Source organism: Hyla sarda, chromosome 1, assembly GCF_029499605.1.
Source record: "Hyla sarda isolate aHylSar1 chromosome 1, aHylSar1.hap1, whole genome shotgun sequence".
Lineage (NCBI taxonomy): Eukaryota > Metazoa > Chordata > Amphibia > Anura > Hylidae > Hyla > Hyla sarda.
Window position 1 is genome coordinate 121,211,507 of NC_079189.1, and position 144,179 is coordinate 121,355,685.

Sequence of the window (144,179 nt, forward strand, 5' to 3'; positions counted from 1 at the left end):
TCTCCTGTCTGATAGGACTCCTCTGTGCTCTCTCCTGTCTGATAGTACTCCTCTGTGCTCTCTCCTGTCTGATAGCACTGCTATGTGCTCTCTCCTGTCTGATAGTACTCATATGTGCTCTCTCCTGTCAGGTAGCACTCCTCTGTGCTCTCTCCTGTCTGATAGGACTCCTCTGTGCTCTCTCCTGTCTGATAGTATTCCTCTGTACTCTCTCCTGTCTGATAGGACTCCTCTGTGCTCTGTCCTGTCTGATAGTACTCCTCTGTGATCTCCCCTGTCTGACAGTAGTCCTCTGTGCTCTATCCTGTCTGATGGTACTCCCCTGTGCTCTGTCCTGTCCGATATTACTCCTCTGTGCTCTCTCCTGTCTGATTGTACTCCTCTGAGCTCTCTCCTGTCTGATATTACTCCTCTGTACCCCTTTAACCTTTCTAATATACTTAGAAGCACAGACATGGACAAAGTCCAGTTAGTGAGGGAGGGCTAGCACTCCTCTGTGATCTCTCTTGTCTGATAGTACTCCTCTGTGCTCTCTCCTGTCTGATAGTACTTCTGTGTTCTCTCTCCTGTCTGATAGTAGTGCTCTGTGCTCACTTCTGTCTGATAGTACTCCTCTGTGCTGTATCCTGTCTGGTAGTACTCCTCTGTGCTCTCTCCTATATGATAGAACTCATCTGTGCTCTCCCATCTGATAGTACTCCTCTGTGCTCCTTCTGTCTGAAAGTATTCCTCTGTGCTCTCTCTTGTCTGATAGGTCTCCTCTGTGCTCTTTCCTGTCTGATAGGACTCCTCTGTTCTCTCTCCTGTCTGATAGGACTCATCTGTGCTCTCTCCTGTCTGATAGTATTCCTCTGTGCTCTCTTCTGTCTGTTAGTACTCCTCTGTGCTCTCTCCTGTCCGGTAGTACTCCTCTGTGCTCTCTTCAGTCTGATAGTATTCCTCTGTGCTCTCCCAACTGATAGTACTCCTCTGTGCTCCCTCCTGTCTGATAGTACTCCTCTGTGGTCTCTCCTGTCTGATAGTACTCCTTTGATCTCTCTCCTGTCTGATAGTACTCCTCTGTGCTCCCTTCTGTCTGATAGTACTCCTTTGTGCTCTCTCCTGTTTGGTAATACTCCTCTGTGCTCTCTCCTGTCTGATAGTACTCCTCTGTGGTCTCACATCTGATAGTACTCCTCTGTGCACTCTCCTGTCTGATAATACTCCTCTGGGCTCTCTCCTGTCTGATAGTACTCCTCTATGCTCTCTCCTGTCTGATAGGACTCCTCTGTGCTCTCTCCTGTCTGATAGGACTCCTCTGTGCTCTCTCCTGTCTGATAGGACTCCTCAGTGCTTTCTCCTGTCTGATAGGACTCATCTGTGCTCTCTCCTGTCTGATAGTATTCCTCTGTGCTCTCTTCTGTCTGTTAGTACTCCTCTGTGCTCTCTCCTGTCTGGTAGTACTCCTCTGTGCTCCCTTCTGTCTGATAGTACTCCTTTGTGCTCTCTCCTGTTTGGAAGTACTCCTCTGTGCTCTCTCCTGTCTGATAGTACTCCTCTGTGGTCTCACATCTGATAGTACTCCTCTGTGCTCTCTCTTGTCTGATAGTCCTCCTCTGTGCTCTCTCCTGTCTGATAGTACTTCTCTGTGCTCTCTCCTGTCTGATAGTACTCCTCTGTGCTCTCTCCTGTCTGATAGTACTCCTCTGTGCTCTCTCCTGTCTGATAGTACTCCTCTATGCTCTCTCCTGTCTGATAGGACTCCTCTGTGCTCTCTCCTGTCTGATAGGACTCCTCTGTGCTCTCTCCTGTCTGATAGGACTCCTCTGTGCTCTATCCAGTCTGATAGCACTCCTCTGTGCTCTCTCCTCTATGATAGTACTCCTCTGTGCTAGAGGAGTGCTAGCCCACCCTCACTTATTGGACTTTGTCCATGCCTATGCTTCAGCTTGAACATAGCGATGATTTTATAAGCCATGATTTCTATAAAAGGAAATACATTTTTTTTATGAAGTATATTAGAAAGGTTAATGTTTTAGTAAGATGTACAACATATAAAAAGTTTTAGAATATGATGGTGCTCATTTAAGTGTGCTACTGTATTTGTCCACTTTTTAGCATATGAATCCCCATACACACTGCACTGTAGGAGATACCTGTATGTTGCCTTCAAGTGGATTTTTATTTTTTATATCAATACAATAATACAGTGTCTCCCTGTGGTCAAACTCTTATGTAAAATGGTGGCTGCTTATTCAGAAACACTAAAGAGTAATGTGTGTGCCACACCACCATAATGTTGCCGTCTTCATTCCTTATTTATTTGTTATAAATAAGTGGAAATTGTGTATTACATCTATTTATGTACATTAAACCTTTAGAATGCAGAATTTGTTGTATTCATTACTCACTTGTGTTTTTGATTAACTTTACATGTTGGAGCCACTTCCTTGATACTAATGACCCCTGCTGGTAAAATGTATTCATGAATTACTTTTCTAGTTCAAAAATGAACAGATGAACTGAGAAATGTGTACATGTGTATGTGCCTGTATAGTAGATAAATGTGATTAAATGTGATTACAGCTAGAAATGAAAACCATTAGGTTGGCTTGTTAGCACAACTTCACCCCCAATCCCTCTGAAACAGAAACCTTAAAGGGATACTCTTGCAGATGTTTATTTATTTATTTATTTATTTATTTTAATCAACTACAACTGCAACTACAAGATTTGTAAATTACTTATATTTAAAAATCTTTATCCTTCCAGTACTTATCAGCTGCTGTATACTCCTGACACCTCAGGAACTGTCTTGAGCAGGAACAAATCCTCATAGCAAACCTCTCCTGCTCTGGACAGCTCTGACACAACGGTGTCAGCAGAGCACTGTGGTCAGACTGGAAAGAACTGTACAACTTCCTCTGCAGAATACAGCAGCTAAGTACTGGAAGTATTAAGATTTTTTTTAACAGAAGTAATTTACAAATCTGTTGAACTTCTGCCACCAGTTTATTAGAAAAGAATTTTTTTTCCGCTGGAGAACCCCATTAATAAAGATATAAAACAGTCCATGTGGCAAGATTGTAGAAATTCTACTTGAATCTGCCTTAAAGGGGTACTCCAGTGGAAAACTTTTTTTATTTTTATTTTTTATCAACTGGTGCCAGAAAGTTAAACAGATTTGTAATTTACTTCTATTAAAAAATCTTAATCCTTCCAGTACTTATTAGCTGCTGAATACTACAGAGGAAATTATTTTCTTTATGGAACAGAGCTCTCTGTTGACATCTCTGTCCATTTTAGGAACTGTCCAGAGTAGGAGAAAATCCCCATAGCAAACATATGCTGCTCTGGACAGTTCCTAAAATGGACAGAGATGTCATCAGAGAGCACTGTGTTCCAAAAAGAAAAGAATTTCCTCTGTAGTATTTGGCAGCTAATAAGTACTGGAAGGATTAAGATTTTTTTAATAGAAGTAATTTACAAATCTGTTTAACTTTCTGGCACCAGTTAATAAAAAAAAAAATATATAGTTTTCCACCGGAGAACCCCTCTAAATGACCTACCTGTGTGCCATAGTTTTTGCATGAGAAGTAGAGGAAATTCAGTGCGGAAATTCAACCACGTGAATGGGCCCTAAATCCCCACTGCAGGTCAGTTTCAGGTCAGTTCCTGCTGTTTTGAGATTTCAAAAATCTAATTTATTTTACTGATACTGTAATATGCTGCAGAGTTGCTGTGTGAATTTCCATGTGAAAAATCTGAAGCAAATCAGTCTAGTGTGTATAAAAAAATATATATTCAAAGCTTTATTAAATAATTATCAAAAAACTATTACAGAGATGAACAAACTCTAACCCTTAAAAACATATGCCCCAAAACAATGGCACAGGGTAACTACCATGCGGTCACACATCAGATGATGGTAAGTATAGCCACGTTCTAATTCCAGGGAAATACAATAACTCTCCCAGTGAGCAATAATTTATTCCTTAACCATTACAATTTGACCATATTAATACCTAGGTTAGACATGGTGGTGTGCCGTATGGGGACCCTCGTGCTTCCTCGACGCCGTTTCGTAGCAAAGATAATTTATCAGGAGGTCTCCTTTATTCTGCTCTGGTCCCCCTAAGCGATCACAGTGAATTCCCACCTCGGCCAACAATCCGCTGGGCTACAGTATGGCACATTGGGCTCGAAGGGCTTCCTGGGCCCAACATGTCATTCTGCAGCTCAGGAAGAAGATCGCATCTGTAGACACGAGCACGACCATGGGGGCAAAGCGGGAGCACTGGAGGTGAATACAGGTTTATCTTTTTATATCCCACACAATGGGCATAGTTTGGAACCCCTCCCCCTCCTGCTGGATAGTCCACTAATGAATAAAATACCTACCTTAAAGATACAACTAGTTTAAAGAAACAGTTTAGGTTGTTCTTTTCTGTCTAAGGGCTCTCTGATGACACGTGTCTCGGGAACCGCCCAGTTAAGAAGCAAATCCCCATAGTAAACCTCTTCTAAACTGGGTGGTTCCCGAGAAACGTGTCATCAGAGAGCACTTAGACAGAAAAGAACAACCTTAACTTCAGAAGCTCATAACTACTGAAAGGATTAAGATTTTTTAATAGAAGTAATTTACAAATCTGTTTATCTTTCTGGAGCCAGTTGGAGACAGTTTTTTTCCTGGATAACCCCTTTAACTGCAGCACCATGATGGAATATTTGTAGCCTTGTGTACTGGAAGGAGAGAGGAAATATTTATTTTAACCACTTCTAGACCTCGCCAGTCCCCCACACTTTCCTTCTCTGCGTCTAAAATTAAAGTCAAAGTTGCTGGTTGCTCAGGGGAGCTCACTGTGAGCTAAAATGACTTCCTGCTGCTGATCCAATGATGTAGCTTGGCTTAGCCAGGCTATATCAGTGGATTTCCAATATCACTGTGTAATGTTATGCCATAGACATAGCATTATACAGTGAATGTAATTTAATGATTGCATATAAAAAAATATAAAAAAGTCTTGAAAATTATATAAAACCCCCTCCCCTAATAAAAAAAAATCAAAACACCCTTATTTTCACATTTGACAAAAAATGTAATTTTATTTTTTACATATTTGGTATCGCTGTGTGCATAAATGTCCAAACTATTAAATAATGTTTATGATCCCACATGGTAAAGGGTGTAAATGTAAAAAAAATACCAAACACCAAAAATACTGATTTTAAATCACATCATATTTTAGAAAAAGTAATAAAAAGTGATCAAAAAGTCCTATCAAAACAGAAATGGTATCTTCTGTATGCAGCAAACGGGCCAAAGGAGCAGAGAAATCTGGAAGGAGCGAGCTGGGACAACTCCTAAAAGCTCCAGCTCCAAGAAGAAGTATCTACTAGTTGTCACGATTCGGCTGGCAGGAGGTGGATCCTCTGTGCCAGAGAGGGATTGGCGTGGACCGTGCTAGTGGACCGGTTCTAAGTTACTACTGGTTTTCACCAGAGCCCGCCGCAAAGCGGGATGGTCTTGCAGCGGCGGTAGTAACCAGGTCGTATCCACTAGCAACGGCTCAACCTCTCTGACTGCTGAAGATAGGCGCGGTACAAGGGAGTAGACAAGAGCAAGGTCGGACGTAGCAGAAGGTCGGGGCAGGCAGCAAGGATCGTAGTCAGGGGCAACGGCAGGAGGTCTGGAACACAGGCTAGGAACACACAAGGGAACGCTTTCACTGGCACGATGGCAACAAGATCCGGCGACGGAGTGCAGGGGAAGTGAGGTATACATAGGGAGTGCACAGGTGAACACACTAATTAGACCAACTGCGCCAATCAGCGGCGCAGTGGCCCTTTAAATCGCAGAGACCCGGCGCGCGCGCGCCCTAGGGAGCGGGGCCGCGCGCGCCGGGACAGGACCGACGGAGAGCGAGTCAGGTACGGGAGCCGGGGTGCGCATCGCGAGCGGGCGCCACCCGCATCGCGAATCGCATCCCGGCTGGAGGCGGTATCGCAGCGCACCCGGTCAGTGGATCCGACCGGGGCGCTGCAGTAGCGAGGATGTGGCGAGCGCTCCGGGGAGGAGCGGGGACCCGGAGCGCTCGGCGTAACAGTACCCCCCCCTTGGGTCTCCTCCTCTTCTTGGGGCCTGAGAACCTGAGGACCAGACTTTTGTCAAGGATGTTGTCCTCAGGTTCCCAGGATCTCTCTTCAGGACCACAGCCCTCCCAATCGACTAAAAAAAATGTTTTCCCTCTGACCGTCTTGGAGGCCAGTATCTCCTTAACTGAGAAGATGTCAGAAGAACCGGAAACAGGAGTGGGGGAAACAATTTTGGGAGAGAAACGGTTGATGATGAGTGGTTTAAGGAGAGAGACATGAAAGGCATTGGGAATACGAAGAGAAGGAGGAAGAAGAAGTTTGTAAGAGACAGGATTAATTTGGCACAAGACTTTGAAAGGACCAAGATAGCGTGGTCCCAGTTTGCAACTGGGGACACGAAAGCGGACATATTTAGCGGAGAGCCATACCTTGTCTCCGGGAGAAAAAATGGGGGGAGCTCTTCTTTTCTTATCGGCAAACTTTTTCATGCGAGATGAAGCCTGTAAAAGAGAATTTTGGGTCTCCTTCCATATGGTGGAAAGATCACGAGTCACTTCATCCACAGCGGGCAAACCAGAGGGCAAGGGAGTAGGGAGGGGGGGAAGAGGGTGACGGCCGTACACCACGAAAAATGGGGATTTAGAGGAAGATTCAGAGACTCTGAAGTTGTACGAGAATTCGGCCCATGGTAGAAGATCTGCCCAGTCATCCTGGCGGGAGGAAACAAAATGCCGTAAATAGTCACCCAGGACCTGGTTAATTCTTTCTACTTGCCCATTGGATTGAGGATGATAAGCAGAAGAGAAGTTTAATTTAATCTTGAGTTGTTTACAGAGAGCCCTCCAGAATTTTGACACGAATTGAACGCCTCTGTCCGAGGTGATCTGCGTGGGCAAACCGTGAAGACGAAAAATGTGTACAAAAAATTGTTTCGCCAACTGAGGCGCTGAAGGAAGACCAGGAAGAGGAATAAAATGTGCCATCTTGGAAAATCGATCAACGACCACCCAAACAACAGTGTTGCCACGGGATGGGGGTAAGTCTGTAATAAAATCCATACCAATCAGAGACCAAGGCTGATCGGGGACAGGCAGAGGATGAAGGAGACCAGCAGGCCTCTGGCGAGGAGTCTTATCCCGGGCACAGACAGTACAGGCCCGCACAAAATCAACAACATCCGTCTCCAGAGTCGGCCACCAATAGAAGCGAGAGATGAGTTGCAAGGACTTTTTGATGCCTGCATGGCCAGCGAGGTGGGAGGAGTGACCCCATTTGAGAATCCCGAGACGTTGGCGTGGAGAAACGAAGGTCTTCCCTGGAGGAGTTTGCCTGATGGAGGCTGGAGAAGTGGAGATCAGACAGTCAGGAGGAATGATGTGTTGCGGAGAGACCTCTACTTCCGAGGCATCCGAGGAACGAGAGAGAGCATCGGCCCTAATGTTCTTGTCGGCAGGGCGAAAATGAATTTCAAAGTTAAAACGGGCAAAGAACAAAGACCACCTGGCCTGGCGAGGATTCAGCCGTTGGGCAGACTGGAGATAGGAGAGATTCTTGTGATCGGTGTAAATGATAACTGGAAATTTTGATCCCTCCAGCAGATGCCTCCATTCCTCAAGTGCCAATTTAATGGCCAGTAGTTCTCGATCCCCGATGGAGTAGTTCCTCTCCGCCGGAGAGAAGGTCCTAGAAAAAAAAACCACAAGTAACAGCATGCCCGGAAGAGTCTTTTTGTAGAAGAACCGCTCCAGCTCCCACTGAGGAGGCATCAACCTCCAATAGGAAGGGTTTAGATGGGTCAGGTCTGGAGAGCACGGGAGCAGAAGAAAAGGCAGACTTGAGCCGTTTAAATGCGTCTTCCGCTTGGGGAGACCAGGACTTAGGATTGGCATTCTTCTTGGTTAAAGCCACGATAGGAGCCACAATAGTGGAAAAATGTGGAATAAATTGTCTGTAATAATTGGCAAACCCCAAAAAACGTTGGATAGCACGGAGTCCGGAGGGGCGTGGCCAATCTAAGACGGCAGAGAGTTTATCTGGGTCCATTTGTAGTCCCTGGCCAGAGACCAAGTATCCTAGGAAAGGAAGAGATTGACATTCAAACAGACATTTCTCCATTTTGGCATAAAGTTGATTGTCTCGAAGTCTCTGAAGAACCATGCGGACATGCTGGCGATGTTCTTCTAAGTTGGCAGAAAAAATCAGAATATCGTCCAGATACACAACAACACAGGAATATAAGAGATCACGAAAAATTTCATTAACAAAGTCTTGGAAGACGGCAGGGGCGTTGCACAGGCCAAAGGGCATGACCAGATACTCAAAGTGTCCATCTCTGGTGTTAAATGCAGTTTTCCATTCGTCCCCCTCCCTGATGCGGATAAGATTATAAGCACCTCTTAAGTCTAGTTTGGTAAAGATGTGGGCACCTTGAAGGCGATCAAAGAGTTCTGAGATAAGAGGTAGGGGGTAGCGGTTCTTTACCGTGATTTTATTAAGTCCGCGGTAATCAATGCAAGGACGTAGGGAGCCATCTTTTTTGGACACAAAGAAAAATCCAGCTCCGGCAGGAGAGGAGGATTTGCGGATAAACCCCTTTTTTAGATTTTCCTGGATGTATTCAGACATAGCAAGAGTCTCTGGGGCGGACAGAGGATAAATTCTGCCCCGGGGTGGAGTAGTACCCGGGAGGAGGTCAATAGGACAGTCATAAGGCCTGTGAGGAGGTAAAGTCTCAGCTTGTTTTTTGCAAAATACGTCAGCATAGACCATATAAGCCTTAGGGAGACCGGTTACAGGAGGAACCACAGGGTCACGGCAGGGAGTACTGGGAACCGGTTTAAGACAGTCCTTGAAACATGAAGTACCCCAGCTCTTGATCTCTCCTGTGGACCAATCAAGGGTTGGGGAATGGCGTTGAAGCCACGGTAGTCCAAGGAGAATTTCGGAAGTGCAATTGGAGAGGACCAAAAACTCAATTTTTTCGTGATGAGGTCCGATGCACATTAGGAGGGGTTCCGTGCGGTAACGCACGGCACAGTCCAATCTTTCATTGTTAACACAATTGATGTAGAGGGGTCTGGCGAGACTGGTCACAGGGATGTTGAACCTGTTGATGAGAGAGGCCAAAATAAAATTTCCTGCAGATCCGGAATCCAAGAAGGCCTTAGTAGAGAAGGAGAAGGTAGAGGCAGATATCCGCACAGGCGCAGTAAGGCGTGGAGAAGCAGAGTTGACATCAAGAACTGTGTCACCTTTGTGCGGAGTCAGCGTACGTCTTTCCAGGCGGGGAGGACGGATAGGACAATCCTTCAGGAAGTGTTCGGTACCGGCACAGTACAGGCAAAGATTCTCCATGCGGCGTCGTGTCCTCTCTTGAGGTGTCAAGCGAGACCGGTCAACTTGCATAGCCTCCACGGCGGGAGGCACAGGAACGGATTGCAGAGGACCAGAGGAGAGAGGAGCCGGGGAGAAAAAACGCCTCGTGCGAACAAAGTCCATATCCTGGCGGAGCTCCTGACGCCTTTCGGAAAAACGCATGTCAATGCGAGTGGCAAGATGAATGAGTTCATGTAGGTTAGCAGGAATTTCTCGTGCGGCCAGAACATCTTTAATGTTGCTGGATAGGCCTTTTTTAAAGGTCGCGCAGAGGGCCTCATTATTCCAGGATAATTCGGAAGCAAGAGTACGGAATTGGATGGCGTACTCGCCAACGGAAGAATTACCCTGGACCAGGTTCAGCAGGGCAGTCTCAGCAGAAGAGGCTCGGGCAGGTTCCTCAAAGACACTTCGAATTTCCGAGAAGAAGAAGTGTACAGAGGCAGTGACGGGGTCATTGCGGTCCCAGAGCGGTGTGGCCCATGACAGAGCTTTCCCAGACAGAAGGCTGACTACGAAAGCCACCTTAGACCTTTCAGTAGGAAACTGGTCCGACATCATCTCCAAGTGCAGGGAACATTGTGAAAGAAAGCCACGGCAAAACTTAGAGTCCCCATCAAATTTATCCGGCAAGGAAAGTCGTAGGCCGGAAGCGGCCACTCGCTGCGGAGGAGGTGCAGGAGCTGGCGGAGGAGATGATTGCTGAAGCTGTGGTAGTAGCTGCTGTAGCATCACGGTCAGTTGAGACAGCTGGTGGCCTTGTTGCGCTATCTGTTGCGACTGCTGGGCGAACACCGTGGTGAGGTCGGCGACAACTGGCAGTGGAACTTCAGCGGGATCCATGGCCGGATCTACTGTCACGATTCGGCTGGCAGGAGGTGGATCCTCTGTGCCAGAGAGGGATTGGCGTGGACCTTGCTAGTGGACCGGTTCTAAGTTACTACTGGTTTTCACCAGAGCCCGCCGCAAAGCGGAATGGTCTTGCAGCGGCGGTAGTAACCAGGTCGTATCCACTAGCAACGGCTCAACCTCTCTGACTGCTGAAGATAGGCGCGGTACAAGGGAGTAGACAAGAGCAAGGTCGGACGTAGCAGAAGGTCGGGGCAGGCAGCAAGAATCGTAGTCAGGGGCAACGGCAGGAGGTCTGGAACACAGGCTAGGAACACACAAGGGAACGCTTTCACTGGCACGATGGCAACAAGATCCGGCGACGGAGTGCAGGGGAAGTGAGGTATACATAGGGAGTGCACAGGTGAACACACTAATTAGACCAACTGCGCCAATCAGCGGCGCAGTGGCCCTTTAAATCGCAGAGACCCGGCGCGCGCGCGCCCTAGGGAGCGGGGCCGCGCGCGCCGGGACAGGACCGACGGAGAGCGAGTCAGGTACGGGAGCCGGGGTGCGCATCGCGAGCGGGCGCCACCCGCATCGCGAATCGCATCCCGGCTGGAGGCGGTATCGCAGCGCACCCGGTCAGTGGATCCGACCGGGGCGCTGCAGTAGCGAGGATGTGGCGAGCGCTCCGGGGAGGAGCGGGGACCCGGAGCGCTCGGCGTAACACTAGTCAGAGGAGGAAAATGGCTCTACAAGGTCCCCTCTGCATAAACTAATCTCTTTGAGGACCTCTGGTAAGAGTTAGTGCAATGTGGGGCAACAGGTCACAGACATTTCTTAAGCATATGTCCTGTGCATAGGGTATTGGGCCACAAAACCATAAGTAAAGTATTTTAGAATCTGCACCACAGTAAGCCAACCTCTGTAGGCCCTTCACAATGGAAACTAATTGGACTGTTCCTGTATTCTGTCTGCAACTGCATTACCACTAGCAACACCACCTACCTATTTTTTGTAAAGAAAAAAAGTTCTCACATTCTATGTACCAGTATTTAGTCAGCCACTAATTGTGCAAGTTCTCTCACTTAAAAAGATGAGAGAGACCTGTAATTTTCATCATAGGTATACGTCAACTATGAGAGACATAATGAGAAAAAAAAATCCATAAAATCACATTGTCTGATTTTTAAAGTATTTATTTGCAAATTATGGTGGAAAATAAGTATTTGGTCAATCATAAAAGTTCATCTCAATACTTTGTTATATACCCTTTGTTGGCAATGGCAGAAGTCAAACATTTTATGTAAGTCTTCACAAGGTTTTCACACATTGTTGCTGGTATTTTGGCCCATTCCTCCATGCAGATCTCCTCTAGAGCAATGATGTTTTGGGGCTGACCCTGGGCAACACGGACTTTCAACTCCCTCCAAAGGTTTTCTATGGAGTTGAGATCTGGAGACTGGCTGTCCACTCCAGGACCTTGAAATGCTCCTTACAAAGCCACTGCTTTGCTGCCCGAGCAGTGTGTTTGGGATCATTGTCATGCTGAAATACCCAGCCACATTTCATCTTCAATGCCCTTGCTGATGGAAGGAGGTTTTCACTCAAACACTCATGATACATGGCCCCATTCATTCTTCCCTTTACATGGATCAGTCGTCCTGGTCCCTTAGCAGAGAAACAGCCCCAAAGTATGATGTTTCCACCCCCATGCTTCACAGTAGGTATGGTGTTCTTTGGATGCAACTCAGCATTCTTTCTCTTCCAAACAGGACGAGTTGCGTTTTTACCAAAAAGTTCTACTTTGGTTTAATCTGACCATATATAAATAGAGAAAACTGATGGGCACCACCTCAATAAAGATTGGGTGCAATAGGCTGCAACTGAATGTAAACCCAGAAGAAGAAAGAAAGCTAGCAACCATATGTAAATTGCACACCACAAATATTCAATATGTTCCAAAAAATATATAAATCTTTATCACAAAACAAACAGATGAGTACACACAGTTAAAAACAATTAAAAACACATAATCCAAGAGCGGAGGAATATAATCCTACTACGCCCACCCTGCAGTGGGTGCAAATAACCCTAAGATGTGAGCCAGTCCCGGACCAATAAAACACAAACCAATCTATGCAGCAATATATAGTGATTGTACCAATAAATAGCACCTGACAAGTATTAATATAATATAAAGATCACCTAGCAGCCTATCCAATGTCAGTGTAATAAAAAATATATATGTAAATCTCAGTGCATATAATAAGTTTGTCTGAACAATATAAGGTGCAATACTACAACCTGGAAAAAGTGCTGTATATCCGTCAGGTCTGGCTGTCAGGCTCAGTGCTCTAGTGCTGCTAACGGGACTCCTAACATCCAAAGCAGGGAGAAGCTGATCCCACGCGTTCCGCCTCCAGCTACCACGGGGTGAGATCTTGCCTTGAGCCCCAGATTGAGGGAGATTGTCAGTGGTCTTGTATGTCTTCCATTTTCTAATAATTGCTCCCACAGTTGATTTTTTTCACACCAAGCTGCTTGTCTATTGCAGATTCAGTCTTCCCAGCCTGGTGCAGGTCTACAATTTTGTTTCTGGTGTCCTTTGACAGCTCTTTGGTCATGGTCATAGTGGAGTTTGGAGTGAGACTGTTTGAGGTTGTGGACAGGTGTCTTTTATACTGATAACAAGTCCAAACAGGTGCCATTAATACAGGTAACAAGTGGACAGAGGAGACTCTTAAAGAAGTTACAGGTCTGTGAGAGCCAGAAATCTTGCTTATATGTAGGTGACCAAATACTTATTTTCCACTGTCAATTTGCAAATAAATTCTATAAAAATCAGACAATGTGATTTTTTTTCTCATTATTTCTCTCATAGTTGAGGTATACCTATGATGAAAATTACAGGCCTCTCTCATCTTTTTAAGTGGGAGAACTTGCCCAATTGGTGGCTGACTAAATACTTTTTTGCCCCACTGTATTTCTCTAGCTTGTCTAGTTTGTATTACTAAAATAAAAAAGGCCCAATTAAATTGGTATAATGGTAACTTCCAACAGCCCTGTTATTAGTACTTAAGTTATGTTCTGCAGTCATATAATTTTAGAAATGACAGGGTCTGATCTTTTAAGCATGCATGAGAGCTTTACATGATCAGGCTTCTCTCTCTCTCTCTGTAATACCACACACAACCTGGGGATAGGTGTGCTGCTTTTTTCTTTTTTTAAGAAATCATCTGTCTTTCTAATGCTGGATAATCTCTTTAAAGTCAATTTTACATGCAGCCACCGCAAGGGACTGTGAGAAGGAATAAAGCCCTAGCGGTAGTTGTCGCTGCAGCAGAAAACCTGCATTTATATTGTTAAGCACCCATGTTTTGGAGTGGCCTAGGTTCAAATTGGTTATCTTAGCATTACATTTTAATATACTGTATATAGCTAATGTTTTGCTGTGTGAGGACCATGGGGGGGGGGGGTAAATTTTATGTGCTTTTGCTCAGGCAGAGCTGGTCGTCATGATCAAATTCAGCTCCAAGTGACATGGCAACCTGGCCTTCTAATTGGTGTGCGAAATCCCATGGCTGGTGCAAGTGTTCACCCCACTTTAACGGACAGGATTCATAGTCTTTAAGGGGGACTGTGGCCATGATTCAAAGGGTATGGCTCATGTGGTGTGCAGTAAGAGTGACATTGGTGGTGCTAGGTGCTTGCAAGAGCAAAAAAAAAAAGGCTTGTTTGTCTGGAATAGACAACAGATGGTGCAGCCTGAAAGTAAGAGGTGCATGTCGAGACCTGGTGGAACCATAGTGAGTCTGTCAGGAATGAAAGGGCTGCTGCATGCCAAATGTCCTGAGCTTCAGTGAGAGCTGACAAGAGAGCACATGAGGACTCTGGTAACATTCTACTTCTAACTTGGAGACATGTAAAGACTGTATTGAAAAGTTCACCAAGTTAGAATTAGAACATTAGTCTGCCTGAGAGGAGCAAACCTGCAATAGAACCCAGTACAGTGGGGATCAAAAGTTTGGGCACCCCAGGTTAAAATTTGTATTAATGTGCTCAAAGAAGCCAAGGAAAGATGGAAAAATCTCCAAAAGGCATCAAATTACAGATTAGACATTCTTATAATATGTTAACAAAAGTTAGATTTTATTTCCATCATTTACACTTTCAAAATAACAGAAAACAATAAAAATAAAAAAAATGGCGTCTGCAAAATTTTGAGCACCCTGCAGAATTTATAGCATGCACTGCCCCCTTCGCAAAGCTGAGACCTGCCAGTGTCATGGATTGTTCTCAATCATCATCTGGGAAGACCAGGTGATGTCAAACGCAAAGTTTTTAACCCCTTAAGGACCAGGCCATTTTACACCTTAGGACCAGAGCGTTTTTTGAACATCTGACCACTGTCACTTTAAACATTAATAACGCTGGGATGCTTTTAGTTATTCTGATTCAGATTTTTTTTTTTTCGTGACATATTCTACCTTATTTTGGTGGTAAATTTTCGGCGTTTTTCGGTGAAAAATCACAAAATTTCATGAAAATGTTTAAAATTTAGCATTTTTCTAACTTTGTAGCTCTCTGCTTGTAAGGAAAATGGATATTCCAAATACATTTTATTTTTCTTCACAAATACAATATGTCCACTTTATGTTGGCATCATAAAATGGACATATTTTTGCTTTTTGAAAAAATTAGAGGGCTTCAAAGTAGAGCAGCAATTTTCAAAAATTACATGCAAATTGCTAAATCTGAAGGGACAGATGTTACAGAACTACAACTCCCAGCATGCCTGGGCAGTCTAGGCATGCTGAGAGTTGTAGTTTGGCAACATCTGGAGGGCTACCGTTTGGGCACCACTGTAACAGTGGTCTCCAAACTGTGACCCTCCAGATGTTGCAAAACTACAACTCCCAGCATGCACAGACAGCCTTTGGCTGTCTGGGCATGCTGGGACTTGCAGTTTGGTCTTCCTAGTGGTTGCCACAGTAAAGATCACTTTACTTTCACTTTCAATTCCCCCCTCCCCCACAGTAGTTTCCCTACCTTACCCAGGATCCAGCAGTCTCTAGCAACGATCGGGGTCTCCAGGCATCTTCTTCCCACGATCCCCTCGACATCCAGGGGTGGCCATGGCAACCCACTGTCCTGCTCTGCCATTGGTCAGAATCAATTCTGACTAATGGCAGGGGATAGGAGTAAATCGCAGCATTGCGACTTCACTCCTACCCTTCAGGATGATCTGGGCTGTCACTGACAGGTCAGATCATCACAATTTTCAGCCCGGAATAGGAGAAAATCGCATGTCTGAATTGACATGCGATTTTCTGCGATCGCCGACATGGGGGGGGGGGGGGGTCCCGGGACCCCCCTCGGCATTTGCACGGCATGCCTGCTGAAGGAATTCAGCAGGAATGCCGCTCCGATCTCTGCCCGGCGCACGGCATAGACCGGAGAAACACCAGGACGTTCTGGAATGTCCTTAGTCCTTAAAGCCCAGGGTGCGGGAACGTTCCAGAACATCCTTGGTCCTCAACTGCTTAAATGCCCAGACTCATCTGACCTTGCCCCAACAATCAGCACCATGGGTTCTTCTAAGCAGTTGTCTAGAAATCTGAAACTGAAAAAATAGTTGAAGCTCACAAAGCTGGAGAAGGCTATAACAAAATAGCAAAACGTTTTCAGATGTCAATATCCTCTGTTCGTAATGTAATTAAGAAATGGCAGTCATCAAGAACAGTGGAACTTAAAGCAAGATCTGGAAGACCAAGAAAAATATCAGACAGAACAGCTCGCAGGATTGTGAGAAAAATAATTCAAAACCCATGTTTGACTGCACAATCCCTCCAGAAAGATCTGGATGTCACTGGAGTTGGGGTAAACTATTCCACTATAAAGGGGGACATTTATCAATGTTTGCTTATGTATTCCTTTTTTTAGTTATTTTTTTTTCTTACAATTTTTTTGCTTATGTGTGACTTATTTATCAACTGCTTTTAGCCTGTTGATAAATTTCTTTCATGTAAGCAATTTTTCTTTTTTTGCTTTGGTAGTGGCTTTTTCTGCTCCATGTCTGAGTTGGAGTAAATTTAGTAGGTTTTTTCATGTAATGCGACTTTTTTTTGCGACTTCCGCACTTGATAAATCTCTGACCACTGCAAGTCAAAAATCACTTTTTGCTTTGGTAAGCAAGATTTTTATTTTTTGCTTAGGACACTGCACAATCAAAAAGTTGCAGAAAAAAAAAAGAGTAGTCGCAAGTGCGACTTTTTTTGCAACAATTTTAAGCATAAAAAACCTACTAAATGCTTTGATAAATGTCCCCCAAAGAAAAAGATACTTGTACAAATATGGTCTTCATGGAAGACTCATCAGAAGAAAACCTCTTCTATGTCTTCACCACAAAAATCAGCGTTTGAACTTTGCAAATGAACATATAGACACGCCTGATGCATTTTGGAAACATGTTCTGTGGATCAATGAGGTTAAAATTGAACTTTTTGGCCAGAATGAGCTAAGGTACATTTGGAGAAGAAGGGGAACAGAATTTAATGAAAAGAACCCCTGTCCAACTGTTAAGCATGGGGGTGGATCAATCATGCTTTGGGTTGTATTGCAGCCAGTGGCACAGGGAACATCTCACAAGTAGAAGGAAAAATTGATTCACTAAAATTTCAGCAAATTTTGGATGCTAACTTGATGTCATCTATGAAAAAGCTGAAGTTAAAGAGAGGATGGCTTCTACAAATGGATAATGATCCTAAACACACCTCGAAATCCACGGGGGATTACATCAAGAGGAGCAAAATGAAGGTTTTGCCATGGCCTTCACAATCTCCTGACCTCAACATAATTGAAAATCTATGGATAGACCTTAAAAGAGCAGTGTGTGACAGACAGCTCAGAAATCTCAAAGAACTGGAAGACTTTTGTAAGGAAGAATGGGCAAAGATACCTCAAACAAGAATGGAAAGACTCTTGGCTGGCTACAAAAAGCGTTTACAAGCTGTGATACTTGCCAAAGTGGGCAATACAAGATATTAACTCTGCAGGGTGCCCAAACTTTTGCAGACACCATTTTTTTTCTGTTATTTGGAAAATGTAAATGATGGAAATAAAATCTAACTTTTGTTGACATATTATAAGAATGTCTAATATGTAATTTGATGCCTTTTGGAGATTTTTTTTCCATCTTTCCTTGGCTTCTTTATGCACATTAATACAATTTTTTTACCTGGGGTCCCCACACTTTTGATCCCCACTGTATATTGAGTTTAGTGCAGGTGAAATAGCTGTCAGATTCTCTTTAATGGTAGTGTACTCTTTCAGCAGAATAATGTGCCCATTTGCACAGCAAAACTTGTTCAGATATGTTTTTTTGGAACAAGGTAAGGAGTTGACTTGGTCTCCAAATTGCCCAGATACCAATATTGAGTATTGGTGGCATGTGTAGGAAAAACAAGTCTGATCCTTACTGTGCTCACAACTAAGGCTGGGTTCACATTACGTTTTGAGCAATACACAATACAGGACCGTGTACGGCTGGGGGGGGGGGGGGGGTCGAGCGAAAAGCCAAATGTGGCCCATATGTAATTCATTTCAATAAGCCGACCGAAGTGAAATGCTGACTTTGGTCGGCTCATTTTTGCCCCATATGCCTTTTTTCCACCGGACCTAAAATCCTAGTGTACCACAGTTTTAGGTCCGGTGGGAAAACCGCATACGGGGCAAAAATGAGCCAACCGGTGTCAGCGTTTCACTCCGGTCAGCTCATTGAAATTAATTGCATACAGTCCAGTATTGCTGAAAACGTAATGTGAACCCAGCCTAACAGGACATAAAGGATCTGCTATCAATATCTTTGAGCCAGATTAAATAGGGCCCCTTCAGAAGTCTTATGGAGTCCATGCCTTAACAATATTATTATTTGTACAGTGAGTCTACTGGGATATAATGTAAAATAATTGTTATCCTGTAATGTAATCGCTTATACTAACAACATGGGGATCATTACGATTGTCTGTTTTAATCATTTCCATAATGACACTTATTGTTGTGTACTCAAAATCTGTTTGTTGCCAATAGCAACTAATCACAGTGTTGTGATTGGCTGCTATGGGCAACAAAGACTGTTTTTCATTTAGACATTCTTTCATGAATCTCCTCTATGTTTTTGATGCCAAGTGTGTCAATGATATTATTAACAGGAACCTATCACATTGTCAATGCAGTCCAATCTGCATTCAGCAGGTTATGGTGTGTTCCAACTTAAAGGGGTACTCCGTCCCTAAAACATCTAATCCCCTATCCAAAGGATAGGGGATAAGATGTCTGATAAGATGCCCCCTCCCATAGACTTGCATTGAGGGGGCGGGGCGTGATGTCACACGGGGGCGGAGTCGTGACATCATGATACTCCGGGCCCGTGGTCATTAAAGGACCAGATGTCTTTGGGTGTAGTACCCCTTTAAAAGGGGTTATCCAGCAGCTGTTTTTTTCCCCAAAAGTATGCTCATTCTGAGATATATAATAAAAGAAACTCACCTCCTGTGCTCCAGCAATGCCACCAGTGTCCTGCACCGAGCCCAGGAGGGATAGTCTTTTTAGGTAGTACCCTAACGTGTCAGATTCAGGAAGCACCCGAGTCCAGTGTGTGACACTGCTGCTCAGAAAAATGCTGGCAGCAGCGATGTCCCGCCTCAGCCAGCGATTCGCTGAGCAGTAGTGTGACAAACTGGGCCAAGGTGCTACCTCGTCCCGACAGTCACACTGTGGTTCAGAAAGAGCGGGGGAGGGAACTGGAGGCACCGCGAGAGCACAGGAGGTAAGTTAACATTTCAATTGTTGTATACCACAGAACAGGCATACTTTTGACCCCCCACCCCCCCCCCAGGCACTGGACAACCTCTTTAATTCTAATAATTGAATTTCAAAGCTAGGAAACTCTGCAGCAGATGGGTAACAACAAAATCTGCTGTGGATTTTCCGTTGCGAAAAATTTTGCTGCAGAAATTCCACAGCAGATTATGTATGCATGAACATATCATGTACAGTTGCATTTTATGTGATTACATTACAGTACTTCTGCTTTCTACACCAGTAGGTAGAACCTAAAACGCCACAATGGTACCACTAGTAAAAATTTGTGAGAATATATTTGAATGTGCCAAGAAAAAACAGACATAATGTGAATGTACATAAAAAAGCACAGTCTATCCTGAAAATATGTGCAAAACATATGAAAATAGCCTCAATACTGTCAATAACAGATTACATATTCATCAGGGGAACTTTTATTTTATTTTTTTATTAAAGCCATCACAATATTATACACTCTGGGTGATCCAGAGATTTAAAGTGGTACTCCGGTGGAAAACCTTTTATTTTTTTTAATCAACTGGTGCCATAAAATTAAACAGATTTGTAAATGACTTCTATTAAAAATGTTAATCCTTCCAGTATTTATTAGTGGCTGTATACTACAGAGGAAGTTCTTTTCTTTTTGGATTTCATTTCTGTCTGTCCACAGGGCTCTCTACTGATACCTCTGTAGCAGGAGAAAAGCCCCATAGCAAACCTCTCCTGCTCTGGACAGTTCCCACAATGGACAGAGGTGTTAGCAGAGAGCACTGAGCACAGACAGAAAAGAAATCCAAAAAAGAAAAGAATTTCCTCTGTAGCATACACCTGCTAATAAGTACTGGAAGGATTAAGATTTTTTAATAGAAGTAATTTACAAATCTGTTAACATTTTTGGGACCAGTTGATTTAAAAAAAAAAAAGTTTTCCACCGGAGTACCCCTTTTAGTCACCAACATTAACCAGTACATGCCAACAACATGGACTAAAATACCCAGAAAATGAAAAGGGCAACATCTAAAAGGCTATATCATGATAGGAAGAGTTTGTGCAATCTAAAGCATTAATACATGCCAAACAAGAAATGTAACTCTAAACTATTGAAAGCATATTTATTCAAGCTAGACTTGTTGGAATGAGTCATGGGGACAGTGTTAATAAACAATCTGCTGTACATAGGGAAATGCAGCTTTTACGGCTATAAGGGGAGATTTATCAAAACCTGTGCAAAGGAAAGAATGCCCAGTTGCCCATAGCAACCAAATGGATCGCTTCTTTCACTTTTCAGAGGTCTCTTTAAAAATTGAAGAAGTGAGCTGATTGGTTCTATGGGCAACTGGGCAAATTTTATCTGCACAGGTTTTGATAAATCTCTCCCATAGTCTTTATGGGATAGGTTTTCTCAGTAGCAGGTGTGCAGTAACACAAATACTTCCTCCATCTTACCCTCCCACAGAAATAAATGAGCATAAGAATTCAGTGTTACTGAAGCATTTTAGGAATTTCTGCACCTATAAGTACAGCAGCATTGCGTAATAAAGCAACTGCAGAGGTTGTATTAGCGTGTTAACTCTTATTACTCTTACTGCTGTACGGATTTCTGTCCATTCTTCATAACCAGAGCTAGCCATTTATTTTCTGGTTCATAATTCTTTTTATTTTTGGACTTATGTTAAACTGGGTTCTCTGAGACTAAAGGTGGCCATGCACATACAGTCATGGCCGTAAATGTGGGCACCCCTGAAATTTTACAAGAAAATGAAGTATTTCTCACAGTAAAGGAATGCAGTAACATGTTTTGCTATACACATGTTTATTCCCTTTGTATGTATTGGAACTAAACCAAAAAAGGAGGAAAAAAGGAAATTGGACATAATGTCACACTAAACTCCAAAAATGGGCTGGACAAAATTATTGGCACCCATAACTTAATATTTGGTTGCACACCCTTTGGAAAATATAACTGAAATCAGTCACTTCCTATAACCATCAATAAGCTTCTTACACCTCTCAGCCGGAATGTTGGACCACTTTTCCTTTGCAAACTGCTCCAGGTCTCTCTTATTGGAAGGGCACCTTTTCCCATCAGCAATTTTAAGATCTCTCCACAGGTGTTCAATGGGATTTAGATCTGGACTCATTGCTGGTCACTTCAGAACTCTCCAGCGCTTTGTTGCCATCCATTTCTGGGTGCTTTTTGACGTATGTTTGGGGTCATTGTCCTGCTGGAAGATCCAAGATCTCGGACACAAACCCAGCTTTCTGACACTGTACAGTGCGAGCCTAAATTTGGTGGAAATTCAGATTTCATGATACCTTGCACACATTCAAGGCCCCCAGTGCCAGAGGCAACAAAACAACCCCAAAACATAATTGAACCTCCACCATATATCACTGGGTACTGTGTTCTTTTCTTTGTAGGCCTCATTGCATTTTTGGTAAACAGTAGAACGATGTGCTTTACCAAAAAGCTCTATCTTGATCTCATCTGTCCACAATACGTTTTCCCAGAAGGATTTTGGCTTACTCAAGTTAATTTTGGAAAAATCTCTCTGTCAGCAGTGGGGTCCTCCTGGGTCTCCTGCCATAGCACTTCATTTCATTTAAAATGTTGATGAATTGTTTGCGCTGACACTGATACTCCCTGTGCCTGCAGGACAGCTTGAATATCTTCTGAACTTGTTTGGGGCTGCTTATCCACCATCCGGACTATCCTGCGTTAACACTTTTCATCAATTTTTCTCTTCCGTCCACACCCAGGGAGATTAGCTTCAGTGCCATGGGTTGCAAACTTCTTGATAATGTTGTGCACTGTGTAAAAAGGCAAATCTAGATCTCTGGAGATGGACTTGTAACCTTGAGATTGTTTATATTTTTCCACAATTTTGGTTCTCAAGTCCTAAGACAGTTCTACTCTTCCTGTTGTCCATGCTTAGTGTGGCACACACAGGCACACAATGCAAATACTAAGTGAACTTCTCTCCTTTTTGTCTGCTTTCAGGTGTGATTTTTATATTGCCCACACCTGTTACTTGCCCCAGGTGAGTTTAAAGGAGCATCACATGCTTGAAACAATCTTTGAAAGGGTGTCAATAATTTTGTCCAGCCCATTTTTGAAGTTTGGTGTGACATTATATCCAATTTTCAATTTTCTTCCCCCCCCCCCCCCTTGTTTTTGGTTTAGTTCCAATACACAAAAATGGAAGAGAAATGTGTATAGCAAAACATGTGTTACTGCAATCCTTTTCTGTGAGAAATACTTCATGTTCTTGAAAAATTTCAGGGGTGCCAACATTTACGGCCATGATTGTAAGATACATGTCTGGTCACCCTTATAATGTGTATTGCGGTGTCCTGATTCTCTCTGTTGGGGAAAAGAAGGTTGGAACATGTCGAATTTTCAATCATTGCCTATAACTCATACTCAAATAAGCTTATTTGTACAGACTGGATAACCCCTTAAAACAAAGTACAAAGTGAATTACATGGCATCACATTAGGAAAATAAACATGGTCTTAGACATTACCCATAGCCATCAGATTTTATCTACTGTTTGTAGTGCAGATTAGGAAATAAGCAGACATCTGACTGCAATGGGCAGCATCAAAGTATACATTTTGTTCTCTGGGTATATAATATATTAAACTTAAAGGTAATCTATATAAATAATGTAAAGTCTATGTTCAGTTCTGCAACTAATGTTTTTGCATTCTTTTAGTGAATCGAGGCTGAAAACGGAAGCTATTTTTTTAATTGGCGTGGTTAAAAGGCTCTTATTTTGTGTCTACAGCTCTAGTTCAGAGCTCTGTGTCTCTAGACTACAAACAAAGCCTGTGTTTCTTTTTTCTGCACTCATACTTCCTTCTATTTGTACTCTCTCTAAACGTAGAGGACGGGTGGGGGGCAGATAAAAGTGTGCATGACTACAGGATTTGATCACACAACTTCCCTTTGAATAGGAGGATTACAATAATCGTCTTAAATGAGCACTGTCAGATTCAAAAACTTTTTATATGTTGTACACCTTGGCAAAACATTAACCTTTCCAATATACTATGTAAAAATCTATTAGATCATCTTTTTATAGAAAGTATGGCTCATAAAAAAGAACACTTGGGGTCACTATACCATCCAGAACATAATTCTGTCCGGCTGCAGCATAATTTTTGTCCATGCTGAAGCACAGGTTGGGACAAAGTCCAGTAGGTGAGGGCAGGACCAGCACGCCTCTGTGCTAACTCCTGTCCTATCAGACTGCAGCATGAAATCAGAGAGGAAGGGGGTTACAAAGCAGCCAGCAGTGATTGGACGAGGATACCCAGCACAGCACATGCCCCTCCAAAGCACAGAATGACAAACCACGTGAGCAACAGAAAAAGGGTATTTGTGAGAGAACTATAGGTGCTAGACACATAGAACTATAGGCGCTAGTACATATCAGAATTAGGTACTGATTAACATATAACTTTTTTTTTTGTAGGATATGACAGGTACTCTAAGTCTTAAGAGGTATTCCCATCTGAAGAGTTTACCCACCTCTACACAGGATCGAGAATAACAAGCTGAGCGATGAGGGTACAACAGCTAGGACTCCCATTGTTTACCCCAGAATGAACAGTGTGCACTGAGCATGCATGATCAATGTTACTTTTATTATCTATTGGACCACCTAAGACTTTTTTTAGCGGCCCCATAGAGAATGAACAGAACGCTGGCAGCGCTGTGCACTCCATTCATTCCGGGGACAAGTTTGCCCTCGTTCTCGGGATCAATAAATAATAAAATTTAACAATTAAATTACTTTGGATGTCTATGTTTGGCGAGTGCAAACTTAGTGAGCAAGGCTGCATGAGGAGTATGGTGGCGCTGTCGATTTATCTTGTCAGGAAATAAATAATCTTCCTCACTGAGCCCCCTATACCAATCTTTGGCATCAGATTACAGCACAGAGTACATAAGGAATTTTATGATCTGTTATTTTGGCCATATTTATTGAAAACTATAGAATTACTTAAAAAATATGTCAGCATTATCCATAATTATCTGGACAAATATGTAACGTACAATTTAGACATGAATGACAGCAAAATTTATTTTTCCAAGGGTTCTGAATGATTGCGTGTCACATGATTACTCTGTCAGATCATACCAGTCAATGCCATGCATAAAGTAAATATCCCTATAGATCAGGTTAAGGAAGCAAAGGCAAATGTCTGATGTAACATCAAATACCATTTCCACAGAAATTACTAAAATTACATTGAACTTATTTACAAATGCCCTTCTTTTCCAAGGCTTGTACAGATCTCCAACAACTACAAATGTCCATAAAACATGAATGAATCTCCTCTAATGGAGACCACCATCAGACTTGTGATCAGGTTTGTTTTTTTCATTCTTGACTGAGCAGATGAAATATGTAAGTGTGTCCTTTTCATTCACTGGAAGTGTTCTGAAGTGACCACCAATGATCTAAGGAGGATAAAAAGAACAACAATTTATATTATGTGTCCATCAAGACTTTGTGCTTCAGGAATTCTTGACAGCTAGACGCATTTGGCTCAATAACATGTGGAACATTATGGTATGTTGCTTTATTTCTCACATCTTCTTATTAAGATACACTGAGTGATGTAAAAAAAAAAAAAAAAATATATATATATATATATATATATATATATATATATATATATTTATGCACTGTATAACAAAGCACTTAGAAGCTTATAACCTACAAATAGGAGACTGCATGGATCTGTTGACATCTTGTCTGAGCCTTATGTCAGATGTATGGATTCTGAACATTAGTCAATGTAAACCTTCAGCAGAAGGCTCAAATGTTTGTGATCGTATAGTCAAATGTATACTATAGAGTATATATTATATATATATTTGTAATGGCTCACTGTATAGGACAGCAGCTGTGGGAGCAGAATTAGATATGTACCAGGTTACAATACCTGATTGTAAATAGAAATAATTCCATTTACTTACAGTGTGTAAAATAAAAATAAAATAATTATAACAAAAAGAAAAATAATTTCCACAATACTACTTACTTCAACAAGCTGTGCTTTATTTAGACCAGGCCTTGCCTGAAGCTTGAAATGCCTCTTATACCTTCTGAGTGTGTTTACTTGTAACTGGAAGAGGTCCACCTAGTTATAGGAGAAATAAAAAATGCAAATTAGAAAAATAGCGGCTTTCTCAAAATGGAACATCAGTAAAATCAAGGTTATTGCAAAGGATTGTTTCTATCTCTTATGATGTTATCTTGAAAGTTAATTCTGAAAGTGGCCTTTAGATCAGTGCATAGGACATTTTCTTCCTTTACCCTAGATATTTGTAAAAAATGTGTTTGATTTATTATTCATAAAACCAAACATTCAGAATTTTCTTAATATGTAAGTGAAATGCAGCTTGATAGAGGTCAGCAAATGCGCCAGTCTTAATAACTTGGTATGGCATGAAAAACATGAGGGGATAGAGAACATAGGCAGCACTTTTAATCTTTATGTTACATACTTTTTTTTCTGAGTCTAAATACTTTTTTTTTTTCCCTGAATATAAAGGGAGTTACAAAAAATAAATGGAAACATTCACATAAATACATGTGTGTGCTGGATCCATTTCTGTAAGCCTTATAGCTTATAACAAACCCTTTTAAAATAGCGTACAGTGACCCCCCGACATACGATGCCCCCGACATATGATCAAATCGACATACGATGGCCTCTCAGAGGCCATCGCATGTCGAAGTCAGCATCGACATACGATGCTTTTTTATGTCGGGGCCATCGCATTAAGTGCTATCCGGCAATGCAAAATGCTTAAGCTGCTGCCAGATAGCAGCTTAATGTTCCCCGTGGGGTGCGGTGAGTATTACGTACCCCTCCACAATGATCCGGGGTGCCCTTCGGGTCCAGCGCTGGTCCTCCGGTGTCTTCTTGGCCCTCTCCGGTGACGCCAATACGAAGCTGCACACGCAGTCCTCTCATCCAATAGGAACGGCGTACGCAGCGACGTAATGACGTCGCTACGTAGGCCCAGTAAGGCCTTGCGGAAGACAGCGGAGGACCGGAGAAGACAGCGGAGGACCGGAGAAGACAAGGAGAGCCCAGCGGAGGCCCGGGGACACCATCGGGAGCGGCGGGGACACCATCGGGAGCGGCGGGACGCGGTCCGGAGCGGCGGGGTCAGGCGAGTACAGCTTCCTATACTTTACATTGAACAAATCCCTCAACATACGATGGATTCGACAAACGATGGCTCGTTTGGAACGAATTACCATCGTATGTTGAGGGAGCACTGTATTAGGCCATTCTGTACTAAGAGGGAAGAACATACTATTTAGTATCCCCTTTTACCAAACAGAGCTGCTATACAAAGGAGACAAGGTATGTCAATAAACGCCAGGCTGGCAATCGGACCTGCTAATCTCACTAGATCTTAGGAACCTAGGGTACATTTATACGTACAGTGTTTGCTGCAGATGTGATGTTGTGTACATTGAATTCACAGTAAATGTGTTATATGTAAATATAATCTAAAAGCGCATGTATCTGGTCTAATATTAGACTGTACCATTTCCAGAGGTCCTTAATATAACTTAAAGGGTAACTCTCATTAAAAAATGTTTTGCTATTGCACTGCTTATGGTAAATAAAAAATATTTCTAATATACTTTGTTTAAAAAAAAAAAAAGAAGTTTTCTATGTTTTATTTGTGCTTAAAAAAGCTCAAGAGCACATTTTACCCCATCTTATACACAGACTTTGGACCGAAGTCCAAAAACAGGAAGTGCAGTCTGGAGTGTTGAGGGGGGTGTGTCCAGCCTCATCCAATCATAGCTCCTCTCACACTTAACTGCCATATGCTGTTGGTTGGACACATCCCTCTCAGCACTCCAGGCTGCACTTCCTGTGTTTGGGCTTCGGTCCAAAGTCTGGGTATGAGATGGGGGGAAATGTGCTGTTTTTTAAGCACAAATAAAACATAAATAATTTTTTTTAGCCAGATATCAGTTATTCGGACCAGTGCGGCGAATGGCTGGATACTGGTCTGAACAGTCACCTAACAATTGGCCACCAATACACCCAGTATGTTTGAATTATTGCGAGTGTATATCAGTGGGTAACCAGAAACGCTGACAAAGTAACATTTATATTTATTATTCTATTGTGCTTTATTATTTTATATTTATTTTTATTTTATTTATTTTATAATTAAAAAAAAAATATTATTTTTCTTTTTCCTTTTTCGTTTTAACTTTTTTATTTTTATTTTTTCACTCATTTTCACTATCACACACACATCTTTACTCTTGTTTTATCTATATTGATAGTTATCATGGGCAACAGCTTTATTGTTTTCTGCACATATGCACTACACACATGCTAACTATCATGCATTCACATTGCGGTTTTTCAATTGCCTTCTTCACATCCACACTGTTGTTTTCCAATTGCCCTCTCTAGATATGCCAAACGGAGATTCGTTCAGTCACAGTACGCACGCGCCGTTCGACAACTGCGATGCGACCCATGTGACTTTGTTCTTCCCCCTGATTGGTGCACTCTTGTCTCCTCTGTTAGGGCTGCTGCGCAGCCTCTATTCCATACACACGCCGTTCTGGCGTACTATCGCCATGTTTACAGCATGTACAGGTGAGCGCCCGCCGCTATTACTTGTCCTCCAGGTGATATTAATGTATTTATATTTGTAATCAAGCTATATTTGTGGTTTTTACCACTTGTTTTTAATAACACTTTTATTTGCAACACTGTATTAATTTGACAATATGTGTATTGTCCCTATGCCTTATATTGTTATGCACTTACACTTATGGATTGCTTGTTTTTATCACGCTTATATTTATAAATTTTTGACATTGATTTGTATTAAATTGTAATTGGCTACTATATATATATATATATATATATATATATATATATATATATATATATATACACACCTTGTGTTCAGTCACTCTGTATGCTTGATAAAGGCTGCACTGGCAGCTGAAACGTTGCATCTGTATTTATAATGGATTAAAGCTACCACCATTTTTTCACTTATTTTGTGTGCTGCAACCGCTTTTTGCTCTCTCTCTCTCGATATATATATATATATATATATATATATATATATATATATATATATATATTTAAACTAGTAAAGGAGTGCAATAGCAAAACTTAGTTTAGGGCATAAATAACAGAGGGTGCTCACATTATCTTTGCTGGATTATCTCCAGGAGAACAAAGATCAGGCATGTTAAATCTAACCATTCACTACCCTGATATCTACTTTAAGGGGATAGTTGGGAGGCCCAATACATGATCTTGCTTAAATTAAAGGATTCAGCCAACTTTAAGCTGTATGGCCCGCATTAGTTTTAGTTAAGGCTGGGTTCACATCACGGTTTCTCCCATATGGGAGCGCATATGGCAGGGGGGAGCTAAAACTTCGCACTCCCGTATGTAAATCATTTCAATGTGCTGGCCGGAGTGAAACGATCGGTCCAGTCGACTCATTTTTGCACAGTATGCGCATTTACAACCGGACCTAAAACCGTGGTAAATTACAGTGTGTATTGCCTTTAATAAACAACCGGATAAACATAGTATGCATTTTTTCATGCCTACTTTGGTGCATAATACAAAAACATAAAGGTGTACCTCTAGTTTATTTTATTTTTATGAAAAATTACTATATTCCAGCACTGCGCACAATAGTCATTCTTCTAAATAACTTGCATTTTTCAAACCCCTTAAAGACGCAGGGCGTACAGGTACGCCCTGACGTCCTAGTACTTAAGGAAACAGGGTGTACCTTTACGTCCTAAGTTCCGCGAACAGGGTTTAAACCGTTCTCACGAGCGGAGAATGGGTTAAACCCTGTGAGTCCCGGTTAGTATGGGCAGCCAGGACCCACAGCTAATGCAGGGCACCGCCAATCGGGCCGATGCCCGGCATTAACCCTTTAGACGCCACAATCAAAGTTGATCGCAGCATCTAAAGTGAAAGTAAAACTATCCCGCCAACTCAGCGGAGAATCATGATGTCCCAATCAGCTTACTGGACGACAGGAGGGTCCTTACCTGCCTCCTGGTCATCCTATCGGCGATCTACTGTTCCATGCCTGTTCAGCAGGATGGAGCAGCAGAGTGTCGATAACACTGATCAGTGCTATGCTATGGAATAGCAGTGATCAGTGTATGCAATTAGAAGATTGCATGGGGCGTAAAATAAAAATAAAAAGTAAAAAGTGTTTAAAAAAAGTGTAATAAAAAAAAAAAAATCATATGTGGTACCGCCGCGTGCATAAATGTCCGAACTATTAAAATATAAGGTTAGCTAAACCGCACGGTTGACACGTAAAAAAAATAATCAAATTCCAAAATTGTGAATTTTTGGTCACTTCATATAATCATAAAAATATTAATAAAAAGCGATCAAAAAGCTCCATCAAAACAAAAATGGTACAGTTAAAAACTACAGACCATGGCGCAAAAAACGAGCCCTCATATAGCCCCGTACACAAAAAATAAAAAAGCTGTAGGGGTCACAAGATGACAGTTTTAAACATACTAATTTTGGTGCATGTAGTTATAATTTTTTTTAAAGTAGTAAAATAAATAAAACCTACATAAAACTGTAACCGTATGGACCTACAGAATAATGATAAGGTGTCATTTTTACCAATAAGTGCACTGTGTAGAAACGGATGCCCTAAAAAGTTGCAAAATGGCGTACTTTTTTTTTTCATTTCACCCAACAAATAATTTTTTTATGGTTTCGCTGCAGATTATGTTATAAAATAAGTAATGTCTTTACAAAGTGCAATTGGTGATGCAAAAACAAGCCCTTATATGGGTCTGTAGGTGCAAAATTGAACGGGTTATGATTTTTAGAAGGTAAGGAGGAAAAAAAACAAAAGTGCAAAAACGAAGATTGTTTTGAGTCCTTAAAGAGGTATTCCAGGAAAAAAAATGTTTATATCAACTAGCTCCAGAAAGTTAAACAGATTTGTAAATTACTTCTATAAAAAAAATCTTAATTAATAAATATTCCAATAATTATCAGCTGCTGAAGTTCTTTTCTGTCTGGCAACAGTGCTCTCTGCTGACATCTCTGCTTGTCTCGGGAACTGCACAGAGTAGAAGAAGAGGTTTGCTATGGGGATTTGCTTATACTCTGGACAGTTCCCAAGACAGATGTCATAGAGCACTTAGACAGAAAAGAACAACTCAACTTCAGCAGCTCATAAGTACTGAAAGGATTAATATTTTTTAATAGAAGAAGTAATTTACAAAATCTGTTTTACTTTCAGGAGCCAGTTGATATATAAAATAAAAGTTTTTTCCTGGAAAACCCCTTTAATGTGAAAATGGTCAGAGTCCTTAAAGGAAAACGGTCAGCTTGCTCCCCCCCCCCTAAGTAGCGGTACTGGCTGGTAGTGCGGGGGACGCTGATCAGTTTGATGCTTACCGTGCGCAGATCCGCCACGTCGTTCGGCCGTAATCTTCTATTATTGGTATATGCTAATTAGGTGCTAACTTGCACGGCCGGGCTAACTGGCACTCTGACGTCAGCGTTTCAGGCAGCAGCGCCGTCCAGCTCATCAATATTCCTCCCCTCCCTCTCCCTCTTCTCCCCGTTCTGTAATGAAGAGAGAGGGGAGAAATATTGAGGAGCTTGGCGGCGCTGCGGCCAGAAACGCTGACGTCAGAGTGCCAGTTAGCTCAGCCATGCAAGTTAGCACCTAATTAGCATATACCAAAAATAGAAGATTACGGCCTGACGGCGCGGCAGATCCGGGCACGGTAAGCATCAAACTTACCAGCGTCCCCCGCACTACCAGCCAGTACCTCTGGTTAGTGCGGGGGGAGCAAGTTGACAGTTTTCCTTTAAAGGGTTAATTTAGCGGCAGAATACTTTACTATGTACCCAATATTCCCAAAGCATATAACTTTGCATTAGGAGACGGAGCTCCCATGCTATATCATCATAGCACCTGTAGAATCACATAACACTCTAGAGACAGGTGCTATGGGGATGAAGCAGGAAGCTCCATCTCCTAATGCACAACTGGATGTAGTGGGGAGAAAGTGTGAAGGGTAATGGTATTCATATACAGCAGTTAAAAAAGAAAGACACCAAAATACTGTATATCCAAATACAAGTCACTTTATTAACATCAAATTTTATATATATATATATATATATATATATTTTTTTTTTTATATGTTTATAAAGGGACTTGTATTTGGGTGTGCAGTATTTTGGGGCCTTTGTTTTTTACTGCTAAATAGTGTTTGTTTTTTAAACTTAAGCTACCATTATTAAAGGGGTACTCCGGTGGAAAACTTTTTTTTTCTAAATCAACTGGTGCCAGAAAGTTAAACAGATTTGTAAATTACTTCTATTAAAAAATCTTAATCCTCCCAGTACTGATTAGCTGCTGAATACTACAGAGGAAATTATTTTCTTTTTGGAACACAGAGCTCTCTGCTTACATCATGACCACAGTGCTCTCTGCTGACATCTCTGTCCATTTTAGGAACTGACCAGAGCAGCATATGTTTGCTAAAGGGATTTTCTCCTACTCTGGACAGTTCTTAAAATGGACAGATATGTCAGCAGAGGGCACTGTGCTCGTGATGTTAGCAGAGAGCTCTGTGTTCCAAAAAGAAAATATTAGCTGCTGAATACTACAGAAGAAATTAAGTACTGGAAGGATTAAGATTTTTTAATAGAAGTAATTTACAAATCTGTTTAACTTTCTGGCACCAGTTGATAAAAAAATAAATAAAAATAAAAATAATAAAAAGTTTTCCACCAGAGTACCCCTTTAAGCTACTGGACAGTTGAGCCCCCTATTTCTGTATTTGGTGTACAGTAAAGGTATTCCAGCGCCCAAAAACTTAAAGTCGTTCAAGTGCTGCACTATAGCCATTTTTCATAAAAGTGAATGAAACTGTAGATATACACTAACGCTTTGTATAATGCATCACAAAAATGCATACAATACACAAATGTTGTTTGTAATAAGAATACATAATGTAGTTTACAATGTTATAGTTGTTTTTCATAAAAATGAATAAAATTGTCGAAGTACAATTTAAATATGTGGTTTCTAAACTTATATTTATACCACTCGTTAGTTGCATTGACTTTTGTTGGTATGTAGGACAAGAATGTATTTCCCACAAAATAAGCAACCTAATAAAAAATGATGAAGCCCTTGTAAACGCTTCTGGTTCTCTGTATTTATTAAAGGAATGCGTCATCAGAAAATATCTGCCCTTTGCATTCACTTCCAGGCAGTGGAAGAGAGAGATGGTATCTGGTAACTATAAAAGAAAGTACACTAAGCGATTGTTTGAGCTAGTGATTGTGTGTCTGTATACAAGAGTGTGAAGTATACAAGTGAGTGTAAGTATAAAAGTGAAAGGGACTTAGAATTAAGGGACTTTTAATTCAGGGAGTTTAATTGAAATATTAGATTTTTTTTTTACTGTTCATTTTTGCAATCCCCAAATCTAGTAAAGCCTCCATGCTGGGAAAGGCAGTCCAGTGTGCATCTTGCACAATGTATGCAATCCTTGAACAGCAGTTTGAGGGTGCATATTGTTGTGCAAGATGTGTGCTAGTTGTTCATTTGGAAGCCCAGATCCTGGATCTAGAGGAGCAACTGGCAAAACGGAGACGCATTAACAACTTGGAGAGGAGTCTCCTGCTCACTGAGCAAGTACTCCTGGGATAGAGATGGGGGAGGATAGTGGGACGGAGGTGCAGGACAGTCGGGCAGCTAGTTGGGTTACAGTTAGAAAACGGGGTAGAGGGAAAAGTGTCAGGGAGGCTAGTCCTGATCTGGCACACCCCAACAAGTTTGCCCGGTTGGCAGATGAGGGGGGATGTCCTTTCAGAGCTAGAAGTACTGCAGCAGGACTCTGCCTCTGACCGCCAGGGTGGTATCTGCTCCAGTAAGGAGGGAGGGAGGAGTGCAGGGCAGGCCAGACAGGTACTGGTAGTGGGGGACTCAATTATTAGGGGGACAGACAGGGCGATCTGTCACAAAGTTCGGGATTGACGAACACTGTGTTGTCTTCCTGGCACTCAAGTTTGGCACATCGCGAATCGGGTTGACAGGTTGCTGGGTGGAGCTGGAGAGGACCCAGCAGTCATGGTACATATTGTCACCAATGACAAAGTAAGAGGTAGGTGGAGTGTCTTTAAAAATTCCAGAAGTCTGTCCAATATAACAGAAGAACTAGAGTGGTTGATGTCTGAAGAAAATTATGACATAGTGGGTATAACAGAGACTTGGTTCGACAATGGCTGTGACTGGGCGGTCAACATACAGGGTTATAGTGTATTCAGGAAGGATCGGCCAAAACAGAAAGGGAGAGGATTTTGTCTTTATGTGAAATCGAGTCTGAAGGACGCAATGCGGGAGGCTATATGGGAGGGAAGGGATAATGTGGAGTCATTATGGGTAGAAATATATGGAGATAACAATAAAAAAAAATTCTGATAGGGGTTTTCTGTAAGCCACCAAACATAATGGAAGATCAATTACTGAGAAAAATAAACAAGGCTGCAAATCAGAATGATGTGATAATAATGGGGGACTTTAACTATCCTGATATAACCTGGGAGACTGAGACCTGCGAATCTCATAAAGGAAACAGGTTTCTGACTATAGATAAAGACAATTATCTGTCCCAAATGGTGCAGGGTCCGACCAGAGGGGGCGCCCTACTAACTAATGTGCAAGTAGAAGGACACCTAGGAAATAGTGATCATAATATAACACATTATAACAGAGGTCTCAAACTCAAATTATCTGGGGGCCACTGGAGGTAGCAGCTGGGTGAGGCTGGGCCGCATGCGTCCCCTACATATTATGCCCCCATCATGCGCCCTTACATATAATGCCCCCATCATGCGCTCCTCATCATCCACCAGCAACCCCCCCACGTTCCCCCTACCCCCGTGTGGTAATAGCATGAGCTGACGGATGATGGGGGTGCTACTTCCCCACATTAGGTAGGTAGTCGCAGTTTCCCCACATTAGGTAGGTAGTCGCAGGTTCCCCACATTAGGTAGCTAGTAGCAGGTTCCCCACATTAGGTAGGTAGTAGGTTCCCCACACTAGGTAGAAGCAGGTTCCCCACATTAGGTAGAAGAAAGTTCCCCACATTAGGTAGAAGAAAGTTCCCCACATTAGGTAGCATTGTCGTCGTTCCCCCCCCCTCCCCCCACTATCACACAGACACACACAGACACCCACACATGCACACACACATAGACACGCTTATTTGTCCTGCGCTTCTCCTCTCGGGCGGCGGCCTGACGAGTGACGTCACTGACGTCCTGCCGTGCGGGTCTGTGGAGGGACGTCACATGCGCAACGTCCCTCATCAGACTCAGGCCAGCCGGCCAACTGGAGACCGGGAGGAGGAGGGCGGGGTAAGGAAGCCTTGTGGCATTTAGCGCTGCTTGCCCAAAGCAGGGCCAAATGCCTGATGAAGTTACCTGCCCGGTGCCCGGAATTGCATGTCCAGGGCGTTGAGCAATACAAATTACACATACCTGGTGCGGGCCACAAATGGCCTGCGGGCCGGGAGTTTGAGACCCCTGTATTATAACTTCAATAAGGGAATCTCTCGAGGGGCCACAAAAACAATGAACTTTAGGAAGGCAAAGTTTGATCAACTCAGGGAAGCCCTTAACAATATAAAATGGGATAATGTCCTCAAAAACAAGAATACTGACACTAAATGGGAGACTTTTAAAAATATCTTAAATTCTCACTGTAAGATGTATATACCTTATGGGAATAAAAGGGTCAGAAATAAAAGAAAACCAATATGGATGAATAAAAATGTTAAGGGGGAAATAAATGACAAAAAATAAAGCATTTCAACTACTAAACCAGAATGGCAGTGAAGAAGCTATAGAGAAAAATGTAAATTATGTAAAAAAAACAGGAAAAAGCCGCAAAAACAGACAGAAAGACTAATTGCCAAAGAGAGTCAAACTAACCCAAAAATGTTCTTTAACTATATAAAATAGCAAAAAGGTTAAAAATGAAAGTGTTGGCCCTTTAAAAAACAATAAAGAAGAAATTATAAACGGGGAACAAGAAAAAGAAAATATATTAAACAAATTCTTCTCCACTGTGTTCATCGAGGAAAATGAAATGCCAAGTGAAATACAGTGAGATAAGGTAAACTCCCCAGTACAGGTCCCCTGTCTAACCCAGGAAGAAGTACAGTGCCGTCTACAAAAAAACAAAACAGACAATTCACCAGGTCCAGAAGACATTCACCCCCGTGTTCTAAAGGAATTAAGTAATGTAATAGACAGACCCCTATTTATACAGGGACTCTATAGTAACAGGGACTGTTCCCCAGGACTGGCACATGGCAAATGTGGTGCCAATATTTAAAAATGGGTCAAAAGATGACCCCGGGAATTATAGACCTGTTAGTTTAACCTCAGTTTTATGTAAATTGTTTGAGGGTTTTCTAAGGGATGCTATTTTGGAGTATCTTGATAAAAATAAATGTATGACCCCATATCAGCATGGCTTTATGAGGAATCGGTCCTGTCAAACTAACCTGATCAGCTTTTATGAGGAGGTGAGCTCCAGACTGGACCACGGGCAAATCGCTGGATGTCGTATATCTGGATTTTTCCAAAGCATGTGATATGGTGCCACATAAAAGTTTGGTGAATAAAATGAGAGGGATTGGGCTGGGGGACAATGTGTGTAAGTGGGTAAGTAACTGGCTCAGTGATAGGAAACAGAGGGTGGTTATTAATGGTACTTATTCTGATTGGGTGACTGTTACTAGTGGGGTACCACAGGGGTCAGTCTTGGGTCATGTTCTATTTAATATATTCATTAATGAACTTGTAGAGGGGTTAAACAGTAAAGTAGCAATCTTTGCAGATGATACTAAACGCTGTAAAGCGGTAAACACTATAGAGGACAGTGCACTGTTACAAATGGATCTGGATAGGTTGGAGGTTTGGGCTGGGAAGTGGCAGATGAGGTTCAACACTGATAAATGTAAGGTAATGCACATGGGGAAGAAAAATCCAGGCTGGGAGTATGTATTAAATGGGAGAACACTTGGGACAACTGACATGGAAAAGGACTTAGGAGTCTTAGTTAATAGTAAATTTAGCTGTAGTGACCAGTGTCGGGCAGCTGCTGCCAAGGCAAATAAAATCATGGGGTGCATCAATAGGGGCATAGATGCTCACGACAAGGAAATAATTCTACCGCTGTACAAATCACTAGTCAGACCACACATAGAATACTGTGTACAGTACTGGGCACCAGTGTACAACAAAGATATAGTGGAGCTGGAGAGGGTTCGAAGATGGACAACCAGAGTAATACGGGAAATGGGAGGACAACAGTACCCAGAAAGATTATCAGAATCAGGGTTATTTAGTTTAGAAAAAGGAAGACTTAGGGGAGACCTAATAACTATGTATAAATAGATCAGGGGACCTTACAGAGATCTCTCCCATGACCTATTTATACCCAGGACTGTATCTATAACAAGGGGGCATCCTCTACGTCTAGAGGAAAGAAGGTTTCTACACCAGAACAGACGGGGGTTCTTTACTGTAAGAGCAGTGAGACTGTGGAATTCTCTGCCTGAGGAGGTGGTCATGGTTAACTCTGCAAAATAATTTAAAAGGGGTTTGAATGCATTTTTGAAGAGTAATAACATTACAGGTTATGGATTCTAGATCTATATAGACAGAATGTTGATCCAGGGATTTATTCTGACTCCCATATTTGGAGTCGGGAAGGAATTTTTATCTCTAGTATGAGGGTTTTTGCCTTCCTCTGGATCAACTCAGTAGGGACTAAATTAGAATAATAGGTTGAATTTGATGGACTCTGGTCTTTTTTCAACCTTATGAACTATGTTACTAAATCAGGTTTTTATGTTAACCATATTTGTAAAGAATTTTTGATGTTGTTTTTTTCAATTTTTCCATTTTTTCCCCCCATTTTTCATAATTCTGAAATCTTGCAGTTTCAATTCTGACCATTAGGCCTAAAACTAAGCTACAATGCCTTTCTTCTAGGCCAGGCCAGTGATTCCCAACCGCAGTGCTGCGGCACACGTGTGTGCCGTTTTGCACTGCCTGTGGCGCCGCAGATTTTTGACGTGATTTATTTTTATTTATTTATTTTTTTAAATGTCCCGCCCCGGCCTGATTGACAGCGTATGGGGGCTAGGGAAGCCTGCGTGCGCACTGCGCACACAGCGTCCCCCTCCCCACTGCATCTGCTGTGAACCAAAAATGGTGCCCTGGGGCGGAACGAGCTGCGTCTGCGCCGGTGCATTGCCGTGGAATGAGATTTGCCATAGAATGAGATGGTCCGCCTCCATCACATCCTATTGGCTCTCTCTTGTCACGTGACATATTTAAACGTCACGCATCGATGCGCACAGCAGTGTCAGTTTGGCTATCACAGGGAGAGGATCTCCTCACCCTGTGATAGCTGAAGCTGTACGGAGCTCTCATGGCCTCTGTGGCCCGACAGAAGTTCACACATGTACGCAGCTCATACGGCTGCCTCATATACATTTACTGTTGATGCACAGCGCTATCGGGATCCCTATGCCCGATGGCGCTGTCATCAGGATCTCCACGCCCGCAGCTGTACTCCCCGTCCCCCGCAGCTGTACTCCCCGTCCCCCGCATCTCTACTCCCCGTCCCCGCATCTCTACTCCCCGTCCCCCGCAGCTGTACTCCCCGTCCCTCCGTAGCTCTACTCCCCGTCCCGTTAACGCTCAGGGAGCGGGGAACAGAAAGTAGAGCATCGGGCGCAGGTTAAGTTATTCGCGTAGTGCTGCGCATGCGCAGTACTACTTTACCTGCGCCCGATGCTCTACTTTCTGTTCCCCGCTCCCTGAGCGTTAACGGGACGGGGAGTACAGCTGCGGGGGCGGAGAACGGGGAGTAGAGCTGCGGGCATGGGGCGCTCGCGGGGACGCACACTGATGACAGCGCCATCGGGCGTAGGAATCCCCATAGCGCTGTGGATCGCTCCCTGAGCGTTCACAGGGGACGGGGAGTAGAGCTGCGGGGGACGGGGAGTAGAGATGCGGGGGACGGGGAGTACAGCTGCGGGGGACGGGGAGTACAGCTGCGGGCGTGGGGATCCTGATGACAGCGCCATCGGGCATAGGAATCCCGATAGCGCTGTGGATCAACAGTAAATGTATATGAGGCAGCCGTATGAGCTGCGTACATGTGTGATCTTCTGTCGGGCCACAGAGGCCATGAGAGCTCCGTACAGCTTCAGATATCACAGGGAGAGGAGATCCTCTCCCTGTGATAGCCAAACTGACACTGCTGTGCGCATCGATGCGTGACATTTAAATATGTCACGTGACAAGAGAGAGCCAATAGGATGTGATGGAGGCGGACCATCTCATTCTATGGCAAATCTCATTCCACGGCAATGCACTGGACTCCCGTGGAACTGCAAGCTGCGTTCCCTTTCCACCCCTCTGTTACCCCTTCTCAACCCTGTCCAAACCCCCCTACCGTCACCCAGGTCCACCGTCTACCCCCCTCGTCACCCATGTCCACTATAAAGTACATACCCACTGATAAATAGATATAGTGCATTGCATTTTTTACAGTTTTTTTTTTTTTTTTGCTCGTCAACCTTGGTAGCGGTGCCCGTCGGAAATTTTTTTTCCCGAGGTGTGCGCCGACCCGAAAAACCAGAGAAGAGATAAAACTGGATCTACTACCATTCACAGCAGAGAACAGCATCCCCTTCCCCTCCCTATAGAATGTCTTCTGAAAAAGTCACAGAGAATGGCATCTCCAATTCACCGGAATGGGACAGGTCATGTCTATTATTGTCTATGGTCCATAAATCCTGCTCATTAGCCAATAATCTTTCTGTTGTTCTTAAAATCCCTAGTTTCATTTACACATTCATTTACATACATATACAATAGGCATAAAGCATCAGTACAGATACAGAAAAGGGAGAGGTCATGTAATTTACCTGCCATAACAGATAATATTTAACTGCATCCAATATAATGTATTTCAACGATCAGAAAAGATGGTCTGCTTCCCACAAATGCTCAATTTGTTTGCATTAATGTCAGGACTATTGCAAGCTGATGACTTCGTTACACCATCAAACACTGTCTTCATAAGCCTTTTTCTTACAAGAAAGACGTTTCATCTCAGTCCCAGAGTCTTAAAGTAAAGACAGACAAAGCCTATTCTTCCCAGCCAAAGAAATTAAGGCCATGGGGCAGTGTCATTATTTCTTGCTCTACACACTACTGAAGAACGGCGACACTACACTAAAAACTGGAAACTTTCAAGGAACAATAGACAGACTGGAAGTAACTGCAGCCGCTCCTCTCATAACACGTTTATCAGAACATATACCTCTGGGGTATCAGCGTCGTGAACTGGAGAGTCCGCATCATCATCATCACTACCTTTTCTTTTCCGTCTGTTTCTCACACTCTGAATTAGGTTCTTGTGGAAGTCACAAATATAAAGGTGCCTTGCCTAGGTAAAGGAGACAGAACATGTATGGTAAAAATTCAACCAAATAAGAATCAACATTATTTAGCAAAAGGCCATTCAGGGACAATTTTCTTTCTTTTTTTTTTTTTTTGGAAAGGACCCTGGGTGCTGCAATAATAAAAACTAAAGCATATTCACCTGCCCTAATCCTCCACTGTTGTCATTCTGGTCTCTCCACTGTTGTCATTTTGTCCCATGATATGTCAACCCTGCAGGAAACTTAGCCAATTATCGGTTGAGGCAGGTTAACACTGCGGCCACTGATTGGCTGGAAAGGAATTTCCTGCAGAGCCGGCATGTCATCGGCAACAGAAAGAAGTACAAAGCACTGGAGACCGGGAGTTGTCAGAATGATAATAGCAGCAGATGTACATACAGTCATGGCCGTAAATGTTGGCACCCCTGAAATTTTTCCAAAAAATGAAGTATTTCTCACAGAAAAGGATTGCAGTAACACATGTTTTGCTATACACATGTTTATTCCCTTTCTGTGTATTGGAACTAAACCAAAAAAAGGAGACAAAAAAGCAAATTGGGCATAATGTCACACCAAAAATGGTCTGGACAAAATTATTGGCACCCTTAACTTCCTTTGCAAACTGCTCCAGGTCTCTCTTTTTGGAAGGCGCCTTTTCCCAACAGCAATTTTAAGATCTCTCCACAGGTTTTCAATGGGATTTAGATCTGGTCTCATTGCTGGCCACTTCAGAACTCTCCAGCGATTTGTTGCCATCCATTTCCAGGTGATTTTTGATGTATATTTGGGGTCATTGTCCTGCTGGAAGACCCAAGATCTTGGATGCAAGGCTGTACAGTGCGACCCAAAATTTGTCAGTAATCCTCAGATTTCATGATGTCTTGCACACATTCAAGGCACCCAGTGCCAGAGGCAGCAAAACAACCAAAACATCATTGAACCTCCACCATATTTCACTGTAGGTACTGTGTTCTTTTCTTTGTAGGCCTCATTCTGTTTTCGGTAAACAGTAGAATGATGTGCTTTAACAAAAAGCTCTGTCTTGGTCTTATCAGTCCACAAGACATTTTCCCAGAAGGATCTCGGCTTACTCAAGTTCATTTTGGCAAAATATAGTCTTGCTTTTTTGTGTCTCTGTGTCAGCAGTGGGGTCCTCCTGGGTCTCTTGCCATAGCGTTTCATTTTATTTAAATGTTGACGGATAATTTGCACTGACACTGATGCTCCCTGAGCCTGCAGGACAGCTTGAATATCTTTGGAACTTGTTTGGGGCTGCTTATCCACCATCCTGCATTGACACCTTTCATTAATTTTTCTCTTCCGTCCATGCCCAGGGAGATTAGCTACAGTGCCATGGGTTGCAAACTTCTTGATAATGTTGCGCACTGTGGACAAAGGCAAATCTAGATCTCTGGAGTAACCTTGAGATTGTTGATATTTTTCCACAATTTTGGTTCTCAAGTACTCAGACAGTTCTCTTCTCTTCTTTCTGTTGCCCATGCTTAGTGTGGCATACACCGACACACAATGCAAAGACTAAGTGAACTTCTCTCCTTTTTATCTGCTTTCAGGTGTGACTTTTATATTGCCCACATCTGTTACTTGCCCCAGGTGAGTTTAAAGGAGCATCACATGCTTGAAACAATCTTTGAAAGGGTGCCAATAATTTTGTCCAGACCATTTTTGGAGTTTGGTGTAACATTATATCCAATTTGCTTTCTTTCTTCCTTTTTTGGTTCAGTTCCAATACACACAAAGGGAATAAACATGTGTATAGCAAAACATAGAAACATAGAACCATAGAATGTGTCGGCAGATAAGAACCATTTGGCCCATCTAGTCTGCCCAATAATCTGAATCCTATCAATAGTCCTTGGCCCTATCTTATATGAAGGATAGCCTTATGCTTATCCCATGCATGTTTAAACTCCTTCACTGTATTTGCAGCGACCACTTCTGCAGGAAGGCTATTCCATGCATCCACTATTCTCTCAGTAAAGTAATACTTCCTGATTTTACTTGTAAACCTTTGCCCCTCTAATTTAAAACTATGTCCTCTTGTGGTAGTTTTTCTTCTTTTAAATATGCTCTCCTCCTTTACCGTGTTGAATCCCTTTATGTATTTAAAAGTCTTTATCATATCCCCTCTGTCTCTTCTTTCTTCTAAGCTATACATGTTAAGGTCCTTTAACCTTTCCTGGAAAGTTTTATCCTGCAATCCATGTACTATTTTAGTAGATCTTCTCTGAACTCTCTCTACAGTATCTATATCCTTTTGGAGATATAGCCTCCAGTACTGCGCACAATACTCCAATTGAGGTCTCACCAGTGTTCTTTACAGCGGCATGAGCACTTCTCTCTTTCTACTGCTTATACCTCTCCCTATACATCCAAGCATTCTGCTAGTGTTTCCTGTTGCTCTATTACATTGTCTTCCTACCTTTAAGTCTTCTGAAATAATTACTCCTATATCCCTTTCCTCAGATACTGAGGTCAGGACTGTGTCAAACATTCTATATTCTGCCTGAGGGTTTTTACGCCCCAGGTGCATTATTTTGCACTAATCCACATTAAATTTGAGTTGCCAGAGTTCTGACCATTCTTCTAGTTTTCCTAAATCCTTTTCCATGTGTTACTGCAATCCTTTTCTGTGGGAAATACTTCATGTTCTTGATAAAATTCAGGGGTGCCAACATTTACGGCCATGACTGTATATATATATATATATATATATATATATATATATATATATATATATATATTTACATAAAATGAATGCAACTGCAGCACAATGGAGTATCCAAATCAAAGTAGTTTATTCCATAAACATAAAGTGCAAGTGCACTTGCACTTTATGTTCATGGAATAAACCACTTTGATTTGGATTACTCCAGTGTGCTGCGGTCGCCTTCATTTTGGATATCACTACTTGGACCCTGTGACTGGGACCCCCCAGACCTGCTTGCACCTGTTACTTTTTGTTTACATTAAAGGGGTATTCCAGGCAAAAACTTTTATTTATATATTAACTTGCTCCGGACAGATTAAAGGGGTATTTGTAAATTACTTCTATTAAAAAATCTTAATCCTTCCAATAGTTATTAGCTTCTGAAGTTGAGTTGCTGTTTTCTGTCTAACTGCTTTCTGATGACTCACGTCCCGGGAGCTGTCCAGTTACTATGGGGATATTCTCCCATGCATTTTTCGTGCGACATTTTGACTGGAAAGCGAGAAAAGCAAGTTTTCCAAAACTTAACTACGTAGTAAAAAATTTAAAATGGACTACGGGCAGGTCTTTATTAGTTTCTGCACTTTTGTTTTTTCCTCCTCGCCCTATAACAGCCATAACACTTATTTTTCCATCTACAGACTCATGAGGGCTTGTTTTTTTTTGTGGGACCAATTATACTTTGTAATGACACCTTTCATTTTTCCATAACTTATGCTCTAAAACAAAAAAAAAGTAAAATAAAAAAAATTATTTGTGAGGTGAAATTGAAAAAAAATAAATAAATAATTAAAATATTATAATTTGTGGGTTTTCTTTTTTTCGCCATTCACCTTGTGGTCAAACCTACGGTACATGTTATTTTGATACTTTAGGTCAGCTTGATTACACCAATACCAAATTTGTTTTAGTTTCCGTCATGTTTTACTATCAGACCCATATAAGTCAACAGTTTGGTGTAATATGCTAAGCCCTAGTTACAATCATGGCCGTAAATGTTGGCACCCCTGAAATTTTCTAGAAAATGAAGTATTTCTCACAGAAAAGGATTGCAGTAACACATGTTTTGCTATACACGTTTATTCCCTTTGTGTGTATTGGAACTAAACCAAAAAAGGGAGGAAAAAAAAAAGAAGGAAATTGGACATAATGTCACACCAGACTCCAAAAATGGTCTGGACAAAATTATTGGCACCCTTTCAAAATTGTGGAAAAAATAAGATTGTTTCAAGCAATTGATGCTCCTTTAAACTCACCTGGGGCAAGTATCAGGTGTGGGCAATATAAAAATCACACCTGAAAGCAGATAAAAAGGAGAGAAGTTCACTTAGTCTTTGCATTGTATGTCTGTGTGTGCCACACTAAGAATGGACAACAGAAAGATGAGAAGACAACTGTCTGAGGACTTGAGAACCAAAATTGTGGAAAATATCAACAACCTCAAGGTTACAAGTCCATCTCCAGAGATCTAGATTTGCCTTTGTCCACAGTGCGCAACATTACCAAGAAGTTTGCAACCCATGGCACTGTAGGTAATCTTTTAGCAGTCTGTCATTTTAAATGTAGTGAACTCACCTGGACACCACCTATATCTAGGCACCAGGAAGTAGAGCAGGTATCTTTTGACAAAGAGCGCATGCGCTCGAAACACGTCAAGATCCCTCAGATGATGTGAAGTGTAACAGCTCCATGCTATTTTAACCCTTTAAGGACCAGGCCATTTTACACCTTACGGACCAGAGCGTTTTTTGCACATCTGACCACAGTCACTTTAACCCCTTAAGGACCGAGCCCTTTTTCACCTTAAGGACCGGAGCGTTTTTTGCAATTCTGACCACTGTCACTTTAAACATTAATAACTCTGGAATGCTTTTAGTTATCATTCTGATTCCGAGATTGTTTTTTCGTGACATATTCTACTTTAACTTAGTGGTAAAATTTTATGGTAACTTGCATCCTTTCTTGGTGAAAAATCCCAAAATTTGATGAAAAAAATGAAAATTTTGCATTTTTCTAACTTTGAAGCTCTCTGCTTGTAAGGAAAATGGATATTCAAAATATTTTTTTTTTGGGTTCACATATACAATATGTCTACTTTATGTTTGCATCATAAAATTTATGAGTTTTTACTTTTGGAAGACACCAGAGGGCTTTAAAGTTCAGCAGCAATTTTGAAATTTTTCACAAAATTTTCAAACTCGCTATTTTTCATGGACCAGTTCAGGTTTGAAGTGGATTTGAAGGGCCTTCATATTAGAAATGCCCCATAAAAGACCCCATTATAAAAACTACACCCCCCAAAGTATTCAAAATGACATTCAGAAAGTGTATTAACCCTTTAGGTGTTTCACAGGAATAGCAGCAAAGTGAAGGAGAAAATTCAAAATCTTCATTTTTTACACTCGCATGTTCTTGTAGACCCAATTTTTGAATTTTTGCAAGGGGTAAAAAGGAGAAAATTTTTACTTGTAATTGAAACCCAATTTCTCTCGAGTAAGCACATACCTCATATGTCTATGTTAATTGTTCGGCGGGCGCAGTAGAGGGCTCAGAAGGGAAGGAGCGTCAAATGGTTTTTGGGGGGCATGTCACCTTTAGGAAGCCCCTATGGTGCCAGAACAGCAAAAAAACACACATGGCATACCATTTTGGAAACTAGACCCCTCAGGGAACGTAACAAGGGGTAAAGTGAACCTTAATACCCCACAGGTGTTTCACGACTTTTGCATATGTAAAAATTTTTTTATTTTTTTTACCTAAAATGCTTGGTTTTCCAAAAATTTTACATTTTTAAAAAGTGTAATAGCAGAAAATACCCCCCAAAATTTGAAACCCAATTTCTCCCGATTCAGAAAACACCCCATATGGGGGTGAAAATTGCTCTGCTGGCGCACTACAGGTCTCAGAAGAGAAGGAGTCACATTTGGCTTTTTGAAAGCAAATTTTGCTCTGGGGGCATGCCGCATTTAGGAAGCCCCTATGGTGCCAGAACAGCAAAAAAAAAAACACATGGCATACCATTTTGGAAACTAGACCCCTCGGGGAAAGTAACAAGGGGTAATGTGAATCTTAATACCCTACAGGTGTTTCACGACTTTTGCATATGTAAAAAAAATTTTTTATTTTTTACCTAATATGCTTGGTTTCCCAAAATTTTAACATTTTTAAAAAGGGTAATAGCAGGAAATACCCCCCAAAATTTGAAGCCCAATTTCTCCCGATTCAGAAAACACCCCATATGGGGGTGAAAAGTGCTCTGCTGGCGCACTACAGGTCTCAGAAGAGAAGGAGTCACATTTGGCTTTTTGAAAGCAAATTTTGCTCTGGGGGCATGCCGCATTTAGGAAGCCCCTATGGTGCCAGAACAGCAAAAAAAAAACACATGGCATACCATTTTGGAAACTAGACCCCTCGGGGAACGTAACAAGGGATAATGTGAACCTTAATACCCTACAGGTGTTTCACGACTTTTGCATATGTGAACATTTTTTATTTTTTTTTACCTAAAATGCTTGGTTTCCCAAAATTTTTACATTTTTAAAAAGGGTAATAGCAGAAACCCCCCCCAAAATTTGAAGCCCAATTTCTCCCGATTCAGAAAACACCCCATATGGGGGTGAAAAGTGCTCTGCTGGCGCACTACAGGTCTCAGAAGAGAAGGAGTCACGTTTGGCTTTTTGAAAGCAAATTTTGCTCTGGGGGCATGCCGCATTTCGGAAGCCCCTATGGTGCCAGAACAGCAAAAAAAAACCACATGGCATATCATTTTGGAAACTAGACCCCTCGGGGAACGTAACAAGGGGTTGAGTGAACCTTTATACCCCACAGGTGTTTCATGACTTTTGTATATGTAAAAAAAAATTTTTTTTTTTTACCTAAAATGCTTGTTTTCCCAAAAATTTTACATTTTTAAAAAGGGTAATAGCAGAAAATACCCCACAAAATTTGAAGCCCAATTTCTCCCGAGTACGGCGATACCCTATATGTGACCCTAAACTGTTGCCTTGAAATACGACAGGGCTCCAAAGTGAGAGCGCCATGCGCATTTGAGGCCTAAATTAGGGATTGCATAGGGGTGGACATAGGGGTATTCTACGCCAGTGATTCCCAAACAGGGGGCCTCCAGCTGTTGTAAAACTCCCAGCATGCCTGGACAGTCAGTGGCTATCTGGCAATACTGGGAGTAATTGTTTTGCAACAGCTGGAGGCTCCGTTCTGGAAACAGTGGCGTACCAGACGTTTTTCATTTTTATTGGGGAGGGGAGGGGGGCTGTGTATATGTAGTGTTTTTTACTTTTTATTTTATTGTGTGTTAGTGTAGTGTTTTTAGGGTACAGTCACACGGGCGGGGGGTTCACAGTAGTTTCTCGCTGGCAGTTTGAGCTGCGGCAGAAAATTTGACGCAGCTCAAACTTGCAGCCGGATACTTACTGTAATCCTCCGCCCATGTGAGTGTACCCTGTACGTTCACATTGGGGAGGGGGGAACATCCAGCTGTTGCAAAACTACAACTCCCAGCATGTACGGTCTATCAGTGCATGCTGGGAGTTGTAGTTTTGCAACCGCTGGAGGCTCCGTTTTGGAAACAGTGACGTACCAGACGTTTTTCATTTTTATTGGGGAGGGGGGCTGTGTAGGGGTATGTGTATATGTAGTGTTTTTTACTTTTTATTATATTTTGTGTTAGTGTAGTGTAGTGTTTTTAGGGTACAGTCGCACGGGCGGGGGTTCACAGTCGTTTCTCGCTGGCAGTTTGAGCTGCGACAGAAAATTTGCCGCAGCTCAAACTTGCAGCCGGATACTTACTGTAATCCTCCGCCCATGTGAGTGTACCCTGTACGTTCACATTGGGGGGGGGAGAAACATCCAGCTGTTGCAAAACTACAACTCCAAGCATGTACGGTCTATCAGTGCATGCTGGGAGTTGTAGTTTTGCAACAGCTAGAGACACACAGGTTGTGAAACACCGAGTTTGGTAACAAACTCAGTGTTTTGCAACCAGTGTGCCTTCAGCTGTTGCAAAAGCTACAACCCCCAGCATGTACGGACAGCGGAAGGGCATGCTGGGTCTTGTAGTTATGCAAAAGCCGGAGGCATACTACATTGGCTGGGGATTGTAGTTATGCAACAGCTGGAGACACACTGGTTTACTACTTAACTCAGTGTGCCTTCAGCTGTTGCAAAACTACAACTCTCAGCAGTCACCGACAGCCAACGGGCATGCTGGGAGTTGTAGTTATGCAACCACCAGATGCACCACTACAACTCCCAGCATGCACTTTAGCTGATTGTGCAAGCTGGGAGTTGTAGTTACACAACAGCTGAAGGTACACTTTTACATAGAAAGAATGTGCCTTCAGCTGTTGCAAAACTACAAGTCCCAGCATGCCCATAAGGGCATGCTGGGAGTTGTGGTGGTCTGCCTCCTGCTGTTGCATAACTACAGCTCCCAGCATGCCCTTGTTGCATGCTGGGAGCTGTTGCTAAGCAACAGCAGGAGGCTGTCACTCACCTCCTGCTGCTGCTGATCGCCGCACAGGTCAGTCCCGCCGCCGCCGCCGTCGTCGCTCCTGGGGCCCCGATCCCAACAGGGACGCCGGGGATCGGGGTCCCCAGCACCGGGGGTCGTCTTCCCGCACCCGCTCACGTCCTCCGGAAGAGGGGCGGAGCGGGTTGCGGGAGTGACACCCGCAGCAGGCGCCCTGATTGGTCGGCCGGTAATCCGGCCGACGAATCAGGGCGATCGTGAGGTGGCACCAGTGCCACCTCACCCCTGCTGGTAATGGCTGTTCGGGGCCGTCTCTGACGGCCCCGATCAGCCAGTAATTCCGGGTCATCGGGTCACTGGAGACCCGATTGACCCGGAATCTGCCGCAGATCGCTGGACTGAATTGTCCAGCGATCTGCGGCAATCGCCGACATGGGGGGACATAATGACCCCCCTGGGCGATATGCCGGGATGCCTGCTGAACGATTTCAGCAGGCATCCGGCTCCGGCTCCCCTCCGGCTAGCGGCGGGGGCCGGAAATGCTCAGGGCGTATCCATACGCCCTCGGTCCTTAAGGACTTGGAAACGGGGGCGTATGGATACGCCCTATGTCCTTAAGGGGTTAAACATTAATAACTCTGGAATGCTTTTAGTTATCATTCTGATTCAGAGACTGTTTTTTCGTGACATATTCTACTTTAACATGGTGGTAAATTTTAGTGGTAACTTGCATTCTTTCTTGGTGAAAAATCCCAAAATTTGATGAAAAAATTCAAAATTTTGCATTTTTCTAACTTTGAAGCTCTCTGCTTGTAAGGAAAATGGATATTCCAAATACATTTTTTTTAATTCACATATACAATATGTCTACTTTATGTTTGCATCATAAAATTTACATGTTTTTACTTTTGGAAGACACCAGAGGGCTTCAAAGTTCAGCAGCAATTTTCCAATTTTTCACAAAATTTTCAAACTCCCTATTATTCAGCGACCAGTTCAGGTTTGAAGTGGATTTGAAGGGTCTTCATATTAAAAATACCCCATAAAAGACCCCATTATAAAAACTGCACCCCCAAAGTATTCAAAATGACATTCAGTAAGTGTTTTAACCCTTTAGGTGTTTCACAGGAATAGCAGCAAAGTGAAGGAGAAAATTCACAATCTTCATTTTTTACACTCGCATGTTCTTGTAGACCCAATTTTTGAATTTTTCCAAGGGGTAAAAGGAGAAAATTTATACTATTATTTGTAGCCCAATTTCTCTCGAGTAAGCACACCTCATATGTCTATGTAAAATATTCGCCGGGCCCAGTAGAGGGCTCAGAAGCGAAGGAGCAACAAGGGGATTTTAGAGAATACGTTTTTCTGAAATGGTTTTTGGGGGGAGCATGTTGCATTTAGGAAGCCCCTATGGTGCCAGAACAGCAAAAACACCCCACATGGCATACCATTTTGGAAACTAGACCCCTTGAGAAACGTAACAAGGAATAAAGTGAGCCTTAATACCCCACAGGGGTTTCACGACTTTTGCATATGTAAAAAAAATAATATTTTTTTTCATTAAAATGTGTGTTTACCCCAAATTTTGCATTTTTTGCAAGGGATAATAGCAGAAAATACCCCCCAAAATTTGTAACCCCATCTCTTCTGAGTATGGAGGTACCCCATAAGTTGACCTGAAGTGCACTACGGGCGAACTACAATGCTCAGAAGAGAAGGAGTCATATTTGGATTTTTGAGAGCAAATTTTGGTCGGGGGGCATGTCGCATTTAGGAAGCCCCTATGGTGCCAGAATAGCAAAAAACACATGGCATACCATTTTGGAAACTAGACGCCTCACAGAATTTAATAAGGGGTCCAGTGAGTATTTAAACCCCACTGGCATTTGACAGATCTTTGGAACAGTGGGCTGAGCAAATTTTATTTTTCATTTTCACGGACCACTGTTCCAAAAATCTGTCAGACACCTGTGGGGTGTAAATGCTCACTGTACCCCTTATTACATTACATGAGGGGTGTAGTTTACAAAATGGGGTCACATGTTGGGGGGTCCATTGTTCTGGCACTATGGGGGCTTTGTAAACACACGTGGCCTTCAATTCCGGGCACATTTTCTCTTCAAAATCCCAATGGTGCTCCTTCTATTCTGAGCATTGTAGTTCGCCCGCCGAGCACTTTACATCCACATTTGGGGTATTTTCTTACTCTTTCTTACTACTTTTAGCGAGTTCACTGCTAGGAGTTTTTGCCGCAGCTCATACTTGAAGCAGAAAACTTACTGTAAGCCTGCCTGTGTGAATGTACCCTGTACTTTCACATGGGGTGGAAAACCTCCAGCTATTTCAAAACTACAACTCCCAGCATGTACTGACAGACCATGCAGGCTGGGAGTTGTACTTTTGCAACAGCTGGAGGCACACTGGTTGGAAAACCTTCAGTTAGGTTCTGTTATCTAACTCAATATTTTCCAACCAGTGTGCCTCCAGCTGTTGCAAAACTACAACTACCAGCATGTACTGATCACCGAAGGGCATGCTGGGAGATGTAGTGATGCAACAGCTGGAGGGATCGCAGCTACAACTCCAGGCATGCTGAGACAGCTGTTTGCTGTCTGTGCATGCTGGGATTTGCAACATCTGGAGAGCTACAGTAGAGAGACCACTGCAAACTGTGGCCCTCCAGATGCTGCAAAACTACAAATCCCAGCATGCCCTGACAGCAAACAGTTGTGTGGGCATGCTAGGAGTTGTAGTTTTGCAAGATCTGGAGGGCTATAGTTCAGAGACTACCATATAGTGGTCTCAAACTGTAGCCCTCCAGCTGTTGCAAAAATACAACTCCCAGCATGCCCAAACAGCTGTCTGAGCATGCTGGGAGTTGTAGTTTTGCAACATCTGGAGTGCTACAGTATAGAGACCACTATATAGTGGTTTCAGACTGCAGCCCTCCAGATGTTGCTAGGCAACTTACCGCCTTCCGTCGGATCCAGGGAGCCAGCTGCACGACATCGCCGCCCGCCGATCGTTCGCCCGCAGACTCCGCAGATCGGTAAGTGGACTCCGGCGCTGGTCGTCTGTCATTTCCCCGTTCTTCCCCACCCATTGTGGGAGGGCAGGACGGGGAAAACGAAAGTTAACCCCCCCGCCCCCGATCTGCTATTGGTGGTCGCGTCTAGACCACCAATAGCAGGGATAGGAGGGGTAGCACCCCTGCCACCTCACTCCTATCTCTTCAGGGGGATTGTGGGTGTCTTAGACACCCGCGATCCCCCTTATATTCGGGTCACCATAGACCCGTAATGACCTGGAATCGCGCAAATCGCAAGTGTGAATTCACTTGCGATTTGCGCCGATTGCCGACATGGGGGGGTCTGAGTACATGCCTGGTCCTTAAGACCCAGGGTGCAGGGACGTACTCATACGTGCTTGGTCCTTAAGAGGTTAAAGAGGATTTGAAAATAAAGCTGCTGGTTTTCCTAAGTGCTGGATCATTTCTTCTTCTTTTACTGTAGGTAATCTTCCTGGGCATGGACGGAAGAGAACAATTGATGAAAGGCGTCAACGCAGGATAGTCCGGATGGTGGATAAGCTGCCCCAAACAAGTTCCAAAGATATTCAAGCTGTCAGCGCAAACTATCCGTCGACATTTAAATGAAATGAATCACTATGGCAGGAGACCCAGGAGGAGCCCACTGCTGACACAGACATAAAAAAGCAAGAATACATTTTGCCAAACTGAACTTGAGTAAGCCAAAATCCTTCTGATATTGAGATAAAAGAAATTATATCTGTCTCTTAGCTGATGGCTGTTTCCAAAGTAAATAAAAATTATGTTTTTGTTATAAGCTCAAAAGTTGTAAAAGATGAGTGGAGCTGTAGCATGCACACCCTCTGCCTCTCCCACCCTTTACGACTTTACGATTGATATACAAGGCTCAGTGCTGGAAGCCCAGCCGTGAGGGAAGGGGGAGGGAGGAGACATGCATGCTGCAGCTCAGCTTGACCTCTATGACTCTTGAAGTAAAATATACTTTTATAACTTTGCAAACAGCAATCCACTAAAAGCAATGTATAACATTTATTTATCTCCCTATCAGATATCTACAACACTGAACATGATAGAGAGCTTTCAGACTCCCTTTAAACATGCTTTGAACAGACACCAAAAAGAAAGTGGCACCTTCACATGCTGTATTTGTAGCCCTTTTTACAGACTGGCAAGATTTTATATACATTTTACTATTCGTAACCACACAATATAAAGCATACAAACATCTTCAGACATGCATTACTGTAAGTGTAAATGTAATATAGCCAGGCTTGCCAGCACACAACCTGCCAAGTGCATGGCTGCTGTATTTACGTAGCATTTTGTTCGCTAGGAAAATCACAGACAAAATCTTAAGCTCCCAGCTTACATGTGCAGGAATTATTGCAGTGCTTGCCAAACAAGCAAAATGGGAACTAAGTAATTGCAAAGCTATGTAATAAAAACTATTCAGGAAAAAAAAAAAAAAAAAAAAAAACAATGCTACAATGCTGTAAAGCTGGTAATATTCAAGTCTTCCTAGAGAAATAGCACATTATAAATAAATGGATTGTGACTGTGGGACAAACCTAAGAAATGTTGTGCCCCCAGTGGTGTAACTTGAATAAAGTAACAGGCCCCTCAATAGCCATAATTTAGGCCCAGGCTGAAAACAGCAGGGTGTATTGCAGATACATATGGGTATTGTTCACAATTAGGCAGGTATCACACATTTGATTTAAAGCGGGCGCTTTAAATCAATGCACTGCAGTGGCTTTTGCGGTGCCATAGGCCGCCGCCTCACGCTTCTCTCACCCTGCCTGTCCAGGAGTCCTGAGTCCTATCACCGCCACCGCTCCCCCCACTGCGACACCCCCCCCCCCGACTCGCCGCACCGCGTCCGCCGCGTCGCACCAACCACCGCACCGCCCCGGCCCATTGCCTCCCCCATCCCCGGTTTTATAATTACCTGTTCCCGGGGTCCACTCTACATCTGGCTCCGGTGGCGTCCTCCTGAGCTGTCACTGTGCGCACTGACGGTGACGTCACTCGTCATTGCGCACAGCGTAACGCAGGACGCAGCAGGAGCCAGAAGTAGCGTGGGCCCCGGGAACAGGTAATTATAAAACCGGGGATGGGGGTGGCAACGGGGCCGGGGCGGTGCGGTGGGGGGTGCGACGCGGTGCGGTGGAACGGGGGGGGCGGTCGCGGTGCGGCGGGTCGGTGCAGGGGGCGGGGCATTATCGGCAAGGTAATTGCCGATACCAATAATGCCCAAAATTGTGATTATCGGACGATCCCTACAAAGTAACGTTAACATAATATTTAATGTGTCTCAGGGATGTGGAATTCCTATAGTTCGACGCATGGGACATGCAGTTCTGGGCGCCTGGTAGGTGAATTTTTCCGGCCCTTAGCCCTGCTTCGGGCAAGCAGGGCCGGACCTGGCAAGCGCGGCGGCGCTCAGCAGTCTGTAGTAAAACTGTCGCAAAACTACAACTCCCAGCATGCCCGGACAGCCAAAGGCGCATATTTGATGCGCAGGATTTGAAGCTGCAGATTTGATGCTGTGCTCAGTCACTTAGTGTACACTGAACCCGGCAGCATAAAATCTGCAGCTTCATATCCTGCGCATCAAATATGCACAGGATACTGTAGGTGTGAATAGACCCTTAAAGGGATTATCCAGTCATAAAAACTAAAAGCTAATAACTTCCAAAAAACAGCACCACATAGGTCGGCGGATTGTGTGTGTTTTATTGGAACTTGGCTTCCAATGGAGCTGAGCTGCAATACCACACGCAGGCAGGATCCGGTTAAGTGATACCTCATTGTAATCCAGTTCACCCACACGATTAGTCTGTTTATTGGGTTTAGTGCAGGGAAATCCGCTGTCAGTTTTTGTTTAAATAAGTACTATGGCTTTTTTTTTTTTTTTCTTTATCAACCCTATGTGCCCAGGCTGCAAAACGAAACAAAACAAACTTTAACTCACCTGCCTACGTTCCCCCGTTGCTCCGATATTGGTGTCCCGTTCTCTGGTCCCTGTCTTCTGCTTACTGCGGGTCGGTGGGTCACACTTCTCACTGACTCACCGACCCGCAGGGACAGGAGAACGGGACATCGATATCGGAGCAACAGGGGAACATAGGCAGGTGAGTTAACGTTTGTTTCGTTTCATTTTGCAGCCCGGGCACAGAGGGTTAATTAAAAAAAGCGCCATAGTACTCCTTTAAAGGGGTGCTCAGGGGAAAGTTAAACATAAAAATGCCCCAAAGCCACACAATAACTGTTTTGTGTCCCCTGTAGTTATTCATGCTGTTTTTGCAGTTGATTTGGCTAGGGATAGACCGATATCGTTTTTTTAGGGCCGATACCGATAATCGGTGCAGGTTAGGGCCGATAGCCGATTACTTATACCGATATTCCGGTATAAGTTATCGGCTATTTAACCCCCTGCGACACCGCTGCAGATCATTGATTTAAAGCGGGCGCTTTAAATCAATGATCTGCAGTGGTTTTTGCGGGGCCATATACCGCCGTCGCCACCCGCTTCTCTCCCCTAGCTGTCAGGCTGGTCCGGGCCATCCATTCATCGTTCCTGTAGTGTCCGGGGGCGTTCCGGGTGGAGGGTGAACCGGTCCGGGCTGTCCTTCTTCTCCGGTGGTCATCTTCTCCACTCCGGGCAGGCTCCGGCCTAGTACGCTGCATAGACGCCGCTACGCCGTGACGTCAGGTGCGTCGCTGCGCATGGGCGTCACTGCGCAGCGGCGTCTATGCAGCGTACTAGGCCGGAGCCTTCCCAGAGTGGAGAAGATGACCGCTGGAGAAGAAGGACAGCCCGGACCGGTTCACTCTTCATCCGGAACGCCCCCGGACACTACAGGAAGGAAGGATGGATGGCCCGGACCACCCCCATTATGGGTAAGTTTACTTTTTTTATTGACTCGGAGGGTGGGGGAGGGGCCCAACCGGTATAGCGGTATGGGCAAAAATCCATACAGGTATACTGCCCAGCATCACGGTGGGGGGTGCGACGCGGTGCGGTGGGTCGGGGGTGCTTTGCGGCGGGTCGGGGGGGTGGCGGTCGCGGTGCTGGTCATTATCAGCTTATCGGCAAGATAATTGCCGATACCGATAATGCCCAAAATCGTGATTATCGGCCGATAATATCGGCCATAACGATAATCGGTCGATCCCTAGATTTGGCCCCCGATGTCTCCTAAATACTTTTTTTCCTTGTTTTCAGCACAGACTACAACTCCCAGAAGTCAGTGCCAGCCAACTGCTTTCACTATCTGTGTGCAGGCTTACACTGCAGCTCACACACTGTACAGGTCTTTTCTTTCAAACTATCTTTCCTGCAGGAATAAATCATGCTGTGCTCTGAATAGCAGACGTCAGTGATTAGATCTTCAATGGAAAAAACAGCAGCTATGTGCTCATTGAGACTTAGAATCTTCACTGCTCTTCTCTCACAGCTCACAAGCTCCTCAAACAGGGAGGGGAAGTGAGGCTGAACAGCCAGAGCTCTAGACCAAACAGAAATCAGACAGAAATCAGGTGATGTTGTCCAGAAGGGAGGGGGCTAGGTCTCACTGAAAATTACATTTTTCTCTCACTTGCTACATGTAAGTGACAGCTGAAAGAGGGAAACTGCTATTTATAGCTAATAAATGATATTTAGACAAATACATAGGTTGGGGAGAGGGAAAGGATGAGCTATGGATTTAGTTCCCTGCAGTACCCCTTTAAATGTTGACTGCCCAGACGTTTGAAGTCTACAGGAGGTCAACAAGTGGTTAAAGGGGGTACTCCTGTGGAAAACTGGTGCCAGAAAGTTAAACAGATTTGTAAATGACTTCTATTAAAAAATATTAACCTCTTAAGGATGTGACCCCGCATCATACCGGGTCGGTCCCGGCTGCTATTCATAGCTGGGACCCTACGCTAACAGCGTGCAGCACCGATCGTTGTGCCGCAGACCGCCACGTCTGAAAGTGAAAGTAAACGCTTCCTGGCAGCTCAGTCGGGCTGATCGTGACATTGCGATGTCCCGTTCAGCTAGGACGCAAGTGGAGGTCTCCTTACCTGTCTCCGCGGCGTCCGATCTGGGTTTGATTGCTCAAGCCTGTAGCTCAGGCTTGGAGCAATCGAGCCCCTATATCGCTGATCCATGCAAAGCTATGGCTTTGCAGGGATCAGCATAAGAGATCAGTGTGTGCAGTGCTCCCTATGGGAGCTATAGCACTGCAAAAAAAAAAAAAAAGTTAACAAAGGTCATTTAACCCCTTCCCTAATAAAAGTTTGAATCACCCCCCTTTTCCCATAAAAACAAAAACGTGTAAATAAAAATAAACATATGTGGTATCGACGCATGCGGAATTGTCCGAACTATAAAAATATATCATTAATTAAATCGCATGGTCAATGGTGTACGCGCAAAAAAATTCCAAATTCATAAATTGCATATTTTTGGTCACTTTTTAAATAATGAAAAAATGAACAAAAAGCTATCAAAAAGTCAGATCAATACAAAAATGGTACCGATAAAAACTTCAGAACACGGCGCAAAAAAATTAGTCCTCAAACCGGCCCGTACGCGGAAAAATAAAAAAGTTATAGGGGTTGGAAGATGAGAATTTTTAACATATAAATTTTCCTGCATGCAGTTATGATTTTTTTCCGAAGTGCGACAATATCCAACCTATATAAGTAGGGTACAATTTTAACCGTATGGACCTACAGAATAAAGATGAGGTGTTATTTTTACCGAAAACTGCACTGCGTAGAAACGGAAGCCCCCAAACCTTACAAAATGAAATTTTCTCTTCAATTTTGTCACACAATGACAGTTTTTTTTCCGTTTTGCTGTAGATTTTTGGGTAAAGTGACTAATGTCACTGCAAAGTAGAAATTGTGGTGCAAAAAATAAGCCATCATATGGAATTTTATTAGCAAAATTGAAAGAGTTATGATTTTTAGAAGGTGATGAGGAAAAAATGAAAATGCAAAAACCCTGCGTCCTTAAGGGGTTAATCCTTCCAGTACTTATTAGCTGCTGAATACTACAGAGGAAATTATTTTCTTTTTGCAACACAGAGGTCTCTGCTGACATCATGACCACAGTGCTCTCTGCTGACATCTCTGTCCATTTTAGGAACTGTCCTTATGTTTTCTATGGGGATTTTCTCCTACTCTGGACAGCTCTTAAAATGGACAGAGGTGTCAGCAGCTAATAAGTACTGGAAGGATAAAGATTTTTTAATAGAAGTAATTTACAAATCTGTTTAGCTTTCTGGCACCAGTTGATAAAAAAAAATTAAAAATTTCAAAAATTCCACCGGAGTACCCCTTTAACGACGAAGGACGTAAATGTACGTCCTGGTGATGTGGTACTTAACGCACCAGGACGTACATTTACATCCTAAGCATAACCGCGGGCATCGGAGCGATGCCCGGATCATGCGCGGCAGGTCCCGGCTGTTGATCGCAGCCAGAGACCCACTGCTAATGGCGGACACCCGCGATCCTGCGGATGTCCGCCATTAACCCCTCAGATGCCGTGATCAATACCGATCACAGCATCTGCAGCATCGCGGTCACTTAATTGGATGATCGGATCACCCGCAGCGCTGCCGCGGCGATCCGATCATCCTGCACGGCAGACGGAGGTCCCCTCACCTGGCTCCGCTGCCTTCCGGGAGTCTTCTGCTCTGATCTGCCTTCCCGCAGACCAGAGCAGAAGATGACCGATAACCCTGATCAGTGCTATGTCCTGTACATAGCACTGAACAGGATTAGCAATAAAGTGATTGCTTTAAATTGTCCCCTATGGGGACTATTAAAGTGTAAAAATGAAAGTAAAAAAAAATTAGGAAAAATTATGTGAAAAATCCCCTCCCCCAATAAAAACGTAAATTGCCCCATTTTCCCTATTTCACCCCCAAAAAGTGTTAAAAAAATATTTTATATACATATTTGGTATCGCCGCATGCGTAAATATCTGAACTATTAAAATAAAATGTTAATGATACCGTACGGTGAACGGCGTGAACATAAAAAAAAAAAGTAAAAAAGTCCAAAATAGCTGCTTTTTAATATCATTTTATTCCAAAAAAATTTATAAAAATGTATTGAAAGTTTTATATAAGTAAATATGGTATCAATAAAAAGTACAGATCACGGCGCAAAAAATGAGCCCATATACCGCCACTTATACGGAAAAATGAAAAAGTTATAGGTCTTCAAAATAGGCGGATTTTAAACGTACTAATTTGGTTAAAAGGTTTGTGATTTTGTTTTTTTAAGCGCAACAGTAATAGAAAAGTATATTATCATGGGTATCATTTTAATCATATTGACCCTCAGAATAAAGAACACATGTAATTTTTACCATAAATTGTACGGCGTGAAAACGAAACCTTCCAAAATTTGCAAAATTGCGGTTTTCTCTTTAATTTCCCCACACAAATAGTATTTTTTTGGTTGCGCCATACATTTTATGGTAAAGTGAGTGATGGCATTACAACGGACAACTGGTCACACAAAAAACAAGCCCTCATAGTAGGTCTGTGGATGAAAATATAAAAGAGTAATTTTTTGAAGGCGAGGAGGAAAAAATGAAAACGTAAAAATAAAATTTTCTGCGTCCTTAAAGGGGTACTCCGGTGAAAACCTTTTTTCTTTTAAATCAACTGGTGGCAGAAAGTTAAACATATTTGTAAATTAGTGGAAACAAGGATACAAAAATATGGAAAATGCTCACCTTTTCCGTGCTCGTGCAATCAGTCCTCCTTCACTGTCTCCAGAATAGAAAAATTCAATTGTAGTCACAGCACCGGTATAAAATCCATTTATTTAGAAATCCATTAAAAATTCAGGAGATACGAAAAGTGCAACCAGCATGCTGGAGGTCGAAACCTCCCCCTCTGACGTGTTTCCGCCCTACCGGGCCTTAGTCACTTTTTGTATCTCCTGAATTTTTTATGGATTTCTAAATAAATGGATTTTTTACCGGTGCTGTGACTACAATTGAATTTTTATATTTGTAAATTACTTCTATTAAAAAAATCTTAATCCTTCCAGTACTTATTAGCTGCTGAATGAAATCCCACTAAGGACAACAATAAATAAAGCGTTATTATTATTATAATAACGTCAGCAGAGAGAACTGTGCTCGTGATGTCATCAGAGAGCATTCCAAAAAGACATGGACATATAAAAAAGTAGAAAAAATTGCACATAGAAAAACGGTCCCAGACAATGGCTAACACGTTTCAGGTTGCTACACCCTTACTCATAGCTTGCCAATACTCAAATGAAACTGCCTTATATACTACAAGGCTGCCCTTCCCATCAGGAAGGGGAGGGACATCTTAGGTCAGTGTGCAATCTAACACAACTAAAAGAATATATATGTATATTTAAAAAAAAAACACACATAAAACACAATAGGACTAGGTTACAGTTAAGGAAAATGAAACAACTGATTCACTTATATATTAATAATGTAGTATCAAATCCGTCTTATTATTTAAGCCATGTGGTTGAGTACAATTCAACAGATAGATCCACATGATCTCTCTATTGTGGAGAATTTGTATAGGGTCACCCCCTCTTTTAGCTTTTTTGATTTTTTCAATGCCGCAAAAATGCAACAATGATGATGTGTCAGAATTATGTTTTAATAGGAAATGCTTTGAGACATTAGACATGCTAGGCGTAAAAGGACCTGCAGCATGTCTGATGTGCTCCTGCATTCTCTTTTTTAAGGTGCGCTTGGTGCTACCAACATAATCCATTTTGCAAACTGTACAGGTAACTCTGTATACTACAAGGGTACTATCGCAATTAATGAAATCACCAATAGTGTGGACTTTGCCATCTATTGTACCTTCTATTTTATTACCTTTAGTTGCATGAGGGCGCACTACACACCTTGCGTTACCGCACTTGTGGAAACCTTTAAGTGTTAGCCAGGTTGATTGCTCCTCTTCTACACACACCATACTCGGAACAAGTAGGTTTGAAAGAGTAGGAGCGCGTTGTGCAGAAAAACGAACACCCGGTTTAATAATCTCCCCTACTACTGGATCTGCTGCCAATAAAGGTAGATGTTTTTTCACAATATTTTTTATCTCATTAAACTCCAAACTGTATGTGGTAACAAACGTCACTTGATCATCAGTATTGGAACGTTTTTTACCTGTTAGCAGCATATTACGATCCATTTGATCCACCCGAGTCCGGGCTTTATTCAAAAGCCAAGGGGGATATCCGCGTGCTGTCAAACGGGTGCAAACCCTTTCTGCTTCCCTCTCATGCACTTGTGGTGAAGAACTGTTCCGTTTCATACGGATGAGCTCCCCAACTGGTATAGCAGAAATAGTATGCCTAGCATGGCAGGAATCGGCTCTCAAAATAGTATTACCAGTAATTTGTTTGCGGTAAGATTCTACTTTTACCTTCTTTGTTATTGGGTTACCCCGCAGTAGCACATCTAAGAAGGGAACCTCCTGCTTATTACATGTATATGAAAATTTTAGATTGCAGTGATTATCGTTCATATATTGTATGAATGCAGGTACTCCATTCTGCTCTGATTTCCAAACTATGATCACGTCGTCCACATACCTCCCATACCATGAGAGGCATGTGGAAAACTGGTTTTGGTCAGAAAAAATAAATTGCTCCTCCCACCAGAAAACAAAAAGGTTGGCCAACGCAGGTGAGGATTTGGCACCCATTGAAGCACCCGTGCGCTGCAAATAAAAATCTTTGCCAAACAAAAAATAATTGTGCCTCAAAACATAATCCACCACCTCAATAATAAACTGCTTTAAATCAAAAGAATACTCCAAAAAACGATCCAAGATTTCCAAAATAGCAACCAAAGCTAAATTCTGGGGGATACATGAATAGGGGATCGGTTCTCTGAACGAACATGTTGTGTGAGTGGCTGGATTCTGTTCTCCAGCCAATTGTAAGCCTACGTCCAAGCTACATCAAAGATACTAAACATCTTTTAGGTATTATGGATGGATTCACATGGAGCGACTCTCTGTCATGGGTTTCCTGCGACATTGAGTCGCTCTATTCATGTATCCCCCAGAATTTAGCTTTGGTTGCTATTTTGGAAATCTTGGATTGTTTTTCGGAGTATTCTTTTGATTTAAAGCTGTTTATTATTGAGGTGGTGGATTATGTTTTAAGGCACAATTATTTTTTATTTGGCAAAGATTTTTATTTGCAGCGCACAGGTGCTTCAATGGGTGCCAAATCCTCACCTGAGTTCGCCAAACTTTTTGTTTTCTGGTGGGAGGAGCAATTTATTTTTTCTGACCAAAACCAGTTTTCCACATGCCTCTCACAGTATGGAAGGTATGTGGACGACGTGATCATAGTCTGGAAATCAGAGCAGAATGGAGTACCTGCATTCATACAATATATGAACGATAATCACTGCAATCTAAAATTTACGTATACATGTAATAAGCAGGAGGTTCCCTTCTTAGATGTGCTACTGCGGGGTAACCCAATAACAAAGAAGGTAGAAGTAGAATCTTACCGCAAACAAATTACTGGTAATACTATTTTGAGAGCCGATTCCTGCCATGCTAGGCATACTATTTCTGCTATACCAGTTGGGGAGCTGATCCGTATGAAACGGAACAGTTCTTCACCACAAGTGTATGAGAGGGAAGCAGAAAGGGTTTGCACCCGTTTGACAGCACGCGGATATCCCCCTTGGCTTTTGAATAAAGCCCGGACTCGGGTGGATCAAATGGATTGTAATATGCTGCTAACAGGTAAAAAACGTTCCAATACTGATGATCAAGTGACGTTTGTTACCACATACAGTTTGGAGTTTAATGAGATAAAAAATATTGTGAAAAAACATCTACCTTTATTGGCAGCAGATCCAGTAGTAGGGGAGATTATTAAACCGGGTGTTCGTTTTTCTGCACGACGCGCTCCTACTCTTTCAAACCTACTTGTTCCGAGTATGGTGTGTGTAGAAGAGGAGCAATCAACCTGGCTAACACTTAAAGGTTTCCACAAGTGCGGTAACGCAAGGTGTGTAGTGCGCCCTCATGCAACTAAAGGTAATGAAATAGAAGGTACAATAGATGGCAAAGTCCACACTATTGGTGATTTCATTAATTGCGATAGTACCCTTGTAGTATACAGAGTTACCTGTACAGTTTGCAAAATGGATTATGTAGGTAGCACCAAGCGCACCTTAAAAAAGAGAATGCAGGAGCACATCAGACATGCTGCAGGTCCTTTTACGCCTAGCATGTCTAATGTCTCAAAGCATTTCCTATTAAAACATAATTCTGACACATCATCATTGCGTTTTTGCGGCATTGAAAAAATCAAAAAAGGTAAAAGAGGGGGTGATTCCATACGAATTCTCCACAATAGAGAGATCATGTGGATCTGTTGAATTGTACTCAACCGCATGGCTTAAATAATAAGACGGATTTGATACTACATTATTAATATATAAGTGAATCAGTTGTTTAGTCCTATTGTGTTTTATGTGTGTTTTTTTTTTAAATATACATATATATTCTTTTATTTGTGTTAGATTGCACACTGACATAAGATGTCCCTCCCCTTCCTGATGGGAAGGGCAGCCTTGTAGTATATAAGGCAGTCTCATTTGAGTATTGGCAAGCTATGAGTAAGGGTGTAGCAACCTGAAACGCGTTAGCCATTGTCCGGGACCGTTTTTCTATGTGCAATTTTTTCTACTTTTGTATATATCCATGTCTTTCTGCCACCGTGAAGGTTTTTAATTAAGATTCATGAATAAAGTTTGGAGGATTTCATTCAGCCGTGCTGGCATTTTTTCTACATTTTTCTGCACATGTCTGGAGGTAGCCTTGCACGTCCCAGGTGAGCTGAGATTCTCCTTTTTTTAATTTACAAATATGTTTAACTTTCTGCCACCAGTTGATTTAAAAGAAAAAAGGTTTTCACCGGAGTACCCCTTTAAGGCCAAAATCGGCTTCGTCCTTAAGGGGTTAAAGGAGCTCTCCGAGCTGCTCAGCTGATTGAAGGAGCTACAAGTGTTGCAGCCCCTACTTCCCTCTAAGCACAGATCTGTACACTTGGTAGCAGCTGTAACTAGTATTGTAGTCATGCCATTCACTTCAATACCAGCTACATCTACCACACAGTGTACAACATTGTGAATGGTAGGATGTGAAGAGTCTGGCTCACAGCCCTTTCAGATACCCAGATACTGATGGCCTATCCTTGAGCCATGAATATGCACTAATTTTAATGCACCCTTATGGTAGGGTCATGCATAGCGTATACGCTGCATTGTCTCCTATAAGCAGCCATCTGCAGGTAGCCCCTGTGTGTGCAGTTAGAATTGGAGGCAGGCGAGTCGACATGACTGATGAGCAGGCCCATCCAAATCTCACTGCCCACACAGGGCTGGGACCAGGTAGCCCTGTATGTTTGTTGAAAGGAGAAAATGCAGCAGATTTTTGCACAGCAGGAAATTTGCTGCATATATGCAATGTGTGACCCTACCCTAAGGCAGTGTTCTCACTGTGTATTTTTAAATGTGCTTTTCGTTTTTGATTGGTTAGGTTTTGCGATGATTAAATCCTTGACAGACATGGGGGTTCATTCAAAACAGAAAACACATGTTAACCTGTTGGGGACAGAGGGCATATGGGTATGCCCTCGCATCCAGGTACTTAAGTACGCCCTCGTCCCGTTGTTTGAAGCGCCTGTCAAACCCGGTGGGTCCCGACTGCTATCAGCAGCCAGGACCAGGATTAATGCTGTGCACCGTCGATTAGGCTGATGCCCAGCATTAACCCTTTAGACGCTGCAATCAAAGTTGATTGCGGCATCTAAAAATGAAAGTAAAATGTCTTGGCAGCTCAGCGGAGCTGATCGGGGCCATCGCGGTGAAATCGCGATATCTCGATCAGATAACTGGACAGCACGAGGGGCCTCACCTGCCTCCTTGCTATCCGATCTGTGATCTGCTGCTTCATGCTGGCAGGCTGGAACAGCAGAGCACAGATAACACTGATCAATGCTATGCTATGGCAAAGCATTGATCAGTATATGCAATCAAAAGATTGCATGGTATAGCCCCCTATGGTGGTTAAAATGAAAAATAAAGTGTTAAAAAAAGTTTATAAAAGTTTATTAACCCCTTCCTAATAAAAGCGTGAATCCCTCCCCTTTTCCCGTATTTTAAATAAAATAAAAATAATCATATGAGGTACCGCCACGTGCATAAATGTCCGAACTATTAAAACATAAGGGTAGTTAAACCGCACGGTCGATTGTGTACACATAAAAAAAATACCAAAATCCAAAATTGTGCATTTTTGGTCACTTCACATATCAAAAAATGTAGTTATAAATTTATAAAAGTAGCTAAATAAAATAAAACCTACATAAATTGGGTATCTTTGTAACCGTATGGACCTACAAAATAAAGATAAGGTGTCATGTTTACAGAAAAGTGCACTGCATAGAAACGGAAGCCCCCAAAAGTTACAAAATGGTGTGTGTTTTTATTTCACCTCACAAATACGTTCTTTTATTTCGCCACAGATTATGCTATAAAATAAGTGATGTCAGTACAAAGTACAATTGGTGACGGAAAAAACAAGCGGCAAATTGAAAGCGTTATGATTTTTACAAGGGTAGGAAGAAAAAATTTAAAGTGCAAAAATTTTAAATTGGCCTCGTCCTTAACACCTTAAGGACTCAGCGTTTTTGCATTTTCATTTTTTCCTCATCACCTTCTAAATCATAATGCTTAAAATATTGCACATAAAATTCCATATTATGGCTTATTTTTTGCGCCACCATTTCTTCTTTGCAGTGACATTAGTCATTTTACCAAAAAATCCACGGCGAAATGGGAAAAAAATTAATTGTGCGACAAGATTGAAGAAAAAATGTCATTTTGTAACTTTTGGGGGCTTCCATTTCTACGCAGTGCATTTTTTGGTAAAAATGACATCTTATCTTTTTATTCTGTAGGTCCATACGATTAAAATGATACCCTACTTATATAGGGTTGATTTTGTCATACTTCTGAAAAAAACTACATGCAGGAAAATGTATAAGTTTTCTCATCTTCTGACCCCTATAACTTTTTTATTTTTCCACGTATGGGGCGGTACGAGGGCTCATTTTTTGCACCGTGATCTGAAGTTTTTAGCGGTACCATTTTTGCATTGATCGAACTTTTTGATCGCTTTTTATTAATTTTTTCATGAAATAAAAAGTGACCAAAAATACACAATTTTGGACTTTGGAATTTTTTTGCGCATACGCCATTGACCGTGCGGTTTAAACCCTTAAGGACCAGACCATTTTACACCTTAAGGACCAGAGCGTTTTTTTTGCAAATCTGACCACTGTCACTTTAAACATTAATAACTCTGGAATGCTTTTAGTTATCATTCTGATTCCGAGAATGTTTTTTCAATACATATTCTACTTTAACTTAGTGGTAAAATTTTATGGTAACTTGCATCCTTTCTTGGTGAAAAATCCCCAAATTTGATGAAAAAAATGAAAATTTTGCATTTTTCTAACTTTGAAGCACTCTGCTTGTAAGGAAAATAGATATTTAAAATAAAAACATTTTTGGTTCACATATACAATATGTCTACTTTATGTTTGCATCATAAAATTTATGAGTTTTTACTTTTGGAAGACACCAGAGGGCTTCAAAGTTCTGCAGCAATTTTGACATTTTTCACAAAATTTTCAAATTCACTATTTTTCAGGGACCAGTTCAGTTTTGAAGTGGATTTGAAGGGTCTTCATATTAGAAATACCCCACAAATAACCCCATTATAAAAACTACACCCCCAAAGTATTCAAAAGGACATTCAGTAAGTGTATTAACCCTTTAGGTGTTTCACAGGAATAGCAGCAACGTGAAGGAGAAAATTCACAAGCTTCATTTTTTACACTCGCATGTTTTTCTTTTTTACCTAAAGTGCTTGGTTTCCCAAAATTTTTACATTTTTAAAAGGGTAATATCAGAAAATACCCCCCAAAATTTGAAGCCCAATTTCTCCCGATTCAGAAAACATCCCATATGGGGGTGAAAAGTGCTCTGCTGGCGCACTACAGGTCTCAGAAGAGAAGGAGTCACATTTGGCTTTTTGAAAGCAAATTTTGCTCTGGGGGCATGCCGCATTTAGGAAGCCCCTATGGTGCCAGGAGAGCAAAAAAAAAAAAACACATGGCATACCACTTTGGAAACTAGACCCCTCGGGGAACGTAACAAGGGGTTAAGTGAACATTTATACCCCACAGGTGTTTCATGACTTTTGTATATGTAAAAAAAAAATTTTTTTTACCTAAAATGCTTGTTTTCCCAAAAATGTTACATTTTTAAAAAGGGTAATAGCAGAAAATACCCCCCAAAATTTGTAACACAATTTCTCCTGAGTACGGTGATACCCCATATGTGGCCCTAAACTGTTGCCTTGAAATACGACAGGGCTCCAAAGTGAGAGCGCCATGCGCATTTGAGGCCTAAATTAGGGACTTGCATAGGGGTGGATATAGGGGTATTCTACGCCAGTGATTCCCAAACAGGGTGCCTTCAGCTGTTGTAAAACTCCCAGCATGCCTAGACAGTCAGTGGCCAACTGGCAATACTGGGAGTAGTTGTTTTGCAACAGCTGGAGGCTCCGTTCTGGAAACCGTGGCGTACCAGACGCTTTTCATTTTTATTGGGGTGGGGGGCTGTGTAGGGGTATGTGTATATGTAGTGTTTTTTACTTTTTATTTTATTTTTTGTTAGTGTAGTGTTTTTAGGGTACAGTCACATGGGCGGGGGTTCACAGTAGTTTCTCGCTGGCAGCTTGATCTGCGGCAGAAAATTTGCCGCAGCTCAAACTTGCAGCCGGATACTTACTGTAAACCTTCGCCCATGTGAGTGTACCCAGTACCTTCACATTGGGGGGAGAAGAAACATCCAGCTGTTGCAAAACTACAACTCCCAGCATGTACAGTCTATCAGTGCATGCTGGGAGTTGTAGTTTTGCAACAGCTGGAGGCACACAGGTTGTGAAACACCGAGTTTGGTAACAGTGTGCCTTCAGCTGTTGCAAAAGCTACAACCCCCAGCATGTACGGACAGCAGAAGGGCATGCTGGGTCTTGTAGTTATGCAACAGCCGGAGGCATACTACTTTGGCTGGGGATGCTGGGGATTGTAGTTATGCAAAAGCTGGAGACACACTGGTTTGCTACTTAACTCACTGTGCCTTCAGCTGTTGCAAAACTACAACTCTCAGCAGTCACCGACAGCCAACGGGCATGCTGGGAGTTGTAGTTATGCAACCACCAGATGCACCACTACAACTCCCAGCATGCACTTTAGCCGATTGTGCAAGCTGGGAGTTGTAGTTATACAACAGCTGAAGGAACACTTTTCCATAGAAAAATGTGCCTCCAGCTGTTGCAAAACTACAAGTCTGGGAGCATTTTTGCAAATAGCGTAGGGCTAACGTAGGCAGCGATAAGAGCCAAGCATTAGCCCTATGCTATTTGCGTAGTACTGCGCATGCGCAGAATAAATTAACTTTGGTGGAGTAGCCGACTCCGGGCGGGGAGGCCGGCACAGCCTGCAGTGACTCATGGGAGCGATGAGTCACCGGGCGAAGATCAAGAAGAAATACAGGTCGAGCGTCATCAGAAGACCGGGAAGAAGACCATATGGAAAACGTGGGTATATTAGAATGTTATAACTTTGCCTCATGCTACAATTCCCCTATAAAAGGTTAGCTCCAGAGTACTCCTTTAACTTTTTTTCCCTTTTTTTTTTGCAGTGTTATAGCTCCCATAGGGGTCTATAACACTGCGCACACTGACCTTTTACCCTGATCCATGCAAAGCCATAGCTTTGCATGGATCAGCGTTACAGGAGGTTAATTGCTCAAGCCTGTAGCTCAGGCTTGGAGCAATCAAACGCCAATCGGACGCGACGGAGACAGGTGAGGGGACCCACACTCGTGTCCTAGCTGATCGGGACATTGCGATTTTCTCTCGATTGTACCGATCAGCCCGACTGAGCTGCCGGGAAGCTTTCAATTCCGTTTCAGATCAACTTTGATCGCCGCGTCTAAAGGGTTAATAACGTGCTATTAGCCCAGGGTCCTGGCTATCATAAGCCGCCGGGACGGACCCGGGCGCAGGGTGTACAGGTATGCTGCTCAGTGTTTGGAACAAACTGTTCCGAACGCTGGAGCTGGCGCCGGTCACGCCCTGCCCCCTCAATGCAAGTCTGTGGGAGGGGGTGTGACAGCTGACAGTTCGGAACTGTTTGTTCCAAAATGCTGAGCAGCGGAGTACCCCTTTAAGTTCAAAATGGGCTTCGTCCCCAAGGGGTTAAAAAGGTAACAAAAACGTAGATTAGGAACACAGCCCTAGACTTTATGGGGCCTGATCATAAGACAGTCCTACTTGTTAGCATATCATAAGACAGTCCTACTTGTTAGCATATCATAAGACAGTCCTACTTGTTAGCATATCATAAGACAGTCCTGCTTGTTAGCATATCATAAGACAGTCCTGCTTGTTAGCATATCATAAGACAGTCCTACTTGTTAGCATATCATAAGACAGTCCTACTTGTTAGCATATCATAAGACAGTCCTACTTGTTAGCATATCATAAGACAGTCCTACTTGTGAGCATATCATAAGACAGTCCTACTTGTTAGCATATCATAAGACAGTCCTACTTGTTAGCATATCATAAGACAGTCCTACTTGTTAGCATATCATAAGACAGTCCTGCTTGTTAGCATATCATGAGACAGTCCTACTTGTTAGCATATCATAAGACAGTCCTGCTTGTTAGCATATCATGAGACAGTCCTACTTGTTAGCATATCATGAGACAGTCCTACTTGTTAGCATATCATAAGACAGTCCTGCTTGTTAGCATATCATGAGACAGTCCTACTTTTTAGCATAGCATAAGACAGTCCTACTTGTTAGCATATCATGAGACAGTCCTACTTGTTAGCATATCATAAGACAGTCCTACTTGTTAGCATATCAGAGACACTTGGGCAGTTCCTAGAATCTATGTATTATCATCAGTCTCTGCAGTTTGATGGCTGTGTGACCTAGGACTACAAGGGGACCACATGACACAAGATGACAATGTCACCCTGCCACCTTACAACTAACCACAGTCGGCCCTAGCAGCAGCAGCAGCAGCACTCTGTCCTGTCACATGTATCCCCAGCCATATGCTGTCTCCAGCCTTCTATTGTTACACATAGCACCACACTCCGTCTGCAGCCATAATCCTGGGTGAGCTCTAGAGGAGCCGGCGGGAATAACACCAGACAAAACAAGTTTCAGCTCTCACAGCCAACTTCTCCTCACATACACAAAGGACTACAAGTCCCAGCATCCTGTGCGGCCATGTCCAGCACACTGCAGCAGTCATTGTCAGTCACTACAGCCCCACAATGACATGGCTGCTCACAATAGACTGCATTCACCTGTGCGGCACATGCGGCCACGTCACAGTGTGTGTATATAGAGCAGTGTTTTCCAACTGGGGTGCCTTCAGCTGTTGCAAAACTACAACTCCCAGCATGCCCGGACAGCCGAAGGCTGTCCGGGCATGCTGGGAGTTGTAGTTTTACAACAGCTGAAGGCACACTAGTTGGAAAACACTGGTATAGAGACATATAAACACACACTTCTCCCGGTCAGTGTGTCACCACCACAATGCACCTTGCACTCCCGCCACGTTACAGGGCACATAAGTATGAGCTACACACAATGGGGCGTACTCCAGCCCCCCTAACCACAGTGCGCCCCCTGCAGGCCGGCAGTCAGCTGAAGTTTGTAGTGACAGGAAGCAGCTGGCTGACACAACACACTCCTGTACCGTGGAGGACAATGGACATACCCCGTGTTATGTACAGTGTATTTGGGGAATTCATGTTGTGTGTGACACATGCACGGTGCAGTGCGGCCGACTTGTCCAGTTTGTTGTTGTTCCTCCCCACTCCCGGCCTCTGTCTCCTCTGCAGCAGTAATAGAAGCGCCCCTGGCACCGGGCATACAATGGGCAGCACCCTGGGGCATACAATGGGCAGCGGCATACAATGGGCACCACCCCGGGCATACAATGGGCACCACCCCGGGCATACAATGGGCACCACCCCGGGCATACAATGGGCAGCACCCCGGGCATACAATGGGCAGCACCCCGGGCATACAGTGGGCAGCACCCCGGGCATACAATGGGCACCACCAGCAGCACCCCGGGCATACAATGGGCACCACCAGCAGCACCCCGGGCATACAATGGGCACCACCCCGGGCATACAATGGGCACCACTTACTGTTTTGTCCAGGTCGATCTTGACTTTCTTTTGGGAAATGCTCTTCTGGATCCTCTTGCTGAAGCTGGCATTGCCCGCTGGCCGGGTGCACCTCTCGCCCTCGTCCCGTAGACAGCATAGCTGCCCGTTCAGGGGCCCCAGAGCCACAGAGGGGACTGGAGGGGTGGCAGCAGCTGTAGGGGAGGTCACCTCTCCGCCACTATCCCGGTGTGAGTCCTCGGAGGAGAAGCCGTTCATGGTGGTGTCTTTGTGTGTACAGGGCACTGCGGGTGTGGGGTTGGCACGTAGTACTGGTGCTGTGCAGTGTGGCAGCACGGGTCGGCGGCAGCCTGCGCTCACTATGTACCTGGCAGGGGCATGTGTTTATAGTTTCTGGGCTTCAGTGCATTACATTCATTGCAAGGTTACTCAGGCCCCGCCCTCTAACCAAGCAAGCTCCGCCCACCTCCACTCCCCTTACAAACTGCAACACAGCACACGGTGAATAACAAACTTGTGCCAGGCGGAGCGGGGACTACAGGCTGGAGGGTCTGTGTGCGCTGGAGCTATGGGTGGCACATAGACGGGCACATGGCAGCCTTTGTTCTCCTAGGAATAGGCAGTAGGGTAGGAATGGTCTATTCAGACAATGCGGCGGCGGCGGCGGCAATGTGGCAATAAACTGCAGTGTGTAAATAGAACCGATCATTAGAACAGCTGGAAGCTCAGGGCAGTCCTTGTTCTCCCGATCATAACAGATCACATGTCACTTATGTCATTCAGTCTTATGGACACAACGACTGGGAGCCTCGTGAAACAGGAAAAAAACAAGGAACTAGGAAAGCACAGCGCCCCCTTCAGGTTGGTGCTAGTACAGCACCCGTTCTTACCAGTTGCTTTGTTTTGCGCGCACACACTGTCCCATTCAAGTGAAGGGGCTGAGCTGCAATTCCTACACAACACTCAGAGTGTATCTCAACCAGCGTGCCTCCAGCTGTTGCAAAACTACAAACTCCCAGCATGCCCGGAGACAGCGACACCCTGGTTGGGAAACACTGCAGTAGCCAGTGTGTGATAGAGAAGGAGGAGCACTGTGTATAAAAATACAGTATAAAACTTGCCATTTGTTCAATCACTGCTCATTCAGGCCATGTAAACACAGCAGGGATTCTGCACGGACATTCCGCTGCAGCAGAGTCCCATTGATTTCAGTGGGATTCTGCTGCACTATGCACGTAGCAGAATTTCTGTGTCGGATGATTTTGCCGCATAAATTCTGATTCCGATTAAGCCTAGGCTTGTCCATCGTGAACCTGGGTTCATATTATGGAGTTCCACTGAAATAATTACATAGATCATTCTTTTGACAGCAGAACTGGAAACTCTGCTGTTGAAATTCCGTGATGTACACTGTGTAGTGGCAATGGCACTCTGGGGCACTGGAATTTCTAAGCAGAATTTTGAAACAAAATTCAGCTTGTAAATTCTGTAGTGTGAACCCAGCCCGAGAGTTTCAGCTGTGGATAGATGGTGGGTGGTCTCGAGGTTGGAGCAAGTGACCATATGCCTGGTAAAACATTATACAGAAAGTCTCCCTGAGTTCTGCAGGGGCCCTGTTAGGCTATGTTCACACGACCTTCATTCTGCAATTCTACTCAAATTCTGTTCTGCAAAGCTAGCAGTGGAATTTTTGCGGAATACAGTAGGAATTCCGGCAGAACTTATGTGTGCTTAAAACACAGAGTTCTGCTGAAATTTCAAAACCCCATTGAGTTCAATGGGATCCGCAAAATTTAAAGACATATCTTCAAAATTCCGCTGTGTGAATGGGACAGCAGAATTCCATTAAACATAATGGCCATTACATTTCTGCGGAATTATACAGCGGAATTCCATGTGAAAATTCTACCGTGTGAACATAGCCTTAGACTTCAGACTGTGAGCTCAAAGGAGGAGGAGGAAGGGCCGGACACTCACATAGGGGTTTGTGACACTCAGAAGAAAGTAGCGTGGTGCCTGAGAACCTGTTGTTGGCCTATGTTAATTAAACCTAAATGCATTTGTTTGCAATGGCCAATAACAAACTAATGTCTGCTGGAAATGGGAATTTGGATGATCATTTGCCAGTATGCACAAGCACGCTGGTAGAGGTTTATCAGGCTGGCATATAGAACAATTCTTTTTGTTTTTCATGGCAACCATTCAGAGCTCCACTGTCATTTCTCATATTGCTCTGGTAAAATGAAAGTTAAGCTCTGATAGGTTGCTGTGGGCAAAAAGGAGAATCGTCCAAGACAACTCAATACATTTTCCCACTGTGTTTTTCTTTTAAAACCACCATGATCTGTCAGTTCAGTCCGGCCTGTTATGGTGGGATACTTTGTATAAATGATCCCACAGATGATGGGATCATTGTTTTTTTTTTTTTTTTTGAAAGCCGAGGTACATGCTCTCAAATCACCCGAGTGCAAGTAAAAAGTGCAAGTGTTCACACAAAAAAACGTGCACGAGGATGCGGTCTATCGCAAGCCCTTCTCCGAAAGGAGAGAGCCCCCCCCCCAACAAACCAAACCCTTCGCCTTCGGGCCAAAAGGCACCTGCAAGGTTCCAGGTACAATGTCCCCTTTCGCCGAAGCTACTCAGGGACCAAAGGTGTTCCTGGTGGACAACTATCCGTTAACCAGGTTGTCACCAAGGAACCAGTAAAACCGGTTTGGCATCCTGCCAAAGCAAGGATGCCACAGGGTATAGCAGGGAGGTGAGGAACCTGATGGCCACACACACCTCCCCTAGACTGGCAGGAGGGACACCCAGAAGGGCTACCACACCCTACCAAATCCTAGTGGACAAAAAAGAACACAAAAAAGTGGACACAGTGACAAAAATAATAAATAAATAATTAAGTGGCTGTGCTCAGTGTGTAATACTGCCCGGACATCCGACCGGATTTATAAAAATTCCCCGATCCTAGCCAGAAGGCCGAGATACTAAGGGTGAGTGCCCAGAAGAGTGACAGAAGAAGTGCGTGCTACGTGCTTTCCTTCAAGTGGGGTTGCCAATCCCAAGTGAATTCCGGCACCCTGGGGTCACCACTCCCAGGGCACTTGTGCACCTCGGCCTTCACTCTACCCGGACCTCAAGGCCAGATCCAACAGGGAACAGGTCTCATTGGGGACGACTGCTGTGCTATACAGCCATCCCTGATACACCTGTCCTATTGTGTGGTTCCCCATCCTGCCTTGGTGGTCTTCCACACCGCCAACTAACAGGAAAGGTACTACACTTGATCTTAGCCAAAAGGCTGAAAAGCGATCATTGTGGCCAATGGACCAGCGACCAGTGTATGGGCCAGCTTTACGTCTGAGCATGTCCACTGTGATAGTGCCAGTGGGCTAGAGACCAGAGTAGCTTATCTATTATGGAGAGACTGTCAGTAGTCTGGAGGCCTGAGGAAATACTGCTGGAGTACTGTAGGGACTGGGAATCGGTGCATGGCTAGCCTGGAGTATTGTCACCACAGGGCTGGCAGTGATTTCACAGAGACAGTAAGTGACACTGTACTATAGAGACAAAAAGACAGGAGGAGCGCGATCCTAGTGAAATACCATTAAAAATGCAGGCAATGTTGGCAATAATATTATGCTCACCGGAATGTGTTATGCTTAGAGCATAACATCTATAACAGCTCATCAGATAAGCGGGTCAGCAGCCTTGGAGCACCCGATCCTCCAGTGGAGTCGGCAGACAGAGATAGAACTGGGTAGAAAAAAAGAAAGAATTTCTCCAAAACCAGGCACTTCTCCCAATAAAAGGTTTTCTTTATTCCATCATGGTAGATATAAAAGATTAAAAATCACTTTCAACGTGTTTCTAGCTCGGACCAAGTTCTAGTAAGTGACACTGGGTAGTATGAGCTGAGATTTTTTTATCCTCAGAAGAGTGACAGTAATCTGATATTCTCCAGCCCTAGGAGAGGTCTACGTGCACTATGAGGCTATGTTTACACATATGTCTTCACAGAAAATCTCCTTCCCATAACAGCGGAGCGCTGGCAGTACATACCGACACTAGGACCGCTTGAAAATATGCCGTCTCATAGACGGCAATGCATTTCCGTGCGGAGTCCGCAGGGAAAATAGACTTGACTATTCTTTCTGCTGACACCAGAATTTAAATTTATGTTCCCTACATGGGTATTTTCCGACATGAGAGACTTTAGCTCTGATGGAGACTATAAGGCTATGTTCACACATCAGAATATCTGTGCGGAATTCCGCTTGGACTTCTGTATGGAAATTCCGATTACCGTTGAATTCAACAGGATTCTGCTGCGCTGTGCACATAATAAAATTTCCATGCCAGATGTTTCCAGCACGGAAATTCTATCTTCCATGTCTGCAAAAAGAATGAACACATTCATTATTTGTGTGGATAGGCTGGCAAGTTTGCGGAATGTCCGCACTGTCGTGATATAAGCCCCAAATATGAATCACTATTTCTAATATAACATGGAAATATGATCCACCATTTTGTGTGAATTTTCAGAAGGCCTAAAATGGAGTACCATAGATTGAAAATGCACAGACATTTCCTGAATGTCTGTAAATGGGTATCTCTTCAGAGACATGTACATAAGCCATACAAATATGCCAAACAATTGTTTATTGGTAGGTTCCTTATCAAACAATGGCAGAAGTCTTAAAAAGTAAATGTTCAAGGTATTCACATTTTAACCCTGTTAGCTGAGATTTCAGTACAATGGCTCTCATATGTATTGAGCTAAGTGATACTGGGGAGTTATAAGATCCAATTGTCCATGAAGAGAAGTCAGTCAACATGACTAGTTTCAGCCAGACCAAAAGGTGAATTGAAGGCTAAAATATAATATCTTCATAAAAACAGAGGATCTCATGGTATAATCCTTATAGCATGAATCTTGCTCTATCATACAATATTGATATATTTAACAATGTGTATATATAACTGGTAAATAGTGGCATTATAACGTAGTATGATTAATTAAATAATGTGTGAGACGTTTAATCATATAATTGGTGTTGCCTGATGGATTAATTTATGATTATTAATCTCAGGAATAATATAGTGTACTATGAAAATATAGTAGCCATGATATATATATATATATATATATATAGTAGAAATAATGGGTCAAGGGGAGCACCGTGCACCAGGATTCCAGATCCGCCCGGGTGCCAAGCTTCAGGAACCGACCAATTCCCAAGTAATATGTAGAATCAAGTAGAAGCGGCACACCAGTTTACCCGTGAAAGCGTGGGTTTATTCACACATCTGTGCAGAAAAGCTACGTTTCGGCTCGACAATAGAGAAAGGCTTGAGAAAGGCTCTATTGTCGAGCCGAAACGTAGCTTTTCTGCACAGATGTGTGAATAAACCCACGCTTTCACGGGTAAACTGGTGTGCCGCTTCTACTTGATTCTATATATATATATATATATATATATATATATATATATCACTTACGGTGAATTAAATCATACAGCATAAAGAGTAAATTAATGATTAGCTGTGATGTCATGAGCCTAGACATGTGACTTGCCCTGATCTCCATATACACACCCACCAAACATCATTGGATGATCTCATATTTGTGGGGGAGGATCTTTTAGATAGGGGACAAGTTAAAAAGAGGGAGATCTAGACACACTGACAAGGAAATCACAGCCATATGGACAGAGGGACCCATCCTGATCACAAAGGCTACCTGAAGGGGCGGAGCCATGAAGAGTCAGGAAGAAATACTTTAGTCCATAAGCCCATTTCTTCCCTACTCACCGGTTATTGACTTCAGGCGTTCCCATGGGATCCAGGCAACCATCTTTCTTTTATCCAGAAGTGCTCTTGGTAAGATACACTGGTTTCTTATTTGACTAAGTTACCTCATTTTATGTGGACAGTTATGTCATGTTTATGAGCAGACCGGCTTATTACATATATATATATATATATATATATATATATATTCTCCATTGTGAGATAGTAACAGTAGTGTATAAGCTACCCCCTTCTACTGCAGATGAACGGGGCGTCTTATGGGGAGTAATGCGATAATCATATTGCATATATAGCATGGTGTGTTGGGATCCCACTCTACTTATATACATGACATAATAATAATTACGACGAGAAAACTCAATTAAAATTTTCCTAATAATTAGTATATTTTTATACTGTATCTTACCAGGGAAAAGCTGTGGTTAGGACTGGGCAGGGTTTATTCCCATTTTATATATCTAGAGATAATATGCCCACAGGATATCATATAATGTGATGATCTCTACACATAGTAATATACTGATATCTGAACTAACCCACTTCTGTGACCAAGTTTAATGTTGTTAGTTAACTTACTTATACAACATAGTTTAAATCTGACAATAGGTCATTGCCATTTTCTTTATATCTTTTTATTGATATCATGGTCTGTTTTTATTACTCTCCTTATTGTTAATCAACTGTAACAAATAAATGTACTTATTTTTATAATAACTGTGTTATTATTTTATTACATTGCAAAAGTTACATTAACCACTACTATAGAACTCATATCAGGGAAAATAGTCGGGCCCAGATATGGTGAATTGCATTGTTTGTATATTTTGGCAATTCATAACGATCATAATATTTTTCATATTTTTGTTGACCATAATTAGTAATTCATAAATGAGTTATTAACCCCCGACAGCACAGAGATTCTTCGTGCGGACATTCTGTAGTGTGAACATGGCCTTCGGGTTAGGGTCAGTTGGATAGAGAGTGTCCCTCCTCCTGGCAAGTCTGTGTGGTTAAAGGGGTACTCCGCCCCTAGACATCTTACCCCCTATCCAAAGGATAGGGCAGGGGTATTCAACTAGTGGACAGCGGTCCAGATCCGGAGCGCGGCCACCAGTCATCCAGACCTCCCGCCAGATCTCCCCTCATTCATTTTTATAGGTGTCTCTGTCACGATGCCGGCTGGCAGGAGGTGGATCCTCTGTGCCAGAGAGGGATTGGCGTGGACCGTGCTAGTGGACCGGTTCTAAGTCACTACTGGTGTTCACCAGAGCCCGCCGCAAAGCGGGATGGTCTTGCTGCGGCGGTAGTAACCAGGTCGTATCCACTAGCAACGGCTCAACCTCTCTGACTGCTGAAGATAGGCGCGGTACAAGGGAGTAGACAAAGGCAAGGTCGGACGTAGCAGAAGGTCGGGGCAGGCAGCAAGGATCGTAGTCAGGGGCAACGGCAGGAGGTCTGGAACACAGGCTAGGAACACACAAGGGAACGCTTTCACTAGGCACAAGGGCAACAAGATCCGGCGAGGGAGTGCAGGGGAAGTGAGGTATACATAGGGAGTGCACAGGTGAAGACACTAATTGGAACCACTGCGCCAATCAGTGGCGCAGTGGCCCTTTAAATCGCAGAGACCCGGCGCGCGCGCGCCCTAGGGAGCGGGGCCGCGCGCGCCGGGACAGGAACGAGGGAGAGCGAGTCAGGTACGGAAGCCGGGGTGCGCATCGCGAGCGGGCGCCACCCGCATCGCGAATCGCATCCCGGCTGGGGGCGGAATCGCAGCGCACCCGGTCAGTGGATCTGACCGGGGCGCTGCCGTAGCGAGGATGTTGCGAGCGCTCCGGGGAGGAGCGGGGACCCGGAGCGCTCGGCGTAACAGTACCCCCCCCCCTTGGGTCTCCCCCTCTTCTTAGAGCCTGAGAACCTGAGGACCAGACTTTTATCTAGGATATTGTCCTCAGGTTCCCAGGATCTCTCTTCAGGACCACAGCCCTCCCAGTCCACTAAAAAAAAAGTTTTTCCTCTGACCTTTTTGGAGGCCAGTATCTCCTTTACGGAGAAGATGTCTGAAGAACCGGAGACAGGAGTAGGAGAAATAAGTTTGGGAGAGAAACGGTTGATGATGAGTGGTTTGAGAAGAGAGACATGAAAGGCATTAGGAATACGAAGAGAAGGAGGAAGAAGAAGTTTGTAAGAGACAGGATTAATTTGGCACAAGATTTTGAAAGGACCAAGATAGCGTGGTCCCAATTTGTAGCTGGGAACACGGAAGCGGACATATTTAGCGGAGAGCCATACCTTGTCTCCGGGAGAAAAAATGGGAGGAGCTCTTCTTTTCTTATCAGCAAACTTCTTCATGCGTGATGAAGCCTGTAAGAGAGAATTCTGGGTCTCTTTCCATATGGTGGAAAGATCACGAGTTATTTCATCCACAGCGGGCAAACCAGAGGGCAAGGGAGTAGGGAGGGGGGGGAGAGGGTGACGGCCGTACACCACGAAAAATGGGGATTTGGAAGAAGATTCAGAGACTCTGAAGTTGTACGAGAATTCGGCCCATAGAAGAAGATCTGCCCAGTCATCCTGGCGGGAGGAAACAAAATGCCGTAAATAATCACCCAGGACCTGGTTAATTCTTTCTACTTGCCCATTGGATTGAGGATGATAAGCAGAAGAAAAGTTTAATTTAATCTTGAGTTGTTTACAGAGAGCCCTCCAGAATTTTGACACGAATTGGACGCCTCTATCCGAGACGATCTGCGTGGGCAACCCGTGAAGACGAAAAATGTGTACAAAAATGTTTTGCCAACTGAGGCGCTGAAGGAAGACCAGGAAGAGGAATAAAATGTGCCATCTTGGAAAATCGATCAACGACCACCCAAACAACAGTGTTGCCACGGGATGGGGGTAAGTCTGTAATAAAGTCCATACCAATCAGAGACCAAGGCTGTTCGGGGACAGGCAGAGGATGAAGAAGACCAGCAGGCTTCTGGCGAGGAGTCTTATCCCGGGCACAGACAGTGCAGGCCCGCACAAAATCAACAACATCCGTTTCCAGAGTCGGCCACCAATAGAAACGAGAGATGAGTTGCAAGGATTTCTTGATGCCCGCATGGCCTGCGAGATGGGAGGAGTGACCCCATTTGAGGATTCCGAGGCGTTGGCGTGGAGAGACGAAGGTCTTCCCTGGAGGAGTTTGCCTGAAGGAGGCTGGAGAAGTGGAGATCAGGCAGTCAGGAGGAATGATGTGTTGCGGAGAGAGCTCTACTTCCGAGGCATCCGAGGAACGAGAGAGAGCATCGGCCCTAATGTTCTTATCGGCAGGGCGAAAGTGAATTTCAAAATTAAACCGGGCAAAGAACAGAGACCACCTGGCCTGGCGAGGGTTCAGCCGTTGGGCAGACTGGAGATAGGAGAGATTCTTGTGATCGGTGTAAATAATAACTGGAAATTTTGATCCCTCCAGCAGATGCCTCCATTCCTCAAGTGCTAATTTAATGGCCAGTAGCTCTCGATCCCCGATGGAGTAGTTCCTCTCCGCCGGAGAGAAGGTCCTAGAAAAAAAACCACAAGTAACAGCATGCCCAGAAGAATTTTTTTGTAGAAGAACCGCTCCAGCTCCTACTGAGGAGGCATCAACCTCCAATAGGAAGGGTTTAGATGGGTCAGGTCTGGAGAGCACGGGAGCAGAAGAAAAGGCAGACTTGAGCCGTTTAAAGGCGTCTTCCGCTTGAGGAGGCCATGACTTAGGATTGGCATTCTTCTTGGTTAGAGCCACGATAGGAGCCACAATGGTGGAAAAATGTGGAATAAATTGTCTGTAATAATTGGCGAACCCCAAAAAACGTTGGATAGCACGGAGTCCGGAGGGGCGTGGCCAATCTAAGACGGCAGAGAGTTTGTCTGGGTCCATTTGTAGTCCCTGGCCAGAGACCAAGTATCCTAGGAAAGGAAGAGATTGACATTCAAACAGACATTTCTCCATTTTGGCATAAAGTTGATTGTCTCGAAGTCTCTGAAGAACCATGCGGACATGCTGGCGGTGTTCTTCTAGGTTGGCAGAAAAAATCAGAATATCGTCCAGATACACAACAACACAGGAATATAAGAGATCATGAAAAATGTCATTAACAAAGTCTTGGAAGACTGCAGGGGCGTTGCACAGGCCAAAGGGCATGACCAGATACTCAAAGTGTCCATCTCTAGTGTTAAATGCCGTTTTCCATTCGTCCCCCTCCCTGATGCGGATGAGATTATAAGCACCTCTTAAGTCCAGTTTGGTAAAGATGTGGGCACCTTGGAGGCGATCAAAGAGTTCAGAGATAAGAGGTAGAGGGTAGCGGTTCTTTACCATGATTTTATTAAGTCCGCGGTAGTCAATGCAAGGACGTAGGGAGCCATCTTTTTTGGACACAAAGAAAAATCCAGCTCCGGCAGGAGAGGAGGATTTGCGGATAAACCCCTTTTTTAAATTTTCCTGGATGTACTCAGACATAGCAAGAGTCTCTGGGGCGGACAGAGGATAAATTCTGCCCCGGGGTGGAGTAGTGCCCGGGAGGAGGTCAATAGGACAGTCATAAGGCCTGTGAGGAGGTAGAGTCTCAGCTTGTTTTTTGCAAAATACGTCAGCATAGTCCATATAGGCCTTAGGGAGACCGGTTACAGGGGGAACCACAGGGTCACGGCAGGGAGTACTGGGAACCGGTTTAAGGCAGTCCTTGAAACAAGAGGTACCCCAACTCTTGATCTCCCCTGTGGACCAATCCAGGGTTGGGGAATGGCGTTGAAGCCACGGTAGTCCAAGGAGAATTTCGGAAGTGCAATTGGGGAGGACCAAAAACTCAATTTTTTCATGATGAGGTCCGATGCACATTAGGAGAGGCTCCGTGCGGTAACGTATGGTACAGTCCAATCTTTCATTGTTAACACAATTGATGTAGAGGGGTCTGGCGAGACTGGTTACCGGGATGTTGAACTTGTTGATGAGAGAGGCCAAAATAAAGTTTCCTGCAGATCCGGAATCCAACAAGGCCATAGTAGAGAAGGAGAAGGTAGATGCAGATATCCGCACAGGCACAGTAAGACGTGGAGAAGCAGAGTTGACATCAAGGACTGTCTCACCTTTGTGCGGAGTCAGCGTGCGTCTTTCCAGGCGGGGAGGACGGATAGGACAATCCTTCAGGAAGTGTTCGGTACCGGCACAGTACAGGCAGAGATTCTCCATGCGGCGTCGTGTCCTCTCTTGAGGTGTCAGGCGAGACCGGTCAACTTGCATAGCCTCCACGGCGGGAGGCACAGGAACGGATTACAGAGGACCAGAGGAGAGAGGAGCCGGGGAGAAAAAACGCCTCGTGCGAACAAAGTCCATATCCTCGCGGAGCTCCTGACGCCTTTCGGAAAAACGCATGTCAATGCGAGTGGCAAGATGAATGAGTTCATGTAGATTAGCAGGAATTTCTTGTGCGGCCAGAACATCTTTAATGTTGCTGGATAGGCCTTTTTTAAAGGTCGCGCAGAGGGCCTCATTATTCCAGGATAGTTCAGAAGCAAGAGTACGGAATTGTATGGCGTACTCGCCAACGGAAGAATTACCCTGGACCAGGTTCAGCAGGGCAGTCTCAGCAGAAGAGGCTCGGGCAGGTTCCTCAAAGACACTACGAATTTCCGAGAAGAAGGAGTGTACAGAGGCAGTGACGGGGTCATTGCGGTCCCAGAGCGGTGTGGCCCATGAAGGAGCTTTTCCAGACAGAAGGCTGACTACGAAAGCCACCTTAGACCTTTCAGTAGGAAACTGGTCCGACATCATCTCCAAGTGCAGGGAACATTGTGAAAGAAAGCCACGGCAAAACTTAGAGTCCCCATCAAATTTATCCGGCAAGGATAGTCGTAGGCCTGAAGCGGCCACTCGCTGCGGAGGAGGTGCAGGAGCTGGCGGAGGAGATGATTGCTGAAGCTGTGGTAGTAGCTGCTGTAGCATCACGGTCAGTTGAGACAGCTGGTGGCCTTGTTGCGCTATCTGTTGTGACTGCTGGGCGACCACCGTGGTGAGGTCGGCGACAACTGGCAGAGGTACTTCAGCGGGATCCATGGCCGGATCTACTGTCACGATGCCGGCTGGCAGGAGGTGGATCCTCTGTGCCAGAGAGGGATTGGCGTGGACCGTGCTAGTGGACCGGTTCTAAGTCACTACTGGTGTTCACCAGAGCCCGCCGCAAAGCGGGATGGTCTTGCTGCGGCGGTAGTAACCAGGTCGTATCCACTAGCAACGGCTCAACCTCTCTGACTGCTGAAGATAGGCGCGGTACAAGGGAGTAGACAAAGGCAAGGTCGGACGTAGCAGAAGGTCGGGGCAGGCAGCAAGGATCGTAGTCAGGGGCAACGGCAGGAGGTCTGGAACACAGGCTAGGAACACACAAGGGAACGCTTTCACTAGGCACAAGGGCAACAAGATCCGGCGAGGGAGTGCAGGGGAAGTGAGGTATACATAGGGAGTGCACAGGTGAAGACACTAATTGGAACCACTGCGCCAATCAGTGGCGCAGTGGCCCTTTAAATCGCAGAGACCCGGCGCGCGCGCGCCCTAGGGAGCGGGGCCGCGCCCGCCGGGACAGGACCGAGGGAGAGCGAGTCAGGTACGGAAGCCGGGGTGCGCATCGCGAGCGGGCGCCACCCGCATCGCGAATCGCATCCCGGCTGGGGCGGAATCGCAGCGCACCCGGTCAGTGGATCTGACCGGGGCGCTGCCGTAGCGAGGATGTTGCGAGCGCTCCGGGGAGGAGCGGGGACCCGGAGCGCTCGGCGTAACAGTCTCTAACACACCGATACAAATGAATAGCCGTGGCCCGGAGCAAGGGAGCACTGTGTTCCCTGCCCGGCGCTTCTCCTGTGATGCAGGCGGCGTGATTAGTGCTGCGTGCATTATCTGCTCTGGCCAGGACTGACAAGAAGAGGCCAGAGCAGTGGAGCAGCGTGAGACCTCAGACAGGAGCCAAAGCTCAGGTAAAAATGTGTGTTCCCCCATCTGTGATTCTCCGGTTGTTTTAGAACTACAACTACAACAATCATTAATTCTGGGGGCACAGCAGCATCATTAATTCTGGGGGCATAGTGGCATAATTAATTCTGGGGGCACAGCAGCATTATTAATTCTGGGGGACAATGGCATAATTAATTCTGGGGGCACAGTGGCATAATTAATTTGGGGATGACAGTGGCATCATTAATTCTGGGGGCACAGCAGCATCCTTAATTCTGGGGGCACAGTGGCATTATTAATTCTGGGGGACAGTGGCATCATTAATTCTTTGGGGCACAGAGGTACAATTAGTCGGTACAGGGCACAGTGTTTGTCGACGATGTATTTGGGGCATAGCGTGTGGCAGTAATATTGCAGGGAAATAGTGTGTGGCTATAATATTGCGGGGGAAAACCGTGTGGCAGTAATATTGCTGGGGAATTCATTCTGGGGGCATAGTGGCATAATTCATTCTGGGGGACACTGGCATAATTCATTCTGGGGCACAGCAGCATCATTAATTCTGGAGGCACAGTGATATGCTTAATTCTGGGGGCACAGCAGCATCATCAATTATGGGGGCATAGTGGCATAATTAATTCTGGGGGCACAGAGGCATAATTAATTCTGGGGGACAGTGGCATCATTCTGGGGGACAGTGGCATAATTAATTCTGGGGCACAGTGGCATCATTACTTCTGGGGGCACAGTGGCATCATTAATTCTGGGGGCACAGTGGCATCATTAATTCTGGGGGACAGTGGCATCATTAATTCTGGGGGCACAGTGGCATCATTAATTCTGGGGGCACAGTGGCATCATTAATTCTGGGGGACAGTGGCATCATTAATTCTGGGGGCACAGTGGCATCATTAATTCTGGGGCACAGTGGCATCAGTAATTATTTAGGGCACAGAGGTAAATTAGTCGATACAGGGCACAGTGTTTGTCGAAAATGTATTTGGGGCATAGCTTATGGCAGTAATATTGCAGGGGAATAGCGTGGGGCTATAATATTGCAGGGGAATAGTTTGTGGCAGTAATATACTAGGGGCCCAGTGTGTGGCAGTATTGTATTCAGGGAGTACAGTGTGTGGCAGAATTATTTTCAGGGGCACAGTGGATGGCAGTAATCCTCCACACGTTCGCTCTTTCCTTCATGGGACTGAGGCCGCTAGGTGTGAACCAGGCCTTAGTGTTCAGCTCGGACCTTTACCGGATGTCAGACCTGAATAAGTGGACTCTCTTTAAAAATAGTTGAGTACTCCTGGGATAGGGGTTAAGATGTCTGATCGCGGGGGTTCCGCCGCTGGGGAACCCCTCGATCTCGGCTGTGGCATCCCAGACATCCGATGCACGGAGCAAACTTTGCTATGTGCCAGATGACTGGCGATGCGGGGCGGAGGCTCGTGATGTCACTGCCACGGCTGCTCATTATGTCATGGCCACGCTCCCTTAATGCAAGTCTATGAGAGGACTTGCATTGGTGGGGTGTGGCTGTGACATCATGAGCGGGGTGTGGCCGTGATGTCATGAGCCTCGGGCGCTGCACCCAATGCTCTAAACAAACGCTGGGTGCAGCAGGGAGATCGCAGGGGTCCCCAGTGGCAGGACCCCCGCGATCAGACACCTTATCTATATCCTTTGCATATGGGATAAGATGTCTAGGGGCAGAGTACCCCTTTAACTTTTGTGTGTTATTTGTGTGCAGTGGTCAGTGTGGAGCTAACAATGACCTGCTACACTTACCATTCTGGAGTCAAATTTGTGTTTTCTAAAAGACTGTTAAAATTGTGTCTTAAAATGTTTAAGTCGTCAATGCCACCATGAAACTTATTACCACTACCTAAAGTGTAAGGTCAGCGTACCCAAAGTGAACTGTAACTATCAAGCATAATGTGCCACTTAACATGTTAGGCAATATGTTCAACGCCACATGTTATATTTGCACCTGCTGTAAATGAAGCAACAGCTGGCATCATGGGGGGTTTGTACTTTAAAACACGGCATATCTCTTGGATATGGCATCAATGTCCCTTCTGTGTAATCCCCGTGACCAATCGAGTGGACAGAGTTGCTGTGTGTTCTGTCTGCACTGCAGCACAGTAAATGTTAAAACTCTAATGTCACAGTATTTTTTACTTAAAACATTTAGAATTTCTTCACATAATGTAGTATAGTTAAACCTGACCTAAATTCATTGTCACATTGGACAAACCCCTTTCTTGGCTGAATATGCATGTTAAAGCAGACAAAGAGATTTTTGTGGATTCCACCAACAGTAGCAAACTCCAAAATCAAAAGTGCAGAAGTGCACTAAATATATATATATATATTTTATTTTTTTTAATTTACTTTATTTCATTAGAGCAGAAGTAAGAGCCTCATGCCAGATAATACTTCCATGGGCCTTAACCCCTCAATGACGCAGCAATTTTCCTTTTTTTGCGTTTTTATTTTTTCCTCCTTGCCTTTAAAATCCATAACTCTTCTGTGCTGTCGGACGGGGTAATGTGTGTATAACCTCTTCGTGATGCCAGGGTGTGGTTGACCTATCCACCACCCGAGGTAGGCCAGCTTTACCTGTGCGAGGCACAGGGCAAATAATCACTCCAACGTAAGGTTATGATTAACTGGCTTGCTTTACTGAGGTAGACAAGGAGTTAAAGGTCATACAGCTCAGATTGGCACTAAGGAGATGCAGGGTGAACTTAGGGAAGTTTATCGGCTTGCTGGAACTTGTAGTTGCAATCATATTGACTGATGCAGCCATGCTTGAATTTAGTAATTGACAGACTGACTTGACTGACTACTTGGACTGAACTTCAGCAGAATCCCCAATAGGTTTAGTTCCTACTGTCAGGCTTTGACTTTCACCCACGGTGCAGGGGTTAACTTGCAAAAGATGCGTGGTTGCTGGACTAGGCCTCAGGAACACCAGAGAAACTCCTCAGACTTCTCTTCACTGTACCTCAGCTACAAGAGCACAAGAGAGCGAGCTGAACCCTGACCTCACTATATAAGGGGACAGTTTAGAGAGATCCCATTGGGTAGAAAGGTCACCTGTTCACCTTGCTTACTCCCCTGACAACAAAGGTTCCTAGCAACAATACATTCCTATGTACCTTTTTTTTTATACGAACACTTAACCCTTTAAGTACTTGTACTAATAATGTTATAAACATTTTCAATTACGGACACTAACATACTGTAAGAATACATGAGACATAGGTTGGATCGGGCTGCCAGAGGCTTTCTACCCAGATGCCTTTGCTAACGGGGCCCATCTGCTTTTTTGCTACTTCTCCCTGTAACATAGTATTATTGAGTATACTGACAATATAGTAGACAAGGACATATAGACAATGACTTTCCATCTTATGTGCTACTTTGTGTTATCAGGTGCTCTCTGTGGCCACTCAGAAAACCCGGTGCACAGTGGACAGGAAAAACAATTAGTACTGACATGGACTGGAGTATATACATACTGACATTGAGGTAACAGTCCTGGCTTAAGACATTTTTGTACTGTACATTAACTCACTATCTGTACACATTATGCATTATATATATTTCTGACGACTCTACATTTTGCTTATTTTACTTATATACATTTTTTTTACTACTGACTAGTAATATGTACATTTGGTTGTGTGCAAATTTTAGCTACCAGATAACACTATTTTTGTTCAGGATACCTTCTGCACGGACAATCCTGCTGGAAGAAAGACATAAAGCACAGGATATATGAACATAGACATTTATATATATATATATATATATATATATATATATATATATATATAAAAGGGGTCAGTACTTTCCTCAGGGAGAGGACACCTCTTCAGGTGTAACGGAGATTCAGGTTAGGCCTTAGGCCTCAGGCCTCTCACCACAGCCAAGCCAGATCACCCTGCTCTGTACTGACGAGGGGCAAAAACCCCGAAACAGCTGTCTGCAGATGGGTGGAAACTTCCCTTTTGGGGAGTAGTCTGGCTTGGCATATATCCCGTTCAGCTTTTTATATTCCTTAACAGAAGCTAAGCTGATACCAGGGAACACTACCTGAAAAGGTGATGTAATGATCTGCTTTGCATATTCCTATATATATATATATATATATATATATATATAACACACGCATAAGAATATGGTTGAAGGTATAGTTCACAGTATAAATGCCAGGTACAGTTACTTAAACGTTGCAAAAACTGTAAACGATGGTGTTACTCCACACACAAAAAAAACTTTAAGTCCCATGAGTTGACTGTAAATACATAGTTACATAGTTAGTACGGTCGAAAAAAGACATATGTCCATCAAGTTCAACCAGGGAATTAAGGGGTAGGGGTGTGGCGCGATATTGGGGAAGGGATGGGATTTTATATTTCTTCATAAGCATTAATGTTATTTTGTTCCATGAATGTATCTAATCCTGTTTTAAAGCTGTTAATTGTTCCTGCTGTGACCAGTTCCTGAGGTAGACCGTTCCATAAATTCACAGTCCTCACGGTAAAGAAGGCGTGTCGCCCCTTGAGACTAAACTTTTTCTTCTCCAGACGGAGGGAGTGCCCCCTCGTCCTTTGGGGGGGTTTAACCTGAAACAGTTTTTCTCCATATTTTTTTCATGGGCCATTAATATACTTATATACGTTTAACATATCCCCCCTTAAACGTCTCTTCTCAAGACTAAACAATTGTAACTCCTTTAATCGCTCCTCATAGCTAAGATGTTCCATGCCCCATATTAGTTTAGTCGCGCGTCTCTGCACCCTTTCCAACTCCGCAGTGTCCCTTTTATGGACAGGTGCCCAAAACTGAACAGCATATTCCAGGTGAGGCCGTACCAATGCTTTATAAAGGGGGAGTATTATGTCCCTGTCCCTTGAGTCCATGCCTCTTTTGATACATGACAATATCCTGCCGGCTTTGGAAGCAGCAGCCTGACATTGCATGCTATTCTGAAGTCTGTGATCCACAAGTACACCCAGATCCTTCTCTACCAGTGACTCTGCCAGTTTAATCCCCCCTAAGACATACGATGCATGCAGGTTATTAGTACCCAGATGCATAACTTTACATTTATCCACATTGAACCTCATTTGCCAAGTGGATGCCCAGACACTTAGTCTATCCAAGTCATCTTGTAACTTATGCACATCCTCTATAGACTGTACCGTGCTACAAAGCTTGGTGTCATCTGCAAAGATAGGGAAAACAGATTACACATGGGACACTCATCCTGGATATTTTCCGTCCCAGTCCCGCTGGCCGCCACTCTTTCTTGGCTGGGACATATAACGAGGACCACGGGACTGTATCCCCTCCATGGGGTTAAAGGGGTACTCCGGTGGAAAACTTTTTTTTTTTTTTTAAATCAACTGGTGTCAGAAAGTTAAACAGATTTGTAAATAACTTCTATTAAAAAATCTTATTCCTTCCAGTACTTATTAGCTGCTGAATACTACAGAAGAAATTGTTTTCTTTTTGGAACACAGAGCTCTCTGCTGACATCACGAGCACAGTGCTCTCTGCTGACATCTCTGTCCATTTTAAGAACTGTCCAGAGTGGGAGAAAATCCCCATAGAAAACATATGCTGCTCTGGTCATTTCCTAAAATGGACAGAGATGTCAGCAGAGAGCACTGTGCTCGTGATGTCAGCAGAGAGCTCTGTGTTCCAAAAAGAAAACAATTTCCTCTGTAGTATTTAGCAGCTAATAAATACTGGAAGGATTAAGATTTTTTAATAGAAGTCATTTACAAATCTGTTTAACTTTCTGGCACAAGTTGATAAAAAAAAAAGTGGAAGGAGTGGAAGGAGTACTCACGTCAGACTTCTCAGTATGGAGCTCTGCCCAGGCCTGATGATGTGGCGAAAGTCACACTGGTGATGCCCCTCGGGACGATGCCGGCATTCCATCAGCGGGGGTTGCTGGCCAGCTGCTGTCGCTCTCTGGAAGCGACATCTGGAGGCATTTTTCATCCAGGGTCAGCTTCTCCAGATTCTACGCTAGTGCTGAAAAGACTTCAGCGGCCGCTGCAGCTACATCTCGGGCGCTGCACGCCATGCTGGATCGCTCGTCCACAGGTTGCTCCGCCATCTTCTCTTTCACAGGAACTTCTGTTGGAGTGAAGAGGTCCTGCTGCGCCCTTCCCTTTATACCAGTCTTCGGCAAGATGGCTGCCAGCCGGAAGTTCGTCAGTGGTGCACCCTCTTCATCCCCCCCACCCCCACCCCGGGACGCTGACCTTCGCGGGACCTTCGCACTTTTCCTCAGCTCCTTTAACTCCTTCAGGTATGGCAGACATTTTGTGGCATAGCATAGCCTCTGTACGAATCTTGCACATGGCGGACACAACTTTAGCACGGTTACAGTAGAGTAGCCAGAATAAACTTTTCTCCCCCTCTTTTCACAAGCACCTTTCCACATATGTATTTTGTGAACTAAATTGGAGCAAATTCTGTCGCATGGATGTGCGGTTTCTGCAATACTGGACACAGTTCAGACTGGGGGGTATTTTTACATAAGGCACACACCCATATCCTGTTGGTGACGCCAAAAGTTGTTGTGTCGGATGGGGTAATGTGTGTATTAAACTCTTTGTGACGCCAGGGTGGGGTTGACCTATCCACCACCCAAGGTAGGCCAGCTTCACCTGTGCCAGGCATGGGGCAAATAATCACTCCGACGCAAGGTTACGGTTAACTGGCTTGCTTTACTGAGGTAAACAAGGAGTTAAAGTCCATACAGCTCAGATTGGCAATAAGCAGATGCAGGGTGAACTTAGGGAAGCTTATCGCCTTGTAGTTGCAATTCTATTGACTGAGGCAGTCATGCTTGAATTAAATAATTGACAGACTGACTTGACTGACTACTTTGACTGAACTTCAGCAGAATCCCCAATAGGTTTAGATTCTACTGTCAGGCTTTGACTTTCATCCAGGGTGCAGGGGTTAACTTGCAGTAGATGCGTGGTTGCTGGACTAGGCCACCGGCCTCCTTCAGGATCACCAGACAAACTCCTCAGACTTCTCTTCACTCTACCTCAACTACAAGAGCACAAGAGAGCGAGCTGAACCCTGACCTCACTATATAAGGGGACAGTTTAGAGATATCCCATTGGGTAGATAAGTCACCTGTTCACCTTGCATACTCCCCTCACAATAAAGGTCCTTAGCAACAATACATTTCTTATGGCAACTGTGCATATAACATACAATATATTAACTCTTATGTAACATGACTTTAGTAAGTGCAATATAAAGAGTTCTAAGGAGAGGGGACCCATGACGGACATTGAGCAGCATCTGCCACACAGGATGGGCAGGAGTACAGATGAGCATGTGACTCTGTACTGGGTCAACACACTTCCAATTTTTAATAACATTTTTCATCCATCTATAGAACCTGTTGTTTGCAGGACTTATTTTATTTGTTATGACATCACTCATTTTAATGCTAAGTGTATGATGAAGCCAAAAAAAGTAATTTGAGGGACAAAGCTGGAAAAAAAAAATGCCATTATGCAACTTTTATGGGGTTGCATTTCTACTTAGTTCACTTTTCAGTAAAAATGACACAATGGCCCTGATTTACTAAGTGAAGTGTAGTTTTTTTTTGTGGGTTTTAATTCCCTACAAATATTTTTCCACGGTATTATATATTTACTAAGGTTTCCCTATGTTTTGCACTTTTCCCTACATTTTGCTGCTCTGAGCTGTGGGGTTTTCCAGAGCTCAAATCCACCACTGTAGAAACCTTAGCAAATATGTTGTGATTTTTTGAGAATGTCAGGGACACGCCCACTTTTTTGGCATCCCTTTTTTTTTTTTTTTCGGGTTTTCTGAGTAAAATGGAGAGTTGGTCAGAATTTAGATTTTTTGGCGTAAATTCTGGGGATCTTGTATCTGTCATATATATGAACCATCTAGCCAATCACAACTCTCAGCGGGAAATATGAATCTGTGATGTGAAGTTCTCTTCACATCACCACTCCAGAATACAGTACAGTGCAGGGGTGCAGAGCAGTCGCCTGCTTCTCCCAATTACAAATTACGATCGTAAGGGTCTCGGCAATGAGACCCGCTGTGCTCTATCCCAAAGTGCAGATACTAATGCTCCCAACATGGAACACACTCTGTTCCATGCTGGGCGTAGTGGTAGTACTGCAAATAAGGACGGACATATAGTAAATATAGTAATAAACACAATATTTATTATAAATAACATTATTAAAATGTAGTAAATATATTAGTAATAAATAAGTATCATAAAATGAAAATAGGAAAATATAATATTTTTAAAAAGACATGAACCCCTTATCCATTTTTAATATGGCCAGGTAAATTTTCAGGTCCCTGCCTGCACACATAAATTGTTCCCTGCTTAAAAATATAAAAATTTAGAAAATTTGTTCCCTACAATTTTTCCCATCTCTACGGCATCTTTTTATTCATTTATTTTATGGTAACCTACGAAATTTAATTTAAAAAAGCCAACTTAGCCCCTTTTTTAGATCACTAAAGTAAAAAAAAAAAAGAGTAAAAAAACGCTGACAAAAATGCAAATGTTAAAATTCACATGGATTTTTTTTTTTGCGCTAAAGACGAGTGAAAAAACACCAAAGAGAAAAATGCCAAGTGGAATTTGCAGTTTGTGATTTCCTATTGATTTACAGCAAACATTTGGCCACAGCATTTTTTCCCTGAAATAAAAAAAAAAAAAAATAAATAAATAAATAAATAAATAATAAATGGAAAAAAAATGGAAATGGAACAAAAATGAAAACCTAGCCAAATAGGGTAAAAATAGCAGCTGGAACGTTTCTCACAACTTCCCCTCAAACCAACCCAAAAACCACTATCATAAGAGTTTTTTTTTTTGTGGTTCTCACACCAGCTCCCTATTAGTAAACCCGGGCATAGACAGCTACTACCATACATGAGAGTCATGAGATCTAGCAGTCTCCCAGTTGTTGCTGGACATGGCTTTTGTGTGCTGTGATAGTAACTGAGTGTCCTCCTGTCATGGCGATTATATTCCTCATTCTGCACAATGGTGCCTTTTGTCCTACATGGGAGAGATGATTGGGTCTAGACCTGGATTATCCCTGCAACAAAGTCCATTAGAGAACGGCATATGGTCATGATGACATCGCATCCAGTTCCATGGCACTACATGCTAGCATGCTACATAATGAAAGCTTATATGTTTAATGGAATGAAAATAATGAATGAATTTTAAGTATAAACAGGAAAAAAAAAATGAAGTATAATGACATGATAAAAAAAAAACTAGATATTAAATATTAAACTATGCTTTGCTCTTTAGATTTATATAAATGCATCAATTATCAAACATTCTGTTTCATGTAATAAGGAAAAAATAATAGATCAAAACGATAACGGTCCTACACAAATAAAATTGTGATGTTGTTTCTTATGGCGGGGGCTACGGCGTTATTTCATATAAAATCTGTCTTGTGTAGCATGCACGTCTTTAATAACACATACAGTATAAATGCAGTAGTAGTCGGACAGGCACAGAATAACATTTTTATTCAGTGATCACTGGTGACATCTTACCAGATTTTTAACGTATTCTGCTTAAAAGTCTTTGGCTTTTTGCAGCATATCCCGGCACTCTTTACCAGTGTTTCCTGACCAGAGTGCCTCCAGCTGTTGCAAAACTACAACTCCCAGCTTGCCTGGACAGCCAAAGGCTGTCTGGACATGCTGAGATTTGTAATTTTACAACAGCTGGAGGCAGCTTCGTTGGTGTGGTGTCCCGGTACTGGACTCAGTCCCGTACCTTTGGTTGTAAGTCCCCACAGTCAGAACGCCTCATGCTGATATGGCTCTCCTGGTGGGATAACCCCTAGTCGCCTCCTAGAATTCTTAAAATTGTATATATTTAATATGGTATAATGTAGTGTAAGTAATATATGGGACCTTAGGTCACGTGATCAATGATATTTGTGTTATATTTGAGGTTAAGGACCTTCGGGTCATGTGGCTAGGTCACGTGTTATATCCACAATCCTTTGTACTAGAACTGACAGGTTTGGGGAACCAATAAGCTTTGAGCCTGTCCCTTCAGATATAAGGGCGCTGTAGCCAATGATATGACAGCGAGCGGAGCTCTGTGTAATTCTACAAGGAAATTTGGCCTGAAGCCTACCAATTTCAGCTGCATACTGAACCGTGAGTTTATCCAACTCCATCCTAAAATCCTACATGACTACTGAACCTAAAATATACCCCTCAATTCAGTGGAACAGCGTAAAGCAAGGATTCAAAGCTTATTCCCTACAAGGTCCCAGCCAGTGAGGAGCCTAAATTCCGATCCTCTTGTAAAGACATTTCTTAATTGCATCCTGCATAAAAGCTGCAGTAAATTTATTTTAAGTTCAATACAATTCCGGCTGTGGACAATCCTTTATTCCTCCCTATCGTTGCTGGGACGGGTGGCGGTAGGATATATATATACATTGAGGAAACCCGCACCCTGGCGTCACGACAATGAAGGGTTAATCCTATACCGAGCAACACTACCCTGCAACACCCCTGTTCACCCCTCATCCCAAGTCACCACATTGGGAATTACTGCTCTATGCTAATAAAACCTCCTTTCTGTGGGGAAGATGTATCATTTGCGTCTATGTCTGCAACTGTGCAGACTAGAGAGTCCATGAATGTGCCAGATTTATCATAGTGGCAAAGGCAGTCTGATATATTTGTCGCACACTTAGGCCTCATTCACATTGCTGTCGGACTCCGCTATTCGGAGTTCCGTCGGCAATCTGTGCCAGAAGGAAGTGAGTTTAGCGGACGAAAAAAGTAGTGCAAGCACTATTTTTTTCTCCGCTAAATTCCTGTAAAATTACCAGATCATCGACGGACCTCATGCAAGTTAATAGGGTCCATCGGGACCCAATAATAGTCATTTGCATCCAACCTGTTTTAGGGTCTGATCGGCTCAAAAAAAAAAAAGATCTGATCCGACATTTGTCTGAATCTTATTTAATTTTGGTGTATGGTATCTCATTGAAAGTCATGCCCTTCTCCTTAAAGCCACATCCCTTTCCCGGACACAGCAGAAAAGAGTCTAAGGGTGCGTTCACACTGGGGAAATCTCGCTGAATCTCTGCTCGTGGAATTCAGCAAGCAATGATTCAGATCTGCAGCCTCCGCCTAAAATTCTTCGGTGGTAGGACCGTGAGACCCTGCGCCGCCACCATTGATGGCTATGCAGAGCTTGCCGACTTCAGCGCAAGGAATGAACATGTTCCTTCTTTGCGTGGAACAATTTCAGTAGCGAAATTGTCCGTCACTGAAATAGCTCAGTTTTAACGGGTCTTGCGGAAGACCCATTCACACTGATGTTAAAGTTCACTGTGCGTAATTCTGCGGGAGTTACGCAGTGTGAACGTACCCTAAAACTATTAAATGTGGCACAAGTCATGGAAGCCATTTTTTTTCGTCTCATACAATGCACAAGAATTGTCCTAAATGTGATTGCACCACACAGGAAATGTATTATGGTGTGTGATGTACATTTTTTTTACCTTGTTTGCCTTGTGGTGTATCTGACATGGATTCACTAAAAAGTTGCATGGCCTTTCATGAATTGTATGCAGAAGCAATAGTAATAGTGATGACAGGAAATTGCGTGGTATAGACACTTTTTACCATGTGGTCAGACTTAGTGTGACTTAGTGAATAAATGAGGTCCACTGCGCATAAATTAATGACTTTTTTTTTGCAATACAATTTACTGAAACTTTACACAAAAAAAGGATAAACACCATGATAAATGTACTCTCTAAAAACAATACTGATGTGCACTGCCCACCTCTACAATAAAATAGTTCCATAGCTTGTGTCACTTGAATAGCACACTGTGGCCCCTGAATATTATTGGATCACATTTTGTGCCCTATAATTTAATACTAATATGCTACCCCCAGAAAAATATATTACCTTTCTGAATATACTACCCCCTAAAAAATCTCAAAGCCACCTATAGAGCCCTTTGAAAATATTAGTACCATCTATAGTGCCTCTTGAATATAGTGCCGCACACACTGCCCTTTGAAACTCTTGACCTATAGACACCGAATATATCACTGCCACACATAGTGCCTCTGAAATATAGTGGCACACGCCTTGCCTACCTTCATGCAGCTTCATTGAAATGATGAAGTGATGATGGAAAAAAAAAAACTTGGTCATTAAAGTGTACCTGTCACAAGAAAAAAAAAATTCTCCAGGTTTACTCTTTGGTGCTGACCCTATCTCTGTGCTTGAATCCTAGTTTTCATCTTTTTATAGCTCCTAATTCCTTTATTTAAGTTGCTCACACTGCATGCAGTTTACTGAGGAGGAGGGAGTCTTCCCTTGTTTGCTCGCTACATCTCATGTGGAAAGCTGGCGGCTCTGTGCACTGAAGCTCTGTGAAATGCCCCCGGCTCTCACAGAGCTTGTAGTGCATAACTAAAGGTGCAGCATAAATACTAGGCATTACACAAGTAAATACCAAGACAACAATGTTATAAGGTGCCAAAATGACCAAACATGGTATACAATACCGACCAATGTCTTATACAGGAGAGGTGCTCCAGGATGTCCCCCCACCTCACACTCTGACGCGTTTCACCAAGCTTCCTCTAGGAGTAATGAGGTGGGGGACATTTGGGGGTACATAGAGTACCAATCATTCAAAGCAGGCCAATCACTAAACATGCGTCCCTTGGCCGAGGGACACTGAGCGCTTGCGTGCGCATGCGCCTGGCTCGTGCAGCTGGGACGTTGCTCCTCGGTTTGTGCATGTCGTCCCTTCTGGTGGCTGAATGCGGAAGTCGATGGGCGGGTCCCAGCGGCGCGTGCCGGAGCAGCATGGCTGAGCCATATACGTATGGCGCCACCTAGCACGGTTAGTGATTGGCGTTTGAAAGATTGGTACTATATATACCCCCAAATGTCCCCAACCTCATTACTCCTAGAGGAAGCTTGGCGAAACGCATCGGAGTGTGAGTGGGGGGACATCCTGGAGCACCTCTCCTGTATAATACATTGGTCGGTATTGTATACCATGTTTCGCCACTTTATGCTGCACCTTTAGTTATGCAATAGCCACCTTATTATAGACACAGTGGTTACTTTAATATATATGTATCTGATTATAGGATTATTGTCATTATTACACCAGTGTGACTATTAATATTTGGGATTCACACATTGTAGTGATCCATCATTTGTATGGGGCTAAGTGCAATACTCACATATAAAAGAAACAAGAGCGGACGGCAACTCCCTGTTCCACGGTGTCTTTATTAACAAGGCTGGGTGCATACAGCTAGTGCGTTACATAGTTACATAGTTACATAGTTAGTATGGTTGAAAAAAGACATACGTCCATCAAGTCCAACCAGGGGATTGAAGGGAAGGATGTAAGGGGATAAGGGAAAGGGATGTAGTTTTATAATTCTGCATAAGCATTGATGTTATTTTGTTCCAGGAATGTATCTAACCCTGCTTTAAAGCTGTTAATTGTTCCTGCTGTGACCAGTTCCTGAGGTAGACCGTTCCATAAATTCACAGTCATCACGGTAAAGAAGGCGTGCCGCCCCTTTAGACTAAACCTTTTCTTCTCCAGACGGAGGGAGTGCCCCCTCGTCCTTTGGGGGGGTTTAACCTGGAACAGTTTTTCTCCATATTTTTTGTATGGGCCATTAATATACTTATATACGTTTATCATATCCCCCCTTAAACGTCTCTTCTCAAGACTAAACAATTGTAACTCCTTTAATCGCTCCTCATAGCTAAGATGTTCCATGCCCCATATTAGTTTAGTCGCGCGTCTCTGCACCCTTTCCAACTCCGCAGTGTCCCTTTTATGAACAGGCGACCAAAACTGAACAGCATATTCCAGGTGAGGCCGTACCAATGCTTTATAAAGGGGGAGTATTATGTCCCTGCCCCTCGAGTCCATGCCTCTTTTTATACATGACAATATACTGCCGGCTTTGGAAGCAGCAGCCTGACATTGCATGCTATTTTGTAGTCTGTGATCTACAAGTACACCCAGATCCTTCTCCACCAGTGACTCTGCCAGTCCAATCCCCCCTAAGACATACGACGCATGCAGGTTATTGGTACCCAGATGCATAACTTTACATTTATCCACATTGAACCTCATTTGCCAAGTGGATGCCCAGACACTTAGTCTATCCAAGTCATCTTGTAACTTATGCACATCCTCTATAGACTGTACCGTGCTACAAAGCTTGGTGTCATCTGCAAAGATAGAAACAGAGCTGTTAATACCATCCTCTATATCATTGATAAATAAATTAAACAGCAGCGGGCCCAGTACTGAACCTTGGGGTACACCACTAATAACCGGGGACCAATCAGAGTACGAATCATTTACCACCACTCTCTGGGTACAATCCATGAGCCAGTGTTCAATCCAGTTACAAACTAAAGTTTCCAAGCCCAAGGACCTTAACTTACCTGTCAGATGTCTGTGAGGGACAGAATCAAACGCTTTGGCAAAATCCAGAAACACTATATCCACAGCCATTCCTCTGTCAAGGCTTCTACTCACCTCTTCATAAAAGCAAATTAGATTGGTTTGACAACTTCTATCCTTAGTAAACCCATGCTGGCTATCACTTATAATACAATTATCCCCTATGTATTCCTGTATGTAATCCCTTATAAGTCCTGCAAACAATTTACCCACAATGCACGTTAGACTTACCGGTCTATAATTGCCTGGCGAAGACCTAGAGCCCTTCTTGAAGATTGGTACCACATTAGCCTTGCGCCAGTCCCTTGGCACAATACCAGACACCAGAGAATCTCTAAATATCATGAACAAGGGTACAGATATTACTGAACTTACCTCTCTAAGAACTCTTGGGTGTAGTCCATCCGGCCCTGGAGATTTGCTTACATTTACTTTACTTAACTTACCTTGTACCATCTCTACATTAAGCCAGTTCAATACATTATATGATGTGTTACCAGCACTGACCTGACCAATGTCAGCTCCTTCTTCCATAGTATATACAGAACTAAAGAACCCATTCAGTAGCTCCGCCTTCTCTTGATCGCCCGTGACAACCTCTCCATTATCATTATTAAGGGGTCCTACATGCTCTGTCCTTGTTTTTTTTGTATTTATATATCTAAAAAAATATTTAGGATTAGTTTTGCTTTCTTCGGCCACCTGTCTCTCATTTTGAATTTTTGCTGTTTTTATTACATTTTTACAGATTTTATTAAGCTCCTTGTACTGTTTAAATGTTATAGCTGACCCATCAGATTTGTATTTTTTGAAGGCTATTTTTTTTGTTGTTTATTGCTCTTTTAACCTCATTTGTCAGCCATGTAGGATTTAGTTTTAATCGTTTATATTTGTTCCCCTTTGGTATATATTTAGCTGTATAGTTATTTAGAGTTGATTTAAAGATGTCCCATTTACCTTCTGCATCAGCATTTGAGAACACCTCCCCCCCAGTCTATGTCCTGTAGTGCAGCCCTCAACCCAGGGAAGTTTGCCTTTTTAAAGTTATATGTTTTTGCTTTCCCCGTCTGTCTTTGTTTTCTACATTTTAAGTCAAAAGTAACTAGATTCTATTGGAACGCACTAGCTGTATGCACCCAGCCTTGTTAATAAAGACATCGTGGAACAGTGAGTTGCCGTCCGCTCTTGTTTCTTTTATCAGCATTGGGACTGCTTACTACTATCTTTGGGACTGAGCACCGCTCACGGATTCAAGGCTCCGGGCAGTAACGCACCCATAGGGGGAGTGGCAGAATTAAGTTGGACTTAAGAGAGGTAGTGCCAGCATTTATACCTTCCCTGTGACTTTGCAATACTCACATATAATTGTTTACATCCATCTTTTAGGTGCCTTTATTTTTTTCTCTAGTCATACTTTGTGTGAGCTCATATACCAACACATTTAGAGGGTGTGCATAGAGAGTCAGTACTGTATAGACCACCCAGGATGTTCCCCCATCCATTGTTTTAATCATTGTCTTGTGTGAATTTGTATGTTTTTATTTAGGGAGGATGGGATTATCAATTGCATATTATATATGAATTTTTGTCTAATAAAGTATATTTTGATGTCAGAACCCGTAGGGTTAATCTGCCCTAGAGTTTTTTGTTTTTGTTGGTTGGTGGAACTACGCTTATGTGCTTGGGTGTGGTTTTGTTTGTGGCCAATTGGAGTCTTCCTGGTACTTCCACAGGCATATATAAGAAGGTCTTTTCCAGTCATTCCCTGCTTGTGATAGTTCTAGTAACTGACCTAGCAACCTCTTACTCTTACTGTTTATTCTGGTTTTCTGTGACTCTTGGCTCGGCTTTTTGATCCCTTTGTAACTCAATTATTGTACTACGTTCCCTCTTGGCTGGACTCAGCTCATTGACTACGAATTAGTGTGTGTACGTGTTTAGATTATTTTCTGTTAGTTTGTGTGCCTCTAGCTGTTTCCCGACCTTTTGACTGTTTTTTGTTGTTTTGACAACTGACTTCCATCACTTATATAGGAAGGGACCGGCACCGTAATTGTGGACACGCTGGCTAGGGCCGGTACCCAAGTAGACAGGGACAGAGGGAGTGGGCGAGCTCAGGGCTGCACTCAATCCCTGCCCAACACTGACAGCTGATTGACAAGCCAGGAGCCTGCACAGAGCCCTGCTTGTTCCACTAACACTTCTTGTATTTTGACCCAGCCAAGAAACCCAGGCAATAGGTTCAGGGACTAGACAGCGTCCTGGTCAGTTCAGGGCCCCCCAAGTGGAATGAAGAATAGAGCATTTTTTCACCCAAAAATATGAACATTTTTAAACCAACATAATATACATACAATATTATTACCTACATTATTCAAAAATTTTTTGCAAATGACAATACCCATTTAAGGCCCAAAATAGGTCAGTCACTAAGGGGTTAAATGAATTTCACTGTATGTTAGAAAATGTTAAATGTTTTAGTAAATAACACTTAGACAGTGGCATTGTAAACCCTAGGCTGAGATAACGCACATCCTGAAAGAATAGAGGAAGTCTATTGTTCAGAAAACTATATCCAAAAGAAGATATGGAAAACCATAGATTTGTAAAATGTTCCAAACTGACAATGATTTATGGTAGGAATTTTAGAGTTATTGAAAGAGCTTTATTGTCCGTTCAGTCATTACAAGTCATACAATAAATTACAATCACACAAAGCATGATAGTACAATACACAGCAAAGGTTCCCTAAGCTATACATCGCACATCATGCTACTCTAACACTCCGCTCAATCCTGTTATAGAAAAGCACAAGAGATCGAACAACAAAACAATACAATCTGTGATCGGGGTAGAGGGTGTGGGCGACTATGTGGGAGTGGGGAGGGGGCGGATCACAGGGCCAAACTGCTGGGCTGTATCTTCAAGGGGACATGGGAGAAGGTTTTATGGTAGGAATTTTAGAATTATAACATTATAAATGATTACAACTCTATATCAATAAAACAAGGCACCACTGACAAAAGTATACATCCTAGGTGACAGCAATATAACTTAAAGGGGTACTCCGTCCCTAGACATCTTATTCTCTATCCAATCTCGACAGAGTGAACTTCGCACCGTGCTGGATGACTGGCGCTGCGGTCACGTCCCACTCGATATGTCACTGTCACGCCCCTCTCGTGATGCCACAGCCACGCCCCCTCAATGCAAATCTATAGGAGAGGGTGTGACAGCCATCACGCCCCTCCCATAGACTTGCATTGAGGGGGCGTGGCCGTGACGTCATGAGCCTCCAGCGCTGCACCTGATGCTCTAAACAAAGGCCGGGTGCACCAGGGAAATCTTGCAGGGTCCCCAACAGCGGGACTCCCATGATCAGACATCTTATCCCCTATCCTTTGGATAGGGGATAAGATGTCTCGGGGCAGAGTACTCCTTTAAAGGGGTACTCCGCCCCTAGACATCTTATCCCCTCTCCAAAGGATAGGGAATAAGATGTCAGATCGCCGCGGTCCCGCTGCTGGGGAGCCCTAGGATCCCTGCTGCAGCACCGCGCTCTCATTACAGCACAGAGCGAGTTCGCTCTGCACGTAATGATGGGCAGTACAGGGGCCGGAGCATCGTTACGTCATGGCTCCGCCCCTCGTGACGTCACGGCCCACCCCTTTCAATACAAGTCTATGGGAGGGGGCGTGGTGGTCGCCCCCTCCCATAGACTTGCATTAAGGGGACGGGCTGTGATGTCACGAGGGGCGAAGCCATGACGAACTCGCTCTGTGCTGTAATGAGAGCGGGGTGCCGCAGCGGGGATCCCAGGGCTCCCCAGCAGCGGGACTGCGGCGATCTGACATCTTATCCCCTATCCTTTGGATAGGGAATAAGATGTCTAGGGGCGGAGTACCCCTTTAAGGATATGTACACAGTTGTTGCTCCATGTTTTAGTGTTTTTTTTTTTCCGTTTACTCTGGTTTTTGCCTGATGTTTGTTTCACTTGTTAAAATGGATTTGAAGACGCAGCAATTCATGGCAATACCATGTGTAATTGACTGCCTTGCACACTACCACAAAACGTGAAAGCTCCCTAAGCCCTTGTGCATAACACACAAAGTACCCACAACTCGGTACAACATCTCTACATGCCACCATATGATGCCTCTGTACAGTGCTTTATTATACTGGTATTATCCCTGTATATATTCCATGACAAAGGTAAATAAAAAAAAAAGATATTTACGTTCTAATTTGTTTATAGTAAGTTTCTTTTTGAAAACACAATTTTCAGAACTATTGTGTACAACTGAATCAGAGTTGTGGTCAGAAATGTAGCAATGACTCTCTGTGCTGAAAATGTGCATTTCACCGTTTGAGCACATGGGAGGGACTTAGTGACTGACAATTGTGCTCACTAAGCAGTTGGCAATGAGAGGAAGCAGCCTGTTCCTGTTGCTGTGTATCTGTAGTATTGTGTGAGCTGTATATTTAGACTGAACTTTTCTAAGCATAAAAGAGTTTAAAGCACAACTGTCATGAACTTGGGGCTATATATGGTAACCTAAAAACATTTTTTATAGCAGCCACACACAGTCGGATAGGCGTGGCGGGCGCAAGGTTCGCTATGCCTCGCCGCCAACACGCCTATACTCTGTACATCAGCGCTGGGAAAGCTGTGTGATTGACACGCAGGTCCCAGCGCATGCAGATCTTAGCTTATCCCCCATGCGCGCCGCAGCGTGTTATCCTGGCAAGCACTCTCTCCTGCCACCTGCCTCTTCAGTGCGCCCTGGACTACTTGTCCAAGGGACTAAAATCGAGCACAATCTACTTGTCCCTCATGACAATCCACTTGTCCTGGTACGTAAAATTATTTTACCAAAATTGAATGTAAATAACAGCCATAATTCCTATTTTTCCATATACAGACCCATATGAGGGCTTGTTTTTTGCAGGACCAATTGTACTTTGTAATGACACCTTTTGATTTTTCCATAACATATGGTCCGAAACAAAGATAAAAATATTTGTGAGGTGAAATTAAAAAACAAAAACAAATGCAATTTAGTGATTTTTTTTACGCCATTCACCTTGTGGTCAGACTTACATGTTATCTTGATACTTTAGGATGGCCCGATTACAGCAATACCAAATTTGTTTAGTTTCCATCATGTTTTACTAATTTAAAATGTAAAACTTTTTAGAATTTGTTTTCAATTGCCACTTTTGACCCCTTTTAACATTTTATTTTTCCGTATACTGGGCTGTATGAAGGCTAATTTTTTGTGCCATAATCTGCTGTTTGTATCGGTACCATTTTGGTATTGATCAGAGTTTTTGATTGCTTTTTACTTCATTTATTCTGGGATGTGATGTTATAAAAAAAATGCAATTCTTTGGTTTGGTGTTTTTTATGTTATCGCCATTGACCGTATGGAATATTTAATGTTATATTTTAATATTCGGACAATTACGCACGTGTCAATACCAAATATGTTTATTTTTATTATGTTTACATGTTTTTGTATGGAAATTTAGAAAAGGTGGGGTGATGTGAACTTTTAATATGGAAGGGGTTAATGTGTGTTTTTTAAACTTTTAGCAAACTTTTTTGGTCCCCTTAGGGGACCTTAAGAAGTAATCATTAGATTGTTCATACAGATCAATGCAGTTCCATAGAACTCCATTGATCTGTGTGATCTGTGCTCATTTGTTTGGGCCTGCTCCATGCAGGCTCAACCAAATGCAGATCCACAGGGCATCCATGGATAAAGAGATAAGCCCTCCGGCTACCTCCACAGTGGATCTGCTCAAGTTAGGAGCCCGCTCCATATACCCTGTGTGCTGCCGGATTGTCGGTCCAGCTCTGCTAGCCCAAAGTAGAGCTAAATGTCAGAAAAATTCACCTGCCCGGCGCACGGAACTGCATGTCCGCGATAGGATTTCCACATCCCTAGACTTTAAGTGCCTGTTTAAGGGTAAGGTCACACAGAACAGATCCGCAGCATATTTTACTCGTGGATCCGCCGATGACAGACCCTACAGTGTACTGCTATGAGCAGACACACAGTGTTCTGCAAGTCACCATGCACATGTGCAGTGTACTTACTACACACATTGTGGCTGCTCTCAGCCTAGCTCAGGGAGCAGAGGGAGTAGTCGCGATGTCTGCAAGTACACTGCACAATCGCGCGGCAACTCGCAGATCGCTGTGTGTCTGCTCGTAGCGGTGGATTGAAGCTACGAGCAGGCAGGCACACTATAGGGTCCGTCATCGGTGGATCCACAGTGTAAATTATGCTGCAGATCCGTTCCATGTGACCCTACCCTTAAAGTGTTACTGTCAATGGATACAACTTTTGACCTCTTCATTAGACAGACTTATATACAGAGAAATGTATAGCTCTCTCAGCTGGCCGGGAAGAGGAGCGTAATGTTGCCCGCTTCCCTCACTAATAACAAACTATCGCAACAAGTCTCAGTAGTAAGACCTAGTGCGCTCAACAACTTTTGAGATGTCGGATTGATATAACAAAAGTTGTTTTTAATGACAGTAACGCTTTAAATATTGCACCCTGCACCAGGATTGGATGCCAAGATAGAACCCTGATTGGCTCTGCATCCTGGAACACTGGCAGGCTAATCAGTTATTCTGACAGTCTGACTAGTAGCCCTGGCGACCCCATAATGCTGACTACCTGCACCATCATGCTAAAGAGAGCACTGCAAACTACTGCAAACCAAGGTGACGTTCGCTGGCTGTCAATGGCGGCACATGTAATGGGTACCGTGACACCTAATTTCCTTCTGCTAAGAGGTCCACTACCAAAAAGTAGCCTCTGAGATCTATGTTAGTGGGCAATGGGGGAAGGCCTTCTTGTGGCAAGACCCAGTGTTTTTACCCAGACCGGACACTTGTAATACACTTGTGAGACATAATTGCATACACAGTTTTCCAGCAATCCAAAAGAGTATACATTAGCTTAGTATCAGCCAATGATTTAATGCATATAGGGGCCTTGTGATTGTGCCCCTATGGCACATATTTTAACCTGATACTTTATTATTGAGTAAAATAAGCCACTGAGATGGCAGCAGCATATTCCCTTTTTCCGGTTGAACGAAACATGCAGCTATGAACTAATTGTGCATGACTATGATGGGTGAAATAAATGTTGACCTACAGATATTGCATGTGGATGGCAAGCTGTAATGATGCTATCCTGCTTATTAACCCTTTAATATAATAATTACTTAGGACAGTGAAACTCCTTCAATCCGACACTTGATTATTTCTATTTTTAGGCAGTCAAGTACATTTTAAATACTTTTCAATGGCCATTGAATATAGCCATCACATTTTTTCAATACCAAATTGAAGGGATTTTACTGTAGTTTATAATTGCAGTATGGAACATTGTGCAGCTTTATAATAGTTGGTCATACAGCATGCAATAAAGTAATGACAACTGACAGTCATAAACTTTTTACTATCACATGTTATCATTCATCGTATTGGTCCAGTATATGTGGAATATACACAAAGCAGCAGCATCAAATGATTTTAGCATAATAAAGGTATGCCATTCTTACACATTGCTATCATCCCAGCCCAGTAATGATTGTGCAGTGAAATCATCCTGAAAGTACATTATTTCTGCGGCTCCTGAAAGCTTTTAAAAGCTGCTAGGTACTAGCTGTTCCTTTACATTTCCAGTAAGACGCTTGGAGGTCAGAGCCCAATTAATCTGGACTGAGCAGCAAAACGCTATGTACTTAGGAGGATTACCTTTTGAAGCTTGCAGCTGATTAAAGGATAGAATTACATTTTTGTCCCCAGGAGTGGGTAAAATTTGTATGCATTTATTTTCACAGGCTTCCAAATAGCCTTACATCTAATTCATTAATCACTACCAATTCAGCTCTGACCTTAAATAGATAAGACATAACCTTTATAACTGACCCAAGGCATCTGACAGCTCACTAACTTTTTCTTCAGCGCATTAGATAGAATCTAATATTTTGCTTATCTAGTCATTGTTGGGTCCTGAGTTAGGGCCTATACACACCATGGCCCTCATTTACTAAAGTCCAACCCACTCTTTTTCTCGGTTATAGCGCCTAAATTTTAGTCACAACGCCTGTGCTACCATTTATGCTACCAAATTTTACACCACACAATCAACACTTTAAATACCACTGGGAGTGGGTTTTTTTCACTCTGAAATGGGCGTGTTTTATGCAAAAATGGGCGTTTTACTGACAAATACCAAAAAATACTCGGAGTACTTCCAAAATCACTTGAGAAAAAGTGTGAGTTTACCTCACACAATAACCGACAGCCAAGAGGCCGAGTGAAATTCCAAAAATGGAGTGATTTCTAAGAAGGGACTGTTTCCCATTGTGTTTTTTGTGAAAGTAACTTGTTTTATAACCTGAAAACATTTTGTACGGTTCAACACTTTTATGAATAAAATATTGAATGCTTTTGTGATAGTTAATGTTTATATATTTTTTTTCTTTTTAACACATTTGCAATATTAGGTATAAATCAATTTAACACCCAAGCTGATAAACAAGGATAATTGTTGTAATGTTTGAAAAATGAAAACACATGAATACTTTTGATTCATGAAAACATTTTTAAACAAAAAGTCTAAACCATTTTGACTCACACGACTAATTTCTTTAGTTCGGAGTTTGTGCTACACAATTGACTAGTGCGGCACAAAAAAACGTGCGACAGAAAAATAAAAAGGCCTGAAAAAAAAGACGAGTGATATTGAAAACACTCCAGAATAAACACTCCACTCTTAGTAAATCAGGGCCTATGTCTTGAGTATGCTGCAAAGTCCATCCAACTTTTTTATTTATTTCATAGGGCTCGTCTACATATGTCCAATGTCAGACATTTTTTCATTCGTTGCTTGCTAAAAAATTTAAAAGCGCCGGAGGGAAACTGATGCTAGAACTAAACCCATTCATTTGAATGGGACAGTTCACATTTATCCAGCATCTCAAGTTGGACGCGGGATGGTTAGACATGCCGGATAGGCAATGCACCTTGCTGCGTTCCCACATCCCGCGCTCAGAAATAATGGATGCTGGTTGCTAAACAATTGTTAACAATGGATTCAATTTTGTCATCAGTTGTGACATTAGTTGCATTAAAGTGTACCCGTCAGATCCAACAATTTTTTTTTAAATGTATCACTCTTCACCTAAACCTGACCATGTACATTTAATTTGTATGCATCTAGCACCTTTATTTATTTTTTTATTGCACTTTTAATTTAGCTCACTAGTCTGAATTCCTCCCAAAGGGAGGGGGCGTGGCCTCACTGTGCAGGTCTCCGCCCCCTCCCTCAGTATGCTGTCTGCTCACATCTCCCCTAGCATTGTCAAAACTACAACTCCCAGCTTGTCCTCACTTACAGTAGCGGGACACAAGCTGACAGTGGGAAGTTTTTTCCTCCAGCTGTGAGCCCTGTGCTCACAGCTGTCAATCAAGGAAGTGTGTCCATGACATAGGTGATGATGCATGGACACAGCAGGACTAGTATGTGTCCAAGCAGGCAGAGGGGGCAGTTGTTTGACTGGCTTTTACAGTAAGAAATACTGAAAATTTTCTGATGAAAGCAATTGCAAAAACTATGGGTTCTGCATGCTTTACAACACATCAAAAGTTTTTGTATCTGACAGTGCCCATTTAAAGGGGTATTCTGGGCAAAAACAGGATAGGGGAAGGATAGGGGATAAGATGTCTGAATCTCCAGTTTCGGAAACCTCTGGACCTGAATGGAGGGGGCATGGTGTGACTTCACGTCCCCAGTCCCGGAAACCCGGAGGTTTCCGAAACTGGAGATTCAGTACCCGCATTGAATGCGGGTGCTGCAGAGAGATCGCAGTGGGGTGTCACAGCAGCGGGCCCCCACGATCAGACATCTTAACCCCTATCCTTTGGATAGGGGATAAAATGTTTTTGACCGGAATACCCCTTTAAGTTTTAAGCTGGGTTCACTGAGTCAGACGACGGACATATGTGAACCCAGCCTTAATGCCCTAAAGGGGTATTCCAGGATTTTTTTTTTATATTTGACTATGCTACAGGGGCTGTAAAGTTAGTGTAGTTCATAATATTCAAAATATTTATTTTTAACAGCATACAAAAGTACTCAGGTCTCGGGTTTTCCCTGCGTCGAGACATGACATCATTAGTCAGGTGTGCAAAAGGAGCCTGTCCTGCTTCAACGAGTGGAGTGACCGCTGGGTGGGAAAGAGAGCATTTTACAACAGCTGTAGGCACCCTGGTTAGAAAACACAGGTCTTTTGCATGGAATGCATGGGATATGTAGTTTGAGAGAACGAACTCCAACAGAAAAAACCCAGTTCACAAAAAGCTAGCCACAGCATTATGGTAATCTTACAACACAGCCATTTTGCCCCAAGACAAGCACAGATCCTTCCTAAGCATGTCCATTACTGTCTGGCAGGTACTTACTAAAATCACCTTATCGTAGATAACTCCTTTAATGGGTCCATAGATTGTCATTGGGTCTCCTGTCAAGGTTTACTTCACATCAATTTTGTTAGAAACCTTTATCACAGATTCGGTAATATTACATGTAGCTTTGTTTTTCCATGATGGAACCAATCATAAGTCAGTGGGGCCTGCCTGGCGCTGTTGTTGACGAATCTGAAAAACTGCATTTATAAGGTAAATATGAAGCTACCCTAAAAATTACAATTGGATACAGATTGACAACACATCTTTTCAACAGGACCAAGGGCTGCTTAATTTTTCTGTCCTGTTAAATATCAAGATCCTGACATATGCATTTTGGCATAGTACAAAGCTATTGTCACAGGATACAATAGAATGGACACCCTGTTGCACCATCCAGTTTTAACCACTTAGGAACCAAGGGCATACAGGTACACCCTGGCTCTCCCCAGGCGGGGACTGGACCAGGATGCCTGCTGAAAACATTCAGCAGGCACCCCGTGCAAACTCCTGGGAGGGTCCTGAGAATGTTTTTCGGATGCCTTCCTTTTCTCAGCTGCAGGACTGAAGGTGTATGGAGGCAGGGATCTCCAGGCTTGGTGCAATTGCGTCGGATGCGTTTGGATTGTCCGAAAGGTATACATTGCATCATTCTGTGCACCTGATGACCTAACCGGCAGCGCCTGGATGAATGAGGTCATTTTCCGTTTGATGACTACGTCAGGACGTATGTGCCTGTGACCTCCGGCTTGCAGCCCTCCTTTGGACATCAGTGAGTACCCCTATATGGGGTGATATGCGTTACTTCTATTTACATCTGGTGAGCAGCCACCTATAAGTGCCGTGGGTGTCTCCCACATTTACACTTGCTGTTTGTGTTTAAGGGTAATACACGAGGCGCCGTTCCCCGGTCTTTTTTCTTTCTATTTATCCCTGCTATTGGTCGGTCAGAAGCGAACGACCAATAGCAGATCGGGGGGGGGGGGGGGGGGTTAAAGTTCGGTTCCCCGCTCTGCCCACCCACTGTAGTCTGGGCAGAGCAGGGGAACCGTAATGTGATTGGCGCCGGAGGTCACTTACCAGCGGCGATTGGCGGCTGCGGCAGAGGATGGCGATGCGGCTCCCTGTGAGTGTCCCTGGTGCAGCGATCCTACGCAAGCTGGTGAGTTGTTCCTTGCAACATCTGGAGGGATACAGTGGTCTCTAAACTGTAGCCCTCCAGATGTTGCTAAACTACAACTCATAGCATGCCCAGACAGCTGTTGGGAGATCACTGTGCAGTGAGTTGTAGTTGCGTACCTCCAGCTGTTGCATAACTACATCTCCCAGAATGCCCTTCAGCAATCAGTACATGCCGGAAGTTGTAGTTTTTCAACAGCTGGAGGCTCACTGGTTGGAAAATACTGAGTTCGGTAACAGAACCTAACTGAAGGTTTTCCAACCAGTGTGCCTCCAGCTGTTGCAAAAGTACAACTCCCAGCATGCACGGTCTGTCAGTGCATGCTGGGAGTTGTAGTTTTGAAACAGCTGGAGGTTTGCCCCCCCCCCCATGTGAATGTACCGGATACATTCACAATGGCGGGTTTACAGTGAGTTTCCTGCTTCAAGTTTGAGCTGCAGCAAATTTTCTGCCGCAGGGCAAACTCCTAGCGGGAAACTCACCGTAAATCCCCACCAGTGCGAATGTACCCTAAAAACACTACACTGCCACATAAAAAAGGGTAAAACACTACATATACACCCCCTTACACTGTCCCCCCCCAATAAAAATGAAAAACGTACGGCAGTGTTTCAAAACGGAGCATCAAGTTGTTGCAGAACAACAACTCCCAGCATTTCCGGACAGCCACTGACTGTTCAGGCATGCTGGGAGTTTAGCAACAGCTGGAGGCACCCTGTTTGAGAATCACTGGCATAGAATACCCCTATGTCCACCCCTATGCAATCCCTAATTTTGTCCTCAAATGCGAATGGCGCTCTCTTACTTCGGAGCCCTGTCGTATTTCAAGGAAACAGTTTAGAGCTACATATGGGGTATCTCTGTACTTTTCACCTTTTACCCCTTATGAAAAGGAAAAGTTGGGGTCTACACCAGCCTGTTAGTGTAAAAAAAAAAAAATTACACTAACAGGCTGGTGTTGCCCCCATACTTTGTATTTTCACAAGAGTTAAAAGGAAATAAAGACCCACAAAATTTGTAACACAATTTCTCCGGAGTACTGAAATACCCCATATGTGGGCATGAAATGCTCTGCGGACGCACAACAAGACTCAAGAGTGAGAGCGCACTATGTACATTTGAGGCCTAAATTGGTGATTTGCACAGGGGTGTCTGATTTTACAGAGGTTCTGACATAAATGCAAAGAAATAAATACCCACGTGTAACCCCATTTTGAAAACTACCCCCCTCATGGAATGTAACAAGGGGTATAGTGAGCCTTAACACCCCACAGGTGTTTAACAAATTTTCCTTAAATTTGGAGGGGGGTGGGGAGGTCCACTGTTCTGGCACCACGGAGGGCACAAATTCTCTCTCCAAAACCTCAATGGTGCTCCTCCTCTTCTGAGCATTGTAGTGCGCCAGCAGAGCACTTGACGTCCACACATGGGGTATTTCCATACTCAGAAGAAATGGGGTTACACATTTTTGGGGGCATTTTCTCCAAAATGGGGTCACATGTGGGGGGGTCCACTGTTCTGGCACCACGTGGGGCACAAATTCTCTCTCCAAAAGCTCAATGGCGCTCATCCTCTTCTGAGCATTGTAGTGCCCCACCAGAGCACTTTACGTCTACACATGGGGTATTTCCATACTCAGAAGAAATGGGGTTACAAATTGTCGGGGGCATTTTCTATTAACCCTTGTAAAAATGTAAAATTTGGGGAAAAACCTGCATTTTAGTGGAGATTTTTTTTCATTTACACATCCGACAAAAAGTTGTCAAACACCTGTGGGGTGTGAAGGTTCACTTTACCCCTTGTTACGTTCCTTGAGGGGTGTAGTTTCCAAATTAGTATGCCATGTGTTTTTTTTGCTGTTCTGACACCATAGGGGCTTCCTAAATGCGATATGCCCCCCAATAACCATTTCAGCTAAATTTGCTTTCCAAAAGCCAAATATGACTCCTTGTCTCCTAAGCATTGTAGTTCGCCCACAGAGCATTTTACGTCCTAACATGGAGTATCCATACTCAGAAGAGATGGGGTTAAAAAATTTTATTGGGGGGGGGGCATTTTCTCCCATTACCCTTTGTAAAAATGGTAAATTTGGGGGGAAAAACTGCACTTTAGTGAAAAAAACATTTCATTTACACATACGACTTTAATGGAAAGTCATCAACATAACACGTGTGGTGTTAACGCTCACTAGACCCCTTGTTACGTGCCTTGAGGGGTGTAGTTTCCAAAATAGTATGCCATGTGGGGGGTTGCTGTTTTGGCACAATAGGGGCTTCCTAAATGCGACTTGCCCCCCAAAAACCATCTCAGCAAAATTCACTCTCCAAAATCACATTGTCGCTCTTTCCCTTCTGAGCCCTCTACTGCGCCCGCTGAACACTTTACAGACACATGTATTTCCTTACTCAAGAGTATTTCCTTACTCAAGAGAAATTGGGTTACATATTTTTGAAGGCATTTTCTCCTATTACCCCTTGTAAAAATTCAAAAACTGGGTCTACAATAACATGCAAGTGTAAAAAATGAAGATTTTGAATTTTATCCTTCACTTTGCTGCTATTCCTGTGAAACACCTAAAGGGTTAGCACACTTACTGAATGTCAGTTTTGAATACTTTGAGGGGTGCAGTTTCTCTAATGGGGTAATTTATGGGGTATTTCTAATATGAAGGCCCCTCAAATCCACTTCAAAACTGAACTGGTCCCTGAAAAATTCCGATTTTGAAAATTTTGTGAAAAATTTGAACATTGGTGCTGAACTATGAAGCCCTCTGGTGTCTTCCAAAAGTAGACATATTGTATATGTGAATCAATGTAAAATGTATTTGGTATGTCTATTTTCCTTACAAACAAAGAGCTTCAAAGTTAGAAAAATGCATAATTTTCAAATGTTTCATGAAATTTTGGAATTATTCACCAAGAAATGATGCAAGTATCGACGGAAATTTACCACTATGTTAAAGTAGAATATGTCACGAAAAAACATTCTCGGAATAAAATTCATAAGTAAAAGCATCCCAGAGTTATTAATGCTTAATGTGCAAAAAATGCTCTGGTCCTTAAGGTAAAAATAGGCTTGGACCTTAAGGGGTTAAGTCAACCCCCCCAAACCCCCCCCCCCCTCCCGAAAAAATAAATAAATAAAAAATAAACCTTCTATATAATGTGACATTTCAAAAGGAAGAAATTATGTGGTGTGTACTTAGCTTTACTAGATCCACTTGCATCCAATTCTTCTGAGTTGGAATCCCCCAGAAACCCCTATATATAAGAAAGGTCTACAGTGGTCCCTCAGCATACGATGGTAATTCGTTCCAAACGACCCATCGTTTGTCGAATCCATCGTATGTTGAGGGATCCGTGCAATGTAAAGTATAGGAAGCTGTACTCACCTGTCCCCGCCGCTCCGGACCAGGTCCTCACCGCTCCCAATGCTGTCCCAGGGGCTCCCGATGCTGTCCCGCTGCTCTGGTGTCTTCTTCGCGATCCTCCGGCTTCTTCCGCATCTTCTGCAGGGTCCGGGCCTCGCTTTCTGGTGACGTTATTACGCTGCTGCTCCGGCGCGGCGTGCGTAGTGACGTAATAACGACGCCGGAAAGCGAGGCCCGGACCCTGGAGAAGATGCGCAAGACACCGGAGGATCGCGAAGTGGACCCAGAGCAGCGGGAATAGGTGAGCGAACCTGCCAGGGATGCTTAAACTGCTATCCGACAGCAGCTTAAGCATTTTGCGCTGTCGGATAGCAGTTAATGCGATGGCCCCGACATATAAAAGCATCGTATGTCGATGCTGACATCGACATGCGATGGCCTCTGAGAGGCCATCGTATGTCGATTTTATCATATGTCGGGGCCATCGTAGGTCGGGGGGTTACTGTATTCGTTTTTATTCCAGCTTGATCAGTCATTACATCCTGTACAGTGATTTGTTGCATTGTAATAGATCTGCTAAGTTGTCAACAAGCTTGAGAATAAAACCAGTTAAATTGTCATGCAGTTCTGAAGAAAAGCGCTAACACACACTGTAACTGATAGTATGCATGTTCTCAAAGTTACACTATGAATAGTATTTTATTATTAGATCTCCCAAATAAATATTTTTATATTATGGGCAATATCCTCTCAATTGTGCATAATATTTAAGTTTGCTCCCCTCTATCCTGAAACTATAGACTAAAGCGCCAAAACTCTTCATAGTGTCCAGATGAACAGGACTGTATTTGCCATTAGCCCCCCATGAGCCTGCCCCTTAGATAGCTGTGTTGAGGGGGCAGCACTTGAAGAAAATGAAAATAATTTCCCCCTTTTGGTTGATTCCACGTGGGTGAAAACAGTTGCAATTTTACCTGTTGCAGCCATTTATGTTGTGGATTTGTGATTCATTTCACAACTTTCAGTGTATAGTGGTATAGCCATTTCCAGTTTGCCACTTGGGAAGACTGTGGCCCTTCACGGGTGGACTCCATGACATTAAATGATCACATTGCCTGCATCAGGGGACAGTTAGGGCCATTACAGCCTGACCATGTAATTCATGCCCTTTTTTTGCTGCGTATTCTAACACATGGGGGAGATTTATCAAAACCTGTCCAGCGGGAAAGTTGTCCAGTTGCCCATAGCAACCAATCAGCTTGCTACTTTCATTTTTAACCAGGCCTCTGCAAAATGAAAGAAGCGATCTGATTGGTTGCTATGGGCAACTTTTCCTCTGGACAGGTTTTGATAAATCTCCCCCAGAAGTACTCACTCTAATAGGGTGTAACTTGTCCAAGTGCCGAGAGCAGAATGAGCTGTAAATATGGCCCTGCAGATAAATGGCAACACACAGTGTTCATATGAATAAAGCTAACAGGAAAGTTTTAATACAGTGCCCACAGAATGATTGTCATATAGGGGGAGGTTTATTAACCCCTTAACGACGCAGGACGTATATTTACGTCCTGCGCCGGCTCCCACGATATGAAGCGGGATCGCGCCGCGATCCTGCATCATATCGCGTCGGTCCTGGCGCTCATCAACGGCCGGGACCCGCGGCTAATACCACACATCGCCGAACGCGGCGATGTGCGGTGTTAACCCTTTAGAAGCGGCGGTCTAAGCTGACCACCGCTTCTAAAGTGAAACTGAAAGTGACCCGGCTGCTCAGTCGGGCTGTTCGGAACCGCCGCGGTGAAATCGCGGCGTCCCGAACAGCTGACCGGACACCGGGAGGGCCCTTACCTGCCTCCTCGGTGTCCGATCGACGAATGACTGCTCCGTGCCTGAGATCCAGACAGGAGCAGTCAAGCACCGATAATGCTGATCACAGGCGTGTTAATACACGCCAGTGATCAGCATAGGAGATCAGTGTGTGCAGTGTTATAGGTCCCTATGGGACCTATAACACTGCAAAAAAAATGTAAGAAAAAAGTGTTAATAAAGGTCATTTAACCCCTTCCCTAATAAAAGTTTGAATCACCCCCCTTTTCCCATAAACAAAATAAAACAGTGTAAAAAAATAAAAAAATAAACATATGTGGTATCGCCGCATGCGTAAATGTCCGAACTATAAAAATATATCATTAATTAAACCGCACGGTCAATGGCGTATGCGCAAAAAAATTCCAAAGTCCAAAAAAGCGTATTTTGGTCACTTTTTATACCATTAAAAAAATGAATAAAAAGTGATCAAAAAGTCCAATCAAAACAAAAATCATACCGATAAAAACTGCAGATCACAGCGCAAAAAATGAGTCCTCATACCGCCCTTTACATGGAAAAATAAAAAAGTTATAGGGGTCAGAAGATGACATTTTTAAACGTATAAATTTTCCTGCATGTAGTTATGATTTTTTTCGGAAGTGCGACAAAATCAAACCTATATAAGTAGGGTATCATTTTAACCGTATGGACCTACAGAATAATGATAAGGTGTAATTTTTACCGAAATATGCACTGCGTAGAAACGGAAGCCCCCAAAAGTTACAAAATGGCGTTTTTTTTTTATTTTGTCGCACAATTATTTTTTTTTCCGCTTCGCCGTGCATTTTTGGGTAAAATGACTACTGTCACTGCAAAGTAGAATTGGCGACGCAAAAAAAAAGCCATAATATGGATTTTTAGGTGGAAAATTGAAAGGGTTATTATTTTTAAAAGGTAAGGAGGAAAAAACGAAAGTGCAAAAATGGAAAAACCCTGAGTCCTTAAGGGGTTAAAACCTGTCCAGAGGAAAAGTTGCCTAGTTGCCCATAGCAACCAAGCAGATTGCTTCTTTAATTTTTCACAGGCCTTGTTAAAAAATGAAAGAAGCGATCTGATTGGTTACTATAGGAAACTGGGCATCTTTTTCTCTGGACAAGTTTTGATAAATCTTCCCCTATAGTGACAATAGATAATCCATACATTGCCTACCAAATAAATGATTATAAATAGTGACAACCAAAAAGTGCTCTAGTAGCTTTGCTGTCCATTATGTTCAGCAGTTCAGGGAACAGGCCATTTCCAGTTTGCCACCTGGGAAGACTGTGGCCCTTCACGGGTGGACTCCATGACATTAAATGATCACATTGCCTGCATCAGGGGACTGTTAGGGCCATTACAGCCTGACCAGAGGATGCAAAGTAGCACTGATCAACATGATCGGCACTTTACAAGGCTCAATCAATTGTGCAGCCCCACAAAAGATTCAATTAGCTGATGAATGAGCAAATGGTCATTAGTCAACTGATCCCAATATTTAATTTTTTACACTAGCCCCATTTTTTGCTGCGATTCCCACACAATTATGGGCAAAATTGTTTGAAAACCCATCAAAAACGCAGAAAAAACAAAATGTGTTAACACAGTTTGACACACAGTAAAATTGACTGTTTTATATTTAAAAATCAGCAATAATAACATTCCATTGTTAAATTATGTAAGGACAAAAAACATTATTTAAATTGCTGATAAATTAATTAGCATGTTCTTTTTCAGTTGATTTTAGATAAATAAAGAAATTAGCTGGAATATGAAAAAAATTGGCCAAAATACTTTTTTCAAGCAAATTGTAAAAAAATTATTTTTTTACAAGAACAAACGATTTTTGTTTTAATTGCTACAAATAAAAGCTGAAAAAGCAGTGTGTAAACATAGACTAACACAGTATGCCATGGAAGAGGGCCAAAGCAAATGCAATGTGAAGGCTTAGCGCATGTTCCAGCAGTCAGACCCGCAATTAATATGTCAAATATTTGTATTTTATAGTTGGAAAATCCTATTAAGTTTAGCATTTTAATAAAGGCTTTTGCCTTATGTTTTAGGTCCCAATTACATAGTGAATGTAAGGGGTCTATGTAAGAATTCTATTCTATCTAGGAGCTTGGAACTCACATTTTCATGTTTGTCAGTTTTTGTAAACGAGTCATTTTGGCTCCATTGCTGGAACTGTATAATGAGAAGTAAGCAGTGGATTGGATCTTGTTTTTGACATAAGGAAAATGTTTAATTCTTTTATGAGAACTTCAAATTTTAATACTGACCATCATCGAACACCAAAAAAAAATACAGAAAAAACACCACTAAAAATCTAGTGCTTTAAGCTGAGCCTGGAATGATATCTAAGATTCAGTTTACGGCCATAAATATTAATGGGACTTATTTTGGATAATTATGTTTAAAAAAAAATCAGCCTTTATTGGTCAGTTCCTTGTTTTATTACTGGCCAAAAATGGCTAGTTTGCAAACTGCATATTACAATGTTTCCCCGAAAATACACCCTACCCCGAAAATAGGCCCTAGTTGTATTATTGGGGGCTGCAATATAAGCCCTACCCTGAAAATAAGACCTAGGCCAGTGGTCTTCAACCTGCGGACCTCCAGTTGTTGCAAAACTACAACTCCCAGCATGCCCGGACAGCCGTTGGCTGTCCGGGCATGCTGGGAGTTGTAGTTTTGCAACAGCTGCAGGTCCGCAGGTTGAAGACCACTGACCTAGACGATGCCCGGGCTGCAAATATTCAAAAACAAACTTAAACTTACCTTCGTCCTCTGTTCCCCCATTGCTAAGGAACCGGCCTCACTGTCCTCTGCTGTTATCGCTGCTTCCTGGTGTTGGGACGTCACAGAGCCTTCAGCCTATCACCGGCCGCAGCGATGTCCTGCCTCTGCCGATGATAGGCTGAGCCCACTGTGATGTAAGAAGTTAAAGTTTGTTTTGTAATACCCTATTTGCAGGAATAGATACAGCGCAGTGGCCGGTCATTATTTGGGGGGGAGAGAAGCTGCGCTTGCGGGTGACAAGCGATTATTACCCCGATGTGGGGTGCTGGGCTGATAAACGTTGGGCTTCAGAGCTGCGCCCATCACATGATAATAATGGGGGGGGGGGTGTCAATACTGTGGAACCGCCATGTTGTTTAATGTGCATACCGTACTGTAAATAAGTAAGCCCTGCCCTGAAAATAGGCCCTAGTGTGTTTTTTGTGGCTAAAAGTAATATAAGACCCGGTCCTATTTTTGGAGAAACACGGTAGCATTTGCTGTAGCCTCCTAATGGGTGTTCAAGTGGTATTCTGGAGAATTTGTTTTCTCTCTAAACTCTGCCTAGGCCTAGACTCATGTTCCTCCCCCACTGTCTTGTCTTGGTTCCCGCAGTAAAGCACTTACAGTGTTGGCATAAGAGCCTTTTTGCTCAGTCAATCAGTAGCTGCAGCAGTGTCCCATCTCAGCCAATGATTGGCTGAGCAGGAAGGCCCCTGTGTTGACAACGACAAAGTTCTTAGCAGTGAGGACTTACACCAAAACAGCGGTGAGGTAGTTAAGTATAAGATTTATTTTTTTATTTTATTTTTTTTAACTGTGCCCTGAGCACAATTCTCTAGAATCCTTTCTTGATTGGACAGCAGCCTACTTAGCAAAAAACTAATGGAAAAAGTGGACTAAATGCTAGAAAAATGCCTAAATGTTTAAGCCTCTTTTTGCTTGTAAAATGAGGCTTTTTATATGAGCTTTAAAATACAATATATGAAGTCTGAATCTATGTTCACACATTTTTTCCCCCTCTTTTTCCAGCTGCTCAGTTCAATGTAACTCAATGGAAAAATGGCAAGATAATGCACGCTTTGGCCTAGATTTATTAATCTGCCTGAACACAAAACTGTCTGGCTTTACCTATAACAACCAATTAAAGCTCAGCTTTCATTTTACCAGAGCTGGTTAAGATATGAAAGCTGAGCTGTGGTCGGTTGTAATAGGCAAAAGGAGCCAGTTTTGGTTTAGGGCATATTGATAACTCAATGCCATTGTATTATTTAATAGCCATTATTTGAGAAATAAGTTTTCTTTGTAGGTAAAAACAAAGAACAAAAACTGTGTGAACATGGCCTAAGGCTGAAAACACATCCATAGTGTTTTTGTAGCATCGTATGCAGTTTTTGGCTACCCTCACATAGACAGGCGTTTTTTTTCCCATGCAATTTCTGATTACAGGTCTTTCATTATGTAACTCAAAGAATTCTACTGAAGAATTGAGTGAAGAAAATGCCAGGAAAAACAAACGTACATGTACACATGCATTTTTACTGGCTCTTTATTTAATCTATAGAGGTCTAAGAGAGGAAAAACACCACCATTTCTTTAAAAAAAATGCCATAGCCAAAGCATGCAACTCTTTTTAAAAACTGCCATGAGCCAAAAAAAAAAAAAAAAAAAACACCATTTAAGGGGTACTCTGGTAGAAAAAATGTTATGTACATTTGTACATAACTTCTATTTCAAAATCCTTCCAGTACTATTTAGCTGCTGTATGCTCCAGAGGAAGTTTTTTTTCTCTTTGAAGTTATTTTCTGTCTGACCACAGTGCTCTCTGTTGAAACCTCTGTCCATGTCAGCAACTGTCCAGAGCAGGATAGGTTTGCTATGGGGATTTACTCCTGCTCTGGACAGTTCCTGACATAGACACAGGTGTCAGATAGAAAAGAAATGCAAAATTTCTCTGTAGCATACAGCAGCTGATAAGTACTGGAAGGATTAAGATTTTTAAATAGAAGTTATTTACAAATCTGTTAACCTTTCTGGCACCAGTTGATTTAAAAAAAAGTTCCACCGAAGTACCCCTTTAAAGAGTACCGTTCATTAAGTACTCCCCCCTCCAGTTGAGAGGGGGTGTTCACTGGCAGGCACAACATCATTTGGAGCCCTGCCGGGTGAACATCAGCCCTCACTCTTCTATGCTGTGCTAGCACTAGGAAGTCAGCATAGAAGAGTCAGCTAGTCACTGCAGGCTGTTCTCCTTCCCTTCCTCTCTGCACATTTATCGCAGAGCAAAACTGCAGTGCAGCTGCACACAGCGTTCACTCTGCTCTGCATGATTGACAGGGCAGAGAGCAAATGCTGTGTATAGCTGAGGAACCTACCGCCCCACTTCCTGACTTTGGACTCATGCCCGTCCAGGCAGCATATGTTTGCTATGGGGATTTTCTCCTACTCTGGAAAGTTCCTAAAATGGACAGAGATGTTAACAGAGAGCACTGTGCTCGTGATGTCAGCAGAGAGCTGTGTGTGCCAAAAAGAAAATAATTTCCTCTGTAGTATTCAGCAGCTAATACGTGCTGGAAGGATTAAGCTTTTTTAATAGAAGTAATTTACAAATCTGTTTAACTTTCTGGCACCAGTTGATTTATAAAAAAAAAAAAAGTTTTCCACCGGAGTACCCCTTTAACCTCTTAAGGACTTAGGGCTTACCTGTACACCCTAAGCCCCGTCCCGGTGTTAAAAACATCACACCGGGTCGGTCCCGGCTGCTAATGATAGCCGGGACCCTGGGCTAACAGCGTGCGGCACCGATCGTTGTGCCGCGCGCTGTTAACCCTTCAGCCGCGGCGATCAAAGTTGATCGCAGCGTCTGAAAACTAAAGTAGACGGTTCCCAGCAGCTCAGTCCGGTTGGTCGGGACATCGCGATAAAATCGCGATGTTCCTATCAGCTGGGACGCAGGCAGAGGTCTCCTTACCTCTCTCCGCGGCGTCGGATCGGGGATTGATAGCTCCAAGCCTGAGCTACAGGCTTAAGCAATCGAGCCCCTATCTGACTGATCCCTGCAAAGCTATTGCAAGGCTTTGCAGGGATCAGCATAGGAGATCAGTGTGTGCAGTGTTATAGCTCCCTATAGGAGCTATAACAGTGCAAAAAAAAAAGTGGAAAAAAAAAAGTTAACAAAGGTCATTTAACCCCTTCCCTATTAAAAGTTTGAATAACCCCCCTTTTCCCATAAAAAAAACTGTAAATAATAATAAACATATGTGGTATCGCCGCATGCAAAAATGTCCGAACTATAATAATATATTGTTAATTAAATTGCACGGTCAATGGCGTGCGCACCAAAAAATTCCAAAGTCCAAAATTGTGTATTTTTGGTCCCTTTCTATATCATGAAAAAATTGAATAAAAAGCGATCAAAAAGTCCGATCAATACAAAAATTGTACCGATAAAAACTTCAGAACACGGTGCAAAAAATGAGTCATCATACCGGCCCGTACGTGGAAAAATAAAAAAGTTATAGGGGTTAGAAGATGAGAATTTTTAACATATACATTTTCCTGCATGTAGTTATGATTTTTTCCCGAAGTATGACAATATCCAACCTATATAAGTAGGGGATCATTTTAACCGTATGGACCTACAGAATAAAGATAAGGTGTTATTTTTACTGAAAAATGCACTGCGTAGAAAAGGAAGCCCTGTTTCGCCGTGGATTTTTTGGTAAAATTACTAATGTTACTGCAAAGTAGAATTGGTGGCGCAAAAAATAAGCCATCATATGGATTTTTAGGTGCAAAATTTAAAGCGTTATGATTTTTAGAAGGTGATGAGGAAAAAATGAAAATGCAAAAACGGAAAAACGCAGCGTCCTTAAGGGGTTAAAGGGGTACTCCGGTGCTTAGACATCTTATCCCCTATCCAAAGGATAGGGGATAAGAAGCCTGATTGCAGGGGTCCCGCTGCTGGGGACCCCCGTTATCTTGCACGCAGCACCCCAGTTTAAATCAATCCCCGGAGCACGTTCGCTCCGGGTCTGATTACCGGCGATCACGGGGCCGTCGGCGTGTGACATCACACCTCCTCCCCCCGTGTGACGTCACGCTCCGCTCCTCAATGCAAGCTTATGGGAGGGGGCATACCTGCCAGACAGTAATAGACATGCTTAGGAAAGATCAGTGCTTGCATATGTGGTGACCCAGTACAGGAGTTGCACCCCTGTACCATTGCTGCCCTGTCAGGCAGACTCCATTCCGTGACCCTTGGGCCTCCCTGTACTGATACTCCGTGTTTAGTATTAAACATCCATGTTATCTAATGTAATGTACATAATTTGCCATATGCCTTTAACTATTATTGTCATGTGATTATAACCAGAAAGGTACCAGTTACCATGTGACCTACAGGGTGACCTATGGGGCCCCTCCAGAGTCTCCCCCATATAAGCCCTGGGTGGAGCTTCCTCTTCCTCTTTGAGTCTTTGCTGAGCTACAGTGAGGTCAAGCCCTGAGAGAGTGTCTGGTGTCCTAAGAAGGCCCAAAGTCTACCACACAGCCATGGATCTGCAAGTCTACTGCCCCACATGTGATAGTCAAAACTTTGTAAGCTACAAACGGGGTGAAGTCTGTCATAGTCAGTCTCAGTCAAGTCAGTCCTATCAAGTCTGTCTCAAGTCAGTGTGGCCCTGCATCAAATCGTCCAAGTCCACAATAAATCCCAGCAAGTGGTCTCTGTGGTCTCTGAAGTCACTGGTCACCTCTTTGGGCCTAGCCAAGCCTTATAGACTGTTACATCTGTCTGATTCAGGTAAAGCTGCTGTTGTTCCATAACTTGGTGTCGGAGTCATTATTTGCCCCCGTGCCTAGCCCAGGATCCAGCGGTATACCTTCAGGTGGTGTAGAGGATAAACCACGCCCTGGCATCACGAACACAAGGAGTTAATGCCATCTGCCCCTAGGGTGATTCCATCTGCCCTCATCACACCCTCACCAGACATATGACATATGACAGACTGAAAGTCTGTGTAGCTGATACCTATCTTCTCCAACCTCCATAGATGTGCGCATGTTTATTTCAGTAGGGAAAGGAAGAAAAGCTGATGCCAGACACCTCTGAAAAATATCTCCCCCATGATCTGCTTTCTAGTTGAGGAATAGTTAGACAGTAGTTCAGCGACATTTCAGTAATTTGCATGGGTAGTGAAAACACACATTCATACATAACACATTTACTGTGTAATATGTTTCATGTTGATATTTGTAACGTTTTAAATACCACAATTTATGCATTGCAGTTTGTTGTGAATGAGGGTCTATTCATTTACATTTACTCTTATTTTAGCCAGTAGAGGGAGCCCCTTGTGCTTTCACAATTCCAAAATAGCTCACATTAAAAGTCTCTTTATGTTACGTTACTGTACAATGAGCTTCTGTTTTTATGTCTATTCTACATTGTCTTTTATTTAGGTGATGTGTTTATGCCTTTATTACTGTTAAGGAAAAAACATAAAGCTTATAGGGGGAGATTTATCAAAACCTGTGCAGAGGAAAAGTGGTGCAGTTGCCCATAGCAACCAATCAGATTGCTTCTTTCATTTTCCACAGGCCTCTAAAGAGGCCTGTGGAAAATGAAAGAAGCGATCTGATTGGTTGCTATGGGCAACTGCACCACTCTTCCTCTGCACAGGTTTTGATAAATCTCCCCCATAGAGTCTATATATAGCCCAAGTAATTTATACAGGTCACCTACACTGCTATGTCTAAACTTATACCAGACCATCTAAAGATGCAGCAGATTTATCACAGTGGCTTATGCTTTTGTCTAACTTTATACCTCCTATTCATTTCCTTACTTTGCAACCAAACTTTCAGCATGCGTTGTGGCATGTCAATGCCGTGTAATGCCTTCTGTTGAATGAGGTGCAAAATGTAATAAATGTGCAAATATTCACCAGTTTCTTTGGTGCACTTTAAGGCAGAATGCAGCAATAATAAATGTGCCCAGTTGTGAGTAAGCAGCTCTACACTTTCTTGTTTTCCCTTTGTTTCTGTGATTCCTTACAACTGCTCCTGTATTAAGCTGTGTGCACACATGACCAATTTGGTGCAAATTTTCGGTATGCATTCCCAAACAAAGTATTGTGTGATGCATGCGAATGGGATTTAGGGTAGGATCGCACGTGCCGTATTTTGCTGCTGCGTATTTTCCTACCCAAGAAACAAAAGAACTTCCCATGCGTAACAGATCTACGCCAATAATATATATGAACTCACAAACCAGCAAACAGAGATCAAATGTAAAACAGAACTTTATTGACATAAATGCAAGAACAATACATAGGACAAATGGTAAAATATATAACAGATATAAAAATAGAGAGTGCTACTGATGAAATCTGAACATAACTAGTAAGTCAAACAATGCATGCATAAAAAACATGCCAAACACTATTACCAAAAATAAGTGCAAAAATATAAATATACAGCAATAATTACCAAGTAGTAAGAAAAAAGTGCAAAGTGCAGGCCTCCAACACCCAACGTTTTGCTTCAAGGCTTCTTCCGGGGCATGATCATAAGCTCCAAAACCCTCCTATATACACTGCTCAAAAAAATAAAGGGAACACTTAAACAGCACAATGTAACTCCAAGTCAATCCCACTTCTGTGAAATCACGCTGTCCACTCAGGAAGCAACACTGATTGACAATCAATTTCACATGCTGTTGTGCAAATGGAACAGACAACAGGTGGAAATTATAAGCAATTAGCAAGACACCACAATAAAGGAGTGATGTTTTGGTCACTTTTGAATGCTGGCGGTGCTTTCGCTCTATTGGTAGCATGAGAAGGAGTATACAACCAACACAAGTGGTTCAGTTAGTGCAGCTCATCCAGGATGGCACATCAATGCGAGCTGTGGCAAGAAGATTTGCTGTGTCTGTCAGCGTAGTGTCTAGAGCATGGAGGCGCTACCAGGAGACAGGCCAGTACATCAGGAGACATGGAGGAGGCCGTAGGAGGGCAACAGCCCAGCAGCAGGACCGCTACCTCTGCCTTTGTGCAAGGAGGAGCACTGCCAGAGCCCTGCAAAATGACCTCCAGCAGACCACAAATGTGCATGTGTCCACTCAAACCATCAGAAACAGACTCCATGAGGGTGGTATGAGGGCCTGACGTCCGCAGGTAGGGGTTGTGCTTACAGCCCAACACCATGCAGGACACTTGGCATTTGCCAGAGAACACCAAGATTGGCAAATTCGCCACTGGCACCCTGTGTTCTTCACGGACGAAAGCAGGTTCACACTGAGCACATGTCACAGACGTGACAGAGTCTGGGGACGTTGTGGAGAATGTTCTGCTGCCTGCAACATCCTCCAGCATGAATGGTTTGGTGGTGGGTCAGTAATGGTGTGAGGTGGCATTTCTTTGGAGGGGCCGCACAGCCCTCCATGTGCTTGCCAGAGGTAGCCTGACAGACGTTAGGTACCGAGATCCTCAGACCCCTTGTGAGACCATATGCTGGTGCTGTTGGCCCTGGGTTCCTCATAATGCAAGACAATGCTAGACCTCATGTGGCTTGAGTGTGTCAGCAGTTCCTGCAAGAGAAAGGCATTGATGCTATGGACTGGCCAACCTGTTCCCCAGACCTGAATCCAATTGAGCACATCTGGGACATCATGTCTTGCTCCTTCCACCAACGCCACATTGCACCACAGACTGCCCAGGAGTTGGCGAATGCTTTAGTCCAGGTCTGGAAAGACATCCCTCAGGATACCATCTGCCACCTCATCAGGAGCATGCCCAGGCATTGTAGGGAGGTTATACGGGCACGTGGAGGCCACACACATTACTGAGCCTCATTTTGACTTGTTTTAAGGACATTACATCAAAGTTGGATCAGCCTGTAGCGTGGTTTTTCCACTTTGATTTTGAGTGTGACTCCATATCCAGACCTCCATGGGTTGATAAATTTGATTTCCATTGACAATTTTTGTGTGATTTTGTTGTCAGCACATGTAAAGACGAAAGTATTTCATACAATCAGTTCATTCATTCAGATCTAGGATGTGTCATTTTAGTGTTCCCTTAATTTTTTTTTGGAGCAGTCTATATGTCTAGGTAACCAATCATGACCAGTTTACAAAGTCAGCTGGTCCGTATACTACACGTCAATGTGGGTCATGTGATGCCTGACAGGAGGTTGCGTCATATTGACTCACCTCTGTACCCTAGCACATAACAGCCAAGGATGTGGGTACCGGAGCTCTGGACCCTCCCACCTGTGCGTAACAAGGAGGGAGAGCAAAATAAAAGATGCTGGCCATCGCATCCCGGTACCTCCAACCAGCGGCGTGGCTACACGTCACAGAAAGGGAGGAGCGGAACACAGCCAACACTGATCCCACAGCCCGTCCCCGATCTAACTCCACCCACCGGCACGTAATGCATCAGAGAGGGAGGGAGATCAGTGCGCAGGTCCATGGCAACAAGACGCTGAATGAACTGAGTGAGTGTAAACAGTGCACACATTAGGAGTAACAGAAAAATTATGGCTGCAAAGATGCATCTGCAGGAAAAAATGCAGATGCATGGTGTCACTCATACATACAAGGTAAGTGGTGTAAAATAGCAAGAACAGGGAACATATTAATAAAATTAGCAGCATAGTGATAACCACAAATAGCAGCATGAAAGGATTGCAAATATAAAAGGTGCATAGAAGTGTAAAGTAAATCAAATGGCGTAATAATAGCCACAAATAGCAGCATAAAGGGTTTGCAGATGCAGAAAGTGCTAAAAGTGTAAAATGGATGAAGTGCATAATAGGAGATAATAAGTACAAAATCGCCTGATAAAGTGCAACTACAAATGCATAATCAGTGAGCGCAGCATAAAAAAGACCAAATGAGGTCTATCGTGAAAGGTGCAACAGTTGAAGTCAATGGGTAGCAGACTAAACAAAGGGGCGACACTACCTGCTCATATCTGTAAACAATGGAATAACAATGAAAAAAGTGCTTGTGAAGTCAAATCCTTTAAAAGTGCATAACTTAAGGGTTTAAAACCTCCAAAAGTGCAGTAAACAGATGGACATAACACTACATACAAAAAAACAGGGCATTCAGTGTGATAGCAGAGTAAGAGTGACGCCAGTCCAGTGGGTTATTTTTATAAGAAATAGCCAATCAGAACCTTATTATGAAAATTACACACCTGGGGAGAAGGATGTGTCCTCTCTATATCGGCGCATGGCGTCCGAGCCTCCGAACACTGCAACACTTCCAGGTACCGCGTCATGTGCCACAGTCACAAAATGGATAGACAATTTTCTAATTGGGAAAAGGAAATCTCTGATAAAAAGAGCAAAAAATTGTCCCGAGATGTGAATTATTACCAGCAAAGGAGAGTATATAGATGGCAGCATCAATTGACTGAGAGTTTACCGCATCCTCATCAAAGATCAATGTCAGTCTCTTCTATATCTTCTATGAGTGATCATGGGCGGATTTCTTCAATCCAAGGCAGAAGCATAAGAGATTTTTTAATCATGGCACCAACAAGCATCATACTGATCATAGAGAGATGAGGAGGACATCGGGTGCATCTGGAGGATCTTCAGACTCTTTTTTGAAGGTAATAAATTTATCACAACATGTTTTATCAAGTACAGATCTAGAGGTTTTAGCCAAGGGAATGACCTTTTCACCAAGGGCACCTTTTAACAATTTTACAGCCCTAAAATACTTGAATATGTTCGCCCGCTTATTAATCTTCAAGGAATGGGTCCACAGAGAAGAAATTGCTTCCCTTTTTCCTACAGCCACAGAATGGCAGGCATTGAGGAACCTAGAAGACCTATTGACAGAACAGGATATTTCCAGCGATGATTAGGTACCTAAGTGTAAATACAGGAAATCACAGAAGTTTCCTCCTTTGTCAGTCTGTCCAGCCATTGAAATGCTCGTTAAGATGGTTAGTGAAGAATTTGTAAGATCAATACACGTATTGTGAATGACAACTTAACATCAGAAGAAAAAGCTTGGAAAAATTGAGAAATCTCGATGATGTTGTGTTTAAACAGGCTGACAAGGGAGGGAACATCGTTATCTGGCCATCTAATATATACGAAGCCGAGGCACATAAACAACTCAGAGACACCGCTTATTATAAAAAACTAACTTATAATGCTTTGTCATCTTTTAAAAATAGCTTAGAAGAAATCTTGAAGCGGGCAGAACAAAATTTTATCATTTCAACTAAATTACGCCAATCCCTGACAGTCACCTCCCAAAGAATTCCGACGCTATATCTTCTCCCCAAAGCTCACCTGGAAGGCCTATCATCTCAGGTAACAGAAATCTTACCGAAAATATATGCAGATTTATAGATCATAAATTGAAGCCTATTGTAGAATGTTTACCGTCTTTTATAAGAGACATAAATGATTTGCTGAGTAGGATTGAAGGGTTACATTTGGATGATCAGACTTTACTGGTAACTTGTGATATAGGATCTCTGTATACAAGCATCTGCCATGCTACGGCCTCACAGATACACGTTTTTTCTTGGAATCCAGAAACATTAAACTGGACATGTCCAATTTTTTTATTGGAAACATTGGAATTTGCTTTGACACACAACTTTTTTTTACATTTAAAGGGGTACTCCCTTTTTTTCTCTCCCCTATCCCTTCCCATCCCCCCTCCATTGCTTTCCCCTTCTCCATCCCTTTCCTTCCCCCTGTTTCCCCTCCCCTCCCGCCCCTTTTTTCCTTTTAGGGTCTATCCCTATTTTTGTATACATTTTTTATGATTTTTTTTGCACATGTTGCATTATTAAGTATTTAATACAATTGATTGACACTTACATTCTGGTTAATCCAGCTGTTTATACATTTTTTATATGTATTTTGTGTATGTTCAAGTATGCACTGGCACTTTTTTATGATTAAGGTCTTTGCACCTTTTGTGCGCAACCTATGTTGCACTTTATATTTTTTGTAATTAATCAACGTTTTTGAATTATTTATTTATCAATTTTGAGTGCAACAAATATATATATATATATTCACTTTTTTCACTTTCAATTGATTTCAGTAAGTTTGAATCAATAATTTACACATTCATACAATTCACACACTTTATTTACTATTTCTCATGCACTAGTTTATAGCACTTTTATCATAGCAGTGTATGATGTCCCACTGTTATTATTATATATCATGATAGTTTCAGCTAAATATTTATAATTAATATTGTATATCTATTATAGTATATGTCATGATTTTTACTATTAATGTGGCACATTCAAGTTTTGAATATAGTATACACATTTTTTGACTCACGTTATCATGATATATTATTTATTATTATTCTTTATTTTATTTTTTTTAGGAGATTTTCCAATCATGACTACTATTTATATTATTTCCAATCATGTTGTTTATTCCCCGATGTCCTCGTCAGCTCATGGTCCAAACTATTTGACTGATTACATAAGTATATGTATTATAACTCAGCTCTGCTACAGGGGTTCAGAGGACTAAGTCCGGTTTTTACCCTTGTGCGCATGCGCTGATCCACGGCACTGCGATCTTCCCGGTTCGTGTCTTTAGGCACCCGTAATGTGATTTATCATGTGACAGCGGTGCATGAGGTGGTAATCGAAAGTGTTGCGGCATTCGGAGGCTCGGGCACCATGCGCCGATATAGGGAGGACATGTCCTTCTCCCCAGGTGTGTAATTTTCATGATAATGTTCTGATTGGCTATTCCTTATATAAATAACCCACTGGACTGTGAGGACGCCACCCCCAGGATGAAGGATTAACCAAAACAATCATTGCGGTCCCTCCTGCTCTGCTGCTATTACACTGCATGCCCTGTTTTTTGGTATGTAATGTTATGTCCATCTGTTTACTGCACATTTGGAAGTTTTAACCCCTAAGTTATGCACTTTTAAAGGATTGGACTTCACATGCACTTTATTCATTGTTATTCCATTGTTTACACACATGAGCAGGTAGTGTCGCCCCTTTGCTTAGTCTCCCCCAGTGGACCTATGATATATGCATTTTAAATGAAGCAATAAACATTCTTATGTTTTAAACTTTATCTGAATGACTCCATAGTATTTTGTGTTTATCCAACTGTTCTGGAGGTCATATATGAATCCCTAAACCAAAGAAATGTATGTACCTTACATATAGGTTTTTCTTACCATACTGTCTTATAATAATTTTTTGCTTTAGTGGTTTGTTGCTTTATGTCTTATACTGAGGAAATGAAGCAAATAATTTATTTTGCTAAATTTTCTCACAGATACACGCTGTTCAAAATAATCTGGAATTGGTGCTTTTTGCCACATACATCAGGATGAACCTGGTGGGGGATCAGGCAGGTAGGTAAAAGTTTTTTTTTTGTTTTTTTTTATGCCAGTCTGAGACCATATACAAGAATTTTATCCCCTGTAATCTATTTCTTCTTACCAGTTTGTTGACCATTTCTGGGAGCAACCAACAGAACTGTTAACTCAGCTCTGGACTATAACACATTCTGTAATTTAGGATTACCGTATATACTCGAGTATAAGCCGACCCGAGTATAAGCCGAGACCCCTAATTTCAACCCAAAATCCCAGGAAAAGTTATTAACTCGAGTATAAGCCTAGGGTGGGAAATACATCATCCCCCCCTGTCATCATCCAGACCCGTCATTAACATCCTCATCATCATCACCGCCTGTCATCATCCAGACCCTCATCATCATCACCTGTCATCATCCCCTTGTCATCATCCCACACATCCCCCCTTCATCATCCCCTTGTAATCATCCCACACACCCCCTTCATCATCCCCTTGTAATCATCCCACACACCCCCTTCATCATCCCCTTGTCATCATCCCCACCCCCCTTCATCATCCCCTTGTCATCATCCCCACCCCCCTTCATCATCCCCTTGTAATCAACCCCCCCCCTTGTAATCATCCCACACCATCCCTTCATCATCCCCTTGTCATCATCCCCACCCCCCTTCATCATCCCACACCCCCCTTCATCATCCTCTTGTCATCATCCCACACCCCCCCTTCATCATCCTCTTGTCATCATCCGCCCTCAGTGGTCTTCAACCTGCGGACCTCCAGAGGTTTCAAAACTACAACTCCCAGCAAGCCCGGGCAGCCATCGGCTGTCCGGGCTTGCTGGGAGTTGTAGTATTGAAACCTCTGGAGGTCCGCAGGTTGAAGACCACTGCGGCTTCCGACATCATCCAGCCCCCTCTCACCCCCCTTTAGTTCTGTACAGTACTCACCTCCGCTCGGCGCTGGTCCGGTGCTGCAGGACTGTCCGGAGAGGAGGTGGTCCGGTGGGATAGTGGTTCCGGGCTGCTATCTTCACCGGGGGCGCCTCTTCTCCGCGCTTCGGGCCCAGAATAGAGGCGTTGCATTGAAAATGACGCAGAAGTACGTTGGCAATGAACGTACCTCTGCGTCGTTGTCAAGGCAACGTGACTATTCTGGGGCCGGGCCCGAAGCGCTTAGAAGAGGCCTCCCCGGTGAAGATAGCAGCCCGGAACCACTATCCCACCGGACCACCTCCTCTCCGGACAGTCCTGCAGCGCCGGACCAGCGCCGAGCGGTCGTACAGCGCCGAGGTGAGTACAGAACTAAAGGGAGGTGAGAGGGGGGTGGATGATGTCGAAGGCCGCAGTGGTCTTCAACCTGCGGACCTCCGAAGGTTTCAAAACTACAACTCCCAGCAAGCCCGGACAGCCGATGGCTGCCCGGGCTTGCTGGGAGTTGTAGTTTTGAAACCTCTGGAGGTCCGCAGGTTGAAGACCACTGCGGGTGGAGAATTCACTCGAGTATAAGCCGAGGGGGGTGTTTTCAGCACGAAAAATCGTGCTGAAAAACTCGGCTTATACTCGAGTATATACGGTAGTACAAAATGAAGCCCACATGGCAATGTGTTACAAGACATATTTTTATAATACAACTTTTAATAGAGCACAATTTTTGCTGTTAGATTCATATGGAATCTAAAAGAAAATAACCTCTGTGTGCCTTTGTAAAAGCCTAAAGCATATGGGGTCACAGTAGGCATTGTAGGGGCATCATTATTATGGAGCCATAATACAGTAGTGTCCATAAACACTTAGTACTATATTTTGGATATATTAGACACCATAAATCTGTAGTAGGCCATTTTTAAGTGTCTTAAGGCTGCATTTAAATAAAAAAAAATTTATGAAAACAGTTTTTGAGTCAAAGCCAGAAGTGAATCCATGAGAAATGGGAAATATAAAGGAAGGACTCAGACTTCTTCATCGTGGATCCACTTTTGCCTTTGGCTTAAAATTTGCCAAGTGGAAACACAGCCTAAGACAACTACCATTTAACTGGAAGCTGATCAGTATATAAAAGGCAAGATTTTTTTTCTTTTTAAACCAATCTTATATTCTAACTCCAGGTTAATTTTCATAATTATTAAAACAGACCTAGGATCATTTAAGATGTTGCCCTACCACCATTTATGTATTATCCAGAGTTAAGACCCCAGTTAGCATGAGAACAGGGGTCTCCAGTCTGAATGGACCAGTGGTGAGAAATGCACACCGTCACTCCATTCATTGTCTATGGAAGACTGCCAGCAATCATAGATGTCTAACCTATCCGATGGATAGGGGGTAAATGTTGTTGCTGAGTCAACCCCTTTACCGTACCAAGGTAGTTATTTTTATTATATAGAATACTAGGGCCATGCATTTAGCCATTGGCTGTGTGGGCATGTTTGGAGACCAATGCTGTTGTGTTAAGGGTCTATACTATACCTGTATTGCACTGTCCCTTGGAAACTTGAGTTTAAGGGACCAGAGTAAAAGAACAAAGGGCCTGGTATTGTATATGATCCTAATAGTTTCCTTTTACTTATTATGAAATTGTGTATCACTCTAAGGCCATGCAACTGCTTGAGCTACATTGGTTGGCGAACACTGCCTTAGCTGGGAGCTAATCCCCCTCTATAGTAAAGATGGCGATGAGGAGGTACAGGTACACTTTTTCAATCTGGGACTTAACGCACCAGGGCATACCTGTACCTCCTCACTGCCATATTTACCATAGAGAGGGAGCAGTTCCCAGTCATTGCTGTGCATCTTTAACTTCTAAGACAGTGTTCCACAACCAGTGTGCCTCTAGCGATGTTGCAAAACTACACAGGTTGTCTGGGCATGCTGAGAGGTTTAGTTCTGCAACAGCTTGAAGTACATTGGTTGGGGAACACCGCTTAAGACTGGGAGCTGCTCCCCCTCTATAGTAAAAAATGCGATGAGGAGGTACAGGTCTCCGTCTGTAGCTTCCAAAGCAGTGTTCCACAACCAATGTGCCTCCAGATGTTGCAAAACTACTGGCTTTCCAGGTATTCTGGTAGTTATAGTTTTGCAACAGCTGGAGGCACTCTGGTTGGGAAACACTGACCTACTTAAATACCATTCTACTTTCCTGCCTAGCTACATACTTGCCTACCTAACTACCTATCTACATACCTGGCTACTTAAGTGCTTAGCTACAAACCTACTTACCTACTAAACTGGCTACCTACATACCTTTCTACCTAACTATCTAGCTAAATACCTGGCTATCTAGCTACCTACTTACCTGGATAGTTACTTACCTAAATGCCTGGTTATCTAACTACCTGGGTAGTCACCTACCTATATGCCTGACTACTTAACTACCTAGTTAGCTACCTACCTGCCAACTTTTACCGAGCAGTAAACACCAAGGGGGGCATTATTATAGTGTGGGGCCTATAGATTGCAGAGTCTAACAAGTTTTTCCTGCAGATGCATAAGAGATGAAGTTTTGGCTGAAGAAGACGACATGTTGGTCTGATCCGAATGGAGAAGAAAAGGAAAGAGGACACTGCTGATCAGAAAAGACGACATCTGTGAGTCCCTAGATGTAACTTTATGGCTTTGTTCACATGTGGGTGTTTTCTGCTGCACATTTGCTTTAGTAGATTTTGCTGCCCACTGACTTTAAGTGGAAGCAAAATCTGCTACAGCAAATTTGCAGCAGAAAATACACATGCGTAAATGTCTCCTTAATCTCTTATTGTATACAGATCTTATCGTGTACAGCTGGTATATTCCACTATATGGTCCTGTATTTAACCTGTTAAGGACCACGGGCGTATGGGTACGCCCTGACACCCTGGTACGTAAGGATCAAGGGCGTACCTGTGATATCGATCAGCAGGCACCCCGTGCAAATGCCAAGGGGGGGTCATCAGGAGTATTCACACCGGCGATTTGCGCCGATCCCGGGTCATACGGGTCTATGATGACCCGGAAAATAAGGGGGATTGGGGTTGTCCAAGACCCCCACCATCCCCCTGAAGGGATAGGTGTGAGGTGACAGGGGTGCCACCCCTCCTATCCCTGTCATTGGTCGTCAAGAAGCGACGACCAATAGCAGATCGGGGGCGGGGGGTTAACTTTCGTATTCCCCGTTATGCCCACCCACAATAGGCGGGGTAGAACGGGGAAACCAATGAGGACCAGCGCCGAAGTCCACTTACCCATCGGCGGGGGCAGCAGGCAGTGATCGGCGGCAGGTATCGGAGGTAGAAGTGGACAGTGATGCGGCTCCCTGGATCCTACGGAAGCCGGTGAGTTGCCTAGCAACATCTGCAGGGCTACAGTTATAGACCACTATACAGTCGTCTCTAAACTGTAGCCCTCCGGATGTTGCAAAACTACAACTCCCAGCATGCCCAGACAGCTGTTTGTTGTTTGGGCATGCTGGGATTTGCAGTTTTGTAACAGCTGGAGGGCTACAGTTTGGAGATCACTGTGCAATTTTTGTGAAAAATGTTTTTTATTTTTTATTAACACATCCAAATTTAACAAGACGTAGTCAAACACCTGTGAGGTGTTAAGGCTCCCCTTGTTACATTCCTTGAGGGGTGTAGTTTCCAAAATAGTATGCCATGTGTTTTTTTTTTTTTTTTGCTGTTCTGGCACCATAGGGGCTTCCTAAATGCGACATGGCCAATAAAAACTATTTCAGAAAAATTTGCTTTCCAAAAGCCAAATGTGACTCCTTCTCTTCTGAGCATTGTAGTTCACCCACAGAGCATTTTACGTTCTAACATGGGGTATACCCATACTCAGAAGAGATGGGTTACTAATGTTGGGGGGGGGGGCATTTTCTCCCATTACCCTTTGTAAAAATGGTAAATTTGGGGAGAAAAACACATTAGTGAAAAAATGTTTTTTTTCCATTTACACATCCGAATTTAACGAAAAGTCGTCAAACACCTGCGGGGTGTTAAGGCTCACTGGACACCTCGTTATGTGCCTTGAGGGATGTAGTTTCCAAAAGGTATGCCATGTGGGGGGTTTTCTGCTGTTCTAGCACCATAGGGGCTTCCTAAATGTGACATGCCCCTCAAAAACCATTTCAGAAAAACTCACTCTCCAAAATCCCATTGTTGCTCCTTCCCTTCTGAGCCCTCTACTGCGCCTGCCGAACACTTGACATACACATATGAGGTATTTCCTTACTCGAGAGAAATTAGGAGGATTTTTCTCCTTTTACCCCTTGTAAAAATTCAAAAACTGGGTCTACAAAAACATGCCAGTGTAAAAAATGAAGTTTTTGAATTTTCTCCTTCAATTTGCTGCTATTTCTGTGAAACACCTAAAGGGTTAACACACTTACTAAATTTCATTTTGAATACTTTGAGGGGTGCAGTTTTTATAATGGGGTCATTTGTGGGGTATTTCTAATATGAAAGCCCTTCAAATCCCCTTCAAATCTGAACTGGTCCCTTAAAAATTCTGATTTTGAAAATTTTGTGAATAATTGGAAAATTGCTGCTGAACTTTGAAGCCCTCTGATGTCTTCCAAAAGTAAAAACATGTCAACTTTATGATGCAGTCATAAAGTAGACAAGTTGTATATGTGAATCAATATATAATATATTTGGAATGTCCATTTTCCTTATAAGCAGAGAGCTTCAAAGTAAAAAAAAAAATTGAATAAAAAAGTAGAATATGTCACGAAAAAACTATTTTGCAATCAAACTCAAAAGTAAAAGCATCCCAGAGTTATTAATGCTTAAAGTGACAGTGGTCAGATGTGCAAAAAACGCTCTGGTCCTACAGTGAAAATTGGCTTGGTCCTTAAGGGGTTAATCACTTATATGGTATACAGATCCAGTGCACAACTGTTATTTACCTCTATATGGTGAATGTATTTGGGAATATGGTGTTTTGAGCAGTTTATTTTAGTCAATAACAATATAGTGTTACTAGTCAGTGGTAATGGTCATGGTATGGCGGTATTATTTGTCCCTACTGGTGACACACAAAACTAGCAGTGTGCACCTGTTTCATTTTGTTTGGAGATGCTGACCATTTTTTGTTTTTCATACTGTATTACTGGTAATATTGGTCTTAGTTTTGGTTAGATATGGTCAATAACGGTATGATGGTAATATGTATGGTGATAATATTTCATCCTTGTATACTGGTATTATTGGTAATATTGGTCTAAGTATACAGGGTTTGGTCAGTAACAGTATGGTGGTGCTAGTAGTGTGATTGCTGCAACCACACTGTACAGTTGCCTGCTGGTAGTAGAGAGTATATTGAAGGAGGATGCTGTGCGTGATTGGACGAGAATGAGAGCATGGTTAGGGGGCGTGACTAGGGTGTGGTTGGGGTTGTGGCTTTGGCTATGGGCTCTAGACCCCGGTCTTTTGGAGATCTAGCAATGTCCTTGGCTGTTTCTAATGTTGTCAAAAAGTGGTTTGCATATCAATGATAAAGAATGCTTTGGATCATCTTTTTCATTTTTAACATGAATTATTAATTGGATTGAGATCTGGACTATTTGCTGGCCAGTGAGTTAATATTTATTTGCTAAAAAAAAATGAACACTGTTTTTAATATGGCAAGATGGAATATAATACTGAAAAACTATTTCATTATCACCAATGCTTTTTTCTAAATCTCTATCTACACCTAAGCATTTACTGTTGAGGTAATGATTGTCATCTCCCCTGATTCTTTACCTGACCTACGACTCCATATCCTAAATGAGTGGGAGAATATGATTGTTTTCTTCAATCAACTATATGTATTACATTTGAATAGCACTAGACTAAAGTTCCCACATAATCTCCTTGGCCAATGTAGAGTGGTGATTCGTCGCTGAATTTCCCTTTCCTTTAAAAGGGTATTCCAGGCCAAAACTTTTTTGTATATATCAACTGGCTCCGGAAAGTTAAACAGATTTGTAAATGACTTCTATTAAAAAATCTTAATCCTTCCAATAGTTATTAGCTTCTGAAGTTGAGTTGTTTTCTGTCTAACTGCTCTCTGATGACTCACGTCCCGGTAGCTGTGCAGTTCCTATGGGGATATTCTCCCATCATGCACAGCTCCCGGGACGTGACATCATCATTGAGCAGTTAGACAGAAAACTTCAGAAGCTAATAACTATTGGAAGGACTAAGATTTTTTAATAGAAGTAACTTACAAATCTGTTTAACTTTCCAGAGCCAGTTGATATATATAAAAAAGGTTTTGCCTGGAATACCCCTTTAATCCTTCACATACCATAGTTGCTTCTGTTTAGCCCCCATAACCTTGTTTTCTCCTATTTAGGTGTTAGTGTTGGTTTTTGTCTGGCTTTTTGATATGCAAATTCCTTTTCATTCAGCCAATTTCTTATAGAACTGTCACAAACACTGACACCTGTTTCCAACCATTTGTTTTTCATTTGTTATGTAATGCATTTTCTACTTTCAATGCATATCACTTTGAATGCTCTTATCCTGATGCTTGATAGCCTTGGGCTACAATAAATTATTTTTTCTTGCACTGTCTTGTTAAGGTCCAGACAGTGCAAGAAAAAAAGAGCAACACTGGTCAAAGTAAAGATTTGGCAATAGAGTAATCTATCCAGCACTCAATGGGGGACATGTATCATTATTTGTGTATGGTAGAAGCATTTTACCCCTTTTCCCGAATTCAAAATTATGTGCAGAAGCGCTAAATTTATCAATCAAGTGCAATGAGCTTCATAAATTGCGGGTAAATATAGTAATCTCCTAAATCCGCTCTTTGGAAAATAGAATCAATGATTTAGAGCAAGGTTAAGTCCAAGATGGCTTATACTTGCGCAAAAAAACAGCTCTTGCGGCAAAATTTTTGGTGTAAAAAAAAAAAGTACGCAGTTAATAAATCCATGTGTACTATAGATGTCACTCCAAGGTACCCTGATTCAGCCACATCTGGAGGACATGCTCTACCAAAACGTGGGAAAAAAAATTGCGCAAAAAAAGGGCTTGCGCAAAATTTTGCGCAAAAAAAATACACACAAAACAGGGGTAAAATCTTTGATACATGTCCCCCAATGTCTTCACATACCACAATAACTTTACTACATAGTTAAAAAGGCAATTTTGAGACAAACCATCAATAACAAAGAGACAGACACTAGGTCAAATATGTATGCAGTGTACAGGTTTACAAAAGGACAAGTGTTACATTCAAGCGAAGATAAAATGCAATCAAAACAATGACAAAACAAATGTAATGAAACTGAAGTAAAGATGCTATAAGTGGTTACACGATCAAATGGTACACGAATACAAAAAAGGTGTATGCAGACAGACCGAGATGGCAACTGCTTGCCTAATGCATCTGCCATTGCTTGTTCTAGGAGCATAAACTTTTTTTTAGGTTACTCCAAGTATTTAAACATTGTGGAGCTAGTTATAGATGTAGAGATACACATCAGTTATTGAAGTCAAAATATTTATAATTAACTTGTACAGTGGTCCCTCAACATACGATAGTAATCCGTTCCAAATGGACCATCGTTTGTTGAAACCATCGATGTTGAGGGATCCGTGCAATGTAAAGTATAGGACAGTGGTCTACAACCTGCAGACCTCCAAATATTGCAAAACTACAACTCCCAGCATGCCCGGACAGCCGTTGGCTGTCCGGGCATGCTGGGAGTTGTAGTTTTGCAATATTTGGAGGTCCGCAGGTTGAAGACCACTGGTATAGGAAGTTGTACTCACCTGTCCCTGCCGCTCCGGACCATCACCGCTTGTCACCGCTGCCCTGGATGTCGCCTTCCGTCGCTGTCGCCGCATCCCCGGGGTGTCCCTGATGCTCCAGAAAGGCCTCTGTTTCCTGGCATCCTCGCTCTCCGTCGCCGCCATCACGTCGCTACGCACGCCGCTCCTATTGGATGACGGGACGGCGTGCGCAGCGACGTGATGATGACGATGGAGAGCACCAACGATGGAGGGGATCCCGAAGAGGACGCACCGGAGCCCCGAGGACAGGTAAGTGATCATCAGCTGACCACACAGGGGCACCGTAAACGGCTATCCGGTGGCAGCTGAAGCAGTCTGCGCTGCCGGATAGCCGTTTATGCAATGGCCCCGACATACAAAAGCATCGTATGTTGATGCTGCCTTCAACATGCGATGGCCTCTGAGAGGCCATCGTATGTGGAAATGATCGTATGTCGGCGCCATCGTAGGTCGGGGGGGGTCACTGTATTTGAAGGGCCTCCATCTTTATTTTTACACTTATACCTTTTTGTAGATGCAAAAAATAAAGGAAATTCAAGGAAAATATATTCGCAGAATGTAGAAAACAGCACTCACCATCCAATTGCAGTTAAAATCTTCATCTTTATTTCGTCATTAAAATGATATTTCGTGCTGGCAGGCTAGCTGGGAGAGAGGGACAGAGAGACAGCGGTAGCTACTTTGCGCATCTTCTGCGCTTTGTTAGGCCTAAAAAAGTGCAGAAGGTGCACAAAGTAGCTACCGCTGTCTCTCCGTCCCTCTCTCCCAGCTAGCCTGCTGGCACAAAAATATAATTTTAATGACAAAATAAAGATGAAGATTTTAACTGCAATTGGATGGTGAGTTCCGTTTTCAACATTCTGCTTATATACAGGGTGGGCCATTTATATGGATACACCTTAATAAAATGGGAATGGTTGGTGATATTAACTCTCTGTTTGTGGCACATTAGTATATGTGAGGGGGGGAAACTTTTCAAGATGGGTGGTGACCATGGCGGCCATTTTGAAGCCAGCCATTTTGAATCCAACTTTTGTTTTTTCAATAGGAAGAGGGTCATATGACACATCAAACTTATTGGGAATAATGGAGTGGTGCACCATCACATGGGTGGGTGTCAGGTCCGAGCATTCCTAGATGAACAGTTTCCTGGAAAGTGGATTGGTCATCGTGGGCCAGTTGAATGGCCCCCAAGGTCTCCCGATCTGACCCCCTTAGACTTTTATCTTTGGGGTCATCTGAAGGCAATTGTCTATACTGTGAAGATACGAGATGTGCAGCACCTGAAACTACGGATACTGGAAGCCTGTGCTAGCATTTCTCCTGCGGTGTTGCTATCAGTGTGTGAAGAGTGGGAGAAGAGGGTTGCATTGACAATACAACAAAATGGGCAGCACATTGAACACATTTCATAAGTGGTCAGAAACTTGTAAATAACTCATGAAAGAATAAAGTTACGTTAAAACCAAGCACATCAGACATCAACACAATTACTATCCGCTCCTCACGTGTTAACCTCGACGACATGTCAATGGCTGTAAACAAAGAGAAACTTGTAAATAACTCATGAAAGAATAAAGTTACGTTAAAACCAAGCACATCATTGTTTTTCTTGCGAAATTCCCAATAAGTTTCATGTGTCACATGACCCTCTTCCTTTTGAAAAAACAAAAGTTAGATTCAAAATGGCCGACTTCAAAATGGCCGCCATGGTCACCACCCATCTTGAAAAGTTTCCCCCCTCACATATACTAATGTGCCACAAACAGGAAGTTAATATCACCAACCATTCCCATTTTATTAAGGTGTATCCGGATAAATGGCCAACCCTGTATATTGCTTATGCATGGACTAGCGGATTTTTTCCACACTAGACCAAGTACTGCATACAAACAGAGCACCACATCTAGCACTTTCAAGCAGCTCCACATCCATACCTCTAGCATATAAGGATTCGGTAGTAGGCGGTTTATTCCTCTATATTTAAGAAAGGAAATTCTAGTATCCATCAAAGAAAAAGACTCAATTACATTTTCAGACCGTGTTGGTATTTGTTTTAGAAATGCAAAATACAAGGTGGTTCCAAAATGTCCTCCAAATTGAGTGATTCTACAAATTTTCTTCTACCTAATCTGGAAAAACATGCCATGAAATCAATTAATTTACTTTCTTTTGCTTTAGGTATGTTTCACGAAGACAAAATGTTCAGCTATTAAACTTTGTTTTGTGTCACATCTGCGATTTGTGTTTTTACCATGAAGATGGGTCAACAGTCCTTAAGTGTGGTGTAATAGTAAGCAAACTATGAGGAGTAGAAAGCAGAGGAATGTAGAATATGTGACTATTATCACACACAGAGTCAGCCTAGCAGGCAGTGCTAATGATGATCTGGACATGGCTCAAGATTTAATTGAAGGGATCATTAACTCTCCATCCATCACTATGGGGTTTTGCTGTGCAAAGTCCTTTTTTGTGTGTTGTTTTTTTTTGCACAGTTTTTTGCTGTCGTGCGCCGAATTTATCAAAAAGGCGCACTGACGTTAATAAATATTGTGCAAATTTAAATCCACCTCACAAACGGCTGTGAGCCGCCAAATTGGAAGTTTGCTTTCGTTTGCCTGTGCTCCGGAGACCTGTGTGCTCGGTACAGAGGGTGCTGTGATAGCAGGATGCCCTACTTGTAAGTGTTTAATGTTAAAAAGTGTTTCTGCCAGTCTTATTTTTGAACAAAGCTAAAATAAAAGCTACAAAGAATGCCAGACATCACCAGGGTACCAACGGTCGCTTTTTTTTAAATGATGAAATTGTCATACAGAGAGCTCTAAATAGTCTGGCAACAGCTGGAGACACTGCTACTGGTGTTTGTTTATACCCCACAAAGCTGTAGAGATTACTTAGGCATTTTGGTTGCTCCTGGTGCTTAATTGCCAAAATTTATCAATATCATAACAACCTGGCGAGCACAACAGAATTTGCGTGCCCTAAGTTGGTATAACAGAGAGCTGTCGTGTCTGTCTGTTAAGACACTAACCTTCAGACTAAATGCAGCTTACCTGTTACCGAGCTGTCTCCCCCGCAGTGTTTTCAACCCTTGTGACTGGGATTGTTACAGCACCCTGGTCTCAAAGCTTGTGGCGCTAACTTTGTGCTCTCCAGTTTATTAGGTGAGTGACAATTTAAAGGGGTACTCCGGTGGTCAACATGTTTTTCCGTTTTTGACTTACCCTATTTGTTTTGTTTCATTTCTATTCTTGTTGTTTAGCCTACTCTATTTCCGTTCTTTGTTGTCTTTTTATCCCCCACTTTGTTTTCCTATCTTTGCTTCTATTTCCTGTTTCTTGCTGTGCGGAAAACTACAAATCCCAGCACGCCACATGCCTTGCTGGTTTGGGGCAGCTCCTTTTTTTTTTTTGCCCTTTACGCATCCTACTATTTTCCCGGGTCGGCCCCCTTATACACAGCACACTAATATAATCAGCCCTGGTTGGGATACACTGGCATACACACACACAAAAGGTACTACAACTCCCAGCATGTGTCAGCAAGGAGTCTTCAGTCTGTGGTATAACACCAGCATGCTGCCTCTGTACTCTCCTGGGGGTTGTAGTTCACAACACCTCTGTAGGGCATACACCAGTGTTTCCCAACCAGGGTGCCTCCAGGTGTTACAAAACTACAACTTCTAGCATGCCCTGACAGCCTTTGGGCATGCTAGGTGTTGTAGTTTTGCAACAGCTAGAGGCACACTGGTTGGTAAACACTAGCATACACACACACAACAGGGACTACAACTCCCAGCATGTGTCATTCAGGAGTCCCTGATTTTGGGGACAGTTTAGGCATTTTGACAGTTTTTTTTAGATTGATTAAATGTTTTAAACTTTTCAAACCTTTTTTTTTATTACAGCAACCAGTTTTGGATGGGTTTCCGATGGATATTTCTGACAAAGCACAGTCCTAGGCCTTATCAATAAACTGGGTACTCCTTTCAGTCATAGAAGTGAATAGGGCCCGCTGCTCCCATTAACAGTATACGTTGGTATCCCATTTTTGACAAATAACTGGGATACGATTAATGGGGGCAAGTGCATAGTGTGTTCGTACCCTAAGACTGATGTCACACTCCAATAATTAACATTGGTTTTATGTAAAAGCTAGGATAAGTTGGGATGCATGTATTAAGTGAGCCATAGACGCCTATTAACCAAATTTCAGGTGGTATCAAAAAGAATTGGCTGTTATAACTTTCTGGAGTCAGCACGGGCAGTCTTCTAAGTGTGGTCGGAGATGGTGTGAGTTTGTGACATTGTGACTTTTGAACATTGCCACTGCAAAATTCCTAACCAAACACAACCATATACTCACCAGCTTTATAAATCTATAAGAAAAGTTGCACATTTTTGCTGAAGAGAATATGAAAATAAGCCAAACCATTGGGACAAAAATAGAAAAAAAAACTAACAAAACAAAATAATGATAAATTCCCCTCAGGCTAGTTTTCTACTTGTCTTTTCTTACACCTGAAAAAATGCCAGAAAACTGCAACAGTTTTTACTTCGTTTTGCAGTTTTTCTGCAGTTTTTCCTGCCATTTTTGCCTTTGAGTGAAGATTGCTTTTTTGGCCTCTTTGGCGATTTTTTTTCTAAATTTGTTGGATACGAAAAAAAAAAAGGATGCAGTAGGGATGGAAAAAGATGTACCCAACAGAGGGACCTAAAAGTGTAGCTGACAATAATAAAAATGTAGAAAGGGGCCATTTAGATGTAAAAATAATATATTTTTTATAATTCATTTTGTAAAAATTTCTATTAGTAATCTATTTTAATAATGTGTTTAACAAATTGTGTGTGTGTGTTTTTTTAACTTTTTTCTTAATTAATTTTTTTTACATTTTTTAGGTAGTACTACTACTCCCAGCATAGAACACACTCTTCCGTGATGGGAGTAGTAGTTCCTGTACTAATTGACAGATCGCCCAGGGTGTCACTCCTGACACCCGATGCGATTGTCCTATCAATGCAGAGATGCAGAGTGGCTCTATAGAACTCCGGGCCGGCCAGTGATGTGAATATAATTCATATTTTCCGCCCAGAGTGGGGATTGGCCAAATGGTGGCAGCAAATCACAGCTCTCAGCGGGAAATATGAATCAGTGATGTGAATTTATATTCACATCACTGGCCGGCCAGATTACAGAGCAGAGATGCGGAGCGCAGAAAAAAGCTGATCCGCATCTCAGGGATGAAGGATGATCGCAGCGGGTGTCAGCGAGTGACACCCGCTGTGATCTGTCCTTAACTGCAGGTACTACTGCACCCAACATGGAGCACACTCTGCTCCTTGCTGGGAGCTGTAGTACCTGCATTAATAGACAGATTGCAGTGAGTGTCACTTCTGACGCCTGTTGCGATTTGTCTATTAATGCAGGTACTGTTGGGAGCAGTAGTACCTGCAGTTAAGGAAAGATCACAGCGGGTGTCACTTCTGACACCCGCTGCGATCCTCCTGTATAATGTATAGATGCGGGCGGGTGGCCGGCCGGAGGCTCTTCTATCGTCTCGTGCACTGACGTATATATACACCTATTCATATTTCCCAAAGAGAGTTGTGATTGGCTGGAACCATCTGGCCAATCACAGCTCTCTGCGGGAAATATGAATAGG

At 43.1% G+C, this 144,179-nt stretch overlaps 1 protein-coding gene across 1 annotated transcript; it reads right to left on the minus strand.

Annotated features, from left to right (window-relative positions):
• Positions 1–19,430: 19,430 nt before the first annotated feature.
• SAP30 (Sin3A associated protein 30) lies at positions 19,431–71,042 on the minus strand. The gene is made up of 4 exons (XM_056560786.1): positions 70,383–71,042; positions 39,623–39,748; positions 25,207–25,305; positions 19,431–24,619 (listed from the first exon to the last, which is right to left on the minus strand). Exons 1-4 carry the CDS (start codon positions 70,617–70,619, stop codon positions 24,497–24,499), a joined length of 585 nt encoding a protein of 194 aa, XP_056416761.1. The 5' UTR covers positions 70,620–71,042; the 3' UTR covers positions 19,431–24,496.
• Between the last annotated feature and the right edge of the window lie 73,137 nt (positions 71,043–144,179).

Bases quoted from the DNA above. Each gene is read 5' to 3' on its own strand.
- SAP30 (XM_056560786.1), bottom strand. From the start codon at position 70,619: ATGAACGGCTTCTCCTCCGAGGACTCACACCGGGATAGTGGCGGAGAG. The intron at 39,749-70,382 runs GTAAGTGGTGCC...TCCTTTACCTAG, and splicing joins AGATCGACCTGGACAAAACA to GCAAGGCACCTTTATATTTG. The intron at 24,620-25,206 runs GTAAGTAGTATT...TATCCTCCTTAG, and splicing joins ATAAAGCACAGCTTGTTGAA to ATCATTGGTGGTCACTTCAG.